Raw genomic sequence first — 128,581 nt, 5'->3', positions numbered from 1 at the left:
TCCTTCAGGAACAATGACCTATGCCTTTGTGACAGGGGACCCTATAAGAAATGATTCTGCTAAGAGGCCCACTGCCCTGACGCCCTTGCCCCAAGAGGGCACTAGAGGCCTCCCCTGCTCAAGGGATTGATGATCTAAGACTAACAACCCATCTACCAACAAGAATAGATCTCACTTCTTGGCCTTGGAGTCCTCAGCTTAAGAGTGAAGCTTGATGGGCAGAAACCATCTTCTCGCAGCACGTAGAACTATAGCTTTGTCAGATCCAGGCTCTTATCCCTGCTCTAGCACTTACTGGTAGTGTGACATTAGGCAAAGTTCTTTCTGAGTATCATTCTCCTCCTCTATGGGAGAAGGCAATGGCACCCAACTCCAGTACTCTTGCCTAGAAAATCCCATGGACGGAGGCGCCTGGTGGGCTATAGTCCATGGGGTTGCAAAGAGTCGGACACGACTCAATGATTTCACTTTCACTTTTCACTTTCACACATTGGAGAAGGAAATGGCAACCCATTCCAGTGTTCTTGCCTAGAGAATCCCAGGGACGGGGGAGCCTCGTGGGCTGCCGTCTATGGGTTCGCACAGAGTCAGACACGACTGAAGAGACTTAGCAGCAGCAGCAGCAGCTCCTCCTCTATAGAATGGGGATGATCATATAATATCCATTAGAATTATGGTGAAGACTAAATTAGATGGTGGCTATACATGCTGCTGCTGCTGCTTAGTCACTTCATTTGTGTCTGACTCTTTGCAACCCTATGGACTGTAGCCAGCCAATCTCATCTGTCCATGGGATTCTCTAAGCAAGAATACTGGAGTGGGTTGCCATCCTCCTCCAGGGAATCTTCCCAACCCAGGGATGGGACCCAGGTCTCCTGCATTGCAGGCAGATTCTTTACCACTGAGCCACTAGGGAAGACCAGTGGCTATACGTAGTGCTTATCAAATTGACTGAGGCTTAATAAATGATGCCTATGTTCTTATAAGTGATCCCCTGGAGAAGGGAATGGCAACCCACTCCAGTATTCTTGCCTGGGAAATCCCATGGGCAGAGGAGCCTGATGGGCTACAGTCCACAGGGTTGTAAGAGTCAGACATGACTTAGTGATTTAAAACAACTAGAACAATGTTCTTATAAGTACTCACTATTTGCTGATGGATTACAGAGGGTGAATTTGTGCACATATGCACTTGAAGACAATGATAATTAGCCTAAGTCCAGTGCTTACACTTTTACAAACTATGTTTTTCCAGTAGGGGTAGAAATTAGCCTTAGCTTAAATTTTACACATGATGATACTGAAGCTCAGAGAACCCAAGATTGGCCTGGATCACACAGCAAATTAATGGCAGAGCAGGGATTTGAATCCCAGTATCTCTGATGCCAAAATCCCATGCTCTTCCACTGACCCATCTTTCCCTCCTACTCTTCTCATTTAACCTCCTCTCTGAAAGCAGAGACCCTCACTAACCACACCTCCCATGTCTCTCCCCACAGAGGTCTCTCTAGCCTCTGAATTCCATGAGCACTTGCTTGAACCTCCCATTGATTCACACTTAAAGAGAACATGCAGTTAGCCAAGCCATACACTTGGGCTCACCACCACCCTTCCCTCTCTCTCTCACTCTCCATGTCTAATAGGTTACTAAGGTCTGGTTAATTCTGCCTTTTCAATAACACTGAAATTCTTGAATCCTTCTCTCTTCCTACTCCCACCACCCTGTTTCAAGCCTCCAACATCTCTCTGAGTAATGCAGCCTGGAGTAAGGCAGCAACCTCTTAACCGGTTTCTTGGCCCCCGTGCCATTCTCTAGAATGACATTTCTGACAGAGAAAGCCGATCATGTCACTCTTACACCTAAAATTCCTCCAGAACAGGTGTCCCTGCTCACCAGTGCAGCCTCATCTTATATCACTTTCCCTTCAAATTCTGGTTACTGGTCACCACTGTCCCTGAAGAGACACGCTATATCTCCCCTCCAAGACTTTGCACATGCTACTTCCTCTGCCAGAATCAATGCCAACCCCACCCATATGCTTGTCTGGAACACCTCTCCTCATCCTTCAGGATGAGGTTCAGGAAAGCACCCCCTCTTTCTCCACCTCCTATTCTCAACTCAGTTGATCCTGAAGCGCCTTGCACTTGCTTCTAACATTGATCTCCTTGGATTGTACCTTTTTTTTTTTTCTCTCTTTCTATTAAAAAAATTTTTTTAATGTGGACCATTTTTTAAGTCTTTATTGAATTTGTTACAATATAGTTTCTTGTTTTATGCTTTGGTTTTTTTTGGCTGTGAGGCATGTGGGATCCTAGCTCCCCAACCAGGATTTAAACCAGCACTCCCTGCATTGGAAGGCGAAGTCTTAACCACTGGACCACCAGGGAGTCCCTTTTTCTTCTCTATCTTTACCACTAAATTGTTGGGGCTTCCTTGGTGGCACAGACAGTAAAGAATCTGCCTGCAGTGTGGGAGAACAGGGTTCAACCTCTGGGTCAGGAAGATCCCCTGGAGAAGGGAATGGCTACTCACTCCAGTATCCTTGCCTGGAGAATTCCTTGGACAGAGGAGCCTGACGGGCTATAGTTTATGGGGTCGTGAAGAGTTGAACACGACTGAGCAACTTTCACTTTCACCACTAGATTGTAAGACCATGAGTTGAGGGCAGGGTCCCCCAACTTATTCATTGCTCTATCCTCAGACAAGTAGGGTGTTGAAGTTTTATCACTGCACTGAAGTCTTATCAATGAAGTTGCCATGGGTGTCATGGGGAGTCCCACATAACACCACATTCACCTTCCCTCCCTCGTCATCCCCAGAATCCCAGCTGTAACAAAATAGCATTATGACTTACTTCCTTGGGAGCCTTCCAGCAAGTGGAGTATTTCAATAAACAAACAATAAAAGCGTAGAACAAATGGGAGAGAGAAATGCAGGCCCTCAAGAGGAGGATTGAAATCAGACTTGGCAAGAGGCTGTGAATGTTTTCTAAGGCTGATAGATTTATGATTGAGAATTTTGTGTTTCCACATGGACCTTGCCTGCCTCTATTATGCTAACAGCCAAGGCTAGACATAGAATGAAAGTGATTTGAAGGAGATGGGAGACCTAGATTCTTCTGACTTGGAAAGAACTTTGAGTTTGTGCATTCCATCTTCAAACATAGGGTCCTAAATGGTCCTAGGGGATACAGATGCTTTTATGCACACGTGTGCTGCTCTCTGTTCTCCCTCTCTTTCTCTCTTACAATACACACACACACACATACACACACACACACACACACCCTATATAAGGAGTGATTAAAAAAAACTTGATCATATAAGCACAAGCTGGAGTCAAGATTGCCAGGAGAAATATCAATAACCTCAGGTATGCAGATGACACCACCCTTATGGCAGAAAGTGAAGAGGAACTAAAGAGCCTCTTGATGAAAGTGAAAGAGGAGAGTGAAAAAGTTGGCTTAAAGCTCAACATTCAGAAAACTAAGATCATGGCATCTGGTCCCATCACTTTATGGGAAATAGATGGGGAAACAGTGGAAACAATGTTAGACTTTATTTTCTTGGGCTGCAAAATCACTGCAGATGGTGATTGCAGCCATTAAATTAAAATACGCTTACTCCTTGAAAGGAAAGTTATGACCAACCTAGATAGCATATTCAAAAGCAGAGACATTACTTTGCCAACAAAGGTCCGTCTAGTCAAGGCTATGGTTTTTCCAGTAGTCATGTATGGATGTGAGAGTTGGACTGTGAAGAAAGCTGAGCACCGAAGAATGGATGCTTTTGAACTGTGGTGTTGGAGAAGACTCTTGAGAGTCCCTTGGACTTCAAGGAGATCCAACTACTCCATTCTAAAGGAGATCAATCCTGGACATTCTTTGGAAGGATTGATGCTAAAGCTGAAACTCCAGTACTTTGACCACCTCATGCGAAGAGTTGACTCATTGGAAAAGACTCTGATGCTGGGAGGGATTGGGGGCAGGAGGAGAAGGGGATGACAGAGGATGAGATGGCTGGATGACATCACCGACCCAATGGACATGAGTTTGGGTAGACTCTGGGAGTTGGTGATGGTCAGGGAGGCCTGGCGTGCTGCAATTCATGGGCTTGCAAAGAGTTGGACACGACTGAGCGACTGAACTGAACTGAAGCTTCTTTATATTAATATTTCTGGATCTCAGGAGACTTTGGGCACTTCAGATTCTCTTATTTGTCTGAATCAAACCAAATCTCTCTATTCTAAATCTCAGGATTCCATTCCTTCCCATTCATGCCCTCACTTTCCTCTAAGAAATCTGTGAATTCCACTAACATTTTAATTGGGCAGTCAGAGAATCAAAGTTTGTATCTGATTTTCAATTATATTTGTCCTGAAGCTATAATAGGTATAAAATTATTTTAGAGTCATAGTAGAAACTCTCCACTTCTCTCAGTGTGCCTACAACTGGAGAGTTTAGAACTCTGAGCTTATGATTTTCTTCCAACAAGCCTTCTGGTGCAGTCAGAAGCAGCCAACCTGTCTCAAAACCCTTGTAGTCACAGTTCTCACCATAACAATAATTTCAGCAGCATGATCTGCTGAAATTTGTTCTCCCAAAGACTGGCCACCAAAAGGCAGTTCATCCCAGGTAGTCACAGGTGATAGGTTTTTAAAAAAATTCTTTTTGTTTTAATTTCGCAGGTGGTGGTTTAAGTAACTCTTTTGCTATTGCAAGTTATGGATCACTAGTTACTGGAAAAGGCAGTCCACCAGGGGCCCCAAGGGTCTCTGTAGATCCTTGTTAGGTGTGCCAGACTTCGAGGACTATCCATGCTCGGACTCTGGGTCATTTCTGCAACTAGTCTCAAAGACAGTGAAGTAGACCAAGATGACCACAGCATGACTGTTGTACAGCTCTTCTCACTCCCTTGGGGAAGGAGACTGGCTTGTTGGTTGCTTGTTATAAAAGGTTCTGAGCCCTTACCCAGGGCTCCTCAGTGACAGTGCAAATCCATTGGTGTGTAGCTGCCATCTAGGCCCATTGGATTGCCCCATGGGACTTCAGGGCAATAAAACCAGCTGTATTATGCTATTGTTCCTGCTGTTTGCCTGTGAAATATACTGTCTTTCTCTGTTCCACTGAATTTGCCTACTTTAGGGACCTCTGGAGTATGTCAAACCAACTTGGAGTCCTGTTACTGCCTGCCATCTTCCATGAGGTTGGGGTTCTTTGCTGCCTAGTAACTCACTTTCCACTGGCAATGAGCTCATCCCTGAATTCAAGCCCAGTGAGGTCATTTAACAATCCCAGGGTCCCATCTTTTTAAAAAATATTTATTTATCTGGCTGTCTTGGGTCTGGTTGTGGCACTCGGAATCTTTAGTTGTGGCATGAGGGATCTAGTGTCCTGATCAGGGATCAAACCTGAGCCCCCTCCACTTGGGACCAGGAAGTCTTAGGCACTGGGACCACCAGGGAAGTCTCCCAGAGTCCTATATTTGAGGGTTGGTTTCCCACAACCACTTTTGATATCAACTATTGTATCAGCCAATGTCCAGTCAGAAAAACAAATCCTTCTAGGTCTGTGCTGTCCTGTATGGTAGCCATTAACCACGTGTGGCTATTTACATTTAAATTACTAAAATGAAAAGTAATTAAAAAATCAGTTTCTAAGTTACACTAGTCACATTTCAAGAAGTCAGTAGCCATATATGCCTAGTGGATACTGTATAGGTCAGTGCAGTTAGGACATTTCTATCATCACAGAACATCATATGGGACCATACTGCTCTGCTGCTGCTAAGTCACTTCAGTCGTGTCCAACTCTGTGTGACCCCATAGACGGCAGCCCACCAGGCTTCCCGTCCCTGGGATTCTCCAGGCAAGAACATTGGAGTGGGTTGTCATTTCCTTCTCCAATGCATGAAAGTGAAAAGTGAAAGTGAAGTCGCTCAGTCGTGTCCGACTCTTAGTGACCCCATGGACTGCAGCCTACCAAGCTCCTCCATCCATGGGATTTTCCAGGCAAGAGTACTGGAGTGGGGTGCCATTGTCTTCTCTGCTGTACTGCTCTGCTGCTGCTGCTGCTGCTAAGTCGCTTCAGTCGTGTCCAACTCTGTGGGACCCCATAGACGGCAGCCCACTAGGCTCTGCCGTCCCCGGGATTCTCCAGGCAAGAACGCTGGAGTGGGTTGCTGTACTGCTCTAGATCATTTCAAACAGAAAAGGATTGAGAACAAGAAATTGTTGAGAGTAGCCTAAGGAAGAAACAGCTTATGAGAGTTAGAAGAGAAAAGGGGAGATGGGGAAGGTGCTGTCACCCTGGGCGAAGCCACCCCACGGTAGGTACTGATCTATTAGAGGTGCTGCTGGTGGAGGCACCACCGAAAAATGGGACAAAACTATGGCTTCTTCCCTTCAGAGTGCCTTTCAGTCTCCTGCCAATACCTTTCTTCTGGCAAGAGAGGCTTTAAAAAAATGTATTTCTCAAGTTTCTATATTACTTATTATACTGAAGAAAGCAAAGAGTGGGGGAATGTGTCTTAGAACAAACAGACAAATAACTGCAGAATAGGGGTTTTATCAATAATTACAATATTCTAGTATTATATTTATAATATAATAATATATATAATTATAATAACAATTCTTATGGAAGAAAGCAAAGAGGAACTGAAGAGCCTCTGAATGAAGGTGAAAGAGGAGAGTGAAAAAGCTGTCTTAAAATTCAGCATTCAAAAAACTTAGATTATGGCATTCAGTCCCATCACTTCATGGCAAATAGATGAGGAAACAATGGAAACAGTGATAGATTTTATTTTCTTGGGCTCCAAAATCACTGCAGATGGTGATGGCAGCCACAAAATTAAAAGGTGCTTGCTCCTTGGAGGAAAAACTGTGACAAACCTAGATAGCATACAAAAAGCAGACACATTACTTTACCAACAAAAGTCCATATAGTCAAAGCTATGGTTTCCCCAGAGGTTATGTATGGATGTGAGAGTTGGATCATATAGAAGGCTGTGTGCTGAAGAATTGATGCTTTTAAACTGTGGTGTTGGAGAAGACTCTTGAGAGTCCCTTGGACAGTAAGGAGATCAAACCAGTCAATCCTAAAGGAAATCAGTCCTGAATATTCATTGGAAGGACTGATGCTGAAACTGGAGCTCCAGTACTTTGGCCACCAAATGCAAAGAGCCAACTCATTAGAAAAGACTCTGATGCTGGGAAAGATTGAAGGCAGGAGGAGAAGGGGATGACAGAGGACAAGATGGTTGGATGGCATCACTGATTCAATGGACATGAGTTTGAGCAAGCTCCTAGAGATGGTGAAGGACAGGGAAATCTGGCGTGGTATAGGCCATGGGGTTGAAAAGAATCAGACACGACTGAGTGACTGAACAACAAATAATAATCTTAGGAGATGCCAGAACTCCCACCCTGTAGCTCACATCCATCCTCTTTTCTCCAGCAATTGCCCCCTGCCCTTTGTGTTCCAGCTACATGGAATTGCTTTCAATTCTGCTCTAAAACTGTGATTTTCTCCTCTTCAGAGTCTTCATATACTGTTCTTTCTGCCTGTAACTCGCTGTCTCTGGCTCTTCACATACCTGACTATTTTTGTTCATCAGATATCACTTCCTCAGAGCAACTTTCCACGACCTTGCCAATCTGTTTGAACTAGCCTCATCGCCCCCACATCCTGCTTCAGCCATTAAATCATCCTGTTTATTTATAGTCCTTGTTTCAATTGAAAATTATCTTGTGTTTATTATCTGTCTCCCCTCCCTAGAATGTAAGCTCCAGGAAGGCAGGGGCTTGGTCTGTCTTTTTGGTACTGTGTTCTCAGCATTTAGAACAGTGGCTGGCATACAAGAGGCTCTCAATAAACATATATTATCTAGATGAATTGCTTCCTTCCATTCTTCGGGTCTGAAATCTTTCCTGTCTCTCTAGCTGAGTGAGGTATTTCTGCTGTATGTTCTAAGAGGAACCCAGACCTCTCTCATTGTGACTAAAAATTACTGTAATTACTTATATCTTAACCCTTGCTGGACTGAAACTCAGTGAAAGCAGAGACCATGTCTTTCTTGTTCACAGTTTCTAGACACAGTCCCCAGTGCCTAGCACGGTGCCTGGGATATAACTGAAAGTGAGAGTTGACTTGATGGATTTGGTAATCATATTATCCTACCAAAGAGTTTGGGAGAAGATTTAGTGATGAGTGTACTGAAACTAAGCAAAAGAAAATAACAGGACAATTATTAACTCTAGGAAAAAGTCCAAGGAAAAATCTTAACAAAAATGGAAATGCAATCACAAAGTCCTATGAGGCTTGACTATGAATAACATTTACATAGTCAAAATCAGGGTCAACAGGACTGTATTAATTATATTAGACTTCATAAGTTTGTTAACATTTTGACATTTTTCTACAGTGGTTAGTAAACAGTAGCTACCCCAGGCTCCCTGAGTACCCCATTGCCACTGTTCCAGCTGCCCTCACTGCCCGCCCCTCACCCCCCTGCCCCCAACATCTTAGAACTCCTTGAACCTTCCCAGGGTTCACAACTGCGGAGACAACAGCTAGCACAGCTGGAAAGACCAGCATCTGTTTGGATCAGTCACTGCCTGTGTAAGTAGGCAGTCTCTAGCCCCTCCTGGGCACTGCCTTTGGCATCCCCAGAATGCTTAACTCAGCCTTGCTTGCTACACTTACATGGCCCAGGAGGTTCTACATAGGAACACCAGGCTGTCAGCCAGTGCTCAGCCTGCCCCTCCTCCCACACTGCAACCCCCTTTCCTAATTGTTCTGCCTTCCCCCAGCAGGCTCAAACCTCACCCCCCTAGAGACAATGGTCCTAGAGATAATGCTGGCATCTCAGAAGGCAAATATTTTTAATGGTACTCTTGGTCATAATATGTAACAAAAAATTGTGATATAATTATATTGGAAGATGGGGCAGGGAAGTGGTGTTACAGAAATCTTCCATTGTTCAAAATCAATATACAGTGCACTTAAAAATCGAGAAACAAAAGGATAGTTGTATTATTTGGAAAACAGAAGTAAATCCCAAAAGAAACAGCTGGAAGAGTTGAAATTGTCTAGTTATCTCTGAGGAGACGGGCTTAGTATGGGGAGAGATGGGAAGTCTCTCCCATCTTAGTCTCTCCCAAAATAATCTACCATTTTTTATTATAAGTTTTAGAGAACATTTGACTTCTGAACTGTGTACACATTCTTTTTCTTTTCTTTTAGGAGACTATTCCAGGAATCCTGATGAGAGGTGATGGTCAATGGTGATGGCAAGGAGAGAGAGAAATGGATCCAAAATTATAATTAGGATTTAAATTAGTATAACTTGGTAATTGCCTGGTGCAGAGAATGAGGGAGGAGGAGAGAGCAGAATCACACAGATTTGGGGGTGTAAATTGGGGTTAGAGTAGGACTGCTGCTTTTTTCCTTTTTTCTTTAACATGGAGATGCAGTGCTTTTATTTATGTATTTTATTTGGCTGCACCAGGTCTTAGCTGTGTCATGTAGGGCCTAGTTCCCTGACCAGGAACCAAACCTGGGGTCCCTGCAATGGAAGCACTGAATCTAACCACTGGACCACCAGGGAAGTCACAAGGATGACTGTTCCTGGAAAGCATTTGGATGCCAAGGATCCCTCCCATCACCGCATGCAGCAAGAGTAACTAACTCTACTGAGGAGGCTTGGCACTAGTTCACAGAGAAGGGACATTTGAGCTGGGTCTTGAAGATAGCATAGAAGTTCTCAGTTTCACAGAGGATGAGATCTGTGGTGAGTGGATATGTTAAGAGAAAAGATATTCCAGGCAAGGGTGATGGGGAGTAATAGGAAGTACAAAGGCACAAAAGTATTGGAGTATTATTTTGGAGGGAAAATATTGAGTTGTCCTGTGCAATTGCAGTGTGGGAGACATCTTGGGGAAGAAAATGGTGGAAAATAAAGCAGGAATGAGAGTTTGTGGCCAGAACCCAAGAGCCTGTAATGTAGTCCCAGTGGTCCTATTTCTTGAGTTGGTGGCAAAATAATAGATACAAGTCTTCTGAAAAACAACTTGAAGGGACTTCCCTGGTGGTCCAGTGGCTAAGAGCCCAAGCTCCAAATGCAGGGGGCCCCAGTTTGATCCCTGGTCAGGGAGCTAGATTCTACTTGTCGCAACTAAGTTTGCATGCTGTAACCAAAAGATCGCGCATACCTCAGGTAAAGACCCCACAGGTTGTAACTAAAGATCCCACATGCCACAATGAAGATCAAAGATCCTGTGTGCCATACCTAACACTTGGCATAGTCAAATAAGTGAAAATTAAAATATTTTTAAAACTTGCAAATATACATGAGACATTGTTAAAATGAGTCTAACATCTGTTCTGGTGATCCTGTTCCTGGGGGTTATTCTTAAGGAATACTTTTTTAAAAGGATGGAGTGAGCAATATATATGAAGATATTTATTGCATCCTTATTGGAAACAGCAAAAAACTGGAAAACAGGCAACATTTCCATCAGAGGAGAATACCTAAGTAAAAGATGATGCATTCATCCAGTGAATAATAAATATACAGGCTGGAGTGCTTGTCGAAATTAAGGTGGACTCATCCAGGAGGCTTTCTGGGCTCCGTGGAGGTGAGAAGGTCCAAAGTGGGCAGGAGGAGAATGGCAGAGCAGAGTAGACCCTGTGTCAGTCCCAGTGAGGGCAGAGGCAGGGGGGCCACCATTATGGGGCATTTGCCTTTTGGTATTTTATTTAATCCTCACAGTGGTAGCAATCCTATGAGGGTGGTACGAACTGCATCCCCACAATACAGACAAGGACCTGAGGTTCAAAGGAATGGAGTGATCTGCCCAGGGCTATCCAGCTTCAAAGTAGATTCCAGCCCAAGTCTATGCGATGGCTGAGCAGCCAGTGCTTTCCTATGCACCATGATGTCAAGAGTCAATGACCACTATGTTATCTATGGGGCATCCCTTTTACATGATGCTGGCAATCTTTCTTCAGTCTTGAGTGAACAAACAAGGTCAAGATTGTGTGGACACCAGAGATTGACAGTAAGTAGCAAAACAGAAAAAGTTGTACAATACGATGTTGAGCAATAAGGGTATACAATTGTATCAGTGATCAAAGCTGCCACCCCAGGGGCTTCCTGGCTGTCCAGGGGTTAAGAATTCACCTTCCAATGCAGGCAACATGGATTTGATCCCTGGTTGGGGAACGAAGATTCCACATGTAGGGCAACTAAGTCCACAAACTTCAACTACTGAGCCCGCACGCTCTGGAGACTGCAGAGAAGCCTGCACAGCAATGAAGAGCCCACATGCCTCCACTAAGACCTGATGCAGCCAAATAAATAAATATTAAAAAATAATAAAGTGCATGAGGTGAAAGTCTTTGTATTTTATCTGATTTATTGGCTACTCTGGATCTTTGTTGCTGCATGCAGTCTTTCTCTAATTGCAGTGCTTGGGCTTCTCATTGCAGTGGCTTCTCTTGTGGAGCACGGGGGATCTAGGGCTTGCAGGTTTCGGTAGCTATGGCACACAGACTTAGTTGCCCTGCAGCGTGTGGGATCGAACCAGGGATCAAACCTGTGTCCCCTGCATTGGCAGGGAGATTCTTAACCACTCAACCACCAAGGAAGTCTGAGCTGAAGGTCTTACATTAAAAAAAAAAAAAGCTGCCTCCCCCAAATTGTGCTCACAGTCAATAGCAGGAAGGGGCAATGAATGCTCTCTTTCCTCTTTCTCCTATTTTTGAGGTTTCTGTTTTTATCACTATTTTATTTGCACAATAAAAAACCAATTTACAATGAAAAATGGAAACAGGGAGAAAATATGAAACCCTGGGGTGTCCCGTGGCTATGCCTTGAGACCAGCAGCAGCTCCTGGCCTTCCAAAGCCATTTGGATGGCAACACACTTAAAGAAGTTGGTTTCTTCTGGACAAAGGAGGAAAGGAGAGAAATGTACTGCACGACCCAAGCCAGGAGGCCTCAGGTCCTCTCTGTCATGCTTCATATGTTTGTGTCATGACTGCATTGGTGAACCTCTCACCTGGACCGAGGAGACATCATTGTAACCAGGGATTCCCAGACCAGGCGACTTTGTATCTGATGGTTGTTGCTGTTCCCCATTAATTTTTATTGTTAGCTATCCTGGCTTGGATTTGGGCTTGCTAGAGGAAGAGCCAGTATAGGATTCTCTCTGATTGAGGGACAGAGGCCAAGGTGACCTCAGCCAGCAAAGAGAATAGTGAAATAGAAATATCCATGCCTTGGTTTCAGAGCTAGGGTCCAGCAAGTCTTTTGTTCGGGCTTACACTCCTTTGTTGTTATTTATTCACTAAGTTGTGTCTGACTCTTTGCGACCCCAAAAGACGGTAGCCCACCAGGCTCCTCTGTCCAGTAGGATTTCCCAGGCAAGAATACTGAAGTGGGTTGCCATTTCCTTCTCCAGGGGATCTTCCTGACCCAGGGATTAAACCTGCATCTCCTGCATTGGCAGGTGGATTCTTTACCACTAAGCTGCCTGGGAAGCCGTTACACTCCCTATCTTACTCAGTTTTACTCTGTCCTCTAGATCGCCATTCCTTTCAGGATTCCATGCACTGGCCACGCTATTCCTTCAGTTTAGAGTACCCTTTATGGTGTTTCCTGACAGAGCCAAAACCCACCCATTCTTTAATAGCACTTCCTTGATAAAGCTTTTCCCCATCTCCTTTTCAGAAATAGATCATTCCCTTCTCTGACTCCCACAGCACTTGATTTGTATCTTTCCTATGGCAATTGTATTTTTCTGCAGTATGTTATAGTTATTTATGTCCATGTCTGTTTCTCCCACTAAATGGCGAGTTTCTCAAGGTGGCCAAAGAGCCTGTCTTATCCAACTCTGATTCCCCACACACCCTGGCCAATGCCTGGCATATGGTAGGTACTCAATCAAAGTGTGGAATGACATTAAATTAAAACAGCTGAGTTCTTCCTCTTTTTGTGTCATGGACTCTCTGGGAAAGCTGTTGAGATTGTAGGCAGATGACCAGTTGGTTTTATCTGTTTCTTTCCTGTGTATTTTGAAAGGGGCAGGAAGAGGAAGAGAGTTAAAGCTATCTGTGGATCCATATTGCAGAGATTTCAGCCAGGGGTCCTTGGAGAGGGTAGTAATATGAATAATAACTAACATGTGCATGGACTCTGACACTTTCACACCCATTAACTCTGCTGGGTCTCACAAGGACTGTAGGATGTAGGCTGGGTAGGCAATATTTGGCTTGTCCCAATGTACAGCTGAGGAACCAAAGGCTCAGAAAAATGATTTGCTCAAGATTACATCAACTGAAAGGAGAGCTGAGACTCCAAGCCAGACCTGTTGATTTCAAATCACACACTCATGCGGTTGCAGAGATGACAAGAACACAGACTCTATTACTTTTGATAAATGTTTGTGGAATGAAAGAAGAATACCCACAGTTTAACCCTTGAGAAGGTTTACCTACATCAGATTCCAATTGTTATCATGCATGTTTATTTTCTCACCTAGGGGTTCAGTTCCTCAAAGATAGAATTTATGCCTGTTCCTTTATTTCTCTTCCCACAGCTCAGTCCTTTGGCAGGCCCCTCACTTTTGCTGGGTCTTGGTTTCCATGTCTGTAAAATGAGGAGGCTGAGCTAGAAGTTTAAATCAGGTCACATTCCCACCAGCGCCCAGCACAGAGCCTGGCTTACAATTTCCATCACCCTCCTCGTGGACGACTCTCAGCTCCAACGCTAGAGGCCTCCAGGACTCCAGCTGACATGATGGAGTGTGTACCCCGCACGTCACAGCCTCTTCCCAAGCTGGCCATGGAAACTGAGCCTCCTCCAGACAGCAGGGCTGCTCTGCTCACACGGATCAAGTTAGGAGCCTCATTAGTCATGTCAGATGACATAGTTAACACTTGGGGCCAGCACAACCAGTTCATCAAAAGCTCCTATGTGCCTGGCTCCATCACTGTGGCTGAGGAACTACTGTATGTGGAGCAGACAGCACATCAGAGGAGCAGTGCCAGAGTGCTTCTAAATTGGTTTTGATTAATTGCATGGACATGTCTTTAATTGGTGCCAGGGTAGCGGCCAGAGAACTTATGGGAAAGCAGGATGTTATGTTTTCATTCCCTGAAGTCCCATAAAGCAATGAAAGATGAGGAACAGAATCACTGCTCGTTGAAAATTTATCGACCGTGCAGACCCAGAAAACACAAATAACTATCTGAATCGAAACCTAACCTCATTTTCCCAACTCATTGGAAGCCATGCATGTTCCCCTCTGTGCCCCTGCCTGCCTGCTGAGATGTACAACCGAGTGAAAGGTGTGATTTCTGAGAAATGAGTGCTTTAGTGTGGAGACGGCACACTCGGCTTTCCCAGATGGGCGCAGAGGTATCTGGGAAGGCCCCTCCCCTCAGAAACATCTTCTCCTCCAGCACATCAACATCCTTTGAACTGATATCAGATGTTGATCCACTTTGGGTGAAGCATTCATTCACACATTCATTCTTTCTTTTCCCTCCTTGGAGATTTGTATTGAGTGTGTCTTAAATACATGGCACTATTCTGGTGTCATGGGGAATACAGAATGGAGTCAAGTACAGATCCTTCCCTAAGGAAAACAGTTAACTAGGGGAAAATAGAGGGCAGGTCCACAGAAGAATTAATGCATAATGGTTGCATCACAGAAAATGAAACACTGAGATTTGCCATCAAGAAGACTGGGGTTCAGATCTTAGCTCTGATTCTTATTTCTGAGTCATCGCAGAAGTCACTCTGATTCTCTGAGTTTTAACTACAGAATGGGATAACAACACTGCACTGGGTAATCATGAAGCTTATAAGAGGTTGCAGAGTTGAAAGAACAGGGTCCAGGGCCTGGCGTTGATCAAAAAAGGGTTGCCAATTCTGAATAAGCGTCACAAGGGAGGTTCTAAGAAAGTGCTGTGTGAGTTCATGTATTCAGGAAACAAATGTTTACCAATCACATACTCTGTGCCAGGCTCTAGGGATTTAAGAAAAGAAGTTCTGCCAGCAACAAGACAGGTCCACTAGGTAGTAGCAATGCTATATAGTATGGCCCACGCGTGTACATACTAAGTTGCTTCAGTCGTATCCAACTCTGTGCGACCCTATGGACTGTAGCCCACCAGGGTCCTCTGACCATGGGATTCGCCAGCCAAAAATACTGGAGTGGGTTGCCATGCCCTCCTCCAGGGGATCTTCCTGACCCAGGGATCGAACCCGAGTCTCCTGTGTCTCCTGCATTGCAGGCGGATTCTTTAACCTGAACCACTGGAGAAACCTGCTATGTATGGTAAGAATGGCAAATCGTTCTAGGTGTGCTGACAGAAGCCTGCTCTGAGTCAGTGGGGAGGAAAGGAGACAATGGTCACTCTTACTGAGGGTAAAGAAATAGGATAGATATGCCTAAAAAGGCAATGTTTAGGCCAAGTCCTGAAAAATGAGAAGATGTTCATTTGCAGCTAGAACACAAAAGGGTAGTCCCCGCACAATAATACAATGTTCTTTTTGTTTATTGGAATTTGGAATAAACTTCCAATCTGTCCCCTGGATATTGGGGATTTTGGAATCAGCTTCTTTCTTTTTATGGAAACTTCTTTCCTTAGATTTTCCCAAAGGTGACTGCTTCACATTTATAACCTGGTATTTTCTCATTTATTCTTTTGTTTCTTGTATTTCTCCTTCACTAGAATGACTGATCCAAGAGAACACAAGATCTTGTCTTTTCTCTTCACTCTATCACAGCATCTAGAACACTGCCTGACACAGTGTAGGTGTTTGATATATGTTTGTTGCCTGAATAACTAAATAAACCAGGAGGCTCAGGAAGGCTTACTGCTATCAAGGAAATATAAACACACTGCCTGCTGCACTGTTGGCATTGAATTTTTTTTCTCATAAAATTGAGCAAGAAATACCTAAAGCACAGGCGTGCTCAGTCGTGTCTGACTCTTTGTGACCCCATGGACTGTAGCCTGCCAAGGTCCTCTGTCCGTGGAGTTTCCCATGCAAGAATATTGGAGCAGTGGCTGATCCATGTCAATGTATGGCAAAAACCACCACAACGTTGTAAAGTAATTAGCCTCCAATTAAAATAAATAAATTAAGATTAAAAAAAAAAAGGGTCATTTTTCGGGTCATTTTTCTTTCTTTTTTTTTTTTTTTAACAGCCGTCTGTCTACAAAGCAGATATGTGGTCAGATGTACATGGGTGTAAACATTGATGTAATGCCAATTTTTACCTAAAAAGACCATTTTCAGGCTTGATGAAGGTTGCTTACAAAAAGAAGAAATGTGTTGATTCCATAATCATCTTTTTTTTTTTTTTTTTTTTGGGTTATCGTTACTATCTTTCTAAATTCCATATATATGCGTTAGTATACTGTATTGGTGTTTTTCCCCCTGGCCCACTTCACTCTGTACAATAGGCTCCAGCATCATCCACCTCATCAGAACTGACTCAAATGTATTCTTTTCAATGGCTGAGTAATGACCCAAAAAATCTACCATTGAAAATGACAATAAAGGGATTTCTCTGGTGGTCCAGTGGCTAAGACTCCAAGCTCCCAGTGCTGGGGGCCTTTGCTCGATCCCTTGTCAGGGAACTAGATCCCATAGACCACAACTAAGAGTTCACATGCTGTAACTAAGAGTTTGCAGCTAAAGACTCCACATGCCACACAAAGACTGAAGATTCCATGTGCCACAGCTAAGATCCAGTATAGCCAAGTAAATAAATCATTTTCTTTAAAAAAATGGCATTCAAACCAAATGGGTTTAGAACTCAGCTATATCTAATCTATAAGACAAATTCTTAAAAAAAAAAAAAAAAAAAGGATACTGGAGTGGGTTGCCATTTCCTTCTCCAGTGGATCTTCCGGACCCAAGTATCAAACCCGCTGTCTCTTGCATCTCCTGAATTGGCAGGCAGATTCTTTACTGCTGAGCCACCTGGAAAGTCTCACCTAAAGCACAGGCTGGAGGAATTGAGATGGGAAGTAACAGAAGAGGTGGTCTCCGAGCTGCTCCCTGAAGGCCAAGACGGGTGACAACATGATGGGGATGTTAGAAGGGCATCAGGAGGATTAAGTAAGATAGCTTTTAAATCTCTTCCAACCTTGAGCTTCTAGGATTGTCTCCCAAACAAATCATCTCTTGCCACCCTTCAGGGTCTCCTCATCACACCCCTCCTTTCTACCCCACCCTGTCTGGAGTCTGTAAGGACATCTGACACACCATTTCCTGCCAATGAAAATCATGAACTGACGTGTGACCTTGTTCTCAGTTTTTACCATCCCCCACATGGAGATGGCCCCATAACTCAGGGTGGGGGCCCCACACAAGGATAGCCTTTCCACAGGGCGGCAAATAAGGTGGAACTGTTTACCTACCAGCACCTTCCTGGCCCTGCTCCCAGATAATTCCATGTCCTCTGGTCCTGAATCTGCTTCTTCGTTGGATGCACCTCAGTTCACTTGCTGGGGCACTGATGTGTGACTATTTAACTGCCTCTGCTTCCTGTCCCAGCGATGCTGGGCTTTAGGGAGCACAGGAGAGACAAGAAAGAGAGCTTTGTATGAGGTAAGCTTTGACGGTCATAATAAAGGCCCCAAACTAACTTATACATACACAGTGCTCGACAATTTACAAAGCCCTAGAGAACTCCGGTTCATCCCTCAAGACCCTGCACCTCTTTTCACTCACCTTCAACTCTCCCAGGCAGAGCTAATCCTTCCCTCCACACTTTGTAGAGCGTCCATTAGACCCCTTATTACCCTGTAATGAATTTGTATACGTGTCTCATTTCCTTCATTAAATCATCAATTTCTTGATGACAGATCTCTTCTCTCCTAGTTAAACACATTTCTTTCTTAAAAAGTACTTTTCATCATACATATTTTTCTAATTATAAAAGTAACATTTATAGTTATAATGATCAAAATTGTATATATAAATGTATAATGAAGAAAATTTTAAATCACCTATAATTTCATCACCCAGATAAAACCACTGTTAACATTTTTAATCGGAGAAGGCAATGGCAACCCACTCCAGTACTCTTGCCTGGAAAATCCCATGGATGGAGGGGCCTGGTGGGCTGCAGTCCATGGGGTCACTAGGAGTCGGACACGACTGAGCGACTTCACTTTTTCACTTTCATGCATTGGAGAAGGAAATGGCAACCCACTCCAGTGTTCTTGCCTGGAGAATCCCAGGGACAGGGGAGCCTGGTGGGCTGCCGTCTATGGGGTCGCACAGAGTCGGACACGACTGAAGCGATGCAGCAGCAGCAGCAACATGTTCTATATATCTTGAGCCTTTTCATAGCATATAGAAAGTAAAAATGGACTATATAATGCGTGTAGTTTCACAGTCTGGCTTTAGCATCTTTCCATTGTGAACATAAACACATCATTGACAATTCTTCAAAAACATCATTTTAAATGGCTGCACTATTTTCATTTAATGAGTTGACCACAATTTACCTGACAGTTTCCTCACTGAGAGACATTTAGGCTAGTTACTTCTTTTTACTGTTTTTCCAAATAAAATGAGTAGCTGTACACATAAGTCTTTATCTACATCTTTGACTATTTCCCTCAGGAAGATTCCTAGAAATGGAATGTCTAGGTCAACTGGTTTAAACTCCTTAAGCTGGTTCTTGATGCTCACTGCCAAACTGCTCTAAGAACCAATTTACACTTCCAGTAGTACATGAGTGTGCCCATCTTACAGTGTCCTCACCTACATTTAGTATTATCCCATTGGAATCTTCACCAACCACAGTGATCTTCTCACAATTGCCCTTAGGGTGGGTAATTTTCTCAAGCACAGCAAAAATTATTCAACCATACAGAGTTGTCTTCTTCTGAGATAATAACCTAAGGAGGGCATATTTGTTTGAACAGATCTTTTACTACTGTAAGTATTTCTATAATTTTGATTTGAAAATTGCCCAAAGAGCAGAAACTTCACTCTTTTGCACCTCAATTGCAATATAATTCTGTCTTTGGGGAATGATTTTTTATTTTCAGCCACCATCAAAAGCCATTTGGAACTCATAGCAAATGAGATGAGGAGCTGCAGCTGGGTTTGAGTCAGAAATGAGGTGTAATTTTACAGTAATGAGATTGAGATCTTTCTGTGACTTGTAAAGAGGATTCCCACAGGAGTTCTTGGGCAGAAGTGGCATCATCACAAGTGCCAGGCCTCTCTACAGGACCGTTCCAAAGTGAGTACAGGCAGGAGGAGGCATGAGTCTAGCTCGTATATGGCCCGTCTCCCAGGACTTCATCATTATAGCCCCAGGTACAGGCGTCAATTCATTTCAGAGCTGGTCCTGTTCCACTTTCTGTCTTCATCTAGCCCGCTTGGCCCTGATGTGACTCCAAGGCCAAGATCTTAAAGGGCCAGTTTAGGGGGAGGGTGTCTCCTGCATTGCTGCTTTGGCAGGTGGGTAATTACCGCTAGCGATCCCTGGGAAACCCCCGGAAAACAACAAAGGCCACGGAAGAGGCAAGCATTCAAGAATGAGATTCAAACCCACAGCCTGCAGAGCACAATGGATTAGCAGTCTGTCGCTTTAACCACTCAGCTACCTCACCCAGGTGGCAATAGTGGTAAAGAACCACCCTACCAGTGCAGGAGATGTGAGAGACTCTAGTTCTAACCCTGGGTTGGAAAGATCACCTCCAGGAGGGCATGGCAACCCACTCCAGTATTCTTGCCTGGAGAATTCCATGGACAGAGGAGCCTGGCAGGCTACAGTCCACGGGCTCACAAAGAGTCAGACATGACTGAGAGACTGAGCAGGCACCTAGATGATTTTACTTCACAGGATTGTTAGAAACGGGAACTACATAGAACCACACCAACATAGACGCAGACAGATGCACAGTCACACAAAATAGCTAAGGTGTACCAAGCACTTACTCTGTGCCCAGTACTGTGCTTTATATGCATGTGGCCGACACCGCTGTTTGACCACCTAGAAGCTGTTTCTCTCTTGCTACTTCTTTAGGGGTGATTGTGTAGCCCAGTTCTGGCAAGTGAGATTTAGGTAAAACTCTTATGGGAGTTATTGGGAGCGCTTTTGCTTTCCTAAGGAAACAGGACTGCTAAGTCTGAGCTGTTTTCCCACCCCCACCCTTTCCTGCCTTGATCTTGGAGGTAAGGTTGGGCATCACAACCATCTTGTAATCTAGATGGAAAGACCAAAGGAGCTTGTTATATAAGAAAGTATATAACTACCTATTTGGTTAAAATAACTACCTATTTGGTTAAGTCACTGCTAGTTATTGCTTACAGCTAATAATATTCTAATACACATGCATAAAAGATATCCACACATAATAAGATGCCCTATGAAGTGTTTCCATTGATACTCATATTCAAACACAGTTCCTCCATCCAGAGAACTAATGATATGAATGATGATCATCTCGTATTTATGTAGCACTTGGCAATTTTCAAAAGATTTTCACATCCATTTTGTCATTTGTTCCTTACAACTCTGTAAGGAAGGCAACTTTTTATCTGAAAAATCCTTTTCAATTGCAAAAGGATATTTAATAAGTATTTTAGAATGCTCATATGTTACACATAGGCTTGCCTTCTTTTCTTCTTTTCCCTTTTTCCTTCCTTCTTTCCTTCCATGCCAACCCTGGGCCTGTTTCTCTCAGACTCACCCCTCAGGCTTCTTCTGCTCTGTTGTGCTCTGTAATGCAGGGACATTGATCCGTTCAGGCTGGGAATCCAGGCCCCAACACATCTGACTTTGGCCTAGGGAAAGTATCATACTAGCAGGAGATTGGGGGTAGGTGGGGGCTGGAAGGTGGGGGCTGGAAGGAAGATGCTGGGATGTTTTTTGCCCTCTGCCCCCCACCACCATCTGCCTCAGGGGCATTTCTGGCTGCATATTTTCAATGGCTCCTGCTCCCAGTGTTAGGGGTCAAGCTTCTGACCACGTGGCTCCTGGCTTCCATCTCCTGGCTCCCCATCCCCCGTGAGACTGCCTCCTCCCTCTGCCCCTTTGATTTATGGATAGCAGTGGTTTCCCTAAGCTCTGGGCTGCCTCTCCATCCCCTATCCTACGACCTGTGTAACCAGTCCACTTCATTAGGTCCCTCCACTGTAAATATTTGACATGTCCTCTTTTTCCTCAGTTACACTCATTGATCCATATCGCCTTTTTAGGGCACCCACTCAGGGTCAGGTTCTGTGCAGGACGCACAGGGCAAGAGGTGTGCTAGTCTAAGGAGCAAAGCGAAAAGCCTCAGCATGTAATGGTCTCTGCTGAGGGATCCCTAAACTCAGCAAAACTTACAGGTAAGTCTTGCCATTGCCTGGGCTTCTTCCTTTTTCCAGAGGCAAGCCAGAGACAACGGGCAGGACCCTCGGTATGTCCCCTTCAATACCCACTGCACGAGTGAGTTTGGGAGTGCTTCTGGATGATGGCAGAAATGCCTGTTGGCTTTCACCTCCTCCCAGACAAATGCTCCTACCAAGGGCTCTCGGGCTCAGGACAGCCTAGCTTCCACGACCTGCATTGTACTCCCTTCCCTTCTAAACAGCCTTACCTAAAGAAGCAGGAAGAATCTTTTAGAAAGTATTCGCTTCAGCAAAATGCCAGAGATGAATTATCCATAAAAGTTAATGATGGAGAGAAGCCAGTGGTACCAAGTCAACTTGAAGATGCTTAGATATCTTGCATGGGATTTTGCAAACAGACTGGACAAAAATCCCATTTAAAGTTTTATGGCTTTGGCAATGTAGACAACCATTCTGAGCTTCAGTTTTGGAGAACAAAATGGAGACAATACATGTCTTCCTCATAGGATGATTGTTTCTGATCTAAGAAACTTCAGAAACATGACCAATTATCCTAACATAGATGGGCCCCTCCCAACTATAGACACGTGGAGATGCTGTATGAACTATAACAGAAAAGTTATATTTTTATTGCCAATTTTGAAAAAAAATATAAAGAGAAATCTCTAGATAAAATAAATGAAAAAGAAATGGAAAACTCAAAGCCAGAACAGGCCAGGTGATGTGCCTGAGCTGCCACAGAGATTTCACACTTATAGATCCTGAGAGCTGCAGGCCAGGGTTACACTGTATACTAAGGAGTAGAGATGGAGCTTCAGTCCTGGACAAGTAAGAAAGTTGGAACAGAGCCCACTGCAAAAAGCCCTGACATTGGAAGCTCTGTCCTCTTCCATGAAAAGGAGACTAGCTAAACTCTATCCCAAGGTCAGAGAAGTTCAAGGAAGCTATATGTCTGATGAGGCCTTGGGTAGGGGAAAAAATGGCACTCATGAGAAATAGAAATTCTAATCATGGCCAAATGCTTATGGGGGGTTTAAATTTACTCCACCTGTATGTGAAAACAGCTATTGAGAAGTTAACATAAAATTCTTGGATTAGGGCTGAAGTAAGACCTATTAAAATTCTTAGGTTTAGGCTGAAGTGAATTCAAAATAGCTCTGCAGAATGCTTAACAATTCAGGGCTTGCAGATCCACTAGAAAAAGCAATCCTTGATGAAGATGCTCACAAAAAGTATCAACCCCATGAGGAAAGAAATGAGCAGAATGGAGAGTCAATCAACATAACAAACTAGAAAGAAGAAGGGTAAAAACAGAACCATCTGAAAGAGACTATGAATTAGGATGATTAATATAGATATGAGAAGCAGTAGAAGCCATAATAAAATAATAGAATAGTATAAGAGGAAAAGAGTGGGGAGATTTAAAAAACAATCATGTAGAACTTCCTGAAATGAAAGACACTGCCACTGAAATTAAAAACTCAAAGGATACTAAACTACCTATAGATCTAGCTGAAGAGGGACTTAGAAGAAAAATTTGAGGAAATTACCCAAAACAGAATAAAAAGAGAGAAAGAAATAAAAAAACCTGAACAAGAATTTAAGAGATATGAGTGATAAAAAGAGAAAGTCAAGCAGATGTCTAATAGGCATTCCAGAAAGATTTAATAGAGGGAATGACCCTGATGAAACTGCAAAACCACAAGGCAAAGAGAAAACTATAAAAGCCCTCAGTGAAAAGGGCCAGATTACCAAAAGGGATGTTAACTATGACAGCACCTTTTCATCAGCAACAATGGAACCAAAATACAAGAGGATAATATCTTCAAAATGTGGAAAGAGAATAAACCTCAAACTACAATTCTGCACAAGTTAAATTCATAAGTGACACCAAATTTTCAGCCATTTGCAGACAAGCGAAGATGATGAGTTTACCTTACACAAACTTTGCTGAAAGAATACAAGTGGATATACTTCAGTAAGAAGAAAATAATTCAATCCAGCAAAATAAGTTAGATGTAAGGAGGGGGATGCAACGAAGGTTCTAGAGTCAGCTCACATCAGCCCAAAGAGCCGACTCTTAAAATTTCAGGAATTTTGAAAACTGGATGTTAAACAATCATTGCTAAAAGTTAAATCACACAAACTTACATTTAAATGAATTACTTTAAAATACAGGTTTAAAATCCTCACAATGTTTCACTTCTTAATTATTTTACTACAACTTTGCTATTATCTATGCTCTTGAGGTTATTTATATCTCACGCATCTGTATGGTAGAAGTACTATGTAATGGTGTGCTGTTGGGCATCTTTTCCCTTTCTCTAGACTTCAGTGACGTCACATTGCTAGCTTGATTATGGCTTGAGCACCTCAAAGATCAGCAAATGCTACAAATCAAGACTACCTTTGGACTTCTCCCTTTGGACAATGGATGCGAATCCACCTGTCGATGCAGGGGACATGGATTTGATTCCTGGTCTGGGAAGATTCCACATGCTACAGGGCAACAAAGCCCGTGCACCATGACTACTGAAACCTGTGAGCCCTAGAGCCCATACTCTGCGAAAAGAGAAGCCACCACAATGAGAAGCCCAGTGCACTGTAACTAGAGAGTAGCTCCTGCTCTCCGCAACTAGTGAAAGCCTGCATGCAGCAAGGAAGACCCAGTGCAGCCAAAATGAATTAAAAAAAAAGACTCCCTTACTCCCTACCACATGACAGCTGATTGTTACTATCTATCAGCACATGAAAGTGGAGAGTGAAAAATTTGGCTTAAAGCTCAACATTCAGAAAACGAAGATCATGGCATCTGGTCCCATCACTTCATGGGAAATAGATGGGGAAACAGTGGAAACAGTGTCAGACTTTATATTTTGGGGGGCTCCAAAATCACTGCAGATGGTGACTGCAGCCATGAAATTAAAAGACGCTTACTCCTTGGAAGGAAAGTTATGTCCAACCTAGATAGCATATTCAAAAGCAGAGACATTACTTTGCCAACAAAGGTCCGTCTAGTCAAGGCTATGGTTTTTCCAATGGTCATGTATGGATGTGAGAGTTGGACTGTGAAGAAGGCTGAGAGCTGAAGAATTGATGCTTTTGAACTGTGGTGTTGGAGAAGACTCTTGAGAGTCCCTTGGACTGCAAGAAGATCCAACCAGTCCATTCTGAAGGAGATCAGCCCTGGGATTTCTTTGGAAGGAATGATGCTAAAGCTGAAACTCCAGTACTTTGGCCACCTCACGCGAAGAGTTGACTCATTGGAAAAGACTCTGATGCTGGGAGGGATTGGGGGCAGGAGGAGAAGGGGATGACAGAGGATGAGATGGCTGGATGGCATCACTGACTCAATGGACCTGAGTCTGAGTGAACTCTGGGAGTTGGTGATGGGCAGGGAGGCCTGGCGTGCTGCGATTCATGGGGTTGCAAGGAGTCGGACATGACTGAGCAACTGAACTGAACTGAATCAGCACATGGGGCTTCCCAGGTATCGCTGCTGATAAACAATCCACCTGCCAGGGCAGGAGACAGACATAAGAGATGTGGGTTCAATTCCTGGGATGGGAAGATCTGCTGGAGGAGGGCATGGCAACCCACTCCAGTATTCTTGCCTGGAGAATTCCAACGGACAGAGGAGCCTGGAGGTTGCAGTCCAGGGGGTTGCAGAGTTGGACACAACTGAAGTGACTTAGCATGCATCAGCATACTGCTGAATATAAGAAATAATGGTTTCCAATGCTAGGTGTATGTCCAAGAGAACTGAAAATATATGCCCATAAAAATACTTAGATCCAAATGTTCATATGGATCCAAATGTTCCCTGATGCTGGGAAAGATTGAAGGCAGGAGAAGGAGACAACAGAGGATGAGATGGTTGGATGGCATCACTGACTCAATGGACATGAGTTTGAGGACACTCCGGGAGTTGGTGATGGACAGGGAAGCCTGGCGTGCTGCAGTCCATGGGGTCGCAAAGAGTTGGACACAACTGAGCAAGGGAACTGAACTGAACTGAGGGTGTAGGGATAGGAGGTGGGGGGAGGTAGTGGGTAATACCAGTAATGAGTATGAGATTTCTTTGGGGGATAGTGGTGATTGCACAATCTTGTGAATATGCTGAAAATTATTGAATTGTAACTGTAAAAGGGTGAATTTTATTGTATGCAAGAAAGGACTTGGGGAAGGAGGAAGGGGTAGTTAGGGAGTTTGAGACTGACATGTACACACTGCTATATTTAAAATGGATGACCACCAAGGATCTATGTATAGCACAGGGAACTCTGTTCAGTGTTATGTAACAACTTAAATGGGAAAAGAATTTGAAAAAGACTAGATACCTGTATAACTGAATCATTTGCTGTACACCTGAAACTAACAAAACATTGTTAGCCAACTATACTCCAACATGAAATAAAAAGTTAAAATGAGAAAGAAATAAAGAAAGGTAGGCAGAGAAATTGGTATGTATATTTGTAAATCTAAATAAATACCGGCTGTTAAAACATCTAATGGAGGGAATTGAGTGGTTAAAAGTAAGTTGGAACCAGAATACTGAAAACCAAATTACCTGGAAGATAAAAGGGGGTGGAGAGCAGAATTAAAGAATTCTAAGTTCCCGAAATCTTCACAATGAGCTAGTGATTAACTTAACAATTTAGGTTGAGTATGCACATTAGTAACAGAGGAACATCCACTGAAGGAATATAATTAGAAAGTATAATTTCCAAACCACTAGTGAGACTAAAAAGGGGATAAAGAAAATAACCAAAGTACAAGAGGGCAGGATAAGAGAATACAGCAAATAAAACACGTGGCAAATGACAAAACAAAGGGGGAAGATATCTCTAATATATCAAAATGAGAAGAAATATAAACATGCTTATTAGACAAAGATTCTTAGACTGGATTTTAAAAAATCCAGCTGTATGTTGGTTACAAGAATGCATTCAAAAGTTAAGGACACAGAAGTGTTAAAAGGATGGGGAAGATATACTAGGCAAATACAAAATGAAGTAATGCAACAATAATAGACTTTAAGTAAAAAAGCATTGTTAGGGATACAGTCAAATGCCTTAATGATAAGAGGGACAGTTCATCAGGAAGATATAATGACCAGAACATATTTGTTCCAACTGGAAATATTGCCTCCAAATATATAAGAGAATTACAAGGAGAAATGGACAAATCCACATAGTGGGAGATTTTGACACATCTCCCTCAGTAGCTGATAGAGTAAGAAGACAAAATATTTGTAAGGCTATAGAAGATTTGACTGATTGGAAAGAGTCAGTTTTCATTCCAATCCCAAAGAAAGGCAATGCCAAAGAATGCTCAAACTACCACACAATTGCACTCATCTCACACGCTAGTAACGCTCAAAATTCTCCAAGCCAGGCTTCAGCAATACGTGAATGGTGAACTTCCAGATGTTCAAGCTGTTTTTAGCAAAGGCAGAGGAACCACAGATCAAATTGCCAACATCTGCTGGATCATGGAAAAGGCAAGAGAGTTCCAGAAAAACATCTATTTCTGCTTTATTGACTATGCCAAAGCCTTTGACTGTGTGGATCACAATAAACTGTGGAAAATTCTGAAAGAGATGGGCATACCAGACCACCTGACCTGCCTCTTGAAAAACCTATATGCAGGTCAGGAAGCAACAGTTAGAACTAGACATGGAACAACAGACTAGTTCCAAATAGGAAAAGGAGTACGTCAAGGCTGTACATTGTCACCCTGCTTATTTAACTTCTATGCAGAGTGCATCATGAGAAACACTGGACTGGAAGAAGCACAAGCTGGAATCAAGATTGCTGGGAGAAATATCAATAACCTCAGATATGCAGATGACACCACCCTTATGGCAGAAAGTGAAGAGGAACTAAAAAGCCTCTTGATGAAAGTGAAAGAGGAGCGTGAAAAAGTTGGCTTAAAGCTCAACATTCAGAAAACGAAGATCATGGCATCTGGTCCCTTCACTTCATGGGAAATAGATGAGGAAACAGTGGAAACAGTGTCAGACTTTATTTTGGGGGTGATTGCAGCCATGAAATTAAAAGACACTTACTCCTTTGAAGGAAAGTTATGACCAACCTAGACAGCATATTAAAAAGTAGAGACATTACTTTGCCAACAAAGGTCCGTCTAGTCAAGGCTATGGTTTTTCCAGTGGTCATGTATGGATGTGAGAGTTGGACTGTGAAGAAGGCTGAGCGCTGAAGAATTGATGCTTTTGAACTGTGGTGTTGGAGAAGACTCTTGAGAGTCTTGGACTGCAAGGAGATCCAAAAGTCCATCCTAAAGGAGATCAGTTCTGGGTGTTCATTGGAAGGACTGATGCTGAGGCTGAAACTCCAATACTTTGGCCACCTCATGTGAAGAGTTGACTCATTGGAAATGACCCTGATGCTGGGAGGGAATGGGGGCAGGAGGAGAAGGGGACGACAGAGGATGAGATAGCTGGATGGCATCACTGACTCGATGGACGTGAGTCTGAGTGAACTCCGGGAGTTGGTGATGGACAGGGAGGCCTGGCATGCTGCAATTCATGGGGTTGCAAAGAGTCGGACATGACTGAGCAACTGAACTGAACTGAACTGATAGAAGATTTGAGCAACACAAATATCACTTTTTCTATCTTTCCATACTTCCATTCCTGGGCCTTGAAAGTTCCTCCTTCCTGTAGTTCTACATTGAGTTAATTGCCAAGCCTTGTGGATTTTCACTGTAAAGTGGGCTGGTTTCCTGCCAACACCCTTTCATCCTGGAGTTAATTCTTTGGCTCAGGCTTTAGTTGTCTTGCCTGAACCATTGTAATTGGTTCCTAAGTGATCCCCCAATATTTATGGAGAGCTGCCCAGACGACATGTGTTTTAGGAGTTTCATGTTGACACTATACATTTTATTGTTGGATTAAACCAGACCAAAAGTACTACCATATTTCAGTCCCAGTGGAATTACTTTTACTGAACTGAGCTCTGGTGTTAGGTTATCGGCTATTTGGCGGGATGGTAAAGACAGAATCCTGGGAAACTCCTTCTGCCTGGTATATTATTCCAGGCACACACTGTAACCTCTTTGTGAGGAATATTGGGAGGAAATATTCTGGAATCTGTATGTCTCTTATGCAAGAGTTTGTACGTATTTTATGAACACTAAATCAAGTAACCAATACTTCCACTTTACTAGGGTTAGTAGAGAACTCACAGCCAAGCTTGCTGGCTACTTTTAATAAGTACAGTAGTTTTCATTTATCTGTTGTTTGCTTTCCACAGTTTTAGTTACCCGTGGTCAACTACAGTCAGAAAATGTTAAGTGGAAAATTCTAGAAATAATTCATAAGTTTTAAATTGCATTCTATTCTGAGTAGCTTGATGAAATCTCATGTTGCCTGGTCTATTCTATTCAGGATCCCCAACCATAGTGTCATTCGTTCCTGACATCCAACCATCAACATTGTCATAGTTCTCAATTATCCAGTATCACCTGGAGCAGATGATTCTCATCAACGCATTAGAAGGTCAGTGGTAGCCTAACGTTACATCACAATATCAACTTCACTCACCTCACTTAATCTCATCACATAGAAATTGTATCATCTCACAGCATCACAGGAAAAAGGAAAGTGAGTACAGGACAACAATATATTTTGACAGAGACCATATTCACATAAATTTTATTATAGTACCTCATTATAATTGTTCCATTTTGTTATTCATTGTTGTTGTTGTTAATCTCTTATGGTGCCTAATTTATTAAGCTTTATCATAAATATGTATGTATAGGAAAACAGTACATATAGGGTTCACATTACTTGTGGTTTCAAGCATCCATTGGGGGTCTTGGAATACATTCCCTGCAAATAAGAGGTGGAGAATACTGTATTCAGAATAATAATATCTAATATTTATTGAATGCTTGCTCTGAACCTAGCACTGTTCCAAATGCTTTCCACGTACTAATCTATTTAACCCTCATCTCATTCCAATGAGAATAGATCATTAAGATCCTCTCTTAAAGATGAGGAAATTGAGACCCAGAAAGATTACATGACTGGCCCAGGGTTTATAGTGTTGACTTAAAAAAAAGAAAAAGCACAACATTAGAGTTGTGAGTCAAGTTTTATTTAGGGCAAAATAAGGACTATCACCTGGGAGACAGCATCTCAGATAACTCTTAAGAAACTGCTCCAGAGAGGTAGAGGGGAAGGTCAATATATATGTGATTTTGGTGAAGGGAAACTACATGCAATCAAGCATATTTTTTGCAGAAGGTTTTTGCTAGTCACGAGAAGTCATCACCATGAAGGATTTTAGTGTTGTTCTAGAAATGAGGAGATATAAGAATTGGGCTCATAAAATCAGCTCCTAAAAATATCCAAATATCTGAAGAACTGTTCTGCCAGTTTTTCCTGGAATATAGAGTGCCTCATTTCTGCTCTCCACTCTGAGCTTCTTTCAGGGGGTGCTGAAAATCAGCAGCTGCAGCAGCACATGATTTAATCCGTGTAGACAGCAAGTGCCAATTTGTAGCTGACAATAGCTAGTAAGATGGAAAACCAGAATCTGGATCCAGGCAGTCTTTTTCCAGAGTCTGTACTCTTAACCACTATATATATTCCATCTTTAAGTTTTATGGTATGCATGCCCATGAGCTAATTATAAGCCCTAGCTCTATTAATTTTCTGTGTTTATACTGTTGCTTCTGGCCAAGATGTAGGAATAGGGATTAGACCTATTTCTGGACAAAATATATGAAACAATGACTTTTAAGACATTGGATATCAGGTAACTAAACATAGTGATTCCTAAAAGACAGGAAATAAGTGAAGTAAGCCCTATGATTATCTCTGCTTTCCTCCTGGAGAAGATTTCCTAGCCTTGGTACCAAGAGAGCAAACCCAGGCAGAACTCAATAGTTTCCCTGAGTTGAGGAGATGGAGTGGGGAATCTCAGGGTGGTTAAGGTGGTGAGTTCATAGAGAAGAATGCCAAAAAGAAGAGAGCTGAACAGAAAGGAAGCCCTGGCTATCTGCTGCGGGTCCACCCTGAGTCTTCAGCATGCATGTGAGGAAACTACCTGAATCCAGAAAAAGAATCATCCAAAAGAATTAGAAGGAATAATTCTTGAATATCACAGAGGTCCAGTGCTTGTTCCCAACATTAAGAGTGGCAAGGCATAAATCACAAGGCATCAGATGGGCTTCGTCACAATAGTGGGGCAGATTTAGCCCTAGGATAACCTAGTTGCTCTAGTACCATCTAACAAAGCTTAAAAATAACAGCCAAAATCTCTTTTCCAAAAGCCAAAGGACCCGTATAAAAGGACCCCTAATGAGGGGAGAAAAATCGGTCACTTAAAACTGATTAAGATAGGTGGAATGAGTAGATAAGAACATTAAAATAGTTATAATTATATTCCACATGATAAGAAACTAGAGAAAAGAGTGCACTTGATAATAGAGACATGGACAGTAAAAAAAAAAAAAAAGACCCAGGGACTTCCCTACAACCAGTGTCCATATCTTGGTTTCAAAACACCGTTCTCCAATAAAAGGAACCAAAGCACTTTAGAGAAATGGTTGATTACAGATTTGGAATAAGGAAAATATAAGATGATCTCAGAGCATAATGTAATAGTATAAAGTAAGGAAGTGCTAAGAAAATGAAAGGATGGACCACGTCAAAGAGACACAGAAATCAATCTTAAAGGGCATCCAGTAGCCAAAGCTGGAACCATATGATCAATAAAATAAATAAAATAGTATTGAATTATAATATAAAATGTTAAATAAATACACATGAATCCAAACTGATATAAACCAGTCATTGAATAAATAAATAAATTGGGGAGAAAATATATTAATAACTATTCCATTTAGAAGAAGTCTGAATAACATATATAGATACTACCCCCCACCATAAGAGGTGGAACTTAATCACTCCCCTCTCCTTGAATGTGGCCTGAACTTAGTGATTTGCTTTTAAAGAACAAAGTATGGAAAGAGAAGAATAGTAACATTACAGTAGGAAAATCTAGCAAAACTGCCTTAACCAAGTGATTAAAATAACATCACCAATGATGAAATGTGGATATAATGTGCCCTCTAATTTGATGTAACAATAAGGACCCTTCACTTCTATGTTATTCTTTCTCCAAATCCACAACCCCAGTCTAATTATGAGGAAAACATCAGACAAATCCAAAGTAAGGATAGTCTATAATATACATGACCAGTATGCCTCAAAATTTTCAAAGTCATTAAAAACAAACAAAAAAAAACACTGAGAAACTGTAGTGGGTGAGAAGAGAAGACATAACAACTAAATGAAATGTGACATCTTCAGCTGATTCTTGGAACATAAAAAAAGACATTAATGGAAAAAGTATTGAAATCTGAATAAAATGTGTTAATTATTTACTATTAATGCACCAATGTTGATATCCTAGTTTTGATAAGTGTATTATGGTAATGTAAGAAAATAACATTAGAAGAAACTGAAACTGGATGAGAGGCATGTGGAATGCTTTGCAAATTTTCTATGACTCTAAAATTATTCCAAAACTAAAAAGCTACTAAAAAAATCAAACAAAACCCAAGCCAGATTTCTAGGGATAGAAACTACAGATGAGAAGTACATTAAATGAAATAAAAATAAATTAGGTATTTCAGAAGAAAGGATTCATAGGCTTGGAGACATAGCAATAAAAACTACACAAAAAGACACAAGAGGGAAAAAAAAGACAGAAAATATTGAACAGAGCATCAATGAGTTAAGGAACAACTTCAAGTAGACTAATATACATGTAATTGGAGACCCTAAAGGAAGGAGGGGCAAAAAAAATTTTTGAAAGAAATGATAGACATAAATGATGAAAACTTTAGGGCCACACATTCAAGAATCCCAATAAACCTCAAGCACAAGAAACATGAAGAAAACTACACCAGGGTATATCTTAATAAAATTGCTAAGGTCCATGATAAAGTATGAAGAGCAGCATGAGCGAAAACAGTACATACAGAGGAACAAAGATAAGAATTCACCCAGAAGATAGTGAAGCAAAATCTTTCAAATATGGAAAGAAAGGAACAAAGAATTGTTTACTTACAATTTGAAAATATTTTTCAAAAACAAATGTGAAAATAGGGAAAGAACAGGCTTTTCAACAAATGGTGTAAGGACAACTGGACAGCCACATGTGCAAGTATAAAGGTGGGCATTCATCTCACAGTACATACAAAACCAAACTCAAAATGGATGAAATACCTAAATATAAGTGCTAAAACTATGCAACGCTTGGGAGAAAACATAGGGGTAAATCCTCATCGCTTTGGATTTGGCAATGTTTTCTTAGTATAAGCAACCAAGAAAAAAATAGATCAGCAGCAGCAGCAGCAGACTTCACCAAAATTTAAAAAATATGTGCATCAAAGGACACTATCAAGAAAGTAAACAGACAATCCATGGAAATTCCTTGGTGGTCCAGTGGTTAGGACTCTGCTCTTCCACTGCAGGGGGGCACTGGTTTGAGCCCTGATTGGGGAACTAAGATCCTACAACCATTCAGCATGGCCAAAAAGATAAAATTAAGAAATTTTATAAATAAAAAGGCAATCCACAAAATGGCAGAAAGTATTTGCAAAGCATATACCTGATCAGGGTTTAGTATCCAGAATATATAAAGAACTCTTACAACTCAACAACAACAAGATAAATGACCCAAATAAAATGGGCAAAAGACCTGAATTAACATTTCCCCAAAGAAAATATACACAAAAGCCAAAAAATACATGAAAACATGCTCAGTATCATTAGTTATTAGGGACATGGGAATCAAAATCAAAAGATACCACTTCATACTCATTAGCATGGATAGAGTAAGAATGAAGTGTTGGAGAGAATGGGGACAAATTGAAACCCTTACCTTGTACATTGTTGGTGGTAACATAAAATGGTGTAATTGTTGTGGTAAACTCAGGTGGTTCCTTAATAAGTTAAACATATAATACCATATTACCCAGCAATTCCATTCCTAGGTATATACTCAGGAAAATTAAAAACAAATATTTAAACAAAAACTTGTACATACATATTCATAGCAGCACTATTGATAATAGTCAAAAGGTGGAAACAACCTAAATGTCTATCAGATCAATGTCACTGAGGGTCGGACACAACTGAGTGACTTCACTTTCACTTTTCACTTTCATGCATTGGAGAAGGAAATGGCAACCCACTCCAGTGTTCTTGCCTGGAGAATCCCAGGGACGGGGGAGCCTGGTGGGCTGCCGTCTATGGGGCCGCACAGAGTTGGACACGACAGAAGTAACTTAGCAGTAGCAGCAGCAGATAAAGAAGATGTGGTATATCAAGACGATAGACTATTACTCAGCCCTAAAAGTAATGGAGTTCTGATGCATGCTACAGCATGGGTGAATTAGCAAACATTATGCTAGGTCAAAAAAGCGGACACAAAGACCACATATTGCATGATTCCGTTTATTTGAAATGCCAAGAATAGGCAAATCCATAGAGACATAAAGTTGATTAGTGGTTGCCAGGTGCTGCAGAAGTGGTTAAATGAGGAGTGAATAGTTGAGGGATACAAAATTTGCTTTTGGAATGTTCTGGAACTAGACAGTGGTGATGATCGCACAACACCGTGAATGGGCCAAATGCTACTGAAATGCACACTTTGGTTAAAATGGTGAATTTAATCACACACACAAAAACAATTTCCATAAGTCTATTCTTTGATTCATCTATCAAACATTTATTGAACAGTTCCAGGCAAGCTTTATTCTGGATGCAAGAAATACAGAAAGTAATCAAATGTGGTATTGGCTTGTAAGTTCATGGGTTGGTAGGGGAGGAAAAACATTCTGCAGACAATTAAGTTCAGATAAGTGTTATGGTTTCCTTGACATAAGAATGGGCACTGTACATTGTGGGGTCTGCTTTACCAAGACGTAGGGGGTGGAGGACAGCAATGGTAAGGCTGAAGCTTGAATGCTGAGTAGGAGTTTGCCAGGTGGATGGCAGCACGGATGGATTCCAGGCAGAGGGTGTGACTTAATCAAGCTCGAAAAGCTGGCATCAAAAAGCCTATGGCTTTTTTAAAAGCAAACTCCAAACTAAACAGGATGTGTGCAGCACTGCAGAGAATGGACTTCCGAACAGTGATGTGACAGGTAGGTGACCACCCCTGTCTGGATGCAGTATGTGACACTAAGACATGTTAGGGGAATGCCCTGGACTTGACAGGATGTAAGGGTCAAAGAAGTGTGACTCCAAAATTGGGCTACTTTGTTGGTGGTGGAAATTGCCAGTCCTTAAAGTGGGCCTGAAGGACATTCAATTCTTATGGGACATCAAACTAGAATTTATACTCCTCCCCATCTTATGTAGTCTACTTTTAATTTTTTTTGTATTTGAGACCTCCTTCCCTTTTTCTTAGGCTTCTTCTGTTTTCTTGTCTGAAACATATGTTACTATAGAAATGTCATGGTGCCGTATAGCGGCATTTACAAGTGAAGTGTAAAGAATTTTCAGAACATCTAGAAACACAAATCTAGGGTTTAGGAATATAAGCCCTAATGATGTGACAGCGTTCATGCTTTCAGATACTGTCATGAATATAAATACACCCGGAAATTTCAGACAGCAGAGAGGAGATAGTTGAGAATTTTATTAAGATTTATGTGCCCAGATTTAAAAAAAATGTGATAAATATTAAAATCACAAAACATTAACACACTACTTGGAAAGAACATCTGGGAAAAAAATGAACGACAGAATGCCAACATTTACTTATGAATACACACCTCTGGGAGAAGGAGAAGGCCCAGACATCCCAGGAAAACTTGGAAAAACCTTTTTACCACCTTCTATGCCATAAATATGTTCTCCCCAAATTGCATGTAAATCAGTTATTGATAAACCATATTCATCAAATGCAAGAGTGACCATTATTTTAAAGTTATCTGAAGAATGTACACTTTAGTGAAGGAAATTATTACCAAAGGAGTAATGGAAAAAAAGTCACTGGACTGAGTGAAATTCAGCATCCTTCATTATTATCATCCTGGCTCTGTCACCAACTAGATGTGTGATTCAAAAAAATTCACTCAATCTCCCTGGGCCAATTTCCTCATCTAATCTGGGTTGTAATTCTGAATTTTCACTTATTAGGTTCTTAAAGCAAGTCACAGGAGTGATGGCCCACAGCCTGACGTCCGGTTTCTTCTGAGAGGTGACATCACAGGACAGAACTGAAGGCCCTTCTACACAAGAGGAGCTGGGGATGTCAATGCCAGTCAGGCAGTTACCACTGCTCTCTGTTTTGCCTCTTTATACTCCCCTTTCTCATCCCCACAATCACCCTAAGTGTGACGATTCCAACTTTTGCTCCCAATTCTTTACAAAAGCTTGTTCTAGAGCTGACTTGTGGGAAAAAGCCTGACAGTCTAAGGTAGGAGCCCATTCTCAGGGGTCTCTCCACATCTGGCCTTTCCCTACCACACAGGGCTGGTACTGCTTGAGGGCAAGGGCTATACCCTCTGTGCCTAGTTCAGATGCAGGCCTAAAGAAGGAACTCAGGGGTTTCCCTGGTGTGCAGTGGATGAGAATCCTCCTGCCAATACAGGGGACACAGCTTCGATCCCTGGTCTGGGAAGATTCCACACGCTGCGGGGCAACTAAACCCATGTGCCACAATTACTGAGCCCGTGCTCTAGAGCCTGTGTTCCACACCAAGAGAAGCCACTGCAAATGGTGAAATTCCTGAACCCTAGAGGTGAACTTTTGGCTGCTTTTTTAAACATTTCTGAACTCCCCAAATTTTCTACAATGGGCAAAAAATATATAGAAACCACAAGTATTAAACCTTCCTTTTCCTGGCTTTTAGTCAATACCCTGGTTTCCCATAAATAATGTAAACTTTGCCTAGTTCTCCAATGTTTGGAACGGGATATAGGTCACACATCTTTTCTTTAAGAGAAACAGCCAGTATAGTTTCCTAGTCCATTCTGCTTAAAAGACACTACGCATTTGTCTTTGTGGACAAATGCCACCTAGCTCCAGGCAAGGGCCCTCGCCAACTGGTTTCAGAAAAGGATATTTATCAACAGTGTGGCACCACCTTGATTAACCTGCCACACAGGAAGTGCAAAACACTTACTTCTCCCAGAGGTGTGTATTCACAAGTAAATGTAAGAATTCTTTTGTCTTCTTAAACAAAGTAGGTTTTATTAACTGGCAAGAGGTAGAAGGCACTGGGTCAGGCCTTTTGCTGATTACTACCATGCTACAGACTAATTGAGGAGCTGTTAGGAAGACTGAAGAAGCAAAGGAAATTACTCTCTATTGAATAACTTACTACATGCCAGATCTTGTGCTGGGCACCTCACATACATTACTCTAATGTAAGCTTCACATCTAATAATCACTAACATACCATATTTTCACTCATTTATCTTATTTCTTGTCTGTCTCCCCTACTTAAAGGTAAGCTCATAAAGAGGAACGGTTTTTTTTGTCTTGTTTACTGCTGTCTCAGTGTTTAGAAGAGAGTCAGATACATATATGCAATCAATAAATATTTGCTGACTGAACCAAATGAACACCTCCACGAGGTAGGTTTTATTATTCCCCTTCTATGGATGAATAACCTCAAGTGCTCCAGTGGTGCAAATGAACTGCCTGAAGTCACATGGCTTGTTAAGGAGCAGGACTAAAACCCCAGTTTCACTCTTGCTCTATCGACCAAGAGACTTAGACCTTGAAGAACTTTTATGCTTACAAAACATGTATTTACCTTGTGTACTCACTTGAAAATCAGAAATTCACCAAGGAGATGTATTTGGCATTTTAATGACAAACATTTTGCTAGAGTAACAACGGAAGACACACTTCCCCAACAGAACATTTCTTCTATACATTATCGACATCATTTCTCACTTGAAAATACCATGACACAATTACTCTTCAGATATAAATAAACGCACAGTAATTCTGGACACCATCATAAAACATTTGCAAGCCTTAGAGTTTGTAAGTTACACCATTAAGATGACTATTAATATGTGTGTGGTATTCTCCGTGCGGAATATCCAATATTCTTGTGCACATCCATGTTGAGTGTCCCAGTATGGGAGGAGGTAGACTTGGCACATGGAAAGTCATTCCTGTCCTAAAGAAATTATATGGATGGCCCAAGGATTCTTCGGAGAATCAGCTGTAATAAAATCTCTCAAGAATATTCATTTTGTATGAGAGAATGCAAGAATGAGGTTAATTTTACCCAGGAGAGTACTTCAAATCCTTTCCATTTGTCAGGACATACTGGGTCCGTATGTGTTCCTTACCTCCCTAAGACCACGTAACAGGAACATGCCATGCATGGTGTCTTCTCATGCCAGCTGGGATTTTGGTAGGGATTCTGGTCACCTTCTCCTTTCAGAAAGGCCCTTTTCCCTCCTGTTCCACGCCTGCTACCAACACAACAGTATCAAACAGTCTCTATGTGGACCCAGCCAGTTAACAGTTTCTGGGCCAAACTCATGGTTTGGCCCGACTCTCTCCATTGCCAACTTTTGGTGCTACTGTTGTATTCTGATAATAAAAGTAATAATATTTTAGAAAAATACTTTTGGATTTATGTATGTAATTTTGTGTATCACTTTTCACTTAACATTCTAAGCATTTTGCCATGCTGTTTTCACTCAAATATTAATTACAATGACTGCATAATAGTCTACTGTACAGTCATACTGTAATTTACTTAACCAGCCTTCTACTGTTGGACTTCTGGATTGTTAAAGCATAAATTTTGCCCACATTTTAGACTATTTCTTTAGGACAGATTCCCAGAAGTGGAACTAGAGGATCAGAAGATATAAACATTTTTAAAGTTCCTAATAGATACTGCCAAATTGCTTTTCAGAAAGCTGTTGCCAATTTATACTTCCAACATTGCCAGCGTGTTTTTCTATCAATAGAGATTGGTCTAAAGGATAATAAAATATAATACGTTCCTTAAATTATTAATGCAGCTGGAGAGGCGTCATGACCACAGCAGAGTGGTCTGTGGCAAAGGTCATATCTTTCTCCAGGTATGCAATTGAAAAAGAGTTAGTATGCGCACATGGAACAGCAGTTTTGCAAGAGTGAAGAGTAATATAATTAGATTTCAGACCATCAAATCTAAGGTTTGTGTCTCCTTTGTCTATTCCTGTACCCCAGGACACAGGACAGTGCCTGGCACATAGAGCCACTCAATAAAAATTTGCTAAAATTAACACAGAATCTTCTTTCAGATGCAGTTTCTCAGTAGCTGTAGTATTTAGCCACTCCTGGATTCAAAGGAAACATGACTGGTTGGATTAAACACCCTTGCAAATGTCTGTTCAATCCTGAGATTCTATTTCAACTTTGGAAAATCAGTTTAAATGGTGACACAATATGGCTCTCTTTGGGAGAAAAACAAGTAAACATATCTGAAAGAACACAGCTTAGTATCAGTTACAAGTATACATATATATATAGTTTTTTTACAAGCATGCAAAAAATGTAATTCAATGAGTTTTGTCACCTCCTGATAACAAACTTATTCAAACACCATCCATGGTCAAGGCAGTTTTGGAATTATCTTCAGTTCATTCTGTTATCACTGGTTGTAACTTGGCACCATTTTCAGTATTGCCATTTCTTTTTTTGTTGAGATATTACAAGGGCAAAATATAGGTAGTAGTTTGTATATTGTAATTTTTAGTAAAGGATGGCATAAAATTTATTTTGTGAATCAGAATATGGTCAAGGTAAAATAGTCAATCACTCAGCTCAGGTTCACTCTCCTGGCACCATAGAGATTCCCTTCAATATTCCACCTTTTCTATAGTAGTAAATTGCCAGATATTGCCAGATCAACTTAATATTAACAATGTTATTGATGGAAAAGGATCAATCCTTATTAGGACACAGCCATGCTCATCTGTTTCCATATTAGCTATGTCTGGTTTTGCATTAAAATGTTGAGAAAGTTACTCATACAACTTAGGACGTTTCCTTTACAGAAGTTTGTTGATATCTTCATTAAATCCAAGTGTGTCCTTAGAGGTATTAAAGTTTCTCCCTACAGAATTTTTGTTCCTGGATATTAATACTGGAGAGGGGTGATGCAACTGGGACAGATTTGTAAGAACCTGACAAGGCAGGACGACAGAAGATAAATACATGAGTTGCCTCATACAGGATGCAAAAGCCTGATAAAATCTGAGAGGTCTAATCCAACTAAGGAGCAGTTGGAGAATGCAGGGTTACATATACGATCCCAGCAGCAAAAAGGACTCTTAAAGTGAGCCACATAGGACCCTAGTAACTGATTCCAATGAGCCCAGTGAGACTTGCTGGCAATGATATCTGCAGATAGCAGGCTGGCTGATCAGTACATGTGATATAGTGACACACAGTTCCCAATAGTACCCCATTCCTGTATTAGACATCTTCCAAGTCATTCAGCATCTAGATTTACTTAGGCATCTCCAAAGGCAAGTCTGAATGCTAAGAAACGGATCTGAAAGGAAGATTCTGGAAAGCAGGTCCCAGGTACACATTCTTCCCAAACAATGACATTTCAATGAGAATTCAGAGCCAGGAGCAGAATTCAGAAGACTGCAGAACTTACTCATGTTTTTTGAAATCAAAGATTGGTGAATATTTTATTCTGTCCCAGTACCAGTGGGACAGGTGGAAGGAAGGTGGGATAATGGGAGAAGAAAGAACTGGATAAACTCAATGATGGGATGATCTGCCCTGGAAAGTGTTCCTTCCAGACTTGCAGCCATGGTATATAACATATATACATACAACATATATAACATTCCATGTGGATTTTGAACCATAATAGGGATGGGGAAGATCAGCCTGAAATCCAAAGAGATTCCCTGATTGTGTGTTGAGCTTGAGAATTATACTCAAGGTTTGCAGATGGCCAGCTCTCTTCCTGACAACCTATAGAGAGCCAGGCTTCATCTCTTATGGTTAAATGGAGCTTCTCCTGACCAGGAAAATACAGTTGCTGGGAGAATGGATTTGCATATTATACCTCTGAAATCCTTTTACAATTCCTGAGTACCAGAGGTAACTAAATTGCCTTGAGAAACTAGTAATATTGATTGCCTCTGGGGAATGGAACCCCTGGTGGCTAAGGGTGACAGGTGGCTAGAAACAAACAAAAAAGACTGCATTTCCCCATGTTCCCCCACCCCTCTTCTTGAGGATAGGAAGGCAATCTGGGGCCAGGGATGGACTAATTTTTTTACTTAAGACTATAGGGCCAGGAATTCCCTGGTGGTCCAGTGGTTAGGACTCTGTACTCTCATTGCCAAGGGCCCAGGTTCAAACCCTAGTTGGGGAACTAAGATCCCACAAGCCACATGGCATGGCCAAAAACAAACTAACAACAAAAAAAGAAAGACTATAGGGCTGAACTAGGGAGCCAAAGAGGGATCTAAAAATTAGAAGAGAGAAGAGCTGCAGCTGAGTGGAAAATCAAGACCAAAAGGGGAATTCAAGGTCAACATATCAAAGAAGCCAAAAGCAGCTACTGGAGGTGTAGTCCAGAACTTGAAAACAAAGCCCAGGGAAGCAGAGGAGCATGAGTAGACTGGATAATGAACTGAGTAATATTTGAGAAAAGTCAAGGCCAAGGGCCTGGGGCTTGATGATAGGTGGATCCCTGAGATTATAAGATCAAAAGCTCAAGGGGCCTAGGCAGCAAGGTGCAGGCCAGGCAAAATTCTTGTCAGAAACAAAACAGGTTTGACGGGTGGACACAAAAGGGGTACTGTTACATGAGAACTCTCTTGTCTGGGGATAATCCTTAGAGATTATGCTCTAAAATGGGGTGTAGAGATCCTGAGAAGCTGTACGTGAATGATTTAGTCTGCATGAGTATCTTTATTTCCCTCCAAACTTGAGGCTTTCTAGAGTGTATCATGATCTTACTAATTTCTAAGAGACCTTGCAAAAGGGTAATGGGTTCAGGTGATATAGTTCAACCTGACTACTGCCTAGGACATGATCTAAGGTAAGGTAGGTAATAAATAAGTCTTTCTCATTACAGCTACTTAGAACAATTTGAACTCACCCTCCTGATTACCCGCTTCTGGTTGCCAGCTGTGGGGTTTTCTTCCTAGAAGTGCAGTGTCCTTGTTGGAAAGGCCTTATGGGGAGCCCAGGGCTTTATCTGATGTAGGAAGATATAATGATCCTGAGATGAAATGCCTAGAAGCTGCTCTGCAGGCAGGAGTCTGTGAGCTGTTGCTTAGAGTTTTCCTGAAAAATATCTGTTATTTGCGAGATAAGGTCTAGTTTTCAGGGTGCCTCAAAACTGACAGGTATTAGTTGGAAACTTGTAATTTTTTGAAGGTAAGAGTGCAAGAACTAAAAACAACTGTGTTGAATAAATGTTGTGCCTCTACCATCAACCAGTATTGTTTACTAACTTACCAGTTAAAAAATAGGAGCTACTATATATAAAAATCCTTGGGTTAAAACACAGACATTGGCCAATTCTGTGAAATGCTGTTACTAACCATCCGCACCACTACCCAACACACACACACACACTCCTCCTCCAGGCATTCTGAGATGTTTCCAGTCTATGTGGTATTTCTTGGAACCCATTTGGGAAAAGTTCTACTCCATAAATCCTGGCAGACAGCCAGGAAGAGATAAAGGAGTCTAAACTAGTAAAGACTGCTTCTTTTTGAAGGTTTGATGAGAAAATTAGATAATCAAATAAGTGGGCTATTACAAACTTGCCTACAGACTCAGGGGGAAGCAATTTATAAACTATTAGAACAGAGTTTGGGGCAGAGGAGAGGAAGCAAATTATTTCAAATTGTTCATCTTCTGCACAACACTATTATCTTCCTCTTTAGACTTTGCTATTTCAGCCAACAGTGCCCTCATTTTCCTACTGACAAGAGGTTCGAAGCCTCATCCTGTTCTACCTGCCTGGAAATGTGCCTAATTTCCTAAGGATCCAGTCCAGGAACCATCTCATGCATGAAGTCCATCCAACCTTTGGTGATCTTATTTTATAACCTCACACTGTCAATGCTCAGCAGTGTTCTAAACACTGAAGGTGTTCAAAAAAATACCTGACAATGTTGGTATTAGTTACTAAAAACAGCTGATATGTGCGAATCAGCACAGAGGCAAAAGACTGTCTGAATTCAAGGTCTAGAGTGTTACCTTTTCTTACTCTATACACATCACAGCCTGGACCTGAATCCTCTGGTTTATATTATATTTTTCAGGACCAGATCCTCCTTCTCCATGAGACAGGATATGACCCAAATGAAGTGGGTGGAGGGGAGTCCAAAGCACAAGATTAGAATGAAACAAACCCAGCTCTTCTGTGAGGGGTAGGTCTGTGAGAAGGTCAGAATGGGAGGCTAACCCCTGAGTTCTGAGGGGCTCCCTCTGAGTCATTTGGTCTGGACGGGCCCTTAGCATTGCTCTGTATGTCAGCATGCCACTGCCTTCTGTACCATACCTCAGGCCCTGACTGTGAAGCAAGTCAGAACTGTAGGCCTTCTTTCAGGGTCCTCCCAGCAGAGTACGCCTCCCTGGGCACACAGAGAGAGAGACTCCAAGAGGTCATGCTCCCACCTTTCATTCGTATGATCCCGAGGCAGAATACTGAGAACAAAGGAAGAGGACAGCCACATCAAGCTAAGGTCTGCTCAGTGAAGAAAAAACTTGTTAAGGGGGAAAAATCAAGCACAAGCAAGTACCAGAAGTCAACAGCCAAAAGTTCTTCAAAGTTGTGGAAAACAGCAAGGAAGCTGGCCCAAGAGTTCAGTAAAGAGTAACTAGCAGAGATATGACATACAGAGAGGAGCAGTAAAGACGCTGAAAATAAATGAGCAGCAAATGAAGGTGACCAACTGCTAGGCAGCTTTCCAGTTTGGGTTCAGCCACCCCACATTCCTTTCACCAAGGTGTGAACCAACCCTGAGCTGTCCTGCTGGGAAGGCTGGTTGAAGACGAAGTCTGCAGCAGCTGGCTGGCAGGGGAACGGATTTGGGGATGGGATACAGGCAGAGGCATTTCCTCATCAGCTTCTCACTGGAGATGACTACATGCTTCAGAGCTCCTTACCTTTTCCCTCACACATGAGCTGTTTTTCCTAGTTTCCTTTGAAAGATCAGAGCAAAAGTCAAGTTTTCGAGGTTTAGGTTCATCCTTCAAAATACCCGATATAACTTTTGCAGATACTTTCCTCATATTCAAGTTTTCTTTCAGAATGAGCCTAACAGTTTCTTTATCTAAATTTAACTCTTCGGCCATCATCCTCACGGTTAACTGCCTATTCGAACAGACCAAGTCCTTGACTTTCTTAATATTTTCATCCGTCCGGTGGGTGACAGGACGACCACTTCTGGCATCATCTCGAATGTCTTCGCGTCCTTCTTTAAACCTTTTGTGCCAGTCGAAAACTCTGGCCCTTGACATGACTTCATCCCCGTAAGCTTCTTTTAAAAGATGGTGAGTCTCACTTGCAGACTTGTTCAGTTTCACGCAAAATTTGATACTAATCCTTTGTTCTAGGTATCGGTCACTCATTTTGGGGCTTAAGCAACACAAGAACGTTAAAACGCCACAACTGTGAAGGAAAAGACAGAGGGACCAATCTCTATAGGGGTGCAGGTGGAATCATGTCGCTATTCTTGCTCTTCTGGAAGCCTCATGAGGTAAGAGTAATTGCCTTTCTGAATTTTAGCCCCTGGGGCTTCCAATCTAGAAGCTAACGGGGCCACAGTGTAGCTGCAAAGCTGGGGAAAATGAAATCTCCTACAACCCACGTCTGCGTCCAACTCGGGCACGAAGATCTGATGGGGGTGTGCAAATCAGTCACCAAGATCGTCCCGTTGCCCGCGGCTCTGAAGAGTCTAAGGCAATTTCTGCAGTAGAAGCCTACGTCGTGGCAATTTAAAGAAGCAAGAAACGACGCATCGGTGTTGTAACGTACAGGCTCACTCCAGATCTGCGGAAACCCGTGCACGCCAAACCTACCGGAGGTGCAGAGGGCTTGGAGCCTCTGGAGTCCCTGGAGACACGCCCGCATGCGCCATTCCCTCCCTTCGCGGGTAGGCCGCGCGCAGGCGCACTGCGGCAGCCTGCGCCAGGCCCCGCCTCTGCCTCGCCACACCCGAGCGGGCGCGCTTCCTTGCGCGTACCCGCCCGCGGAGAAGTCGGCGGAAAGGAGGGGGCGGGGAAGGAAGGCTGAGGGAAGAGAGGGCACCCCCGGGCGCCAGGGTGCATTGTGGGAAGGAGGCGGCAGCGTCCCGGGCGGGCGGGAGGTGCACCAGCGGTGGCGGCGGCGGTAAATCCTCCCGGCCGCTCACAGCACTGTGGAGCCGCGTCCCCAGCCCGGCCTCGGACCGCGGCGCCCCTCCTGCCCCTCGCGGCTTCTTGCCCGCCCCTCCCCCCCAGCGAACCGGCTCTCACGGGCCGGCCGGCCGGCCTGGCTCCCCTCCCCGGCCCCGACGGGCGGGCGGGCTGCCCTGAGGAGGCGGGGAGGGGAGGGCTGGGTCGGCCGGCTGGCAGTCAACGATGCCGAACTTCTGCGCGGCCCCCAACTGCACGCGGAAGAGCACGCAGTCGGACCTGGCCTTCTTCAGGTTCCCGCGGGATCCGACCAGGTGAGCGGCGGGCGCGGAGCTGGCAGCCCGGGCCCTCCTCCGCGGTTCGTGCTGCCAACCGTTGGCCGTGGGCAGACTCCGGGACAAGAGGGGCGTGTAGGGGGGCACAATTGTTGACCCCAACTCGGCTCCGAGGTAGGGAGCGGGCCTCGAGCGGTGGGCGGGCGGGCGCTCGGGGGCCTCGGAGCACGTGCGTCCGCGGGGGCTCTGCGTGTTGGGCACCACCCGAAATAAGAGGCAACTGGGCGGCGCGAGTGGGTAAGGTGGGTTCTCGCCTCTCTGGGCTTTGGTTAGCCTAGCTGTCAAAAGAGGGACCTGGAATCATGGTTGTGTCTCCGGAGCCCTTCTACCCCCGGGACAATGTTTCTTTTTGGAGTCTGACCACCTTTGATCTCCAGTCACAATTACTCCCTCCTTCGGACTTGTTCATGGTTCAAATTCTGTTTCTGACCGTTACTCGTTATCTCACTTGGTTAATGTGGGGATAACGGGCGTGGGAGAGGACGGGGTACGCGAGAGGGCTTGGTGGTAGTTATTGAAACGTCATCTTTGAGGTAACACACCCGCTCTCACTTATATTTAGAGAGTGATAGAGTAGGGACTGTATTTGAAAGTCTGAGGATTTTTCCTTGGCATGTCTTGTTGATTCATTCATTTCAGGTCAGTATCTACAGTGTGTGTCAGGGCACTAACGTTGGAGGTCCCGGAAATGCAGAGTTTATGAGACAGCGTTCCTGCCTACAGAAAGCTTACAATCCATTTAATATGGATATACAATATATATAAGTAGGCGATTATAATATAGTGTGCTGTTCTACAAATATTTATAGAAGGCCTACTGTGTACTAGACATTGTTCTGAGCACTGGGAGAGAATAGATGAATAAAACGAACACTTTGTTCTCATGGCGTTTACGTTCTGCTGCTGCTGCTGTTAAGTCGCATCAGTCGTGTCCAACTCTGTGCGACCCCATAGATGGCAGCCCACCAGGATCCCCCGTCCCTGGGATTCTCCAAGCAAGAACACTGGAGTGGGTTGCCATTTCCTTCTCCAATGCGTGAAAGTGAAGTCGCTCAGCCATGTCCGACTCTGCGCGACCCCATAGACGGCAGCCCACCAGACTCCTCCGTCCTAGTGGGGGAAAATAAGTAGATACACCGTGTATCAGATGGTGATGGATCAGTTCGGTTCAGTCGCTCAGTCGTCTCCGACTCTTTGCAACCCCATGAAACCGCAGCACGCCTGGCTTCCCTGTCCATAACCAACTCCCAGAGTCCACCCAAACCCATGTCCATTGAGTCGTGATGCCATCCAACCATCTCATCTTCCGTCGTCCCCTTCTCCTCATTCCCTCAATCTTTCCCAGCACCAGGGTCTTTTCAAATAAGTCAGCTCTTCGCATCAGGTGGCCAAAGTATTGGAGTTTCAGCTTCAACATCAGTCCTTCCAATGAACACCCAGGACTGATCTCATTTAGGATGGACTGGTTGGATCTCCTTGCAGTCCAAGGGACTCTCAAAGAGTCTTCTCCAACACCACAGTTCAAAAGCATCAATTCTTTGGCGCTCAGCTTTCTTTATAGTCCAACTCTCACATCCATACATGACCACTGGAAAAACCATAGCCTTGACTAGACTGACCTTTGTTACAAAGTAATGTCTCTGCTTTTTAATATATTGTCTAGGTTGGTCATAATATTATGGAGAGAAAGCAAATGTTTGACGGGAGGGGGCTGGGAGGGTAGGGGAATAGGAGTAGTAGGGGAGGCACCGGAGAAGGCAATGGCACCCCACTCCAGTACTCTTGCCTAGAGAATCCCATGGATGGCGGAGCCTGGTAGGCTGCAGTCCACGGGGTCGCTGAGTCTGGCACAACTGAGCGACTTCACTTTCACTTTTCACTTTTATGCATTGGAGAAGGAAATGGCAACCCACTCCAGTGTTCTTGCCTGGAGAATCCCAGGGACAGGGGAGCCTGGTGGGCTGCTGTCTATGGGGTTGCACAGAGTTGGACACGGCTGAAGCGACTTAAGCAGCAGCAGCAGGGGAGGCACAGTTGCTATTTTAAATAGGATTATCAGAGAAGGCCTCACTAAGAGAGTCTATTTGAGCAAAGACCCTAAGTAGGTAAGGGAGTCAGCCATGGAAACATCCAGGGGAAGTACATTTCAGTCTGTAGAAACAGTAAATGTAAAGGCAGGGCATGCTTGTTAGAGGTACAAGCAGGAGTCCTCAAGCTGATTTATGTAAGGTCAGTCACTCGGTCGCGTCTGACTCTTTTTTCCACCTCATGTATTGTAGCCCACCAGGCTCCTCTGTCCATGGAATTCTCCAGGCAAGAGTACTGGCGTGGCTTGCCATTCCCTTCTCCAGAGGATCTTCCCTAAACAGGGATTGAACCGTGGTCTCCCCCATTGCAGGCAGATTCTTTACCTTCTGAGCCACCAGGGAAGCCCAAAGGGATGTGGGAGAGGAAGAGATGAGACCAGAAAAATGTACGTGTGTTTGTGGTAGGTGCAAATTGTTTAGGTTATTGTAGGCTGCGGAAAGCACAATGGCATCCTGAGTGAAATAGGAAGTCATCAAAGGGTTTAGAAGAAAGAGACTTATATGTTTAACAGAATCACTGGCGAACTCGATGAGTGCATTGTAGGGAAGCAAAGGTGAGAGCAGAAAGACCAGTTAAAGGCAGTTGCAGTAATCCAGGTTTAATTGCAGTAATCTAAGTTTATAGAGGTGGAGGTGGTAAGTAGTTGCGTTTGAGGTTTGTCAGGTGAAGCCAGCAGGATTTTTAATGGTGTAGATATAGGTTGTAAGAGAAAAACAGAAGTCAAGAATGACTCTAGGATTTTTTTGCTTTAAAAAAAAAAATTGAAGTATAGTTTATTTCCAGTGTTGTATTATTTCTGGTATACAGCAAAGTGATGCAGATATATATATATATATATATACACACACACACATACACTCTTTTAAAAATTTTTTTCCTGTACACACATTCTTTTAAAAATTCTTTTATAGTATGTTTTATCACAGGATATTGAATGTGGTTCCCTATGCTACACAATAGGACCTTGCTGTTTATCCATTCTATGTATAATAGTTTGTATCTGCTAACCCCAAACTCCCAGTCCAGCACTCCTCCACCACCCTCCCCACTGGCAGCCACAAGTGTGTCCTTTATGTCTGTGAGTCTGCTTCTCTTTAGTAGATGGGTTCATTTGTGTCATGTTTTAGATTCCACATATAAGTGATATCATATGGTCTTGTCTTCTTCTTTCTGACTTAGTATGGTAATCTCCAAGTCCATCCACGTTGCTGCAAATGACATTAGTAAATTCTTTTTTATGTCTTGAGTAGTATTCCATTATAGGTATGTACCTCCTTTTCTTTAACCATCTTTCAGTGGACATTTAGATTGTTTCTATGTCTTGGCTATGGTGAATAGTGCTGCTTTAAACATTGGGGTGCATGTATCTTTTGAATTACAGTTTTGTCCAGATAAATGACCAGGAGTGGGATTGCTGGAGCATACAGTAACTCTGTTTTTAGTTTTCTGAAGAACATCCATACTGTTTTCTATAGTGCTTGCACCAACTTACATTCCCACCAACAGTGTAGCAGGGTTCCCTTTTCTCTACACCCCCTTCAGCATTTGTTATTTGTTTTTTAGTGATGGCCATTCTGACTCATGTTAGGTGGTACTTTGTGATTTTGGTTTGCGTTTCTCTAATGATTAGTGATTTCATGTGCCTGTTGGCCATCTGCGTGAAGAATGACTCTTAAGATTTTTAACCTGAGCCTTTATTGAGCTATGGAAGACTGGGAGGAGCAGGTTCAGTGGAGGACTATAAAAAATTTGGTTTAGGACATGTGAAGTTTGAGAGGCCTCATAGACATTCAAGAATAGATGTCTTTCTTTATACATATCCATAAATGAACTCAAAATTGTCCATATTTAGATCAATGACCTAAATATTTAAGAGCCAAAACTATTAAAAGATATACAGGTCTGGAATTTAGAGACTTCTAGACTGGAGATTGTGAATATGGTCATTCTCAGTTTATCAGTTCAGTTCAGTCGCTGACTGAACTGTGTCCGACTCTTTTCGACCCCATGAATCACAGCACGCCAGGCCTCCCTGTCCATTACCAACTCCCGGAGTTCACTTAGACTCATGTCTATCGAGTCAGTGATGCCATCCAGCCATCTCATGCTCTGGCGTCTAGAGGGTATTTAAAACCATGAAACTGGATAAGTGAAGTAGACTAGGTCTGAGGATTGAACCCTGGAGTATTCTTAGTGTTCATAGTTCAGGGAGATAAGAAGGAACTACTAGCTCAGGAGAGTGAGGAATAGCCATTGGGTTCTGTGAGAGCAGAGAAGAGGAGCATCTTAATCTGACTGGGCCTCGCTCTGTTAAGCATTATCTTCCTTTGAGCCCAGTTGGAAGTATATTTCACTTGCATAATGAAAGCACCACTAGTCAATTCTGGACCACAGGTTGTTAATCTTTATAGGTAGTGAATACTCTTTTCATTATACTCCGTAGTTGGGGAGTATGGCTTGTAGGGGCTTATAGTCTCAGATTTGGAAGGAGTTTGTAGATCTAGTACAGTGTCCTTTGAAGTATTGGAATTCCCTCAGGAGTGGTGGCTTTTAAACTTTTTTGGATCTGTGTTCCTTTTGAGAATCTAATGTAATGACTGTTAAGAAAAGACATAGAGATGATTTCGTATCAAGTTATTTATGGACCCTTAAGAGGCTTCTGCACATTTCTGACAGGTGGGCCTTTGCTAAACCACCTCTAGTGTCAGTTCCTTTGCTTTGTGAGGGGATACTTGAGGATTCTGGACAGGATTGACTATTGTTTCTTCCTTGTATTGAGTGGAAATGTGCCTCCCGCTTATAATTTATGCTTTGGAGGTCTTTTGTTCTCAGGTGACAATGAACAAAGCTGTGTCCTATTTTATCTATTTTTTTAATTTGTTTTTTGGCCTGGCCTTGTGATATGCAGGATCTTAGTTCCCTGACTAGGGATTGAACCTGTGCCCCCTATAGTGGCAATACAGAGTCTTAACCACTGGACTGTCAGGGACTGGCACTGGACTCTGCCCAGTTTTATTAGGTTGGTGAAAAAGTAACTGCGGTTTTCGACCGTGAATTTTAAATCATTATAACTAGGCTTAAATACATCTTTATTAATCAGAAGAGTTACAATCAAAACATTTTTGCCAACGAGAAATAAGTTTGTTATTCCTGTAGTATAAAAAATGGTGCTTCTGGATTCGATGAACTCTTGGAGAGTATTTTCTGCCTCTTGCTGGTTGTGGAAGCATTTTGTCTGCAAAAGAGTTGTCCAGATACTTGAAGAAGTAGTAGTTGGTTCATGAGAGGTCAGGTGAATCTGGCAGATGAAGCAAAACTTCGTAGTCCAGTTCGTTCAACTCTTGAAGCGTTGGTTGTGTGATGTGCCGTGGAAGAGCATTGGGCCCATTCTGTTGACCAATGCTGGTTGCAGGCATTGCAGTTTTTGGTGCATCTCACTGATTTGCTGAGCATACTTCTCAGATGTAATAGTTTAACCAGGATTCAGAAAGCTGTAGTGGATCAGACGGGTAGCATTAAAATGATGTATAGCCACATTTATATAAGGATGTATTCCACTGTCAAACAGCAAAGTTCAGCAATGCAAGACCGCTATTACTTTTGCACCAACCTATATGTAAGAGCCCTTTGAGTGTTTCATGACCAAATTACGAGCTTTTTAAAAACTCTTTTAAAAACATCTTTATTGAGATATTTGCATACCATACAATTCACCTTTTTAAAATGTGCAGTTAAGTGGCTTTTGGTGTATCATGTTATTAATTTAAAATTTTTTTGATAAAAATATGCAGGCGTGTCTTGGTGTCTATAGAGGATTGTTTCCAGGAATCCCCTGCAGATACCAAAATCCATGTATGCTCAAGTCCCTTATGTAAACGGCAGTAGTGTAAAATTTGCCATTTTAATCATTTTTTTTAAAAAGCATATTTGAGTGTATAATCCAATGGCATTAGTTACCATTCATTGTGTTCTGCATTCATCACCACTGTCTACTTCCACAGCTTTTTCATTATCTTGAGCAAAAACCTAACTATTAAGCAGTAATATTTTACCCCAGTCCATTTTTAGTCTTCATGAATTTTTCTGTTCTAGGTACTTTATACTCATACTATCTAAGTCAGTCATACAGTAATAGTCCTTTTATGTCTGTCAGATTTTACTTAATGTAGTAAAGGTCTTAACTTTGTATCAGAACCAAAAATCAATACTAGAGGATTTCAAATTCTACTGTATTTAACAGTTTTTCACCCTGCCCAGTTTATTATAATAAAGAAATAGTTTCCAGAGTTGCTTACTGAATTAATAATTGTATTCTTAGGGTTAGTGGTTATAGTTGTTTTTTTTTTTCCTTCTGTAAATGGGTTGTAGGGAAGGTTGATAAAAGGTGACATTGCCAGCCCATGTATTATACAAAAGTTAACTCACATTGTTAACTAACATAAATATAAATATATTTAAAGCTGTTAAATAGTATATTTCCCATTCATTATATTTATAAATTCCATGCACATGAAAAAAGAATTTTGGTTGCCCTGGGTCTTTGTTGCTGCATGCAGGCTTTCTCTAGTTGTAGTGAGTGAGGGGTACTGAGTGAGGCGTACTCTTTGTTGCGGTGCACAGGCTTCTCATTGTGGGTTTTTTTTGTTGTAGAGCATGGGTACACAGGGTTCAGTAGCTTTGACAGGGGGTCATTAGTTGTGGTTCGCAGGCCCTAGAGCATGCGGGCTCCAGCATTTGTGGTACACTGGCTTTAGTTGCCTGTGGCCTGTGAAATCTTCCTGGATCAGGGATCAAACCCATGTCCCCTGCATTGGCAGATGGATTCCTACCCACTGTACCACCAGGGAAGTCCCTGTGCACACTTTTTAAAACAATTGTTTAGAAGTAACTTAAAATTCAAGAGTATAATTAATACATGGCACTCTGTGGAATTTCATACCCTAATACCTCATATTAGTTTAGAAAAAGTAGCATTAATGCACTTTAAATATATATATATATGTATATATATATATATATAAAATCAACTCACCTTAGGGCAGTGGCAAGAAGATGAGTTCAGTTCACTTCAGTCGCTCAGTCTTTTCTGACTCTTTGCAACCCCATGAATTGCAGCACACCAGGCCTCCCTGTCCATCACCAACTCCCAGAGTTCACTCAAACTCAGGTCCATCGAGTCAGTGATGCCATCCAGCCATCTCATCCTCTGTCGTCCTCTTCTCCTCCTGCCCCCAATCCCTCCCAGCATCAGAGTCTTTTCCAATGAGTCAACTCTTCGCATGAGGTGGCCAAAGTACTGGAGTTTCAGCTTCAGGATCATTCCTTCCAAAGAACACCCAGGACCGATCTCCTTTTTGAATGGACTGGTTGGATCTCCTTGCAGTCCAAGGGACTCTGAAGAGTCTTCTCCTACACCACAGTTCAAAAGCATCCATTCTTCAGCGCTCAGCTTTCTTCACAGTCCAACTCTCACATCCATACATGACCACTGGAAAAACCATAGCCTTGACTAGACGGACCTTTGTTGGCAAAGTAACGTCTCTGCTTTTTAATATGCTATCTAGGTTGGTCATAACTTTCCTTCCAAGGAGTAAGCGTCTTTTAATTTCATGGCTGCAATCACCATCTGCAGTGATCTTGGAGCCCCCAAAAATAAAGTCTGACACTCTTTCCACTGTTTCCCCATCTATTTCCCATGAAGTGATGGGACCAGATGGCATAATCTTCGTTTTCTGAATGTTGAGCTTTAAGCCAACTTTTTCACTCTCCTCTTTCACTTTCATCCAGAGGCTTGCGTGCTGCAATTCATGGGGTCGCAAAGAGTCGGACACAACTGAGCAAATGAACTGAACTGAACTGGGCAGTTGAAACATTCTTCTTTCTTCTCAGACAGTACTTTCCCCTGAGGTAGTGAGGTCTTGTAAGATTCTTTGGTAGTTTAATCAAAGTTAACTGAAAATTGATATACTCTAATGTGTAAAATGTAAAATGGTGGTTTCCAGGAATTCAGGAGGGTCCCCACGACCCTTTCAGGGAGTCAAAAAGGTGAAAACTACTTCATAATACACGGACATTATTTGCCTTTTTTGTGCTCATTATCTCAGGAGTGTACCGTGGAGTTTTTCAGGGACATTATAACATTATGAAGTCACTACTCAGATAAGTTATATATTGTGTTTTATAAAATTTTCTAAGTATGACTTCAGATATAGGTGTTTAGTAGACATTTTCTGGAGAAGGCAATGGCAACCCACTCCAGTGTTCTTGCCTGGAGAATCCCAGGGACAGGGGAGCCTGATGGGCTGCCGTCTATGGGGTCGCACAGAGTCCGACATGACTGATGCGACTTAGCAGCAGCAGCAGCAGCAGACATTTTCTTGGAAATGAACAAAATAAGCCTGCCACTTAAAGAAAAACAACTGACAGCCAAGCATTCAAGCAAAAGTTAGAATTTTGGAAAATTTATATTCATTACCTTGAGCTAGACAACTCTCTAATTAGACTTTTCTGATGAGATCAATGGTGATATTGATAAATGTGACTTAAAAATATATATATATCATATAATGAAATGTGTTACCATTTAACCAGTCTGCCAAACTTACTGAACTAAGATTTTCCAAACTGATAAATTCATGATTTTACAAAGATATACATGGATGAAAGTTCTATTCAAAGTGCAAGTTAGACTAGTGGATTTTAATCAAACAGTATGAAAAAGCTCATTGGTCTGGTTTCAGATTCCACATTGCAGCTAATCTTTAAGAAACCACTGCTTGTGGAGTTTTGGTGTCCTATCAAAGAACATCCACAATTACGTAGGAAACAGGAATGTTGAAATAGTCTTTTAAACTGCGTATCATTGAGAAGTCGTTTCTTTCTTGTACTTCAGCCAAAACAATGTATGGCAACAGATTATATGCAAAAGCAGATGTGAGACTGTAGCTTTCTTCTATAAAGTTAGACATAAAAGAGATTTGCAAAGATGGTGAACTGTGCCATTCTTTTCACTAAATGGTTTTTGTTTTAGAAAATATAGTTATTTCATTAAAATGTTATCTATGATAACATGTAATGGAATTGCTATTTTTAATGAACTAATATTTGTAAATTTCTAAGTTGTTTCTATAGTCATAAATATTGGTAGATAAAATGCATGTAAACAAAATTTCTTTAGTTACTCAATAATTCAAGGCGTAAAGGGCTCCTGAGACGATTATGTTTGAGAATCACTTCTATAAGATACAATCTTAAAGTACTTTCATATGATCTTATTTAATCCTCGAAACGATGCTGCAAATTGTAATAATAATAATAATACTTATAGAATACTTCATAGTCTGTGTGTCAGGCGCTATTCTGTGTGTTTTATGTAGACTATTTCAGTTAACCCTTGCAATAAATTTTGAGATAGTCTCTGCTTTCAGATAAGAAAAGCAGGCACAGAGAGGTTAGCTAAATTATTCAAGATCCCAGAGAAATATTTAAAACCCCAAGTGTAGGATAAAGTATGTAATATTATCCAAATTTATTTGACCATGAAACCTCCTTTGTTTTTAATTGGAGCAATTCTTTAACTAGTCTTCTTTGGAATATGTTTTGGAAATCTTGCATTAGTAGGAGGCCATTGAAAGAAAAAATTTCAAACTTTAAAAAGGAGTGGTCAGTGATGGTTGACTAGTACTGAAAGGGTGATTAAGTTGAAGACAGGAAGTGACCTTTGGATTTGGCAGGGTGAAATTCATAACCTTTAGCTGTTCTGGGTAGCCATGGTGAAATCTTACACTGGCCCACTCTGTCCTGTCCTGGATGTGAATCATCCCTTTGTCTATCTTATCCACACTATATACACTACCTACCCATTAGTATTGCAAAAACATAGTATATATAGGGGTCAGTACTATACGTGGTTTCAGGCACCCACTGAGGGTCTTGGAATATATCCCCCATGGGTAAGGGGGAAACTACTGTACATGGAGGGAGAATAGTCTTACCTACCTGGGTGTGTGTGTGTGTGTGTGTGTGTGTGTGTGTGTGTGTTGTACGTACTCTTTTCAAATCTGAAAAATTTTCCTCCGTGACATTTGAGTGAAGATCTAAAGACAGATCTTTGCATAGATTTTCCTGTGCAAAGGAAGTGAAAAAAAGCAACAAGAAGAGTATTCTAGGTTGAATAAACAGCATAGGAAACAGCCCTATGATGAAAGGAATCACAGTGCATTCATGAAACTGAAATAAGGCATGTGAGGTGGCAAAGTGGAAGGGTGGTGTGATATGAAGAGGGAAAAGAAAACAAGGGTTAGATTGTACAGAATCTTGTAAGACACATGAGGAGTTGGTTCTTTATCCTAAGAGTAATGGAAAGTCACTAAAGGATCTTAATCAGAGAAAGATAGTATTCTCAAATTGGTTTTTTAAAGCATTTTCCACTTGGAGAAGAGGTCACAGAAAGGTAAGACCAGTTTGGAAGTTGATGGATTTGGGGAATCATTCCACTGTGCCAAGGGGAAAAAAGGACACAGAACAGTGACAGGGAGAGCTAGGACAGGGAAGGCATTAGTTTTAAAAAAAAAGGTTGAGAGAGAACTATAGAAGTGTGTATGTGCATTTTAACATGTACACAAATATATGTATGTGTAAAAAAAAAGACTTGTGGTCATACGTAATTTTTATAACTTACTGATGTAAAGCATATATACACAGAAGATCGCAAATCATAAGTATATAGCTTGTTAGATTTTCAGAGTAACATGTCCATGAAAATTTTGCCCAGATTTAAAAAAAAGAAGAATATTACTAACATCCTGAACTTCCTCTCCCTTGTGGTCCTTACAGTTATTATCCTACTCTCCCCCATGGTAGGCACTGTTCGACTACATGCACATTAGATTAGTTGGCTTTTGACGGGGAGGGGAAGAGTGATGGGAAGCTGTTTTATTGGTATATGACATCCATAGGGAAAAGTGCAAAAATGATAGTCTAGAATTTTATGAATTTTTGTAAGGTAAATATACACAGATCATGTTCAAGATAGAAAACATTACCAGCACCTCAGAAAGTGCCCACTCCTGGTTGTTAACCTCTCCCTAAATGTATCCATTGTTCTCACTATCATTACTATGTTGAGGGGGTCTCCAAGCCACCCCCATATTCAGAGATTCACTCGGACTCATGGAACTCAGTATATAGTTGTACTAAGTATATAGTTGTACTCACAGCTCAGTATATAGCTGTACTGTATATACTCAGTATATAGTTGTACTCACAGCTAAGGTTTCTTACAGCAATGTAGTAAGAGCACACATCTGCATCTTAAGAGAGGGAAAAGACAGAGGTAGAGTTGGAAGGATCTATGTGTAGTCTTCCTTATGTTTTCTCCCTCCCATGTCTGGTCACTCAGAGTCCACTTTTCCCCAGCAGTGAAAATGCAACATTTGTGCCAGAGAAGCCCTTAGAGACTCAGTGCCCAAAGTTTTTATTGAGTTCTGGTCACTTAGACACTCTCTGCTTAGCATATGCTAAAATTCCAGACTCCCAGAAAAAGGACAGACTTTCATTAAAAGTCATACTGTTTGCATGAATAGTCAAGGCACTAAAAGTCACCTTATCAGTTAGAGGAAATTTTTATATCAGTGTAGAGAAGCCAAGTTCCAACATCAGCCAAAAGACTAGCCTTACAAAAAAGTCTTTCTGAAGATAGCAACTTGAGGCCTGCTGTGTTAAATAACTCCTTTTCTGCACAATCACCATGTATGAGTTTTGCCTACCCTTGAACTTAATATGAAAAGAATCCTACAGTATGTACTCCTGACTTATTTTGCTCAACACGTTTGTGAGATCTAGCTAGTTCATTCATTCCATTGCCAAAATAGTAGTCTGTATGTATAGTATACCACAGTTTATCCTTTCTATCCTTGATGGGCACAGTTGTTTCACCTTCTCATCAACATTTGGTATTATTTCTTTTACATTGTAGTCATCCTTATGAGTATATGGTAATAATTTAGTTACAGTTTTAATTAGTATTTTCCTAATGACTAGTGAGATTAAGCTTTTAAAAAAATTTTATTTTTCTTTTTACTGAGCATTTTTTTTTCATGTGTATTGGCCTATTCAAGTTTCTCATTTTTATATTAGATTGTCTGAATTATTTGTAGGGAGTTCTTCATATATATTTTGGATATGAGTTCATTGTTAGATTGGTATATTACAGATCCCTTCTTCCATTTTGTGGGTTGCCATTTCACTCTTAAATGATTCTTTTAATGAATAAGTTATTAACTATAAAGTAGCCTGATTTACTCATCTTTGCCTCTAGACTTTTTTTCTGTTGCCTTTTTAAGAGTTCTTTGTGTCAAGGTGATTAAGATAGTCTTTTATGTTATCTTTTAGAAACTGTATTGTATTACCTTACATATTTAGGTCTATAATTCACTTGGAATTTATTTTCCATAGATGAAAGTGCAGGTCAGGATTCATTTTTTCCCATATGGATGGCCAATTCAGGACTATTGAAAAACTTTTAGCTTCACTGCTGTGCAGTGATTCCCTTGTCTTAAGCATCCACAGCTCTTCATTTTGTTCTGTTTTTTTGTTTGCTTTTGTGCCAATATCACACTTTTTTAAAAAAGATATATGCATTTTTATTTTATTTTTTTGACTTCACCTTGAGTCATGTGGAAATTCCCCGACCTAGGATGAAACCCACACCCCCTGCAGTGGAAGCTCGAAGTCTTAACCTTTGGACCGCCAGAGAAGTCCAATACCACAGTTTTAATAAGCGTTATAATAAGTCTATCTGGTAATATAAGTCTTTCAACTTTTTCCCCCCAAGATTGTCTTGACTATGCTGATCCTTTGAATTTCTGTATAAAAAGTTTTAGAATGATCTTTGTCATTTCTCTCTCACACAGAGACATGCATAAAAGAACTTGTTGGGATTGTGATTGTATTAAATCAATAAATCATTTTGAGAAGAATTGATACCTTTAGGATTCAGTGTACCAGTCCATGAACTTGTGTATTGCTCTGTTTATTTATTTAAAAAATTTTTCTAAAAGAAACAATAAAAATTAAAAGTATTTTCTATTAGAAGTCTTATACATCTTTCATTAGATTTATTTCTAGGTATTTGATGTGGAACAGGTAGGTGTAGTTCATTGGGCCCTCTGCTCAACTTTTCACAGCTATTTGTAAGGCCTCCTCAGACAGCCATTTTGCTTTTTTGTATTTCTTTTTCTTGGGGATGGTCTTGATCCCTGTCTTTTGTACAATGTCACGAACCTTCGTCCATAGTTCATCAGGCACTCTGTCTATCAGGTCTAGTCCCTTAAATCAATTTCTCGCTTCCACTGTATAATCATAAGGAATTTGATTTAGGTCATACCTGAATGGCCTAGTGGTTTTCCCTACTTTCTTCAGTTTAAGTCTTAATTTGGCAATAAGGAGTTCATGATCTGAGCCACGGTCAGCTCCCGGTCTTGTTTTTGCTGACTGTATAGAGCTTCTCCATCTTTGGCTGCAAAGAATATAATCAATCTGATTTCAGCGTTGACCATCTGGTGATGTCCATGTGTAGAGTCTTCTCTTGTGTTGTTGGAATAGGGGATTTGCTATGACCAGTGCGTTTTCTTGGCAAAACTCTCTTAGCCTTTGCCCTGCTTCATTCCGTACTCCAAGGCCAAATTTGCCTGTTACTCCAGGTGTTTCTTGACTTCCTACTTTTGCATTCCAGTCCCCTGTAATGAAAAGGACATCTTTTTTGGGTGTTACTTGTAGAAGGTATTGTAGGTCTTCATAGAACCGTTCAACTTCAGCTTCTTCAGCATTACTGGTTGGGGCATAGGCTTGGATTACCGTGATACTGAATGATTTGCCTTGGAAATGAACAGAGATCATTCTGTTGTTTTTGAGATTGCATCCAAGTACTGCATTTCAGACTCTTTTGTTGACCATGATGGCTACTCCATTTCTTCTAAAGGATTCCTGCCCACAGTAGTAGATAATAATGGTCATCTGAGTTAAATTCACCCATTCTAGTTCATTTTAGTTCGCTGATTCCTAGAATGTTGATGTCCACTCTTGCCATCTCCTGTTTGACCACTTCCAATTTGCCTTGATTCATGGACCTAACGTTCCAGGTTCCTATGCAATATTGCTCTTTACAGCATCGGACATTGCTTCTATCACCAATAGGAAAGGGAGTATGTCAAGGCTGTATATTGTCACCCTGCTTATTTAACTTATATGCAGAGTACATCATGAGAAACTCTGGGCTGGAGGAAGCACAAGCTGGAATCAAGATTGCCGGGAGAAATATCAATAACCTCAGATATGCAGATGACGCCACCCTTATGGCAGAAAGTGAAGAGGAACTAAAAAGCCTCTTGATGAAAGTGAAAAAGTTGGCCTAAAGCTCAACATTCAGAAAACGAAGATCATGGCATCAGGTCCCATCACTTCATGGCAAATAGATGGGGAAACAGTGGAAACAGTGTCAGACTTTATTTTGGGGGGCTCCAAAATCACTGCAGATGGTGATTGCAGCCATGAAATTAAAAGACACTTACTCCTTGGAAGGAAAGTTATGACCAACCTAGATAGCATATTAAAAAGTAGAGACATTACTTTGCCATCAGAGGTCCGTCTAGTCAAGGCTATGGTTTTTCCAGTGGTCATGTATGGATGTGAGAGTTGGACTGTGAAGGAAGCTGAGCGCTGAAGAATGGATGCTTTTGAACTGTGGTGTTGGAGAAGACTGTTGAGAGTCCCTTGGACTGCAAGGAGATCCAACCAGTCCATTCTGAAGGAAATCAGTCCTGGGTGTTCTTTGGAGGGACTGATGCTAAAGCTGAAACTCCAATACTTTGGCCACCTCGTGCAAAGAGTTGACTCATTGGAAAAGACCCTGATGCTGGGAGGGATTGGGGGCAGGAGGAGAAGGGGACGACAGAGGATGAGATGGCTGGATGGCATCACCAACTCAATGGACATGAGTTTGAGTAAACTCCGGGAATTGGTGATGGACAGGGAGGCCTGGCGTACTGCGATTCATGGGGTTGCAAAGAGTCGGACACGACTGAGTGACTGAACTGAACTGCTCAACTTATTCTTGATTGAATCTGAGTCTTCTTTTTATCAGAAGGCTATTTCACTTTGGTTCAGAAATAATACAGACAGTGCTGTTCTGTTTGGAAGATCTCCAGAGATTTAAGAATTAAAAAGCAAACTTAACTCTAGCAATATGGCAATTGTTTTATACTGAGTTTTCATACCAAATAATTTAGGTGTTGAAATCAAAATGTTTATAATCACATTGTACAACTATGTAAGAATGTGATTAAAATACATCTTAGGCATCGTCACTGTATAGTAATTAATACCTCTTGGTCAAATGAAATGCTTTACAATTTTAGATAATCAACATTTCACCATGGTAATTTTGTTTTCCTGAAATTTCTACCAAGAGCTTAGTTTTGCTCTTTTAGGTGCATAGAACATTTCTATCCTCTTTCAAAACAGTTTAGAGCAGTGTCTGGTACAGTCCATGGGGTCACAAATAGACACGATTTAGTGACTAAACCGCAGCAGCAGCAGCTGGCTCTTAATAAGTGCTTAATAAATGAAGATGATGTTAGTTTTTTCCTACAGATATTTAAGCACCAAGAGGACATGGACTTTGTCTCAGTCACTCTCTCTTAACACCATCTGTGTACTAGATTGTGTAGACACAATTCCTGCGTTCATGGAGCTTACAATCTAGTTTGCACATATCGTTGTAGATAACCATGTTTATAATAAAGCAGATGAATATAGCCATTATGCTTCCATAATAAACTCTAGTTATTTATAGAACATCTACTTCGTAGTTTTCTACAGTGACAATGTGTTTTCATATGCTTGTTTAAGTTGAAATCCTAAGGGGAATGTTAAGTCATCGGCCTCATGGTTGTGCAGTTTTTTGCTTGTACTGCTGATTATTAAGTCCTCTCTGATGCTAGGATGTCCTGGGAGTTGAAAGATTCAAGTTTAAGTTCTAGTTTTACTGCTAATTTTGTACATGACTCTGACAAGTTACTTCTTAACCTTGTCTGTAAATGAATGTACTAAATGATTTCTGAGGTTTCTACCAGCTCTCATTTTGTTGTTAATCAACTTCTCCAAATTATATTTTTTGGGTCTAGGGGAGCAGAAGTCTGTTATCCATAACAGGTATTTACCTTAAAACTGAATGCTGAAATTTAAATGTTAAGCTCATATTCTGTAGTTTTATTTTGGCTTTATTTTTGTAGATGCCAGAAGTGGGTGGAGAACTGTAGGAGAGCAGACTTAGAAGATAAAACACCTGATCAACTAAATAAACATTATCGATTGTGTGCCAAACACTTTGAAACTTCTATGATCTGCAGAACTGTAAGTAAGCAGAGGGTTTGTTTTTTTGTTTGTTTTGTTTTCACTCATTATTTGGTTGGAAATGTAAATCTTTATATATTAATGTTGGAGAGTATCCTTACACCCTGCCACTTTTTTTTTCCTTTAAGATGAAGACAGATTTGGAACTTAATAGTACCTATTTTGTTCTTAAAAACCTTTGTGTATATGTGTGTGTGTGTTTTAACCCTTCTATTTCTGATGCCCCATGCCCACTTTATCAAAGGTCACCACTTTTTAAACTTTTTTTGTAGCCTTCAGAAAATTTTAGATGATTATAAATGTGTATGTTTAAGGTGAATTTGGCATTTTTATTTGGAACAGCTTCTCTAGAGCTTTTATATGAGTGAAATCTTCATCAAGGCATAGAGCTCTTTGCAAATTTTTGTGTGTACTGTTAAAACCTACCCTTAATTTTTATGTGCTGGATACAACAGGAAGCAAATCATACAGTTCATGTGACAAAAACATTTTCATCAGTAATTTGCAATTTCATATCAAGACCTGAATTTCTCAGTCTTACTACAGTTAACTGTAAATTTGTCCAGGTCACTTTTCCTCTCTTAGCCCCCCAATTTCTAATGAAGAATTTAGACCAGATAATTCCTGAGGTCTAAGATTTTTAACCGTCTGTGATTCTGTTACTGCTTTGATTCGTAAAAGGCACAGATAAGACAGATTTGATTAAAATGAAGCAGACTTGAAACACTTTAAAAACTAGTTAGGAAGACAGTTTTGTTAAGTATTCTTGCTTAGGTATGAAAACAAATATTCTTGTTTAGGCATAACTGTCAACAGTTATTGGGATAGACATAAACTTAATTTGAAGATACACTATATATTGTTATGCAGCAATTTATTTTGATATTTTTTTCAGATACATTTTGCAGAGGCATCAGAAAACTAAAGAATGATTGGGTTATTTTATTTCTCAAAATTAATTGAAGCAGATACTTGTGAAGTCATTGGGAGGTGAGCCTATTCCGGTTCAACAGTTTAATCACAAATATTTGAGGGATATTTTTGCCTTGCTTTGTTAACAGGGTAATGATCAAAATAAAAGATTTCATATGTTTAAAAGGCAAACTTTATGTTCTTGACATTAAATTAAAATATCCCAAATTATTTTGAATATGCACACCATATGAATTTTAAAATTTTTATTTTATTAATAAATACCATTTCTTAATCAGTTAATTCCAACAAGAATGTGAGAAATATAAAATATATAGTTCACTTCTATTCTTGTTTAGTCAGAGCATAGAACAGAACTATTTTTACTTTTTAAATTTCCACATAATTTTTTAATCTTGAATCCGTTATTGCAAATGTGAGAGATTTTCATCCTCCACATATAGAAAATATTGCTGTTAAAAGCTGGATTATCTAATGTTTATACCCAAATGTCGTAAGAGTTTTGAATTCATTAGTTTGGCATTTAAGATCTCATCAGTAAACATTTGTTGTTAGTTCAACCAAAGCTAAATATTATCTCTGATGCTAAAGTAAGATCATTACTTTATACTCAAGCCTTCATTCAGCAAAGATTAAATTTTGATACTGAATAAAAATTGTCATGCACAGGAATAGAATGTAGCCTTTTTTGGCATGGGTACTTAGAGTGGGTGTAAAAATATTGCATGTTTTTCATTCATGTGTTGTTTTTTGGTCTGTAATACCTTTGCTTTATAGAAGATTAATTTTATACCAATTTTTTAAGTTCTTCATGGTGTTTTATCCCTCCTCTGTTTATTTAATTGGAAGATATCAAGACTTGACTCTGTATATGGATATGGTTTTGCTTTTTGAGATGTTTGCCAAGCAGGAAAGCTAAAGCACTTAGGGTATAGTATTGTGTTTGTGCCCTTCAGTGATTGTGTACCATATCAATCCCTGATTGAAACTCCGTAGTAGACTGAGAATAATTGGCCCAGCACTAGAAGTTGAATGTTATCAAGAAATAGATTTTCTTCTTTGTGTTTTCCCTGAGGCTTGTGATTGAACTAGAAAATATTGAATAGAAATAGAAATTCTTCCCAAATGTGTGTAACAGTTCTTTAGATAAAACTTAAGTGTGTTCTCTTTAATTATATATTTTTCCATCATATTTTCCTAACCTTTCCTTGAGTTAAAAAAATATGGGGATTGTTACTTTTGTTTGACATATACTTTGAATGTGCTTTATTAGCTTTGAAACAATCATTGCTCCCACAAAAGCTTTTTAAACTGAAGTGTGTTTTGTTTTTATCAGTGCAAATTTGGGAAGGCACAGTTTCTTTGGACTAGCTAAGGGAATGTAGTAGCAGTTATTCATCTGTTACTCTACCTCTTAATAAACTTCTTGTCCCTACCTGACCTCTGGTCTTTCTGGCTGTGGGAGACTGTCACCATCTAAATTTGCATTCAGTTTCTAGTCAGATTGAATTAGTTTATAAGGATAGAGAATGGTCATCCTTCAGTGACAAGAATATTATAATTAGAAGGAAATTTAGAAATACCTGGTTCAGTGTTTGCAAAAATGTGATTATGTGTATAACTTGTGGCACATGAGTGATAACAAGTGGCACATGAATCAGTTTTTATCTTAAATTTTGTAATATGTGTTAAAAATATAACTAGCTCATCAAATCATTATTTTATAGTTTTTATTCCTTAAGATTTTTAGTTAAAAAAATGAGTCAATTATGAAAAAGTATAAGTGGTTGGGTAACTGAAATGGTCAGCATTATGATCATTAGTGTGTGAATAACTTCATCTAATTCAATACCTGAGTTTTATTCAAAAGAAGAAACTGAGTCCAGAAAGGAAAAGTATTTGTCCAGGGTCTCAGAGTGAGTCACTGGTAGATTAAGGGCTAGCCCCTAAGCCTCCTCTGAAAGTATTAGTCGCTCAGTAGTGTGCAGCTCATTTTGACCCCATGAACTGTAGCCCACCAGCTTCTCTGTCTATGGAATTCTCCAGACAAGAATATTGGAGTCGGTAGCCATTCTCTTCTCCAGGGGATCTTCCCAACCCAGGGGTCAAACCTGGTTCTCCTGCATTGCAGACAGATTCTTTACTGTCTGAGCCACCAGGTCTTGGTCTCTTGGTCTCTTGGGTCCTCGTCAGTACTATTTCACAGTGCCTTAATTCTTCTCAGTAATAGTAGCAAAAGAGGAGGGAATGGCAGGTAAAGGAGGGAAGAGTTACTATGAAATGTATAAGAGGATAGCTTATTTGAGAAACTTCTGTGCCTGCTTTACTTTGTAGGCTCATGGAAGAACAGAAAAGTAGCGGGAAGATTGAATTAGAAAAAAATATATATAATACAAATACATTCTACTTTTTATGCCTATCATCAGTTCAGTTCCTTCATTTATAAGATTGCCAGAAGGACAAATGTAAAAGGAGTTAGAAATAGTTAGCTGATCTGGACTGACATCATCAATTCTGCAAGTCTCTACACTTTAGAATTGGAGTTGAAGTAGTACTGGGGAAATCATTAACAATCAATTTTGTTTGTGTGTAATGTATTTTTAAGGACTGTTTCTGCATTAATGCATTTTTCTTTTTCAGAGTCCTTACAGGACAGTTCTCCGAGATAATGCCATACCAACAATATTCGATCTTACCAGCCATTTGAATAATCCACATAGTAGACACAGAAAACGAATAAAAGAATTGGTATGTCAGTGTGCTTCCTCCAGCTTTTCTATCCTCTATAATATTATGAAATGTAGTATAGATGCATTCATGTTAACATTGAACCAAGTTACTCTCTATATCAGGTGTAGCATTATGGGGGATTAATGCCATGGTTATTGAAGTAGCATGGACCTAAGATATTTAGTTTGTTTTAGTATTTGCTTTGGAAAATCTTCCTCAAATTTAGCCAGTTGATACTTGTTGACTTGAGCCAAAGTATGCAGTTAATTCAGTTTAGTTCTGTTCAGTTGCTCAGTCATGTCTGACTCTTTGCCACCGCATGGACTGTAGCATGCCAGGCCTCCCTGTCCATCAACAACTACCAGAGTTTACTCAAACTCATGTCCATTGAGTCAGTAATGCCATCCAACCATCTCATCCTCTGTTGGCTCCTTCTCCTCCTACCTTCTATCTTTCCCAGCATTATGGTCTTTTCATATGAGTCAGCTCTTTGCATCAGGTGGCCAAAGTATTGGAGTTGTAGCTTCAGCATCAGTCCTTCCAATGAATATTCAGGACTGATTTCCTTTCGGATGGACTGGTTGGATCTCCTTGCAGTCCAAGGGACTCTCAAGAGTCTTCTCCAACACCACAGTTCAAAAGCATCAATTCTTCGGCACTCAGCTTTCTTTATAGTCCAACTCTCACATCCATATATGACTACTGGAAAAACCATAGCCTTGACTAGATGGACCTTTGTCAGCAAAGTAATGTCTCTGCTTTTTAATATGCTGTCTAGGTTGGTCATAGCCGAGGAGTAAGCATCTTTTAATTTCATGCTGTTAATTATGGGCTACTAAATCATTTTCTTCCAGGGAAGCTGGAAAAAAAACTCACCTCTTCCTTTGTGGTAAAGTGGGACTGAAGTATATTTCTAGAATATTTTGGCACAAAGGGATTAAGAAAGGGAAAGAGTGAAAGTTAAGACATGGGTAGTTTTACTAGAGATAAGGATTCCATCACTATTAAGTACTGACAAGGTTTATAAAAGCTTTTAAGTCTCTCTATGTGACATCTTTGTGCATGTTTTTTATAAACCTTTGATATCCTTAAAACCTACCTGTTTTTTGTTGGCCTCAAATGAACAAAATGAAATTACTCAGACTCCTCAGGCCATGGCTTTCTGTCACCATTGCCACCAGGAAGCCCCTCATTGTTTTTCCTTATAACCATTCCCATTCCTCACCTTCCTCCATTTTGTATCCGTGCTCCTGTACTTAATGAGTCATTTCAGTCCATTGGCTGTGTGCTTTTTAAAGATAACATTTGTCTAGTTTTCCTCATTTTCTTCTATATTTACCTTTCGTAATCAGATCTTTGATCCATTTGAATTTGTATAGTGTCCAGTAGAGATCTAATTTAGCTTTCTATTTATAGGGATCAAGTTTTCCCAACATAGTCTGTTAATCAGTCTGGATAAGATGCTGCCCCTTACATTGCTTTATATTATATCATTTTCAAATAGAGTGATTTCTTAAGCCTTCCTTTTCAAAATTGTCTTAGCTATTTGTAGACTTTTATTCTGCCATGTGAATTTGAGAATCCTTTTGTCATATTCTAGAAATTCTGTTGAGATTTTCATTGTAAATACTTTGAATTAGTATTTTTACAGTGTTAATTAGTCATATCCATGAATGGAAAAAAAACAATAAAATAGCTATCAAGTAGCAGAGCAGTCATTGACAAAGCTACTAGTTCTTTGAAAAGACTATTAAAATACTTTCAAAACAGGACTTCTCTGGTGGTCCAGGGGCTAAGACTCCTCATTTCCAAAGCAGGGGGCCCAGTAGATCCCTCATCCCACACGCAGCTAAAGGATTTTGCATGCTGCAGTGTGGCTCAGTGGTAAAAGAATCTGCCTGTAATACAGGAGACTTTCAGGAGACTCAGGTTGATCCCTAGGTCAGGAAGATCCCCTGGAGAAGGAAATGGCAGCCCACGCCAGTATTCAGGTCAGAGGACCCTGGTGGGCTACAGCCCATGGGGTTGAAAAGAGGTGAGCAACTAAACAACATGCTGCAGTGAAGATTAAAGATCTCGTGTGCTGCAACTACGATTCCATGCAGCCAAGTAAATAAACACTAAAAAAAAAATTATAATAATTTAGAAGTGCAGAAAGTAAAAATTTTGAGAAATTGTCAGGATTTTTGTTGTTCTTTAGAAGAGAACGTGTACATCCTTCCTTAATTACTTGCTAAGTTATGGTAAGATTATGTATTTCTGGTTAAGAGAGTGTTTCCACCAGTTAAAGAACTTATTTATTTGTTTGACTGTGTTGGGTCTTAGTTGAGGCTCATGGGATCTTCATTGCATCGTGCGGGGTCCTTTAGTGTGGTCCACGGACTCTCTGTAATTGTGGTGTGCAGCCTCAAGTTGTTGTGGCACAAGGGCTTAGTTGCTCTGTGGCATGTGGGGTCCTCGTTCCCCATGTAGAGGTCAGACGTGTGCTACCTGCGTGGCAAGGCGGATTCTTACCACTGGGCCACCAGTAAAGTTCCTCCACCAATTTTGAAGATCCTTTTTTTTTAGATTAATTCTAATAGTCTACTGGGTTTTCTATGTAGTTGATTGTATCATCTGTAAATAAGGACAGATTTGCCTCTTCTTTCAGTCTTCCAATTTTAATGTTTTCTGTTGCCTGTATTATTGTTTGGTCAGGATCATCTCTAGTACTGTGTTGAGTAGTCCCAGGAATGTCACGACTGGTACACTTGTCTTGTTCCATTAAGTGTGATGTTACCATTGGTATTGTTACGTAATTTTTTTTATCAAGTTAAAGAAATATCCTTTATTTTCTTTTTTTTTTCGTTTATTTTCTTTTAGTCCTCATATTCAGAGGTTTATTTTTTGTCTTAACTTATGGAACTTATCAATATTTTCATTGTATCTGTTCTTTCTTCCCCCCTTCTTTAATGCTTAGTGATAACATTGATGGATTTGCTGATGTTGAACCATCTTTGCCTAATTGATTGCAGTATATTTCTTTTCATTTTCATATACTGTTGGATTTAGTTGGTCAGTTTTGCATTTGTAAGTCTTGGCCTGTAATTTCTTTTCATGTATTCTTCTTATACAGTTATGATATCAGGGATCCGTTGGCCTCATAAAATGAGTTAGATAACTTTTCTTTTTTTCTCTTTTAATTTCCCTAGAAAAACTTATATAAGGTAGATATTGTCTGCTCTTGAAAGTTAGGTTGAACTTGGTAAAACCATCAGAGGGCTTTGGGTGGATGAGGGAATATTTTGATTATCATTTCTGTTTGTTTATTTGTTTCTCTTTCTTCTTGTGCTTTATATGTTTCCAAAATTTTATGAGCTTCACCTAGAGTTTTACCTTTTTCTGCTCCTAAAATTACTTTAATAGTCTTTTCAAAAAAACAGTAGTGAGTTTTATCACTGATAGCTGTACTTATGAGCTATTTTATTGGTTTCTGCTAGATTCGATTTTTTTCATCCATTATTGCTGTTGACGTCAATGCCAGTCTCATGTTCCTTTTTAGGTGAATGCATTTTCCTCCTTTAAATATTTTCTTTATGTTTGATATTTCAAATTTGACTAAACTATATCTGAATGTGAGGTTTTTTTCTTATCCAGACTTATATTGTACAGTTCTGAGGAATCCTCAGTTTTTATTTCTTCATGCTTTTCTTCTGCTCTGTTTTTTTTCTGGGACCTCTCGTAAATGAGTGCTAACACTGCACATCAGCTTTCTTCTTAGTAATATGAAGCAAGGATGAGGAGCTCAATCACTTCCCATCCTGTAACTATCATTTCCTGTTCTCTGCCCCTCAAAGAACCTCAGATATCATACAGCAGGCTCACTTCCGGATCTGCCATCCTTGTAACTCCGCAGCCCATAGGATAAGGAGGGAATGTTCCAGACTGGCTAACCTGCTGACATTTTACCAGTACTGTGTCCTGTGCTGCCCAGCAGGTACCCTGCTGTCTCTAGCTGTCACTGGTACTGCTGCTTTCATGCCCTACAATAGTAATGGGGTAGGTTGTGAGCTAATAATTATAGTGGGTTCAGTTCAGTTCAGTCGCTCAGTCACGTATAGTGGGTTAGAGCGAGAAAAGGACACATTTGGAAAGTTCTTCCTCAGTCTAAGCCTGAAGATGCCACTTGGCTCTCTCTGCTGTTTATATCCATTTCTCTTCCATTTTGGCATTGTCACTTTCTGCTTCTCAGAGATTTCTCACAGCTTTTGTGTTAGGTTCTGGACTCCAGCAACTCCCTTTTACATGACATCCCCTGGAGTTAAACTAGGGGAGAGGGACATGATTTATGGACCTTGAGTTTGACCTCAAATGCCATCATATACGTTCATGCCTTTTATTAGCCAGCACATACTTGTAATCCCAAATTATGATGATTAGGTATAAAGTAAGTTAAATGATGTATTCTTTACCCTCTACTATTTTATTATAAACTTGGAGTCATTAGCACATTATTCTAGTTTTCTTGTCATCTGTCTATTTGAAGAATGTATTCTTTATGAAGAATTTATGCTCTTGAAAGAATTAAATTTGGGATTTCCCTGGTGGTCCAGTAGTAAGATCTCACACTTCTACTGCAGGGGGCACAGGTTCAATTCCTGGTCAGGAAACTAAGATTCCACATGCTGCATGGCATGGCCAAAAAAAAAAAAGAATTAAATTTGACTCATAATATGCTTTTTACTTGAGTCTGTGATGATATACTGGAGTTCAGTTTTATTAAAGATATTTTTTTCTTTTTTTCTTATCATTTAGAGTGAAGATGAAATCAGGACACTGAAACAGAAAAAAAGTAAGTGATAGTGTTAATGACTCAACTTCTGAATGCCTTTTTAAAAGGCCTTGACCTGGTAAGGACAAATAAATATGTTTTATGTCCAAAAACCTATTGTGAGAATGATGTAAGAGTGTGGTAGGCATTGTCCTGTGGTCTGGAATTGTCTGTGAGATAAAATCTTAGCTCAGTTAGTCTTTATTGAGTATCACTATGCCACGCACTTGGCCTTCTCTCTTTCCACTAGGTGCTCCCAGTGTGGTAGGACACAAGGCAGAGTATCTCATTGTAGGGAAGGAAAGGAGCCGAATCTCTGTCCATGCAACCTGTGGTGCATACTGCTGCTGCTGCTGCTGCTGCTAAGTCGCTTCAGTCGTGTCTGACTCTGTGCGACCCCATAGACGGCAGCCCACCAGGCCCCGCTGTCCCTGGGATTCTCAAGGCAAGAACACTGGAGTGGGTTGCCATCACCTTCTCCGGTGGTACATACTAAGTTCTTGGTAAATATTTAAAAGAATAAGTGCTGTTGAGATACTTGGCTTTATGGAGAGTGGGAGTCACAGTAGCTGTTCTCCAGGTGCTGATGCCTGAGCTGTGTAACCACAGAATGAGAACTAGAGGGGTTTTTGTTCTTATCAATTTTTACTTTTAATCTTCCTTTCGTATCTCTTCCTACTACTACTATTATTAACATAACTTTTTACTGAGTGCTTACTGTGTGCCAAGTCATTAAAAGCTTTGCATATATTAATTCATGTAATTCTCACGGTAGCCTTGAGGTAATTATTACTTTAGTAATAGTACTTGAGTACTATTACTTTCCTCCTTTATAGATGAAGAGACATGGAGTCAGGCAAAGAAAGGAGTGAAGGATATTCTGTGCCTTGAAACAGGGTGCCAGAGTTGGGGAACTACACATTCATTTTGTGGTTGGAGCTTCTACGAACCCATGATGGTTAAAAAAGGGGCCACAGGGGCCAGGACTTACAGGGTTGTATGAGTACGGTCAGAACCCTTAACCTCAGGGCCTCAGTTCTCCCATCCACATATGAAGAGATTATGCTGAGATTTCTATTAATAATATACTAATAGAGCCCTAGAAATTGCATGAATATAGTTTGTAGTATATTGTCTCATCTCCCATATAAAAGTATTGCTTAAAAGTGTCAGCATGGACCTTGGAGCCAGACAAGCTTGGATTTGAATTTTCACCTCTATCTGTGACCTTGGCAATTATTTACTGTCCTCATTTGTAAATGGGGTTGATAACATGCCTGTAGAGGGAGCAGTCTGCTACATATAAGAGGACAACACAGTGCCTCAGTAAATATTAGTCCTTCAGGTCCTTTTTGTGACGGCGTGAACTGTCTGTTATTACTCTGTATATGTAATGTGCCTTCTTAAATTTATAAGAAATTGTTCCTCTCATAATAGCATTGACATGTAGGATGAATATATATTCATTCAGAGTATTTGTCTCCTCCACTAGAGTGTGTCTTAATTTAATCTCTGCATCCTAGTCTGTGGTCTAGTAGGTGCCTCGTGAGTGTTGAATGAATGAATTTGTGAATTTTAAATATTTAACCAGTCAAATATGTAATTTTTTGTTTGTATGATTCCTTATGAACCTGTTTATAAAATTAATTCTTTGTTTTCCAGTTGATGAAACTTCTGAACAGGAACCAAAACATAAGGAAATAAACAACAGCAATGCTCAGAATCCCAGTGCAGAAGAAGTGGGTGAAGAGCAGGATGAAGACATTTTACCTTTAACTCTTGAAGAGAAGGAAAACAAGGAATATTTAAAATCTTTATTTGAAATTTTGATTCTTATGGGAAAACAAAACATACCTCTGGATGGACATGAAACTGATGAAATCCCAGAAGGTCTTTTTACTCCTGATAACTTTCAAGCACTGCTAGAGTGCCGGATCAATTCTGGTGAAGAGGTTCTGAGAAAGCGCTTTGAGACAACAGCAGTTAACACATTGTTCTGTTCCAAAACACAGCAGAAACAGATGCTGGAGATCTGTGAGAGCTGCATTCGGGAAGAAACCCTCAGGGAAGTGAGAGATTCTCACTTCTTTTCCATCATCACTGATGATGTGGTGGACATAGCAGGGGAAGAGCACCTGCCGGTGTTGGTGAGGTTTGTCGACGAAGCTCACAACCTGAGAGAGGAATTTGTAGGCTTCCTGCCTTACGAAGCTGATGCAGAAATTTTGGCTGTGAAATTTCACACTACAATAACTGAGAAATGGGGATTAAACATGGAGTACTGTCGTGGCCAGGCTTACGTTGTATCTAGTGGATTTTCATCCAAAATGAAAGTTGTTGCTTCTAGACTTTTAGAGAAATATCCCCAAGCTATCTACACACTCTGCTCTTCCTGTGCCTTAAATATGTGGTTGGCAAAATCAGTGCCTGTTATGGGAGTATCTGTTGCATTAGGAACAATTGAGGAAGTTTGTTCTTTTTTTCATCGATCACCACAACTGCTTTTAGAGCTTGAAAATGTAATTTCTCTCCTCTTTCAGAACAATGAAGAAAGGGGCAAAGAACTGAAGGAAATTTGCCATTCTCAGTGGACAGGCAGGCATGATGCTTTTGAAATCTTAGTGGACCTCCTACAAGCACTTGTTTTATGTTTAGATGGTATAAATAGTGACACAAATGTTAGATGGAATAACTGTATAGCTGGCCGAGCATTTGTGCTCTGTAGTGCGGTAACAGATTTTGATTTCATCGTTACCATTGTTGTTCTTAAAAATGTTTTATCTTTTACAAGAGCTTTTGGGAAAAATCTTCAGGGGCAAACCTCTGATGTCTTTTTTGCAGCCAGTAGCTTGACTGCAGTGTTACATTCACTAAATGAAGTGATGGAAAATATTGAAGTTTATCATGAATTTTGGTTTGAGGAAGCCACAAATTTGGCAACCAAACTTGATATTCAGATGAAACTCCCAGGGAAATTTCGCAGAGCTCAGCACAGTAACCTGGAATCTCAGCTAACCTCTGAGAGTTACTACAAAGAAACTCTAAGTGTTCCAACTGTGGAACACATTATTCAGGAACTGAAAGATATATTCTCAGAACAGCACCTCAAAGCGCTTAAATGCTTATCCCTGGTACCCTCTGTCATGGGACAGCTCAAATTCAATACATCAGAGGAGCACCATGCTGACATGTACCGAAGTGACTTACCTAATCCTGACACACTCTCTGCTGAGCTGCATTGTTGGAGAATTAAATGGAAACACAGAGGGAAAGATATAGAACTTCCATCCACTATTTATGAAGCCCTTCATCTACCAGACATCAAGTTTTTTCCTAATGTTTATGCATTGCTGAAGGTCCTATGTATTCTTCCTGTGATGAAAGTTGAGAATGAACGCTATGAAAATGGGCGAAAGCGTCTCAAAGCATACCTGAGGAACACTTTAACAGATCAAAGATCAAGTAACTTGGCTTTGCTTAACATAAATTTTGATATAAAACACGATTTGGATTTAATGGTGGATACATATATCAAACTGTATACAAGTAAGTCAGAGCTTCCTACAGATAATTCAGAAACCATTGAAAATACCTAAGAGACTTTTAACCTAGACTTTCTCTTATATTTGATATTTGAAAAAAAAATGTAAGAAATTTTAAAATATCTTACAGAAAAGTTGTAAGGGTAGGCCACTTAATCACTGAATATCTTGATCTGTAGGCCTCCCATTGAGTATATTAGTCATTGATAATCTGCCTGTTTAAATGGCCTGTTCAAATGCCCATGCTTTGGAGACCTAACTGTTCTTCCAGAAGATAGCATTGAAAGTACCATATTACAGTTCTATGTGATCTCTGCTAATGGCACTTTGGAATTGTTTTAGTTAAGTGATTTTAGACATTACGTTTATCACTGTGGATCAAATTGTCAGGTATTAAGTTATCGGATCTTTGAAAAAATAAAATTAGAGGAGGTATGGGAGGAAGGAATGCATTTTGTAAAATGTTACAGTGAAGCTCATGACTGACTTTTGAATAGTAGGAGTTATAAGTATGCTATTAAAAATCTGTAAAGGACAGTTAAGAAAATTATCAGACTCTAAGAGAAATGTGTAAGCTTGTCCAACAAGGATTTCAGTGTAGATTTTCTCTTTATCAAATGAAGTTAAAATTTGAATGGAAGAGCCTGCCATTGTTGTTCCACATCTGGTATTGCCGCTGTTTACATTCCTTTATTGAGCCTACGTCTTCATAAGCTTTTTGGCAGGTATATGTTGAACACTTCAATTTCATGGTCAAGAAAGGATCAGAGGCCATGGATACTGACAGCTGATTTGTCTGTTTTCTTCTGGCTTTTTCCATGACTGTATCTACTGCCTCATCTTGATTTACAAGCAAAGCCTAGAAAGCCTACAAAAATAAGTGTTTTGTAGTTTATCTAGGAATAATACAGAAAATATTGCTGTTATTTTTGGTGAAGAAAATCAATTTTGTATAGTTTATTTCAACCTAAATAAAATGTGAATTTTGTGTAAAGTTCAGATACTTTTTTTTTGGTGGGGGCAAAACAGATTCTTGTGGTAAAATTATCTTTTCAAAAATATCACCTTCACAATTGAAGATAAGTTCTTTAAAAAACCATTTAAATTATGAAGTTATTAAATGTAAGATTTATCTAACTTTTAAAATATGTTATATGACCCCTGATATAGTTAATTTTTGCATAATTGTTGCTGGCTAAAATGTAAATGAATAAATATTGCAGAGACATTGAATTGTTTATGTTGGGATAAGTTAGTGCTGTTTGGGCTTTAGAAAACAGGATGAGAGTGTCTTTGCCAATTGCTGGGTGTTACTGATAGTAGTAGTGGCCACAGGACTGGAAAAGGTCAGTTTTCATTCCAATCCCAAAGAAAGGCAATGCCAGAGAATGCTCAAACTACCACACAATTGGACTCATCTCACACGCTAGTAAAGTAATGCTCAAAATTCTCCAAGCCAGACTTCAGCAATATGTGAACTTCCAGATGTTCAAGCTGGTTTTAGAAAAGGCAGAAGAACCAGAGATGAAATTGCCAACATCCGCTGGATCATGAAAAAAGCAAGAGAGTTCCAGAAAAACATCTGTTTCTGCTTTGACTATGCCAAAGCCTTTGACTGTGTGGATCACAACAAACTGTGGAAAATTCTGAAAGAGATGGGAACACTAGGCCACCCGACCTGCCTCTTGAGAAACCTATATGCAGGTCAGGAAGCAGCAGTTAGAACTGGACAGGGAACAACAGACTGGTTCCAAATAGGAAAAGGAGTACATCAAGGCTGTATATTGTCACCCTGGTTAAACTTCTATGCAGAATACATCATGAGAAACGCTGGGCTGGAAGAAGCACAAGCTGGAATCAAGATTGCTGGAAGAAATACCAATAACCTCAGATATGTAGATGACACCACCCTTAAAAAGTGTGGCAGAAAGTGAAGAGGAACTGAAGAGCCTCTTGATGAAAGTGGAAGAGGAGAGTGAAAAAGTTGGCCTAAAGGTCAACATTCAGAAAACGAAGATCATGGGATCTGGTCCCTTCACTTCATGAGAAATAGATGGGGAAACAGTAGAAACAGTGTCAGACTTTATTTTGGGGGGCTCCAAAATCACTGCAGTTGGTGATTACAGCCATGAAATTAAAAGACGCTTATTCCTTGGAAGGAAAGTTATGACCAACCTAGATAGCATATTGAAAAGTAGAGACATACATTACCTTGCCAACAAAGGTCTGTCCAGTCAAGGCTATGGTTTTTCCAGTGGTCATGTATGGATGTGAGAGTTGAACTGTGAAGAAGGCTGAGCGCCAAAGAATTGATGCTTTTGAACTGTGGTATTGGAGAAGACTCTTGAGAGTCCCTTGGACTGCAAGGAGATCCAACCAGTCCATTCTAAAGGAAATCAGTCCTTGGTGTTCATTGGAGGGACTGATGCTAAAGCTGAAACTCAAATACTTTGGCCACCTGATGGGAAGAGTTGACTCATTGGAAAAGACCCTGATGCTGGGAGGGATTGAGGGCAGGAGGAGAAGGGGATGACGGAGGATGAGATGGCTGGATGGCATCACCAACTCAATGGACATGAGTTTGAATAAACTCCTGGAGTTGGTGATGGACAGAGAGGCCTGGCGTGCTGCGAATCATGGGGTCGCAAAGAGTCGGATACGACTGAGCGACTGAACTGAACTGAACTGATAGTAGTGCATTTTCTTGTAGACAAACAGGGCAGATGTGTCAAATCAGGACACATTACCCATGCAAGCTATAAAAATGATAACAGGGTTTTTCTTATATCCAAAGCTCTAAGAGGTACCTCTGTCCTTGACAGAACTGTTCAGGTTCACAATGGCAGGATGACAGAGGAGGAGACACAGAGCAGGCCTTTTAATAGCTGCATCTAGTTCTTAGGACACTTAAGCAGCAGTTTGACCTTGGCAGATTGTGTAATCTGGGTATATTTCCTCAACTGTAAAACCACATGCTGCGCTATGAGGATTAGATAATTTATCATCAATCATCTATTACTACTTAATGGTATCCCAAAACTTAGTGGCTTAAAAAGAAAAGAAAAAAAGCTAAACCACCAGTTTTGAATAGTTCTTTTGCTAATCTCATCTGGGCTCTTCATTCAGTTGGCAGATTGGCTGGGGGCCTAGATGGGACAACTGGGCCTGTCCATGTGGTCTTTTATTTTGGGCTTGTGGCATGGTTATAGGGACTTACCTGGTGGCTCAGACAGTAGAGAGTCTGTCTGCAATGCGAGAGACACAGGTTCAATCCTTGGGTTGGGAAGATTCCCTGGAAAACGGTGTGGCAACCCACTCCAGTTTTCTTGCCTGGAGAATTCCATGGACAGAGGAGCCTGGTGGGCTACAGTCCATGGGATCACAAAGAATGGGACATGACTGAGCTACTAACACTTCTGGTCTCAGAGTACAAGAAGCCAAAGGCAATAGCTTCAAAGTATGGGCTCCAGAACTCACAGAATGTCACTTTCACCACATATTTTGGTCAAAACAAGTCACAAGGCTGGCTCAGAAAGGATAAGGATAATAGACTCCTCATCGTTAGGACCAGAACTGTAAAATAGGGCCTGGTTTTCAGTGTGCTATAATAATTCATCCAAAACATTCATGTAGCAAGCATTGGTTAAGCTTTTAAGATGCCCACCACATGTTTTCATAATTTATGTATGTTCTCCAGGTTAATTGGGGAATTTATTAAAAGCTTGAAAACCCTGATTTGTTAAGCATCTTCATAAACTCTGGTCTTGGAAGGTAGATTGAGTCTATGGTAGTCTCTTCATAGATGAAACAGAGATTATCATTTTTGCAAGATTAGATAGAGGTTGGTGTTCAGTTCAGTCACTCAGTCGTGTCTGACTCTGCAACCCCATAGACTACAGCACGCCAGGCTTCCCTGTCTTTTAGCATCTCCTGGAGCTTGCTCAAACTCATGTCTATTGAGTCAATGATACCATCTAACCATCTCATCCTCTATCGTCCCCTTCTCTTCCTGCCTTCAATCTTTCCCAGCATCAGGGTTTTTCTAATGAGTCAGCTCTTCACATCAGGTGACCAAAGTATTGGAGCTTCAGCTTCAGCATCAGTCCTTCCAATGAATCAGTTCAGTTCAGTCGCTCAGTTGTGTCCAACTCTTTGTGACCCTGTGGACTGCAGCACGCCAGGCCTCCCTGTCCACCACCAACTCCCAGAGCTTACTCAAACTCATGTCCATTGAGTCAATGATGCCATCCAACCATGTCATCCTCTGTCATCCCCTTCTCCCCCCTTCTATCTTTCCCAGCATCAGGGTCATTTCTAATGAGTCAGTTCTTCTCATGAGGTGGCCAAAGTATTGGAGTTTCAGCTTCAGCATCAGTCCTCCCGAGGAATATTCAGGACAGATATCCTTTCAGATGGACTGGTTGGATCTCCTTGCAGTCCAAGGGACTCTCAAGAGTCTTCTCCAACACCACAGTTCAAAAGCATCAGTTCTTCGGCACTCAGCTTTCTTTATAGTCCAACTCTCACATCCATACATGACTACTGGAAAAACCATAGCCTTGACTAGACAAACCTTTGTTGGCAAAGTAATGTCTCTGCTTTTTAATATGCTGTCTACGTTGGTCATAACTTTTCTTCCAAGGAGCAAGCGTCTTTTAACTTGGCTACAGTCACCATCTGCAGTGATTTTGGAGCTCAAAAAATAAAGTCTGTCACTGTTTCCACTGTTCCCCTATCTATTTGCCATGAAGTGATGGGACCTGATGGGACCAGATAGGACCATGATCTTAGTTTTCTGAATGTTGAGCTTTAAGCCAACTTTTTCACTCTCCTCTTTCACTTTTATCAAGAGGCTCTTTAGTTCTTTGCTTTCTGCCATAAGGGTGGTGTCATCTGCATATCTGAGGTTATTGATATTTCTCCCAGCATTCTTGATTCCAGCTTGTGCTTCATCCAGCCCAGCATTTCTCATGAGGTACTCTGCATATAAGTTAAATAAGCAGGGTGACAATATACAGCCTTGATATACTCCTTTTCCTATTTGGAACCAGTCTCTTGTTCCATGTCCAGTTCTTACTGTTGCTTCTTGACCTGCATACAAATTTCTCAGATGGCAGGTCAAGTGGTCTAGTATTCCCATCTCTTTAAGAAATTTCCACAGTTTGTTGTGATCCACACAGTCAAAGGCTTTGGCATAGTCAATAAAGCAGAAGTAGATGTTTTTCTGGAACTCTCTTGCCTTTTCGATGATCCAACAGATGTTGGCAATTTGATCTCTGGTTCCTCTGCCTTTTCTAAATCCAGCTTGAACATCTGGAAGTTCACTGAAGGTTCATGTACTGTGGAAGCCTGGCGTGGAGAATTTTGAGCATTGCTTTGCTAGGGTGTGAGATGAGTGAAGTTGTGTGGGAGTTTGAGCATTCTTTGGCATTACCTTTCTTTGGGATTGGAATGAAAACTGACCTTTTCCAGTCCTGTGGCCACTGCTGCATTTTCCAAATTTGCTGGTATATTGAATGCAGCACTTTTACAGCATCATCTTTTAGGATTTGAAATAGCTCAACTGGAATTCCATCACCTCCACTAGCTTTGTTCGTAGTAATGCTTCCTAAGGCCCACTTGACTTCACATTCCAGGATGTCTGGCTCTAGGTGAGTGGTTACACCATCGTGATCATCTGGGTCGTGAAGATCTTTTTTGTATAGTTCTTCTGTATATTCTTGCCTCCTGTTCTTCATATCTTCTGCTTCTCTTAGGTCCATACCATTTCTGTCCTTTATTGTGCCCATCTTTGCATGAAATGTTCCCTTCGTATCTAATGTTCTTGAAGAAATCTCTAGTCTTTCCCGTTCTATTATTTTCCTCTATTTCTTTGCATTGATCACTAAGGAAGGCTTCTTATCTCTTCTTGCTATTCTTTGGAACTCTGCATTCAAATGGGTATATCTTTCCTTTTCTCCTTTGCCTTTGGCTTCTCTTCTTTTCTCAGCTGTTTGTAAGGCCTCCTTAGACAACCATTTTGCCTTTTTGCATTTCTTTTTCTAGGGGATGGTCTTGATCCCTGCCTCCGCTACGATGTCACGAACCTCCATCCATAGTTCTTCAGGTACTCTATCATACCTAATCCCTTGAATCTATGTCACTTCCACTGTATAATCATAAGGGATTTGATTTAGATCATACCTGAATGGTCTAGTAGTTTTCCCTACTTTGTTCAGTTTAAGTCTGAATTTGGCAATAAGGAGCTCATGATCTGAGCCACAGTCAGCTCCCAGTCTTGTTTTTGCTAACTGTGTAGAGCTTCTCCATCTTTGGCTGCAAAGAATAAAATCAGTCTGATTTTGGTTGGTGTAGTTGGTGTAGTCAGTATTTATTCCACAAATATTAGTTGAATGCTTATTGTGTGCCAGGCTTCTGTGTGCTTAACTGCTAGCAATAACAGATGTGCTTCTTACAGAACTTATAGCCTAGAGCTGGCCCATGGGACTACAGTTGTACTTATAACTGCACACACACGCACAAACACTTCACAGAGTTAAGTGGATCATATTACTGAAGTTAAAAGAAAATAACATAGAGTATCCATAAAAACTTTGTGTAATTTTTAAAAGATTGTATATCATATCAAAACAATTTTTAAAAGATACTAGGAAATATATTCAAGATTTAGCATATATAATTGGAGGAATTTTTGCTTTTGACATATCCACTCTATGTTGGGGGATAAAAAGTTAAAGCCTAACATAGGATTTGTTACCTGTAAATTAATGAGAACAAATACTTTATTGATAATTTTTTGTAATTTTTACTTAACTCTTAGCAGTTACCCCATGAAGTAAGTGATAATTGATTAAGTTGAAAGAGACTCCACTTCCCACCCCTCTTGAGACCAGTTCCTCTGCAGTAACTTAGTTGGATCTGGTTTTTATTTCATATTAGAGATAGCTACTTTTTAAGTGCTATTTAAAGTAATTCATTAAACATACAAAAATTGTACTTGGAATGTTTTTAATATTTATATATTTTAGAACTTACAAGGCACCTTGCTTATATATCATTCAAGTTCTAAAAAAAATTCAGGCAAGAATTATCCCCATTTTTCAGTTGAGAAATTAAGTTCACAGAGGTAAATGAATTGCCCCAGATTGTATAGCTAATAAATGCCAGAACTAGGTACTTCAATCCAGTCCTTCAGTCTTAAAATTGATTGTGAAAACCACTTCATTCTTAAGATTTGTAAAAGAAATATTTGCTTTAGGAATGGGCTTCTTTCATGTTCTCGCTTTATCCATTGCCAGCATTCAGCATCTCTAAAAATGTGCTCATTATAGTCAATATGGGTTCCTTGTAAAAAAAAAAAAAAAAAAGTGAAGCTCAAAACTTCTGAGACTTTACAAACTAGGTGTAGAAATGTTGCCACCTTTGTTTGGCTGCCAAGGCACTACCACAAAGGACTGTAGATCCAGGTCCATTTACTTCATGAGACTGGGTGCAGCTGTCTTCTGCTGTAATCAAATGTTCTTCTGTAGCCAGCTTTTTGTGGCCAGAAAAAGCAAAGTAATTTTTAGTACAGATTAGCATAAAAGTCTTCTAGATCAGTTTCAGGAAACAATTACTAGCTTAGAAACAACAACAAGTGTGATCTATAGATTGGCTAAAATGGCAGTTAATTTCCAGACCTCTTTACATGCCCCTTATTTCTTACCATGAATACTATATAAATAGAATACACTACTTACCACTGTATTTGGTTTCATAAATTATTTGGACAGGGTGAACAACAGACTTCAAAACTAAGTAGAGGTAGTAAATCTGCCCTTTTTAATGAGTTTGAATTTACAGTAGTAGTTTAAACATCTGGAAGTTTAAAGTTTTAATTCATTCCAAATGTTCAACAAGGATATACTGCAAAAAGGATATTATAATTGAGGGATCAAGAAAACTACTGTTGACTCAATCTGAAGCCTTTTCTAATTTTCTCTATATACATTAATCACATAAAACTTGAGAGGCTGACAGTTCAAAAAGAGAGGAGATGGGCCCAAATATCCAAGTTGGCATGCTTACAGAAAAATAACTTTTAAAAGAGGGCATGGTTCTAACAAAGATGAATTTTAAATGCTGTTAATTAACATGTCTAAAATGTGGCCAGGTAGTGCTTCTGTGTTCTGTGTTCTGTGCTGCTTGTGGATATGAGGTGGGTTTTTCTTCTGTTATTATTTAAACTGAACTTAAAAGAGTCCAATCTTTTGACTTCCAAATTGTAATTTTTTAAATCTTTTTGGCTGCTCTGTGTGGCACATGGGATTTTAGTTCCCTGACCAGGGATCAAACCCTGGAGTGGAAGCGTGTGTCCCCTGCAGTGGAAGCATAGAATCTTAACGACTGGACCACTACTGGGGAAGTCTCACTAAACTGTAATTTAATGCATTTTGTAATCCAAGAATCTGGTCTGCTGCCAGCTTGGTCTAGCATAAGGCCAAGATGTGTTTAGCGCACAATTCTTGAGTGCTTACTGGATACTTGTTAGGTTTTAGTTTAATTTTCTTAGAGCAGGGTTGCAGCAGCAGGAGCTGTGCTCATCATTGTCCAGTAGCAGCTGCTGCAAACAAGGATCTCACTGAATTTCAGTGCTGTGCTCAAGCACTTTACCTGAATTATCTCCTTTAAACTTTTCCACCTATTATCCCTAATTTTTCAGGTGAAAATCTAAGGATTAGAAGGCCACACAGCTAGTGAAAGATGTAACCATGATTTTAACATGATGTAAAGATTGCAAGTCTAATTCTTTGTCTCATATTTGCTTTTCATTCTTACTTCAAATATTGTATTGAATGTCTGTGATATTCAATCTGAATTGAGCCTCAGGCATGAGACTCAGGTCATGGATACAAAGATGAATGAGATGAAGCCCACGCCATGGATTTAGAGGTAAGATGGAGCCCATATCCTCAGGGAGCTCAGTCATGTCAGGGAGCCAGACATGCAAGCCAGGAGCAGGACTAGGATAGGGTCATCCCATCATTGATCATCCCAACCAGGGCACTTTTGATAGTGTAAAGTGAAGTGAAGTCGCTCAGTCATGTCCGACTCTTTGCGACCCCGTGGATTGTAGCCTACCAGGCTCCTCTGTCCATGGGCTTTTCCAGGCAATAGTACTGGAGTAGGGTGCCATTTTGATAGCATAAGGGGTCACTATTACTAGTTAGTGCCAGAACGACAGAGCAGGACTGCCTGGAACAAACCAGGACTTAGTTACCCAGCTTCAGGAAAACCTATGGTGTGAAGGGAGGGTCCTGAGCAGCTAGAGGAGGTGGTGCCCTAGCTAGACCTAGAAGAGAGTGAGATGTGCTCTTGTCTCCAGTCATCACCCTTATACCCCTGCTGTTCACCTTCAGACTTCAGCTGAGAATCACTTTCCCTAGGGCCTTCACCTCCCCTGAAATCTGAGTCAGGTGATGGATCTTCTACTAGATGTAAGTCCAGCAAGAACCTGTGTGGGTCCAGCACGTCTCCCTGAATATAGCTAAGAGTAGATGGCCAACGTTGAGTATAGAAATTCAAAGGATAGGCAACAGCTTTTGCAGGAATCTACAAAAACAGCAACATTTATTTTCTCATATATTACCTCATCTAATTAATGAGTGATAATGGTATGTAAAAGTAAGCCAAATTGACCACTAACATGATAAGAGGTCCATTTGGAATAAGTTTGAAGCCACTGAGAAAGTAACATTTGTCAAGAGAAGATCCACCTTTGAAAATGGTATGTACCATGGGACCACATAACCCCGAATATTTTTTAAGTTAACCTCTTACTTCCTTCTCAAAGAAAATGTGACAATTTTATTTTAGTATAGAAATAAATCCATATAATGTGAATCATCTCTCGCCACCCCCCCACCAAAAAAAAAAAAAAAAAACCCCAGATGATCATTCTGATACTCAGTATGCTATATAAGGTTTTTAAGATTGCTAATTAAGAAGTGATAGTTCTTACTTAAACCAGTATTATACATATTAAAATCTGCATGGTTGTAGAAGCTTTAGAGCAGCAGAATTGTATAGACAGCACTTCATTTTACAGATGACTAAACAGGACAGCTTGTGTAGGATCACACCACTCGGTGGTGGCAGAGGCCAGGGAGAGCAGAAGTGCCTGACAGTGCCGTGGTCTGTCCTGCCACACAGCCAAAGCTGAAGATGGAAAGCCTGAAAGAACCATTTCTTGGCAAGTGAGCAGTGTCCACCCTTAAAACTTATTAATGTAAACGGTAATCCCATAAGTATGTCAGGTTTATAGGAGAGAGATTTATTATACAGGCCAGAGCCTGGGGTTAGTTCTTGGCACATTGCTATTTTGTGTTACCGTAAAATTTTGGTTTTAAAAATATTTGGTATTGCTTACATCTTTATTTGGCAAATTCTTATTCTTGGTATGATTATTTTTCTTTGGAATGGTACATGCGGTTAGATTGTGGGTTTGCAAAGCCTTTTTCCTAAAAAATGAGATGTTGAAAACTTTCCTTATAATTGTGTCTTGTGGGATTTGGACTTCCTTTTATTAATAGCAACTACTATATGTTGAGCACTTACTATGTTCCAAGCGTCGTATTAGGCACTTTGTATGAATCATTTTATTTAGGCTTACAGGAACCTGAGGCAGTAAGGTGTTACTGTCCTTGTTTTGTAGATTTGAAAGTGACTTGTAAAAGGCCATTTAGCTGTGGAGTGAGAGTCAAATCCGGACCAACCGATGCTGATAGAGCAGGCTGCTTCTCAGAATGGAAATCCTCACCTTTAAAAAAAAAAGTGGGTGTGAAAAGACTGGAGTGGAAGGAAGTACATCAAATTACTAATGTTTGTTTCTAGGTGGTAAGAGTATGGGGAATTAAATCTTTTCCTTATTTTCCACAACATATTTATTTTTCTCATCTTTGAAAGGATTGTGTAGCATTCTGAAATGGAAAACTCAAGATGAGTTACATGAAAATTTTTCTTCCAAAAGATTTGTTGCTGTTTCCAGTTCCATTTAATACACTTCATGACAAGCATTATGCCAGGTGTTTTGTCTACAAAGAAAAGTCATTGACCCTGGTGGCCATTTGTTAGGCCACTGATTCTTCAAGTGCAAGCGAATCAGTTGCTCCCAGTTACTTCTCATGACCTCTGCTATTACCACCTTAGTTCAAACTCCTATCACCTCTCACTTACCTTTTTCTCCAAGTCTATTTTCCATGTAACAGGCAGAGTTATCATGAACCTCCTCTTCTCAGACCCTTCCAGTGGTCTTAGGCCAGAATCCAAACTCTGAGCATGACCCTAAGGCCCTATGTAACCTGGTCCATGCCTACCTCTGGTCACATTTTCTAGTCTGATTCTTGTTCATTCTGCCCAGCTATGATGATCATTCATCAGGCTCATTCAGAGAAGCCTGTTCACGACCTTTACATGTGCTGAGTCTTGAAAGCTGTTAGCCCAATTAACTCCTAGCTCTTTTTTTTGCACTATTCTGATTTTTGCTTAAATATTATCTCCACAGTGCAACTTTCTCTGATGACCGTTTTGAAACTAGCCTACCTTTTTCTAGAAATGAGTTGATTTCCTACGTTAGTAATATAAGTTCTACAAGGGCTGGGAGACTGTAGTGTTTGATGTGGTTGTATCCCACTGCCTTTAGTAGTGCCTGACGTGTAGCTGGTGCTCCATATTTGTTGAATGAATGCACAAATGATGTGTTCTAGGATCACTGGAAAATTCAGAGTGGCTGGAAGATTCAGGGGAGGGGAAAGAAACTGGAGATAAAGATGTAAAGGCAATTAGGGACCAATCCATGAAAACACTTGTAATTTATGCTTAGGAGCTGGCCATTACCCTCTGGTCAGAGGAATCCTTCAAGAGATGCTGAGCCTCAGTCCCTTGTCTGTGTGAACTGGCCATAGGAATGGAGCCTTTCAAAGGTGAGGTGTATGGTAATGTCTGGCCTGCAGTTTCTGGGCATGTTTAGAAAAAGAGAACATGGTTGAACTAAAAAGCAAATCCCACATTGGTCACTGTTAATCATAATTAATAGCGTCTGTGATTTGTATAATCTTTCTTCCAAAGTGTTCCAAGTCTTGAGACATGATCCCTTTGGTCCCCCCAGACCCTGCCACAATAACAGCCTTGGCATGTGACTCACCACCCTTCCCTGCCATGTAATACCCTTCTATTTATCACCCGTCTTACCCTTTCCTTTCCAAGTCAAGTAATTTTTGCCTTGTTTTTTTCTTCTCTTCCTTCCCTTCTCAAACCACAGCCCATATAATTTTCATTGCCCTCTTTAGAACCTTTTTATAGGAAAGGGGAGCAGACCTGAAACAGTGTGGAAGGAGATGTGCATTGTTAATTCACCTCCATTACATTGTGCCATTTTCCTCTGGGCTGCAATTCATTTTCCAGCTTTGCAGTCCTCCTGAAATATCACTAAACACAAAGATGGCTGCTGGTGCTTTAGTCATCAGTGGTCTCAGTTCTCACTGACGTTAGAGTCCCTACCCATAGCATAAGATTTGTCAGTGTGATTAATAGAATTAAGGTATTGATTTCTGCTGTGCTTCATGTAATGATGCTTATACTTAGGGAAGAATTGAATATTTATTTAGTGCCTCCTGTATGCCAGGCACTGTGTAAGATGCTTTATGTATATAATCTCATTTAGACTCATATTTTGATGAGGTTGGTATTTTGTCCCCATGAGAGAACTGAATTTCAAAGACATTATTTGCCTGCAGTCAGTGTCTGTCCAGAGCCAGAGGCTGTGTCCTTATACACACTGCACAGCCAGCCCCAACCCTGCCGTAGCACTTGAGAGTGCACCAAGGTTTTCACAGACATTGTCAGTTCAGTCTTCATGACAACCTGTAGGACTGGCAGAGTCATCCCCAGCTGACTTGTCACAATGCACCAGCCTGGGGACTTCCTCCAGCCCTATTGCCCTCTGCTTTGGAGTCTGGGGCTTGGGCAGGGACCCGTGCTTGTCACTGTGCTGGATGCGGGATTCGAACCCAGCTCTAGAAGAGTTAGATCATTGAGGGCAGTGCATGGCGGGGGCGAGTGTTCAGGCCACAGCCCCAGTGACAGCAGAGGGGTGGGTTCTAATTCTCTGAGGGAGGCCTGGAGAGCTGCTGTCCCTTTCCTGCTGGTGAGAGTGGAGGCAGGCCTGGTCAAGACCTGGAAACATCAGAGTGAGAGAAGGTTGGACGACCCCGCCATAAGGAACAAGGGAAAGGGCAGAGGTCTGGTGTGAGGAGACCCAGTCCAAGGGCTGCTACTTGGGAGTTACGGGGCCTTGAGCAAACCACTTCACCACTCTGAGCTCAGATGTCATGGTGTTTATTGTACAGTCATGGTCAGACCTCACCACAGCATGGAATGCCACTTTCTCCAAGGCCAAGTGACTGCTAACATGACGGCTAACCAGCTGGTTATGGTTATCGATCCCAGAACAAGCCTGAGCACTGATGAGAAGAACCTGGACACTCCCTTCTCTTCCGTGCTCTTGAGAGAGAGGCTAGGCAAGTTGCTGCCCTTCTCTGGGTCTCAGTCTTCTCATCTTTTAAGGCAAGTTTGCAAATATCACCCATTATTGAGGAGAAAGTCAGCTCTTGGTTCTATCATGTCCCTGAAATGCTGTGAAAGGAGAAACGCCTCTAGATGAAATTAGAAAGGATGAACTTCATGCCAAAGGACCTGGAAAGACTTCCTGGAGGAGTGTGGTATGAGCTAGGTCACAAAGGCTGGATGGGGGTCAGCAGGGAAGGATGCAGGGTTTTGATGGACAGCTGGGGCAGAGAACCAGGCAACATCCCATTGCAGGGAGCACTACTGCTGTCTCTTTTCCTTCCCATCTGACTCCATCAGCATCTCCCACATTCACAGCTCCTGCCCTCAAGTCTCAATTCTAAGAGGCTGTTAGTTGTGAGACACACTTTTAATTAAATAGTAGCTTTGGAGAGAATAAAAAAAATAGTTCTTCGTAAACAAACATTGGTTTTCAGTTGCATCTCAGTTTCAAAGCTATTAAATTGGAAGGAGAGAATGTATCTTAGCATCGAGAAAATACAGAATATGTCACTTTAGAATGAATACTACCAGAAACGTTTGTCTGCAGAGATCGAGACAGATGTTCACATTCTTGTTCTGCCACATACCAACTTTGTTATTCTGGGCAAGTTGCTTAAGTTCCCTAAGCATCAATTCATTTTTAAAATGGTCTATAAATTGCCTGGGCATAGGAGGTGAGCAGTGAAGGTGGTTTGAATTTGAATGTTGATTCATTTTGGAGAGAGATCTATAGAACATATTTTGTCTGAAATCAGAGGTTGCTATATTAAAAAAAAAAACACTGCATATATTATGATTTTAGAAGAGCATAACACAGAGCAGTATTTCTCACTGAGGGGTGATTTTACACCCTCCCCCCCCCCCCCCCCCCCCCCGCCAATGACATCTGGCAATGTGTGGAAGTGTTTTCAGTTGTTATAACTATGGTTGAGGGGGCTACTGGCATCTAATATTCAGAGCCTACAGATGCTGTTAAACATCCTACATTGCACAGAACAGGCCCCCCAAACAGGATTTTCTGGCCCCAAATGTGCATAGCACAAGAAATCCTGACATAGAGATTAAGCATGTGGATTGAGATCTTCCCTGGTGGTACAGGGTACATGGGTTCAATCCCTGGTTTGGGAAGATTCCACTTGCTGCAGAGCAAGTAAGCCCGTGTGCCACACCTGCTGAGCCCTCGCACCTAGGGCCTGTGCTCCACAACAAGAGGAGCCCACACACTGCAACCAAGAGTAGCCCCGGTTGCTGTGACTAGAGAAAGCCCATGCACAGCAATAAAGACCCACTGCAGTCAAAAAACAAAGAGGATTGTGGAGCCCACTGTCTGGTTTTGAACCCTAACCTTGGGTCAATTACTTGACCTCTGTCATCTGGGAAAGAATATAATAAGTTTCTACACAGAGGGTGCTTGTGACAATTACTAGGACTTAATGTTGGTAGAGCATTTTGAATGGAGACTGCCTTCCACGAGGCAACTAGTGAATGTCCACTCTTTATTTTAAGCGGTTGAATAAGCACTAGACTTTGTGAGAATACTGTGACTGGTACCAGGACCTCAGATAAATTACGTAACTCCTTGTTCCTCAGTTTCTCCATCTGTTAAAAAGAAAAAGTGTTGTGGAGATCAGATGAAATCATGGATATGGCAGCATAAAGGAAACAGTGGAAAGTCTTACAGATACACTTGGATCATCATTGCCTCAACTCCAGTAGGAGAGTGTTCTGAGGGTGAAGCAATCAAGTCTCCTGGGCCAGGCTGTAACTCAGCAGAAGGGACAGCCAGAGAGAGGAGGTGCTCAGAGCAGCACATTGCAGGCCAGCAGTGGATTGTGCCTTAAGTACATCCTCAGCTGTGGATGCAGGAAGTCGCCTTTATTGCGCTGTTATGTGCAAACTGCGCCCCAGCTTCACATACCACTTTTCCCAGAGGAGTGCTTGGAGAATCATCATACACGCTTGCTCTATAGGCTCTGAACTCAGGAACAACAGCTCAGATGGAAAGAGTGCCCTGATAGCCCCTGGCTAGGGATCTGTTCTTCCTGCTTGGTCTTCTGTGGCCCCAGTTTTCTCAGATGAGGAAACTGGATTGCTGGCCTGGACTCCAAGGCTTCCTGAAGTCCTGGCTCTAACCACACAGGATTGAGTCAGGATTATTATCATCTTTAACAATTATATCTGTAAACAGTAACCTAGCAGGGATTGTGTCAAGCAATTCACATACATAAATTAATACAATTCTCAGAACAACTTTGTGAAACATTGAGTATTATGGCCTTATTGCTGATGCTATCACTGAGGCTCAAAGACAGTAAGCAACTTGCCCAAGAATGCATAGAGCCAGATCCACATCTCTCTTGACCAAACACCTTGTAGTCTCACAAGCTGGAATGTGCAAGTGAAAGTCACTCAGTTGTGTCCAACTCTTTATGACCCCATGGACTGTAGCCTGCCAGGCTCCTCTGTCCATGGGGATTCTCCAGGCCAGAATACTGGAGTGGGTAGTGGTTCCCTTCTCCAGGGGATCTTCCCAACCCAGGGATCGGACCCAGGTCTCCCACATTGCAGACGGATTCTTTACCATCTGAGCCACCAGGGAAGCCCAGCAAACATCAAACACAATGAACAAATATTAAGTGCAAAGAGCCTGACAAACACCAGGCACTTAATATCTGTTCATTGTGTTTGATGAATGAATACCCAAGGGCAAGTCACAAAGTAACTTGTTCCTCATCCAGCTCTGACCATCTTTGTCTCTTACCACCTCATCCCTTCTTGCCTGGATTCCTGGTGCCTCCTCTCTCTGGCTGAGACCATGATACCCTCTTGGCAACGAGTCAAACTGTCTTTTAAGGGAACTTCAGTGACAACCGCAGAGACTAGCTTTTCCCAATACTCCCATCTGCTGAGCCTGCTCTGTGCCAAGCACTGAGGGGGACTGGGGACACAGAGCTGAGTCATCCCCAGCACCTGAGGGGAATCTACATCTGTGGAAGGTGGGTGGGGGTGAGAGTGGAGACTGATGAGAAAAGCAGCTGATCACTTGCAAAATGATCAAAGCAACCCTTGCAGGGAAAAGCTCAAGGAAGTCTTCCCTGGGGCTGAGGCTGCTTTTGAAATTTGCATACCTGTACTTGGCACAGACTGGGCCACAGCTGCCTTCTCCCATCAGTCCCTGTTTATCCTTCATTCAGTGTGCTGACACTACACAGTGGAAAACTTAAGAAGCAGCCTCTCCAGGAACTCAGAATCCACACTGGGGTAAAAGGGAGTGAGAAACTGCTGCTGAAAACCTACTGTGTGCCAGATACTTTCATCTACTTTGTTTAATACACATAAGTAGTGGGGTAGACATACCCATTGTGGAGTGAGGGAAAAGAGTGTTCAAAGAGATGAGGCAATTTGCTAAAGGTTCCAGAGGGAATTGCTTTGAGGAAACTTGCTTATAAGGAGACTTGCTTAAAGATAAGTAGGTAAGTAGGAGAACTGGCCTCTCCATTTTGGGTCCCTGTGCAGGTCCACTCTCATATGGCCTCTGAGCCATGTGTGTTGGGGTGTCTGTCAGGCTGGAGTCTGGGTGGGGAGTGAGGATAGCTTAGTTTCTACAGACCCCTGCGGGTTCTCTGGTTAAAAGAACTCAGAGGATACCCACCTCCTAGGGAGTGCCCATGCAGACAAGGGCAAGAGCACAAAATGTGGCAAGACATCCCCAGATCCACATCCAAAGGTGGGCATTTTTCTTGGTGGGGCTTTAGATAGGGATGAGGGCCCAGGGGAGAGGCTTTGGAGAGAGAGACCTCTCCCCTCTGCCTGGGACTGCCCAAGAGCAGGCCAAAAAGCTGCTTTGGGGCCCTCAGTCAGATCTACGGAGCTGAAGTTGTGCTGCAACAACCGTGATGAATAGATCTGCAGACACAGGTATGACAAGCTGCTGCATCCCCACTCATTAACCCAATCACAGTCACCCCCAACACGCTCACCCTCCACTCATCCATTCTTCAGGCATCCCTTCCCCCTCCCTCCCTCAGGCATTCCTCTGCTGCATCAGTAATTTCTTTCTTTCTTTCAACAAGGGTCTGGGACACTTGTCAGGCATCTCTAGGATTTTGCCAGGATCCAAGAAGCCTTCATCATGGTGCAGAAAACATGAGACCCAAACCTTGACAGATGAGCCAGAACTTTGGCAGGAAGAAGTGGGTTAAAACAAAGAACAGTCCAGATGGAAGGGATGGTGTGAGCAAAGACAGAGAATCTGTAAAATCTGGGAGAAGGGTAAGCAGTGATCTGTCATCTGCACTGGCAGAGCAGCATTTCCCAAGAATATTTGACCATGGAGCATCTTGTGAGATCAGTGACCTGGAGAACGCCCTTGAGGAAATTCTTTGGTATCGTGTGTTTGCATGTGTGTGTGTGTATGTGTGTGAGAGAGAGGGAGAGGGAGGGGGAGAGAGAGGAAGAGAGGGAAGGCGGGCAGGAGGGAGGGAGAGAATATAGGGAGGGTGAAGGCATTTGTGTTTGCTCCTCGAGATGGGGATTCCCAGCATCTAGTCACAGAATACTAGCCCCCAGAGACGCTCTATGGAAACACTGTCCTGCAATTAGCCTAGGAATCTGCACGTGCAGTGTCTTCCTCAGGAACCACAAGACACAGTAGTATTTAAAGGGCACCTCACCCCCAAATCCTACACAAAGACACTTTAACTTTGCTTAACCCTACATGGACCAAACTTATTTCACCACAAATCCATTTGTTTCAGGGGACATCTTTATTTGGGGAACTAGGGGATTAATTCAGAGAAGGCAATGGCAACCCACTCCAGTACTCTTGCCTGGAAAATCCCATGGACGGAGGAGCCTGGTAGGCTACAGTCCGTGGGGTCGCTAAGAGTCAGACACGACTGAGCGACTTCACTTTCACTTTCCACTTTCATGCATTGGAGAAGGAAATGGCAACCCACTCCAGTGTTCTTGCCTGGAGAATCTCAGGGACGGGGGAGCCTGGTGGGCTGCCGTCTATGGGGTCGCACAGAGTTGGACACAACTGAAGCGACTCAGCAGCAGCAGCAGGGGATTAATTTTGTTTTTTAAGTTAATATCTGTTTACAGTATGAATACATTTTTCAAACAGAGCAATGGGGTATGCTTTGAAAAGTTCTCCTCCCACCCTTGGTCCCTTGGTCTCGCAAATTCCTCCTTCCAGAGGAAGTGAAGTGTAACTTTTCCTTATTTTCCTAGGAATGGTTAAGAATCTGTCTGCCTTGCAATACAATTGACACTGGTTTGATCCCTGGTCTGAGAAGATCCCACGTGCCTTGGGGTAACTGAGCCATGTGCCCAGAACCTGTGTTCCACAGCAAGAGGAGCCTGCGTACTGCAACTAGAGAGTAGCCCCCGCTTGCCGTGACTAGAGGAAGCCTGGGTGCAGCAACAAAGACCCAGCACAGCCAAAAGTAAATAAGTAACTTTTAAAAAGTATTAAGGGAATTAGCATTTCGTCTGTTGGGTATGTTTTCTCCATTTGTCATTTGTCTTTTTTTTTTTTTTTAATGTGGAAATGCTCACTTCTCAGTGAAGTGAAGTTGCATTTGAGTGCTGGCAGCAAAAGGAGTGGGGGTCCTAAGTCAGATAGATAGTTCTCTTCATTGAGCCCCTACCTTGTTCCAGGCCCTGGGAATCCAGTGATGAAGGAGACAAGCAATGATGGCAGTGATGGGCGTTGGGCGTTAGGCAGTGTTCAGTGAGAATGTCATAGGGGCACCTCCATGGCTGTATCTGATGAATGAGGAGGGACAACCAGGGTCCAGGCTGCAGGGGAAAAGTTCTGAGCAGTGACTCATACAAGCCTAAATCTCAAAGAGACGGAGGTTTCAGAGGCAGGCTCCTGGAGCCCAGTCTGTCCTTCGGTGGGTGATGAGGCACCTGGCACAGCTATGCCTGGGTGGATCTGGGAGCCAAGGAACAGCGTCCAAGGAGTCTCTTTGAACCTTTCGCTGAGTAGACCGAAAGCTGCTCCACTAGGGCCTGCTCTAGGCAGGGATTTCCTCTCTGTGTATAAAGGAAGAAAGTGAATCTTGGGCCTGAAGTCATCTGGCCAGTGGAGACTTAAACCGAGGTGTGAGTGGTCAGGACTGGCCAGGGTGGCGATAAAGTGTTGCTCTCTGGTGGGAAGACAATGCTGACCTCTCCTGGAGGGAAGTCCTCTTCCTGCCTCTCCATAGCCCTGGCCCTGTTCACACCTCTCCAGAGACTCAAAGACCAGGTGCTAGGCAGGTAGGGGAGGAAGGACCCTGGAGGGAGATGACAGGAGAGGGGGCTGAGACCAGAACCTTGGGCCTTGAATGTCAGGCTCAGGCAGTTAGAGATTCCTGGAGGTAAAGGGGGCCAGGGAGCCTGGGAACTGCTCCCCTGCCTGGAGCCCCACCCCAGGGCTCCTTGTAGGTGATGACAGGATGATGGCGGGGAGCTGCAGGGAGAGCCAAGAGCTCACAAAGATTCTGCTGTGCTTGGCCAGGGCCTCCGCCAGGGCCTGCTTGCTTGCTCACTTGCTCGGAGGGAAGGATATGATTTAGAAAGGTGATTGCCGGGGGCTCAAGGCCAGGCCTGCTGGCTGCCAGCCGAGCATAGCACCCCCACTCCAAGCTCCCCATCTTGGGGCCTCCTCATTTTCCTATATTTTGGTGCCCCTGGTTAGACCCAAGTAGGATTCCACAGCCTTGAGGTGGGGACTTAGGAAACACCAGGGGCCAGGGCTTACCTGCGGACCTGGGGGTGAGGGCTGGGGCTTGGAGTGCAGCACTGGCCTAATGGGCACTTCATGGAGAAAGAAATGCATGAAGGCTGCCCTTCACTGAGCACCTACCATATGTCAAGCACTGGGCATTTATAGGTTTCACACTTAACCCTCTCAACAATCCAGCAAGGTAGGTATTATTATCTACATTTTATAGATGAGAAGAGAGTCCTAGAAAGGCTACATGTCTTGCCAGAGTCACATGGTGAATCAGGGGTAGGTGGGGCCAGAATTCTACCTCAGGTCAGTCCTGCCTGTGACTCTAATGTCTCCTTAACCTCTACACTGCTTTGTGCAAAAAATGACCCTGTGTCTCCCATGTGTCTGGCAAAGAGTAAGGAAGGGTGTCCCACAAATGTGGACTTTGTCATGTACTCTCTTTCCTAGAGCTTGTGAAGCTCACAGCAACCCTTCAAGGTCAGTACTGTGTCTCTCAATGTAATGATGCAAGATCAGAGAAGTTGAGCAACTTGCTCAAGGTCACACAGCAGAGGTTTTGGAACTTGGGAAAAATTCAAAAGAAGGGGGCTGTGGAGTGGAGCAAACTAGCCCAAGGAATGACGGGATTTTCAAGAAGCTCAGGGTACCAACTGGGAGTGTCCCTGGAAATTACAAATTTGAGAGTGAAGTAGTGAGGCTATCATTCAGCCCTGACCCTCAATGGGCTCTCACCCATCAGAAAAGCAACACTCTAAGAGCTGGGCTCGGGACACCTGCCTGGCCCTGAGTGTTTCATGTGTGACCTTCAGCAAGGAAAGGCCTTCATCAGGCGTGTTTCCTCTTTGTTATATGAGCACAGCTGGACTAGGTCTTTGATTGTCTTTTTTTTAAAGCAGTGGTAACTTTCTTAAAATTAACCTTAAGCTAAACCTTAATATTTGTTCATCCATTCAACAAAGTATTTATTGAGACCTTCCAGGTGCCTGGAACATACGGTTCACTAGATTTTCTTCCTGCTTTGAGGCACTCTGACATATGGCAGAAAAAGTAAGGGTTCCCTACCTCTCCACTCCGGGCTGGAATCAGCCACCTGGGCTGCCAGGTCCATGTCCTTATCTGGGAGCCCACCCACCACAGAGCTGACCTGAGAGGCTCAATGTCTATGCTGAAAGGACCCTTAGAGATATTCCCATGCTCACAACTGTCCATTTCACAGATTAGGTGATGAAGGCCCCAAATGTAGAACAGGTCTCGGGGCCCTAGTCAAAGAGGCTTTGTAGAAGCAGGCGTGTCTAAGAGGAAAGAGAAGCAGGAAAAAGGCATGGCCTAAGCAAAGCCCTCAAGGAGGGAAAGAAGTCTTGCAGAGACCAGGCCTTCCCACACCCTTCCCTCCCCTACCTGGCAGAGCCTTTTGAACACTCCCCACTCCACACCGTGCTCCACCCCCCACCCCCGTAGTGGCCCCCACCATCCTCTGCCTGGAGCCAGGGTGTCAGCTTGGGTTTGGTGACAGCAGCCTCAAAGGAGGTGTTGGATCGCTGAAGCCCTCCATTGTAGAAACTCTGGCATCTTCCATGAACCCAGCCTCGCCAAGTTGTCCTCCAGCCAAGCTGGAGAGCGGTTGGCTCCTGGGGGAGACCCACTCCAAGCAGGAAACTTGATCCTCTGCAGCCTAGGACCAGCCTATCTCTGGCCACCAGAGCTGGAGCCTTGAAAAGTTTATGGCAACACGGCAAGACCTGTGAGCCCCTTTCAGAATTATGAAAGGAGACCACCAGGGGCCCCAGAGGCAAGAGGGGTGGGGAGAATATGGGGCTGACAGGACAGAAACCCAGATTTTAGCCTCAACTCTTCACTAATTTGCTGTGTGACTTCAGGTAAACCACCCCCTCTCTCTGGGCCTCAATCTAATAGAGGGGTGGAGTCCAAAAGCTTGCAGATGCACTTACTGACCAAGGTCCCCAGAAAGTCTCTGTCTGCAACATCCCTTTAGGCGAATGTCTTACTACTCTGTGCTGGGTGAGCAGGGTGCCTGTTGGCTCTGAGTCCAACGCCACCTGGCCACCTGCTCCCTCAAGCAGTAGAGGGAGCAGGGGCTGGTGGTTGCTCTCCTGGTTCTCAGCCTCTCTCAGCTCTAGTGGAACATTCCAAATTCAGTGGAAGTACATTCCATTTCCCTCAAGATAATCAAATGAAACAAGAACTGTGACAAAGCTTAAGTGCAGCCTGGAAATAGACTCCTAAATTGACAAAACTGATGTATGAGTAATCTTGTAAAATAAAGCTTTGTTTCATCCCTGATGAAATTTTTCATCCCTGATGAGATTTATTTTACTCTCATACATGCAAACTATGCTGTTGTGAATTTACCACTGCCCCTTTTTAGAAGGACTGATTGTCCTTTATTGAGATTATGCCTTTCCCATTTTATAGCATTGAAATGTCTTTTAAGATGAAATGATGGTGTGATAGTACATGATAGTTCTACGAGTGAACTTTTTACAAATTCTAACACATAGTCTCACTTACACGTGTCCAGCTTGATGCACTTCCACTAAGTGAACACACTCCATCACCACCTCCCAGATTAAGAAACAGAATGTTGTGATAATTCTTTAAAAAAGTTGTTTTTTACCAAGCAAAATAAAAAGTTGGCAACTTTAGGCTGGTCTCCCCTCTCTTTATTTAAGATTTACTCATCTGTAAGACTTAAAATTTGGCTAGATGACCTCATGTCCTGTGCAGGGTTAGCACTCTGCAGTTCAACCTGAGTCCTTGGAACTGGCATCTTCAGAGATGCACCAACCAGAGGGAAGCAGTCCTGGCTTGGGATTCAGCCGCCCAGTCCTGGGGGATAGGTAGGGAGGATCTGGACAAATGTCCCTCCGGATGTGGGACTAAGCACTGCTGGCTGCTGGAAGCCAGGGCCAAGAGACAGTGAGGAGGAGTGGCTTTTGGGCAGGCGATGCCGGGGATGAATCATTGCTCCCATCGAGGCCTTTCTCTAGCTGCTTTTCATTAGCTGTAACTCTTTCTTCCACCCACTTGCCTCCCCTCTCTCTGCCCCCCGGACACACAAGAATCCCTGGAGGCTCTTTTGTGCACCATCATCACCACCTCCTCTCCCCGCTACTCAATTCCCAGGTCAACCCTCCTAGATGTAGAAAATCATTCTTTACCTCTTTTTTTCTCTTCATTGTTATATGAGGAAATCCTGGCACCTTTCTGAAAGGTTAAGGAATTTGATAAAATCATACAGCAAGCTGGGAATCCAGGAAACTGTATATGCTCCACTGAGGCAATGCACATTTATCAAGGACTTGATTTGTCCCAAGAACTCAGGCGAGAGTGATTCTAGGGAAGACGATCCTTTTGTTCAAATAAGTATTATTGTGTTCGATAAGCATGTGCCCAGGCCTCACTAGGTGCTGACCACTCATGCATTCAGCAGGCTAAGTATTGAGCAGCTTCTCCGTGTCACTTGGCTGAAGTCACTGTCCTTATAGAGTTCACAGCTTGGTGGGACAAACAGAATATCTCCCGTTGAAGCCAGACAACACAGTAATGGCAGTGGGATAAGCGGTGAGGGGAAAGGAAGTACTCACGAGGCTGTAGGAACCACAGAAAGTGGCTTCTGGAAGGCATGGTATTTGAATTTGCCCTTGACAGATGAATTGCATTCCATTTACTCAGTTCCCCAGAGTCCCCCAGGATGTTCCTCTCCTGCTAGCATTTCAGATTTGGTCAGTGTCAGACTAAGCCTTGTGCTGAAAACAAACTGCCCTTCTGGCACTAGTGACCTTTGCTTAGGAGCTTTTTGCCATTCACTCAGTTTTTACAAGCTTTAGTTGTACATGTACGTAGTTTAGAAAATCTATAGGGCTGGTAATAAAAGATAGCAGTCCCCCACTCAGCGCATACACACAGGCCACTTGGCACTCTGCAGAGGCAATTGCTTTCAATCCTAAATTATTTCTTTATATTGCTACTTCCTGGTTTATTTTAGTGTTAAGTACCTTTCTCTCACCACCCACCCCCTTTATCCTTGCTCTCTCCACACCCACATGTCCATTTTGTGTTCCCTGACACCCTCCTAGTATAATTACCTCACAGGTTTGGTTGGAACAGTATTCACTGTGTGCATTATTAGGCAGTATAAATGCCATTGACAAGTGAGCCATGTAATAGGCAATGATTACTTTTCCTTTCCTTTCCTGTGTAACAATTACACTTATATAATCTCCTCTCAAATATGTTTAAATGCATTGGATAGTCTACAAATTTCACCTTCTTGAAGGAATCTCTTTCAGAGTCTTCCATCCTGTTCCAGTCAGGATTAGCTACTCTCTACCATACAACCACTGACCTGGGCATTCCTCTGCCTACCCCTTTGTGTTCTCTTCTCCTCCTTCAATGCCATGTCCTCCTTTTTCTTAGTTTGCTCACTCATTCCTGTTGAAGCACATCCTCCAGTAGCTTCCTGAGAAGATGCACAAAGAGATCTTACATGACTGTTTTTAATCTTTATGATCATTTGGCTGGTATAATCTGGGGATGGAGATAATTTCCCTCAGCATTTTGAAGGGACATTTTAGTGTTAAGTACCTTTCTCTTGCCACTATCTCCCAGTTCTCACCTTGCTATTTAGAAATCCAATGCCACTGTGATTCTTTTCTTTAAAAAAATATTTATTTGTCTGCACCAGAGCTTATTTGCCGCATGTGAGATCTTTTCGTTGTGGCATGAGAACTCTTAGTTGTAGCATTTATTTCCATGACCAGGGATCACACCCTGGCCCCCTTGCATTGGGAGTGCAGAGTCTTAGCCACTGGATCACCAGGGAAGTCCCCATTGTGATACTTAAGCCTTTGTATGAAGTCTGCTTAATTTTTCTTTTACTGGAAGCTTTTGTGACTTCTTTGTTCTCAGGGTTCTGAAATTTTGATGTCTTGGTGTCAGTCTACTTTCATCAGTTGTGCTGAATTCTCAACTGGGCATTTCAATCTGAAATTGATGTATTTCAATTCTAGGACATTTTCTCTAATCCCTCTTTCTAGAATTCCTGTTATTCAGATGTTGAGTTCCCTTGACTAGCCCACAAACTATCATATCTTTTCTGTTTTCCATCTCTTGGCCCTTTTGCTCTATTTTCTCAAATTTATATTCCAACCATTTTTTTTAAGTTTTTTTTTTTTTTGCTTTTGTAGTTTTAATTTCCAAGAGTTGTTCTTCTTTTTTCTTTTTTTCTGTAGCATCCCATTCTTGTTCATAGATGCAATATCTTATCTCTTAAGACATTAATGACAGTTTTCTCTTCTAAGTCTTCTTTTTGCATAGTCACTATCTTTTAAGTTCCTTTTTTGGTCCCAATATTTAACTTCACTCTTAGAGGCCTTCCTCAAATATTTACTCATCTTGTACTGTCTTCTTATAATTAAGAATGGGACACTAAAAGACTTGATACATGATGGTCATGATTGGGGCTGTCTGCATGGATCTATTGGGCCATTCCGTGTCTTATCTGTTGAGCTGGTCAAGAGAAAACTCTTCCAGTCTCCTGCCTGGAGGGTACTCTCCTGGCAGCCAGAGTCTGGGTAGCTGAGTGGAGAAAGAAGGCTAGAGGCCTCAATATTGCATACAAACTGTTGGCTTTATTCCTGTTGTTAGTGTGCTCCCAGAATAGAAATCCTGTTCCCTCTCCTGAGAATAGACCTTCACTTTTCAACCAGGTGGGGAGAGAGTCTGGAGTCTGATTGCTTCTTAAATAGATTTTCAAACAATTTTCCTGTTTTTAAGCCTCCCCACCCACCCAATTTCCAGAAATACCTGGGACAGCCAATTCCTGGACCATTTGGGGGTTTCACATGTAAACTGGGCTGCTCTTCAGCTTTCTTTATTGCCTGTTTAGGAGTCAGTCAGTTACCATTCTTTGTTGGCTGCATCTGGTTTCCAATATTTTGATTAAATCCCTTTACTGTTGTTTTAGTTGGTTTCAGGAAAGACCACAGTGTGTGTTCAACTTGCTATCTTTATCCCATTTCAATTTTTAAATGAACAGCAACACATTTCAGAGCAGGAATTCTCTGCTTCCAATTTACAGAAGTAAATAGAGTGTAACCAGAATATGAAGAGGGCCTGTAGGGACACTCCCCACCAGTTCTTTACCTGTTACAGTCTCTCCTGGCTTTAAAAGTGCAGGTCAAAAGCCATCCCTTGTGATGCCTTCCTCAGTCTCCCAAGCTTATATTTTATTTTACCTAAGTTGGACTTACTGAGTGATAGACATTACAGAAACTTACAGACATCGTTCCACTTAATCTTTCACAGGTTATAGCTACAGAGGCTCAGAGAGGTGGATCCACAGACCAAGATCCCACAACTAATGAGTGATGGGACTGAACTCCTGTCTCTACTATCCAGCCTCTCTGACATTATCCTTAACTCAGAGGCTCCTCAAAGAAGGAGCTCACATTCTGGTGAAAAAATGGCACATGTACTGCAAAGGCAGCCCTAGGCAGAGAAGGAGCACCGAACAGGGCTAAAGAAGTTGAGTGGTGTGCAGTCCAGGGGAAGGAGGGCTTCATCCCAAGTGACTGAACCACTGTGGGCTTTACAGAGGAGGTGGCATCTGACCTCATCACCACCACCACTTCAGCCTGGCTTCTCTCCTTGCCTAGAGGACTGGCAGTGACAGCAAATAATAATGATGGTGGTGGGTCAGTGTGCAAAGCATTTTTACAGAGATCTCTTTGATATCATAGAACTTGGTGGGCAGAAGGTTATTTCCATTTTAGGCAAGAAAAAATGAAGGCACAGAGAGATTTATCACTAGCTCCTGGTAATGTTGGTTTCAGAATTCAAATCCATGCCTTCTAATTCCAGGTTGTCTGCTTCTCCCACCCTCTTCACTCTAGCTTTATCCTGGCCATCAGTTGAGGGGAGCTTTCCCATTCCAAAATATCTCTTCACCAATGTTTCACAATGCGTGGTATATGGCCCGCTTGCTTATTTTATTATTACTTTTTTTTTTTTAGAGGGGGAGAAAGAGGGCTTCAACTTTTTAAATTCAGCTTTTGTGAAATATAATTTCCATACAATAAAATTCACAAGCTTTAAATGTACAGTTCAATGGGCTTTGACAAATGTGCATTAAGTCCAATAGAACTTTTTTCATATTTGACTCTTGCTTATTTTAAAAATCTGGTTATTGGCTCCCATCCTAGACCTACCTAATCAATGGGAGACGGGACACTAGAATCCGAATTTTAACAACTGTCCCCTTGATTCTTGTGCTCACCAAAGAATGAACCGCCCTGGGCCTGCACTGATGCCAAACGGCGCAGTGGGCAGAGCGGGGACCCTGGAGTCAGCACTGCCCTTCTTGGCTTTGTTTTGGGACCGCCTCATTTTCCTGCCTGCGAAGTGGGAGAGTCACGCGAGGATCCGAAGGCCGAAGTGCCGCGGGCACTTTCCACACCTGCCTGCCTCCCCAGGATCCCTGCCGCAATCATCCGCCCCGCCTGGAGATGGAAGGAAACAGCTGGGGGCTCTTTGGTTCCAGGCTGCGGTCGCCTCCCTAATAGGCTGCGGACGCGCCCTGAGGTTGGGGGCTCAGGATCCCCTTTCCGCACGCGCCGGCCCCCCGCCGGGGACCGCAGGGGACCCAAGTGCACGGCGCTCCCCGCCTGCCGGGTAGCCAAGGCCCCCGCCTCCCTCTGACCAGCCTCCAGCAGCCCATAAATATTCCCTGGGTCAGAGCGGGCGGAAACGGACTTTCCAGCGCGCCTTCCGGACCTGGACCATCTCCTCCCGGCGCGAACTGTGCGAGGAGAAGCTGGACGCGAGTCAGCGCGTTTCCGCCTGGGAGGCCTGAGGGCGCATGCGCAGTCTCGGGTAGGGTAAATGTACGGCGCCCGAGCTCCAGCCCCGCGCTGCCCAAGTGCCGGGCCCTGGCAGCGGAGGCAAACAGACCCATGAGGGAAATCTGCAGGAGGGTTCTGCACTAGACCCAAGGGTCAGGGAAGACTTCCTGGGGATATTTAAGCTAAACTCTGAAAGATGAACGCATCCGGACGTAAGGAACAGAATATGCAAAGGCCAAGAGAGTGGCAGTTGGGGAAATTACAGGTATTTTGTGTTAATGAAGTATTGAATTCAAGGTGAAGTGTCTCAGGATGGCTCTGGAGAAAGTGGCAAAGTGTGAAAGTGTTAGCTGCTCAGTCGTTTCTAACTCATTGCGACCCCATGAACTGTAGCCTCTGTGGAAGTAATTCTCCAGGCAATACTGGAGTGGTAGCCATTCCCTTCTCCAGGGGATCTTCCTAACCCGGGGATGGAGCCCAAGTCTCTCACATTGCAGGCAGATTCTTTACCATCTGAGCCATCAGGGAAGGACCAGTCCAAAACAGGACCTTGTAAACCCTGTGGGGCAGGCACTGTAGCCTTGTAAGCAGGACATGTATTTTGACCAGATTATTTGCTTTTAGGAAAGAGCACTCTGGCATGGTGTGGGAGGTGGAATAGAGGGGTGGCAGGACATGAGTGAGGAGACTGTAGACAGAGGTCATGGTGCCTGGGCCAAGGTGGCTACAGTGGGAATGGAGAAAAGGGGATGGATTGGAAAACTTCTGAGGGTTGTGGATAGGACTCAGTGCTAGACTGGATGATGGGTGGGTGGCGCACTCTTTCCCAAGTAGGAAGCAAGGGGGAAGATGATGTGTTCCTCCCATGATGTGCCCCTCCTTTCCTATCCATCCAGCTTATATCTAAGGCCTTATTCAGTGTGCCTCACCCCACCACCTCCAGGAAGCCTTCCCTTCTCCTTTATGGATTTCAGAACATCAGAACTTGTGTTTGGTTATTTGCTGTCTTGTACTGTTGTGGAATTAATTTGTGTGCAGCAGCCTTCAAGGGAGCCCAGCATGGTGGTTAAGATCACAGAATCCTAGCGGGCCTGCTCCGTGACCTGGAAAAGTCATTCATTCTCTCTAGCCTTGCTTTCCTCATCCATAAATTGGGATAATAATCCTCCCTTGAAGGGTTCTGTATGCCAGGCATGAGGGGTGTGCTCAATGAGTGAGCTTTCTTCCCCCCACTAAAGTTGGTCAGCTGTGAACCAACCAAAGGTCTCTAAGAGTGTCTCCTAAAACTTCTTTTCTGGAACTTTCAGAAAGAAGTCACAGAGTGGGTTAGCAGAATGATTTTAAGGCTGGGACTGGAAGGCATGAGGCTCTGCTTTGGACCTCCCAAAAGGCAGATCAGGGCCCTTTTGCACGCCTTGGACTACAGAGGTGGGTAAGGTAGCTCCTGGAGTCCCCACTGTTGCCCCTTCAGTCATCCGGTTTCCAGTGAGTTCCACAGCTCCCAGAAAGCCCTGAGCACTGCAGGATTAGCGGTACTCTTTCCCAGGCTGCCATGAGCTCCTCCTCCAGCCTGTGAATCTGGTTTCCATCTATAGCCATCCTCATGGGGAAGCAAAAGTACCTGCTCCTTCAGACCTCTAGAGGCCAGACCTGGGCCTAGTTCCCCAGGAGGGCTTGGAGTCTCATGGGATTAGGCCTGTGGTTCCTTGGGAGGCAGAGGCACCTGGAACACAAGCCCCGAGCTGCAGTTCCAAGAGGACTAGCTGGCAAGGGCCTGGCTTGGAATGGCTGCAGCAGGTATCAGGGCATGGGACACGGGCATCTTGGGAACAGCAGGATGAGCATCTTTTAGCAGAGTCATGGGAGATCCCAGCCAAAGGAACCACTACCGTGGTGTTAGCACACCCTTCTCCTGGCCCCAATGAAAATTAAGTGAGCCACCCATGGTCATGCAGCAGGCTACTGGTGGGAACAAAATGGTAAAGGCTTCTTTGTTCAACACAAGTAAATTGAGTTACTGAAATGGGATAAGGCATGGGAAAGATTCTAGTCCAATGACACTGAGTAGATGGTTAATAAATGCTACTTAATTGAACACCAGACCTTATGTAGGGAAGCAATGGTTCACACCCACATTCTCTTTCCTCAAGGAGCTCAGAGCCTGAGAAGAGCAAGAGATGAACACAGAAACATTCCTGGTTTATGCAGAAATAAAGGGCAGCCCAGGGACTGGCAGGAGTACCCAGAAGAAGATTGGCTTGAATCCCTGCAGCAGAGCAGGCTTGGGGCTCAGTGTTGAACTTCAGATATAAGATGTGTTAAGGAAGCCTTCACCAAAGAGGTGGCATTTGCATTGGCCTCCGACGTCTGTGTGGGCTTCACTGATAGCTCAGTTGATAAAGAATCTGCCTGCAATGCAAGAGACCCTGATTTGATCCCTGGTTGGGAAGATCCCCTGGAGAAGGGCTAGGCTACCCACTCCAGTATTCTTGGGCTTCGCTTGTGGCTTAGCGGGTAAAGAATCCACCTGCAAAGTGGAAGACCTGGGTTTGATTCCAGGAAAAGGCTACCTACTCCAGTATTCTGGCCTGGAGAATTCCATGGACTGTACAGTCCATGGGGTAGAAAAGAGTTGGACACAACTGAGCGACTTTCACTTGATGGCTATGCAGGAGTTTTCTAAGCCAATAATGCAGAGAAGGATATTTTCTACAAAGGCAAAGTCATGCGGATTGGGAAAATGTGGAGAGTTTAGGGGGCTGTTGCGTGTTTTGCTGTTTAGGAATTGAGGCCGGGGGCTCTGGAATGGTATAGGGCCTTGACTGTTAAGCTGAGTGTGCATGGAACCCCAGGGCAATGGGGAGCCATGAAATATTTCTGAGCAAGAGAATGATGTGGTCAGAATCCACTAGAGAAGGGAATGTATTTGGTAAGCCACCTGGAGAGGCCCAGGGGAGAGGGAACCAGGGAAGAGGCCCCAGTAGGAACCCTTGCGTAGGCTTCAGTCCCTGGGGACCTGTTTAGGTCGGAGCCAGGCTCCTGGGAATGGTGACCTCTTCCCAGCTCGACAGTAGGTGGCGCTGCCTCCCTGCACATCCAGCCCTGTGGGCAGCGCTACCTGCACCTCACCTGGGCAGGGAGACCCCCAGTCCTGCTTGGGCCCTATCTCTGTTGATGAGGTGCTGAGAAAGGTTGGGTTGGGGTGTATGTGTGTGGGGCGGGGATGGGTGGGCTTTACTCCCCCTCTTCCAAGAGCAAAGAGGGCCACTTGCTTTGCTTTACAGAATTGCAGGATGTGTAAGGTAACTAAGATCCAGAGAGGGAGCGGCTTGCTTGAGTCGCTAAGTGGGTTAGTATCTCAGGGGTGCTACTGAGTGCCTGATGTGGGGAGATCTGCTGTCCCTTCCTCCTCCTGAGTCCCTCTTCCAGTTTGCCTCTGCCTCGCCATCCCCCTTGCCTCTTTTCCGCTCAGTCCTCATCCATCTGCCTGGTCTGGACCTTCGTCCCCATCTCCTCGCAGGCCCCTGCAGGGTGGTCTCTTCCACGCCTGCCTGTGCCTCTCTCCATCCCACCGTGCCCCCACTCAAGCCAAGGATTTTTCTCATACACAGATCTGACCTTCATCCTCCCTGCTGAAGCACTTCCCTGCCCCACCAACCCTGGGGAATGCTCCTGAGCCTGGAATTCAGGCCCTGGAACAAGGCCCACATCTCTCTCACAGACCTCATCTGCTCTGGGTCCGTCAAGCTGATCCTTCCCTGTCCTGTCAGACTCCTATTCAACCTCCATGACCTGGTGGGGCTTCTGAGGTATGGGAGTTTAGGTACCTCTTCCTGGGCTCCTGAGGCTGTGACTATACTGTGTGACTGGGCACCCCTGGCCCTGGGTCCTCTGCTGGGCACCCTGGGCAGGGAGGTGCCAGCTGGAGCTCAGGCAGCCTCTCTGGGTGACCAGGTGACTGACAGGAACACTCAGGGCAGAGTGTTAACCAGGTCAGTGCATGCTACCACGAGACAGGCACCGAGCTAGGCGCTTTTGCACACTCACAGCCTCTCTGATCCCAACAAAGCCTGGACAGGTAAGAGGCTGCAGTTATTACCTTGGTTTTGCAGAACAGGAAATAGAAGTGCAGAAGGTGAGTGAGTGAGTGGAATGGAGCTCAGGGGGCTGCGGGCCGGGCAAGGTCTCAGCTGAAGGGTAGCAAGAGCCACAAGTACCCAAGGGTCTGAGTAAAGGCCCGTGTGGGGCCGTCAGGGGTGCCTGGGGCAGATGGCCCTCAAAAGTGAGCTTCCTCCCTGTCTTGGGGCTTGGGAGGCCCTCAGTTGTTCTGAGTCAGGCAAGGCCCTGGGGCCTGAGTACCAGATGGTCACATGATGGCTGTGAGACAGCGAGCAGCGGCCGAGGCCGGGGAAGAGGCTGACCCGGTGATCTGGGGAGGGGCAGGCCCTGCTGGGCAGGTGGGTGGCTCATGGTCTGAGATCAGACCAGGCCCAAACACCAGGACTTTCCAAGGAGCCCTGTGGTGAGTGGGCCGGATGCTGGGAAAAGCCAGAGGTCAGGCTGCCCACATGAACCTGGCCAGTAGGAGCAGGACGTGGTAACGAGTTGCAAGTATTTGCTGCAGAGAATCCCAGGGCTGGGGATGGGTGGAAGGACAGGCCCACAGAGTGTTTTGCGCTTCTGGGTCGCAGTACAATGATGGGTGTGTCCTCCGCTTGCTGTGTGACCTTGGCCTGGTCTAGGCGCCAGTGAGGAAAATTCTAGCCCGTAGTCCACCTTGGGACCCCTGTGTCTGGTGCCCAGTTTTGAAGCCACGCACAAGTCAGAGATAGAAGGGCCCTTGGTGTTGAAACCTGGGCCCTGTATTGTCTGAAGGAGAAACTGAGGCACAGAGCGGGTGTGCCTGTCCAGTCCCACAACAAGCCAGGCCCAGGACCCAGGTCTCCTGACTCCCAGGCTGACTTGGTGATGACTCTAAGCACATTCCCTCCTGTTCTTCTAAGACTTGTGCTCAGATTCTTTGGGGGGAACATTCTGGGGGTCACTTAGGGCTGCCCCTATGGCTGGACTTAACCCTTACCCTCTTGGAGGTAGTGTCCAGAGTGCTTTGCTGGCCTAAATCCACTCTGAGCAGTGCTGGAGAACTTCCTTGGGTCTACCCCTGCCCACACTAGCTGCAGGGGATGTATGGAGGCAGGGCGTTGTGTGGAGTTGCTGGTGAGGCCGGGGTGTCTGCCTAGTGGTGACGCCCAGCTCAACCTGACACATGCCCACCCAGTGGCATCACTCGGCTTGGTGAGGTCATCCTCTCTCGGGGAGGCCTGCTCCCGGGGCCTCCCATGGGGTCCTAGTCAGGTCTTCTCCTGGACTCAGCCAAGCGGCCCAGCCCCTTCTAGCAAGCAGCTCTTCCCGTGGATCATCAGCCTCGGGATAGGGCACCTCTTCCAGCCATCTGGTTCTAGATGACAGGGTTTCTGGTGGAGAATCCCTGCTGGTTTCCTGGTGGGAAAAGTCAGATCAGCCCTGGGATGGTGCCGCCAGCTCGCCTTGGGAGACTTGTGGGGAAAAGCGTCTCCCTTCCCCAACTGGGGCAATCAGGCAAGTCTCAGCATGCTCCAGAGCCTCTGCCCCTGGGCCCCTGGCTCTTCCTCAGGCCCTGCCTCATCCCTGAAGCATCCTCTCCCTTCCTGGGGAAGGGGGCTCGCCCTGACCGCCAGGGGGAGAGGGGACAAGCCTCTTCTGAGCTCCCGCTGGTGCTTGGTGTGGCTGCCTTCTCTGGGCAGACCTCACAGTCACTCTGAATGGTGTGGGTATCATTACTCCGATGACCAGCTGAGACCCCAAATTTCCAAGTCACTCAGTGGGGGAACCAGGACTTGAATGTGAGTCTTCCTAAATCTTTTATAGATTCAGAAGCTGTCCCAGGACTTCCCTGGTGGTCCAGTTGCTGAGACTCTATGTTCCCAATGCGGGGCCCCCAAGTTTCATAACTGGTCAGGAAATTGGATCCTGTATGCTGCAACTGGGGCGTCCAGTAGCATGTCACAACTAATGGATCCCGCGTGCCGCAGCTGGACTCTAGCACAGCCAAATAAATACCTATTTTTTAAAAAAAGCAGTCCCCATTCATGTATAGGGAAAGACCATGATTGCTCCTTCTTAAAATGATTGTGACTGGTGAGAATAACCATTCCCTGGTGGCTCAGAAGGTAAAGAATCTGCCTGCAGTGCAGGAGACGCAGGTTCGATCCCTGGGTTGGGAAGATGCCCTGGTGAAAGGAATGGCTACCCACTCCAGTATTCTTGCCTGGAGGATTCCATGGACAGAGGGGCCTGGTGGGCTATATAGTCCATGGGGTCGCAGAGAGTCTGATATGACTTTTGTGACCCCATGGACCACGTAGTATGGGCCTAAGAAGTGTTTGTTGTGGGAAGGAGTGAGTGAATGAACTAAGTCTCAAGGACAGGCGGCTGGATGAGGGGACCTGCTCTTATCGGTGTTCAGTCCCAGCCCCGGGAAGGAGCTGCCCCTTGGGGCCTTGAGCGCAGAGCCACGTTTGTCCCTGGCAACTGGCTGGAGTGTCATTTCCTCTCCACTTCCCCCTCATTGAGGGGTAAGAAGTGCCAGTCTGAGGAGGGGGCGAGAACCAGGGTTGGGTGGGCTCTGAATTAGCAGTGGGGTGTCCCCTCTGGGCTCCTGTGTCTCGTCCTCCCGTGTGGCTCTCCTATCTCTGGGCTCCCCGCTCTGCTAGGAACATGCCCCTGAGGGCCCCTCTTCTCCCACAGTCTCCACCTGCTCCAGGAAGCCACTTTGTACCCCAGCCTGGGCTGGGCTTCACTCCCAGCTCTCCAGCCTTGGGAACTGTTGTCACAACAATTCCATGTTGTCATTGACTAGTAATGTGGTCGTTTGCCCATCAGACCAGGAGTTCCCTGAGGGCAGGGCTTGTCTGATTCCTCTCTCAGTCTGCAGCTCGCATGACACAGCCAAGAAGGAAGGTTGTTGGATGGGTGAATAAATGAATGAATGAACAAATAAATGTATGAAAGAATCAGAAAGGTCAAATATTCCCAGTTGGCAAATTTTGGGCCTCAGTTATACCAAGAGGCACCTGAAGATGTTGGGTAGAGGCACCTGAAGATGTTAAAGCCTATTCCACTCTGGCTTTAAGTCTCCCATCTGTCCACTGGTGGCTCAGAGGATAAAGAGTCTGCCTGCAATGCAGGAGACCCGGGTTCAATCCCTGGGTTGGGAAGATCCCCTGGAGAAGGAAATGGCAACACACTCCAGTATTCTTGCCTGGAAAATCCCATGGACAGAGGAGCCTGTCCACGGGGTCGCAAAGAGTCAGACACGACTGAGCGACTTCACTTTCAATTTCACTTTCTGTCCACTGGGGTGACGGGATCCTCCAGCAGCCCCTCAGAAACTGGGAGTGAGGTGCATGCCCAGCATGACGCTGCCCCCAGCCCCTGCCCTGTTCTTGTCCCTTCAGCCCTGAGCCCCACAAGGCCAGGGTGTGAGAAGGGCCTACCAAGTTGCTTTAACCCCACGCTGCTTCACATAATCTCATCTCAGAATTGCTCCATCTCAGCTCTGATCTTTCTGCCCTGAGCAAGCCTGCTTGGCCAGCAGTCCCACTGACATCAGCCAAGGCTTTGCTGGGGGCAGGTCTTGGAATCCACTCCCAGGGTTGGATGGTCTGCAGTGCTCTGCAAGTCACCAAGCCTGCGGCCCTCCTCACAGCCTGGGGGCCAGCCTCTCAGTGAGGAACCTGGGACCTGCAGAGGGAGGGGTCAGGTGGGCCGTTAGCACTGAGTGACCAGCGACCCAGCTGCAAGTCTGAAATCAAGTCTTAAACTCCATTTTTTTTTTTTTTTTTAAGTCTTAAACTCCAAACTGGTTTGCTACAACCTCCAGTTCTGCCTGAAGGTGTGAATTTGGGCAAGTGGATGACTTCCTCTGGGCCTCATTTCTTTATCTGTTTCAAGAAGATAACTATTGCCCAGTATTCCTGAAGGTGCTTATAAAGATGGAGAGGCTGTTTGTGGGGAAAAAACTCTAGACCAGGAGCCATGCCTGGCTCTGTCTCTCTCTGGACCTCAGCAACATGTCTGTACAAACAGGACCCTGACTATGTCCTGTTTCTCCCCATTCTCCTCTCTCTCTCTCAGCCTCACACAGAGGGTGGTGAATACATTAGCATCCTGTGTCCTGGCCACTTTTCAGGCCTGGGCTGGGTGGTAGGCATCACAGCCTGAGAGATCTTAAAGTTCTCCAAGGGGGAACACATATATCCATTAGTCCATCCATCTACCCAGCAAATATTTACCCAGCAGGGTCGCTGTCCCAAGCCTAGGCTATACTATGATGGCAGAGTAGATCCCCACTGGGTCCCTACCCTCAAAGACCCACAGTCCATCTCCCAGCTGTCCCCATATCTCTGTCACTAGCCTGGACTTTATTCTCAGGTATGGATTCTTACTCTCTCACCTGATGTGAAGAGCTGACTCATTGGAAAAGACCCTAATTCTGGGAAAGATTGAAAGTAAAAGGAAAAGAGGGCAGCAGAGAATGAGATGGTCAGACAGCATCACCAACTCAACGGACAGGAACTCAAGCAAACTCCGGGAGATAGTGGAGGACAGGAAAGCCTTGTGTGCTGCAGTCCATGGGGTCGCAAAGCATCAGACACAACTTAGCGACTGAACAATGGGTTCTTATATCTCACAGATGCCTGAACTTCACTCCTTGGGTGCCCCCAGGCTCCTCAAATCAGAACACTTGAGCATCAATAGCTCCACATTTTTCTCTTCCAGTTTTCCCAGGTCAGTAAATGATCCCTAAAATGTCAGCATCTTTCCAGACTCCTCTCTCCCTTCCACTTGCCTCTGACACCCAAACAAACAAACAGTAAGCTCTGAGGATTGTTGTTGTTGTTCAGTCACTCAGTCGTGTCTGACTCTTTGCAACCCCATGGACTACAGCACGCAGGCTTCCCTGTCCTTTACCATCTCCTGGAGCTTGCTCAAACTCACATCCATTGAATCAATGATGCCATCCAACCATCTCGCCCTCTGTCATCCCCTTCTCCTCCTGCCTTCAATTTTTCCCAGCATCGGGGTCTTTTCTAATGAGTCAGTTCTTCACATCAGGTGACCAAAGTATTGGAGCTTCAGCTTCAACATCAGTCCTTCCAATGAATATTCATGGCCAATTTCCTTTAGGATTGACTGGTTTGATTGCCTTGCTGACCAAGGGACTCTCAAAAGTCTTCTCCAGTGCCACAGTTCAAAAGCATCAGTTCTTCGGTGCTCAGCCTTCTTTATGGTCCAACTCTCACATTCATACATGACTCCTGGAAAAGCCATAGCTTTGACTAGATGGAAATTTGTTAACAAAGTAATGTCTCTGCTTTTTAATACATTAAGTTTGTCATAGTTTTTCTGAGGATATCACCTTCAAATATGTTTCTGCTATTTCCAGTTTTCTCTGTCTCCACCAGCACTACCCTCTTTGAACCCTCATCTGCTGCTGCTAAGTCGCTTCAGTTGTGTCCGACTCTGTGCGACTCCATAGACTGCAGCCCACCAGGCCCTGCCATCCCTGGGATTTTCCAGGCAAGAGTACTGGAGTGGGTTGCCATTGCCTTCTCCGTGAACCCTCATCACTCAGGTCTAATTTCCCTGACTGGTCTCTCTCACCTGTCTTCCATGTGGCAGTGGGATATCTTTCCACAATGCACACCTGACCTTGTCTCTCTCTGCTGAAAACTCTTCCAGGTTCCCAGTGCCTGTAGACTAAAGCCATGTTCTGTGGATCTGTGTCCAGCTGTGCCCACCTTTCCAGGCTGGTCTTGTGTCCCTCAGTCATCTATGCCCAGTTTTCTTTCAACTCCCCAAACTCCTGCCTCAGTCTTTGCTTGGGCTGTCGTCTTTGTCTGGAAGAATATGTCTTTCTGCTCCCTCCATCCACCCCTCCTGGCATCCACTGCTGGCCACCTTCCACCCTCCATCAGCTCTCAGTTTAAACATTGCTTTCCTGAAGCCGTCTTACCTGCCCTTTCGAATCTAGTCAGTTTGCACGTATACTCTCCAACTCCCTCCTCTCTTCCCTCTGTCAGGATCATTTTACTTCTCCGGTTCTTACCTCCCTTCTCTCTGGTGCCTGGGTGCTCAGTCACTTCATTCGTGTCTGACTTTGTGACTCTATGGACTGTAGCTCCCCAGGCTCCTCTGTCCATGGAGATTCTCTAGGCAAGAATACCTAGAGTAGGTTGTCATGCCCTCCTTCAGGGGTCTTCTTGACCCAGGGATCGAACCCGAGCCTCCTGTGTCTCCTGCACTGCAGGTGGATTCTTTAACTACTGAGCCACCTGGGAAGTCCTCCTTCTCTACCCATCTTCATTAAGCACCTCCTACGTACGAGGCTTAGAAATACGCAAGAATAAGCATGGTCCTTGCCCTTTTGGAGCTTAGAGTCCAGTGAGAGGCTTAATTAGACAAAGAATGCCCTGTAAATAATGACACACTGAGACAGGCATTTATCATGTCTCAGGCAGCATCTGTCATGGGTTGGCTTCCATGAGAAGCGTTCTCTGAGATGGAGACAGGCTTGCAAGGTGTTTATTAAGTGTGCTCTTGGAACCACCTGCTATGGATGGGAAGGAGAAAGCAAGGTTGGGCAGAGGGAGAAGGTGGCCTTGGCCAGGCCCATGGGGAGCTCTGGAGCTGGGACCACCTCCGACTGGGCCCAGTCATGGTGGGGAGCTGGGCCCTCCCTCCTGCAAGTTGGTCCATCCTTGACAAAGGCTTCCCCTAGAAGGGGGAGCGATCCTTGTCAGCAGAGCCGTCCAGTCCTCGGGAAGGGCTGACACAGCATTCCCAGCACTTCATTCCATAAGGAGGTCCTGGCCGGCCCAGCATGGTACATGGGAGGTACATGTCACCCATGTGTGACACATGGGGAAACTGAGGCTTGCAGAGGTTCCAAGATTTGCTTTTGTGATTGCTCTGTGATGGCATGGCTTCTCAGTCTCAGCTCGTCCATCTGCCCCCAACCTTTCTTTCTGCCCTTGCCACCAGCTGTACGCTTGGGGAGCCATGGGGGCAGCAGAGTACCAGCGGGTCTGAGGGGGTGCCACATAATTAAATGATCCAGTGCAGGGGCCGTGAATGGCTGCTCCCTCTGCCAGGTGACCTCACTCGGGGCTTAGAGGGACACTGCAGAAGCCACTTCTGGGGACCCAAGAGGGAGGGGATGATCTCACACCTCCCGATGGTGGTTCACAGCCCCAGGAGTGTCCTCACTTGGGCCTTGGTTCCATCCCTGGTCCCCCAGCGCCCTTCAGAGGCACAGCCTGGGTACCGGCAGAGAGCCAGCGGGTGATGTAAGTCATGTGTTTTAGTGGAAAGACAGGGGAGGCAGAGCTGGGCCCTGCCATTCCCAGGATCATGGGTTAGACAGGATAAACAACAAAGCAAAACAGACAAAACAAAACGCCCAAGCCCCTAGCCATCTGGAAGTATTTGTCAGTGCTTTACCTGTGCTCTGTATACACCGCAGGCAGTTCTCACAACTCTGTGAAGATGTACAATTTATTTTCCCATTTGAAAGATGAAGAAACTGAGGCTTGGGGAGCTGCAGTGACTTGCACAGTGGTATCCAATTAATAAATGGTGGACAGAAGGAACATAGGTGAGAGGAAGAGAATTCAGAATGGAGAGTCAGAGGGGGAGCCACCACACTTTCCTGGAGCTCTGGCAGCCTCCCAGGAGGGTGGAGCAGAAGCCCCTCCAAGTGCAGGCCTGGCCAGTTCTGCGAGTCCATGCCTGGAGGTGAGTTGAAGTGGGACAGGTTCAAGCTGCCTCAGCCACAGAGCCCTGGATGAATCTTGTCTAAATCTTTTTTCTGCTTCTGCTGAGCCCCGGAAAGAAGGAAGAGAATAAGTGGGAGTAGACGCCCTCCCCTGACAACACAGTCATTAGCCATAGAACAAGAGAAGTTCCGTCCTGGGTAAGGAGGCTGGGGGCCTGATTTCCTACCTTCCAAAACCTTGTAGAGATTCTCCAGCTAAGGCTAGATGTAGGGGTCAAGGATTTATTATCAAGAAGCCTAGTCTTGGGATTTCCCTGGTGGTGTGGTGGATAAGAATCCGCCTGCTGATTAAACCAGGAGCGATTGTGCCACGACTACTGAGCCTGCACACCTGGAGCCTGTGCTCCACAACTTGAGAAGCCACCACAATGAGAAGCCCGTGCACTGCAACCAGGAGTAGTCCTTGCTCTCTACAACTAGAGTAAGCCCATGAAAAGCACTGAAGACCCAGTGCAGTAAAAAAATAAATAAGACTTGTCAGAGCAATTTGACTGTTGTCCTAACTTGGCAGCTCTAGGGCTGTGTTCACATCTGCTTTATCCTGTGTGTACTTGATGTGTGCCTGCCCCGTGTGAAGGCTTATAATCAGTGGTCTCACCCAATGCACACCAGGGCCCAGTGGGAGAGAGCTGATCACTCCCATTGCTCTGATGGGGAGACTGAGGTCCAAAGACATGCAGGGCCTTACCCAGATCTCCTAAAGTTCTCTCGACTTTTCCTAATTACTGCCCCAAACCATAACTCTCATTTCATATAATCCCTAAATTAGGGAGCAAATATCAGTGGGAAAGAACCTCTGGTTTGACTTTATTTTTATTGGGGAGAGATTTTGGCTGGACCTGGCAACCCTCACTTTTCCTATCTGTAAATCAGTATTAATACTAGGAGTAGTGCTAATATATAGACTCTGCCTTTCTGGACGCTGTGTGGCTCAGGGGTTAGCATATGCCGAGGGCTTGGTGCACAGGGGCTGGGGTTGGGGGATGGCTGAGGAGGGAGTCCTGTGCTCCAGGTTGGTTGGTATTTCAAGGTGGGCAAGGGAAGGAGCAGGTGGACAAGGACATCCCACCCCTTTTAGGGCCTGTGCCCCTTGCCTCTTCACGAGAGGGCCCTTGGCAGGGCCTGGGTCCCCTGTGGGTGTGTGGTATGCACACTTGCATTCACACATGGGTGTGCTGCTTCTTCCCGCAGACCAGGGCCCCCAGGCCATGTCTCTCCTTCAGATTGGGGCCCAACCCAGGTAGGTTCTGTTCATGGTGCCTGATTGCTTAATGAGCTTGGCATCAGGGTATGAATAATTGCACCATAAAGTATGCAAATCTAAGCATAACAATACCACGCTGCAAAGCTCACATTCTCTCAGCTCTCAGGTGCTCTGCTCCTGGGACAAAACTTCCGTGGGAACCACTCCATACAGCTTCCTCCTACTTTTCTGAATTTATAACTACAATGTGTACCTTGGCCTCACCGATTACAGTAGCATGAAGGGTTCTCTGCCCCCATCCCATCCGAGTCTCACAGACATGATGGGAGAACATCTGTGGAGCACTAACAGTATGCCAGGCAGGGTTCTAATCATTTTACAGATGTATTCATTTCATCACCCTAATGACCCCATGGGATCAACATTGGATCTCACAGATGAAGAAGCTGAGTTCAGAGGGATTTCATAACTTACCTAAGGTCACACAGCTGCTAAAGTGAGAATTCAGGGAACTTGGCAGGATGGGAAACTGAGGCACAGAAGGGCAAGAAAGACTTGTCCAACCTCTTGTTGTCATTTGAGGTTTACCGAGGTCTCTGGGGAACTCTTCAGCCAACTTTGGGTTCTGCGAGGGCCCAAGTATCACCAGGCGTGTGCATTTGTGGCCGAGTGTGTGTGTATTGGAGGTGTGGACCGGGGCCTCATTCTGGGAAAGTCAGGGGACGCAGCCAAAGCAAAGAACTATTTTAAGGCCTCTCCTGCCCGCCCTGCTCCTCACACAGCCCCTCTGCTGAGCCAGGCTGCAGCGGCCTGGGGCCCAGGCCAAGCGTGGAGAGTTCTGTTCCGAGAGCAGAGGGAAGTCTTGGCTCCAGAACATTCACACTCAATGAATTACTTCAACGCTAGATTAGACTTGCAGGCTCGGAGCAAAGTGATAATAGGGCCCAATTAAATTAATTTATATGGATTCTATGCTTCGGGCCCCTCCCTCGGTGGTGGGGCAGGCCTGACCCACCACACCTTGACCCCTGGGAGTTCTGAAAGGCAGCAGTGAGCTGGGTGTGGGGGCTTGCTCCTTCCTTGGTGGGAAAGCAGAGCTGCAGAGGGAGAGGCCAGGATTGTTGTTTTGTTTTCAGCCCGATGTGCAAGTTGGGAGAAAATGACCCTAATTAAACAAAGACTTTAGGAAGCAAATTCCTGGTTAGGGACGGTAAGGACTGGCAGATCTGGCTAAGGCCCGATTCCCAAGGTCTGGGTGGGTGGGGGGCTTGAAGGGGTCACTTGGGGAGGTCCTCACCCATGGCCAAGTCTCTGTCCCTCATGATCCCAGGCAAGGGGACATGTGGCTCTTTGTGGTGAGTGGGTGGGTGCAAGAGAGAGCTGGGTATCTGGACCGCTGTCTGGGCTCTGCCTGCAACTTGCTGTGTGGAGGATGTATTGAACCCCTCTGGGCTGAGGGTGAAGCCCATTTCTTTAACAAGCTCCTAGAGCCCTCCCCCGATCCAGCCCCTGCCCTGCCCTCCTCCTTCTGTCCCACCTGCTCTCACCAGACACGAGAGATGCTCTGTATCCACCTATAGTTCTCTGGCGAGCTTTGCCTGCACCCGTTCCCATCTCTCTGGGCCTTTGCCGTTGTGGTTTCCTGGTTCAGGCTGTCCTCTCCCCTACTTTTCCTAGAGAGCACCTGATCCTTGCCCCATCCCTACCCTTAACACCTCAAGTGCAATGCCCTGTCTCTCCAGAAAATGGGGCACAGGGCAGATCTGACCTCCCCCACCTTCCTATACCCCCAGAGCCAGGACAGAACCTGCTGCTGAGGCAGTGCCAAGGAAGTTTCTATTGTCTCGAGTGTCGCCCACAGCGCTAATACTGCGACCCTGCCAAGGCCCCAGCCCAGGCCCCGGTGATCACTCAGCTGCACAGGCCACACTGGGTGAAGAACCAGGTGCCTCGTTCACGACTCAGCTCAGCCGCTGACCCGAGACCAGTTACTTCCTTCCCCTTTTGGTTTCCTATTCTGCAGAGTGTGGCACTCGGTGCCCTGTACCTGGGGAAACTGCTCGGGAATTCCAGCAGTTTCTGGTGTAGGTCTGGCTGCAGAGAGTAGAGGCCGGTGCTGATGCTGTGTGATGAGGGGTGGCAGCGGTGGGCCCTGGGGCTCAGCCCCAGCCTCCAGGCAGCGCGAAGGTTTTCCCAGGAACTGGGCCTCCTTGCTGCATTCTCCTGGGCAGGCAGGGCTCTTTCTACAGATCTTTATCAAATGCTCAGTGTGCTGGGTCCCTGCTGCCGCTTCTGCCAGGGGTACTCCACTTTGGGGTCCTGGCTGCCCTTTGCAGGGCTGGGAATTTCAGGCAGGCCTGCATGGCTCTGAGCCCCAGAGAGCCCCCCAGAGAGTCTAGGGGTATGGAGTCAACTTCCCCTTCTCCCTCAATGTGACCCTCTGGTTTTTGAATCCAGATAAGGAAGCATGAACATCACCTAAGAAATGTGGGAGTCCCTGCAAGACAGGAAATGGCCTGGTCAGATTGGGGTTCAGGCGATAAACTTGCCTTAAGATTCCTACACGTGGGGTCCCTTTGGGCAGGCCCTGCCTCCCCCACCCCCCAGCCCCGTGTGGAAAGTATACTTTATCTCCATCAGACTTTCCAACAAGCCGTTGACTCTGTAGGGCCATGGGGCCAACCACGGAAAAACTCTCTCCCCACCTCCGTCCAAAAACACTGGACCTTTTCGGGGTTATAAATTTATGGCAGAAGTGGAGGGCCAGCACTTGCTGCAGGCAGCCTTTGAATCTCAGCCCCACACTCAGCGCCCGCTGGGGTCCTTTCCTCCAGCCAGCGGGAGCAGGCTCTTGGCTGGGAAAACGAAAGGCATCTGTGAGGAGGCAGGAGCCTTTGTAACCCCCCTGACCCCCGGCTCACCCTTCCAGGGCCCCAGAGGTAGGCCTCACTGGCTGAGCTGTGGAAAGGCTGACTTGCGGGAAGCCTGGGGCCAGCTCCGGCCCTGTGCTGCCACAGGCCTCCTCTTCACATTTCTCTGGTCAGGACTGCCTTCTCTGGGCCTCAGTTTCTTTTTCTGTAACAATCGGAGGTTAGATAAAGCCATCTACAGGTTTTATTAGGGGGTCTCATGTTCCACTGCAATTCACATTCCCTTCTGAGCCCCCTTTTCCGCCAGTGCTGGGGTCTAGAGAGTTGCTGTGGGCCTGTTAGTGTGTGTTTGGGAGGGTGGGGACAGGGAAGCGCACTGCTGCTGCTGCTGCTAAGTCGCTTCAGTCGTGTCCGACTCTGTGCGACCCCAGAGACGGCAGCCCACAAGTCTCTGCCATCCTTGGGGTTCTCCAGGCAAAAACACTGAAGTGGGTTGCCATTTCCTTCTCCAATGCATGAAAGTGAAAAGTGAAAGTGAAGTCACTCAGTTGTGTCCAACTCTTAGCGACCCCATGGACTGCAGCCTACTAGCCTCCTCCATCCATGGGATTCTCTGGGGGAGCCCCAAAACCAGGTCACTCAGCTGGAGACAAAAGGCAGGAAAGAGTTTTCACAGTGAGGGAGAGTTTTGTTGAGGATGGAATTGCTGATGCATTTATGTATTGATTAGATAAACATCGAGTGAGTACCTACTTTATGTCATAAAACATACTAGATGAAGAAGATGATGCTGTGTATAAAACAGAGACGAAGAAAGACATAACCCTGAGAAAAGAAGTTTTCAAACCGGTGTGGAGGAAAGGCATTCCTGGCAGAAGAAGCTCTAGGCAAGGCAGTGACTCATGAAAGGGCATCGTGGGTTTGGACAGGAGTGCAGAGTTCTATGTTGCTGAATCGAGAAAGTGGTGACTTCTTCCTGGTGTAAATGGCTCTGGAACCAAAGAGACCTGAGATCAAACCCTAGCACTGCTCTTACTAGCTGTAGAACTCTGAGGGTTGCTGGATTGTCTGAACCTCAGAGTTTGTAGAGAATGGGATATAATTCTAACATGTGGGAGCTGTGAGAATTAAATAAAAGAAGGTCGGTAAACACCCCACCTGGGTTCTGGCAGAGGTCGGCGCAGAGGTACCCAGTGGGGGCACCACCAATCACAAAGCTTTCTATTTGCCAGACTCTTCTTACTACGGAAGCAGATGCCAGGTAGGGGTTTATCAGTCAAGGAGGCTGTGGGAAGAGAGCTTGAACCATAACTCTCTGCTGTCTTCTGGTTCTTGGGTCTGTTATTCCACCAAACACACAGGGCCACCTATCCCAGCACCCTTGTAGAGGTTTGGAACTGGCGCCTTTGTCCCCCGAGCCTGCTCTTCTCCAGATTCCAGAGTTCTCACCTCCCTAGTCACCTCCTCTGGGCACACAGTTCCACACTGATCACTGCTCTCTAGGAATCGCATCAGTGTGGAGTAGATTGAGAAAATCACCTCCTTGGATTTGGACACAATCTCTATTGATATGGCCAAAGAAGTCAATGGCTGGCCACTTGCCTTTTACTCAGCTGCAGCAGGGAGACCCACCCACTTAGGCTAGATGCTCTCAGACATTCTCAAGATTTGTAGAAGCACAGAGCATTCCAGGAAGTGATAAATCCTTGTGGGATGAATGAATGAAGTGTCTGACTTTGGGCTCAGGCCAGCCCCAAGGAGGGAAATCCAGAGAATTTAGGGGGGCACAGAAGGATCCCTGCAGCTGGGGGCTGTGTTGCAGTCTTTCCCTGGGAGCTCAAAATGCTTCCTGTCTCCTCATTCATCATCACTCCACCCTGCTGGTTGCTGTCTTCACAATACCCCTCTTTGGGGGATGGAATGGCAGGCTAATAGACTCATAGACTCACAGGCTGTCAGCACTGAGAGGCCTCTACAGAGGGTCCAGCCCAGCCTTCTCATCATACAGATGGTAAAACCGAGGCTGGAAAGGGAGATGCTGTCAAGGTTTCCTATAGTCACTGGGTGAGTCGCTGCTGGGAGGCGATTCCACCAGTGGTGAGGACCACACTGGATGATGTAAGTGCAGGTGGCCCCTGACCTAGGGGAGACAGCTGGCTCACCCTGTTTTCGAGGCTTCTAGGTTAGCCCTGTTCACCACCACAACCTGAGCCATGCAGAAACTCAAAAAATCATTTGACTCCATGACCCTGACAGATGCCCAGACCCCACTAGAGGACCCTGGTAAGGGACCACGGGAAAGCATCCATCCTGGGGTGTGATCACAATGCTGATACAGGGACATGGCCTCTGGCTCAGGTTCTGGTTCTGGCTTTGTTTCTGCTTTCTGTGTGACCTGGGGCAGGACCCACCCCACCTCTAAACCTCAGTTTCCCCATCTGTGAAATGACAATGCCAAACTGGACCCAGAGGCCTCTGAGCTCTCACCCGCTGTTTATCTGAATGCTTTAGCGGGGAGGAATCTGCACTCACCTTCAGCATTTCCTGCCTTGGCACATGTCGAGCCCCCTATCTAATCCTGGGGTCCCAGGCCTGCCCTCTGGGGAGAGATTGCTGTGATTTAAGGTTCCAGATTTCCTGAACCATTAGTATCATGATACTTTATATCTGGGCCTCGATTGCTCTTTAATTAAAACTGAATCCATCCAATCCCTGGTTTTATGTGCATCTCCGGGAGCCCACGGAGGCTCTGCTCTGCCTGATGCTTTGTGTAGCCCTGCTTCTGCTTTTCTGTTTCCTTCCTTGAAGCCCTAGCTCCTCTTGTTTTAGGAAGAGAAGGGCCTGGAATTCTTTATGGACACCTTCTTTGACTTGGATGCTGAGGCCCTAAATTGCATACCACTGATACCCAGCACCCCACATTTAAAAGCATCTGTGCAGGACAGGACAAAAGAATGACCTCAGACCAGTTCTGTGTCTGACACTCACTTCCAGTCCAAGGAGGAGTTGAAGGACAGGCTTGATGTGCAAGGACTGTCCCCTCCTCTTGTTGGTCCTGGAGTTTGGGGGCAGAGGGCTGTGTGTCTGATTCTCTCCTGAAATGGCATCTGAAGCCTTGAGACTGGAGAGAGAGGAGAGTGGGCTGCAGGGTCAACCCTTCCCTACTAGGCTTTGCAGACAAAGAACACAAGATTTCTGTGGGCCAAGTGGGCGCTCTGGAATGGAGCGAAGCACGAATCATATAGCAAGGACCGGTCAAGGGTCTGCTGTCTGCCAGGATCAGGTGACCCAACCCAAAGGTGTCCAACTGGCATTGAAGGGAGAATGGACATCAACTGGAAGAGGGGGCATCACCTATGTCAACACATTTTTCTTAGCAAGGAGTGAGAGTCATTGAAAAATCCATAATACAGCCAAAGAGAGAAAGCTTGTCTGGGACATTGCAAAGTCCCAGAGTCTGCAAAGGGACTCCCCCACAACCCCAAGCCAGATTCCAGCACCCCTTAGGCAAGCCTGGCTGTGTCACTTTGTGTCTATCCCCCTCCATGCCCCTCTTTACTCTGTCCCCCCATCCAGACCTGACTCTGAAAGCAGTGAGTGACACAGAGTAGAGGGAAGTGAGGAAATAGAAGCCCCTAAGCTCCTTTCCCCCTCCCAGTGGCTAAATCTGAAAATGGGCCTGAGTAGGTGGAGAAAGTGGAGAAGGCAATGGCACCCCACTCCAGTGCTTTTGCCTGGAAAATCCCATGGACGGAGGAGCCTGGTGGGCTGCAGTCCATGGGGTCGCTAAGAGTCGGACATGACTGAGCGACTTCACTTGTACTTCTCACTTTCATGCATTGGAGAAGGAAATGGCAACCCACTCCAGTGTTCTTGCCTGGAGAATCCCAGGGACGGGGAAGCCTGGTGGGCTTCTGTCTATGGGGTCGCACAGAGTCGGACACGACTGAAGCGACTTAGCAGCAGCAGCAGCAGGTGGAGAAGGAACTTTAAATTGTGTGTGAGTGACCATCTGAGGTCAAACTGAATGCACCCATTTCCACCTAAAAATGAGACTGTCACTTTATACCTAACCTGGAGCAGGAATGCTGGGCTCCAGCCTAGGTCCTTGTTAGGGCTGGAGAGGGAGAGACCTTAGGGCAGGTTTGAGCGACAGTGATGATATCCGTTATTCCAAGGAATCTTACACCATTCCTGAAGTCAATTTTATCATCATTGCTTAATTATAGATGAAAAAATAGATTCAGAGAAACTCAATGGCTTGCCCAGGGGCCCTTGAATCAGGATTTGAATGGACTGGAGCATCTGGGCAGAACTTTCTACTCTAGCACTACTTTTTCTGGCCTTCAAGCTCAACTCTCCAAAACTCTGATTCAGATCAGGAGTGGGGGCAAGGACTCTGCATTTCCACGAGCTCCTGTGAAAAGCTCCGGTTCAGGTAGGTGGTCCAGAGAACATATCCCGGAAACACCACCCTCACTTTGATGTCTTTGGTGACGATAACACTGCAGGCGACAGGGCAGCTCCAGGATGCCAAGACCAGACATCGGCCCCTCCTCCACGTGGTCTCCATGCCCTCCAGTCCCTGTTCAGGTCTTGTGAGTGAACATATAGTGTGAGCCAAGAGCGGGCATCCTGGGGCTCTGGAGCCAGACTTCACAAGCTCGAAACCCAGCTCTGCTGCCTTTCAGTTGTGTGGCCTTTGGGCAGGTTACTTCTCTCTCAGCCTGTGTCCTCATCTGAAACGCGGGATAATATGGGTACCTATCCCATAAGGTGGTTGTGAGGATTAATTGAGTTTGTTCATGTAACTCAATGATGTGTACCATGTGATACACGGTGAGTGAGCACTTCATTGTTGTCGTTTAGTTGCCCAGTTGTGTCCAGCTCTTTTGTGACCCCATGGACTGTAGCTCCCTAGGCTCCTCTGTCCATGGGATTTTCCAAGGCAAGAATACTGGAGTGGGTTACCATTTCCTTCTCCAGGATCAAACCCACGTCTCCTGCATTACAGTTGGATTCTTTACCACTGAGCCACCTGGGAAGGAAGCCTGAGCACTCCATAAATGCTAGTTATTGTTAGTAGTAGTAGTAGTAACATTACCTGTGTGAGTGAAGCACGGTGGGTCCTTTGGGTTGGGGGAGCCAGAGGGCAATGATAGGTCTACATGGGCTGGGTGGAGGAGGGCCCCCTGAAAATCAGGTTAGAGAGTTTGAGGGGGGCTACTGTGTGTGGATAGTGCACACTTGAGCCGAGATTTCTGTTGGAAGATCTTGGCAATCCTGGAACAAGACCGAGTCAAATGGAGTGGGGTGAATCCCTGAGAGAAGCAGCTGTGATGAGAACAAAATGTGCCCATCCACTGAGTCAGGGGTTGACACCATCGTGCCTGGAGGGCAAAGCTGGGATGAAATAATAGCACCTGTTGGGCACGTTTATCTTGTTTGACCCCCAAAACAACCACGTGAGGTAGAAACAGCTGCTCTTACTGTCACTGAAGAGATGAGAAAGTGGGGAGCTGGCTTGCTGGTGCTGTGCTTAAGGCCACAGGGTTAGTGGCAGAAGCGGGATCAAACCCGGGGCTGACTGCGAAGCCTGTGCCTTTGACCAGGGCCCCGCGGGATGGAAGCAGAAGAGCAGCCTCTCTGGCTCCCTTCCTAATACTGCTCTCCAGGAGCCACACAGGCTCAGCCTGGGTTTGGGGACAAGTCCATCCTCAGCTCACCCAGCGCACAGGGGAGCAGTCTCACAGTACCTCCTCAGTTGGGTCTGGCTGGCTGAGATGCATTCCCAAGTCTGTCAGGCCACAGGAGCAGCGAGGCAGGCGGGGGATTCACCTTGGTGGTCCAGTCCCTCGGCCCTGGAGGCCCGTCCTTGGGTTTTGAGGCCCCACTGCTCCCCAGTGAGCTCAGGGCTCCCTGGGTCAGGTGATCCCGGTAGGTCTCGGGGCTTGTAAGCCATCTGAAGTGACTTTATGGGGCTGCCGTGTTCTTGGAGCTCATAAAACACATGGAGTCTGAGGCCCTCAGAGTTTCCATGTCTTCCCGGCTCGGGGCCAAAGTGAGAGGAGCGAGCAGCTCAGAAGCAGCGTGTGGTAGGGCTGCTCCCCACGCTGGCCTACTCTCCACGCTGGCGCCTGACCTGGGGGCCAACGGGGGCATCCGTGGGAGCCAGGCCCAGGGTGGGCATCTTCTAGGCATCACATCTGCCCTCGAGGTCCTGGGGTCAGGTAAGAGCCATCCCTTTCTTAAGAACTTTTTCTTTTTTCGGTTTGTTTTGATTTTGTAAAACAGTCTTATACCCTCATTTTAAGGAATATGAAACTGAGGTTTGGAGAGCCAAAGGGACTTGAAGGATGAGGTGGCTCTGGGGAAGATGAGAACGAGAACGGGCTGGTTCTGGGGGCCACCTCACAGCCCTCCACCTCCACTATAGTAAGAAATTCTTGCATCTGAGACATACATCCAAGCTTGAGTTGTGTTTTTTTTTCCCCACTGTATATAAGTGGCATAATGTAACTGTGTTTTTAGTTTGCAAACTGTGTGGAAGGATAGGATATATATATATATATATATATATTTTTTTTTTTTGCCTTAGAACAACCCTGAGAGCAGACAGAGTGGGTGAGGGCACTGGGGGGCAAGACTTACAGGAAGCCACACGGTGAGCTGGTGGCAGGCTGGCCTGGGCCGTTTAGACCAGGAGGCTGTCTGGCACGGAGGCCTCAAGTCCTCCGCGGGCCCCCGCCTCCTCCAGACCTTCAGAGGGGTCACCTTCCAGCCTGCTGGGTGTCCAGTCTGCAGGCACTTTCCTCTTCCTGACGTGATCAGCTGTGGTCCCCAGCAGCTCCGTGCAAAGAATCTCAGAGACACCAGATCTTCAGGAGCCAGAACTCCGGCTCTAGCAATCCTGACTGAGGGTCCTTCACAGAGTGACTCTTCCAGCCTTCCCTTGATGGGGAGCTCACTCCTCCCAGGGCAGGGCCTCTGTGGGGGCCTCTCTGCCCAGAAGGTACTTAGAGACACTGGTCCAAGCCTCTCCCTCCCTGAGCTGCCTTTCTATTGGACCTCACTTTGCCGAAGGGGACCCTACTCACTCACTCACTCACTCGTTCATTTGTTCAGCAAATACTTGGGAGCCTAGTGTGGTAGTACCTAGGTCTGCCATCCCTTCTGCCCAGCTGGACTCCTGTGAGGCATGGGAGGCAGGGACATACCACCGCTTTTCCATCCCGTTTCTCGCATTACAACATATTTCCAGAGGAACTCATGAGCAGAACCCCAGTGAATACATCCACCAGAGAGGAAGTGCTCTGGGTTGAGGGACGTGAGGGGGGCCTCAGAAACCCATCCTCTCAGCCTTCCCTCCACCCTCTTGGCTGCTCCTGGGCCCCTCTGAGGGTCCTGAGGTCTCAGTTTAACACCACCAAACTGTACTTTTCTTGGTCCATTGGATGAAAAGTGCAGGAACTAGTGCCAGCTGTGGCTGGCACTGAGCCCGAGACAGATTGCTTCGAGGGTTTGAGGGCCTCACCCACACCAGGCTCGCGTTGGGCACTGGGGACCCAAAGAAGTCAATCTCTGCCCCGGAGCCTTCCTTCTTCTGGTGGGGTGGACAGATGTGTGATAGAGACACTGGCTGGCTGAGCCAGCGTTGACCTTGCATCTGCCCTGCTCTCTGCTGCCATGTATCTGCCAATAATTGCAACATGGGTGGGAGGCTTTGGGTTCTATGGTGGGAGGAGGGAGAAGGCCTTGACAGGCATCCTGGCTAGAGCAAAAGGACCAACTCAGAAATTTCCAGCACCACTGAGCACTTGTGCTCAGTGGGGCCGGATACAGTTTTGAGGGACCCAAAAACTACACAATTCTGGGATCAATCTTCGAGAGGAAAATACACACAAAAAAATTACAAAACCAAGTACAAAAGTAAATAATCAGAATGAGAAAAGAGGTCACAACTAATTACAAATTTTAAAAAGTGGATGAATACCACAACACCAAAAAATTCGGAAAAATATAAATATAATCTTTAAAAAATTGTCACAAATATCTTTATAACACTTTTTTTCCATGTAATTTTGGATTACGTGCTCTTTCTTTGCCTCCTTATAATAACTTTTGTAATGTCATCTGTAGAAAGATATTTCAGTCTTTCCTCTTGTCTGATCAGTTAAAACTAGTTTACTGTTGGTTGGGATACATACAATATGCCCCTTGAGACGGAGAGCTACTTACCATTTGTGTACAGCTACAGATGGTGCCCTACAAACACAGAACTTCAGATCAGTTCTATTCCACATGATTCCCAGCAAGACAAAAGGCTGTATTTATAATTTCTAATTTTACAGACTTTGTTATCAGTGCCATTATTGACGGGAGAGAGTTTCTATTTTGATAAGGCCCAAATTCTTTGCCTGTGGTTTGGCCCAACTAATGCTTGAAAGAATATTCCACAGACTAACTTCCAGGTGCATTCATTTCAAGACTTGTTTTTCTCCCACTGATACTTCCCAGGGCTGGGTGCAGTTCCAAGGCTAAAAGGAGTTGGCGCAGTGGGCGGCAGGGGTCTTCATGCTGGAAGCTCTTTCTACGCCAGGACAGCTAACAATATTTGTACCTGTAGGTGACTACAAAGGGTATACATACACATCACTCATCCCCCAGTGCTGTAGATGTATCCTCGGCTTAACTTCCCTTTTAGCCAGATCTCCAAAGTGCCTCAGCCACTCAACACCATTCAATTGGAAAGGAAGATGGAGGGAATTCAGGGAGAAAAAGTGCTACCTTTGTGGCCAAAATTACTTACTTTTTACAAAAGTTTTAAAAAGCATGTGGCTGTGAGAACACATTTTGAGAGTATCTTCCAGAGGACTCATTAGCTTCCAGCTGAGTGTGCCTTGGTGCCAGGCACTGTTCCCATTAGTTTGCCTGTCTCGTCTCAGGGAATCTCATAGCTACCCAGTGAGGCAGGTTTTTTAACTGAGGCCCAGAGAGAGATGGAGAGAGAAGCCAAGGGTCATGCAATACAGGACAGTTTGGAACTTGAAATCATGTGACCCCAAAGCTTTCCCTTACAGCTTTGCTTCCCAGAACCTGATGGGACTGTTGTCAAGAGATGGGTGGAAAGATGGATGGGTAGATGGAGGGATGGACAGTGGGTGGTTAGTTGGATGGATGGATGGATTCCTGACTTACCGTCTGGTGCATTGGAAACCCAGCTATTTTTCCTGCTAGACATAAATGACCCAAAGGAAAGACTGCATCTGATGCTTCTCTGACTCCAAGAGCTCAGCACAGGGCAGGGCACAAAGGAAGAACTTAGAAGGGCCAGGCTGGGGACAGAAGGGTGAAGAGACTCAAATCCCTGCCCTCAGGAGCACAGAAAAAATGTAGGGAAAGAAGCCAGACTGGGCAGAGGTGATGTGTCAGAGAGCCGTGCCTCCTGGGCACCAGTGCAGGGTTCAGCTGAGAGGTAGCATGCAGGACAAGCTCAAGTCCTTCTCCCCTTAGGCCACTATGCAACCTGCAGGGGATCCTTGCCTGGGACTGGGGGCTGGACAAATTGACCCCTCAGGTCCCCAAGTCTTACAAACCCAACTTTGTCCACTCCTCCGCTCCGAGGCCTTGCCAGGCTTCCCTCTGGAGTTTCCCAAGGTATCTAGGAAATGAGATGCCTATCCAGGTGGTCCATTCCAAGGTTCAAGAGCTGGAACGGACAATGCCAGATCACTCTAAGCAAGCACAGTTCCGCTTGAGGCATTTTATGGGCTCGGCCTGGGTAAACACAAGTCCCATTAATGCGCTGGGGCTTCCACCTCTGCTGCTGTTGGTCTCGCCTCCCAGAGCCACAGGCACTAGAGCGTGAAACCCAAGGGCAACTTGGAGAAGACACAGCAAGGGCCGAAATGGCTGCCTGCATGGACCCTCAAACACTTTCCAGTTTCCAATCACAGACTGGGGACTGACATTTGGGGAGCTGAGGGAACAAGGACCCACTGAGGCTGAATCAGAGCTCAAACGCCAACTCAAGCCTCATAGCCCACTGCGTACCCCACCCCACCCCACCTCCCAGGCCCTGCACCTGCACAGAGATGCTTTCTGCCTAGACTGTGCTTTCTGCCTAGACTCTTCTGAAACATCAGTAGAGACACATGGTTTGCATGTCTGCAAATAGCTGAGCTCTTACGAGGGCAACTGGAAAGAAACTGTGAAATCAGAATCTCCAGGAAAACTCCAGGACTCTGCTCCTTTATCACCCTTTCCTCCACTTACTCCATACGCTTTTTTGGCAGTGTCAAGTGGCGTGTGGGATCTTAGTTTCCCCACCAGGTATCGAACTCATGCACCCTGCGGAGGAAGGGCTGAGTCCTAACCACTGGACTGCCAGGGAAGTCCCTCCACACACCTTTCCTGATTCTGGCTCCATTCTAGGCCCCAAGCTGGGGCTGGGGACCCCGAGATGAATCAGACCTGGCCTTTGTCCAGCTTGAGGTCACAGTCTTGTGGGGAGACAGGTATGGACACAGGCAATGACAATGACAAACCAGTTGCTCAGTGCCGGGACAAAGGGAAGCTCAGGGGCTGTAGAAGACCTGCGGGGAGGCCCCTAACACAGCCTGGGGTCAGGGAGCTCCCTGGGAGGATGGCGAGAGGAAGCCTGGCCTGAATTTTGAAGATGAGTTCATCAGGCAGCGAAGCTACGGGAAGGTCCTTACAGCAGAGAGAACGTGTAAAATGACAGTCCTTTAGAGAGTGGTGGGGCAGAGGGCTTGGCACATGGTTAGCCCTCA

The 128,581-nt window shown here is 44.0% G+C and overlaps 2 protein-coding genes and 1 non-coding gene across 3 annotated transcripts; 2 read left to right on the top strand and 1 right to left on the bottom strand.

The window, feature by feature from the left end:
* Window positions 1-11,875: 11,875 nt before the first annotated feature.
* GVQW3 (GVQW motif containing 3) lies at window positions 11,876-44,550 on the bottom strand. Its single transcript, XM_010812762.3, has 2 exons — window positions 43,560-44,550; window positions 11,876-14,252 (listed from the first exon to the last, which is right to left on the bottom strand). Exons 1-2 carry the CDS (start codon window positions 44,022-44,024, stop codon window positions 13,992-13,994), a joined length of 726 nt encoding a protein of 241 aa, XP_010811064.3. The 5' UTR covers window positions 44,025-44,550; the 3' UTR covers window positions 11,876-13,991.
* On the top strand, window positions 40,731-40,803 carry TRNAE-CUC (transfer RNA glutamic acid (anticodon CUC)). Its single transcript has one exon. It is a non-coding gene; the product is annotated as a tRNA-Glu (tRNA).
* Window positions 44,551-44,940: 390 nt separating the features above from the next.
* Window positions 44,941-73,693, top strand: THAP12 (THAP domain containing 12). Its single transcript, NM_001192203.2, has 5 exons — window positions 44,941-45,103; window positions 61,504-61,624; window positions 65,198-65,305; window positions 70,082-70,118; window positions 71,760-73,693. Exons 1-5 carry the CDS (start codon window positions 45,015-45,017, stop codon window positions 73,691-73,693), a joined length of 2,289 nt encoding a protein of 762 aa, NP_001179132.2. The 5' UTR covers window positions 44,941-45,014.
* The last annotated feature ends 54,888 nt before the right edge of the window (window positions 73,694-128,581 follow it).

This window comes from Bos taurus, chromosome 15, assembly GCF_002263795.3.
Source record: "Bos taurus isolate L1 Dominette 01449 registration number 42190680 breed Hereford chromosome 15, ARS-UCD2.0, whole genome shotgun sequence".
Classification (NCBI taxonomy): Eukaryota; Metazoa; Chordata; class Mammalia; order Artiodactyla; family Bovidae; genus Bos; species Bos taurus.
The sequence above is the reverse complement of the archived record's forward strand: the minus strand, read 5'-3'. Positions and strand labels throughout refer to the sequence as shown.

Bases quoted from the DNA above. Each gene is read 5' to 3' on its own strand.
- GVQW3 (XM_010812762.3), bottom strand. From the start codon at position 44,024: ATGAGTGACCGATACCTAGAACAAAGGATTAGTATCAAATTTTGCGTG. The intron at 14,253-43,559 runs GTAAGGAGCTCT...GTTTCGATTCAG, and splicing joins GCTCATGTGTGAGGGAAAAG to ATAGTTATTTGTGTTTTCTG.
- THAP12 (NM_001192203.2), top strand. From the start codon at position 45,015: ATGCCGAACTTCTGCGCGGCCCCCAACTGCACGCGGAAGAGCACGCAG. The intron at 45,104-61,503 runs GTGAGCGGCGGG...TTATTTTTGTAG, and splicing joins TTCCCGCGGGATCCGACCAG to ATGCCAGAAGTGGGTGGAGA. The intron at 61,625-65,197 runs GTAAGTAAGCAG...TTTCTTTTTCAG, and splicing joins CTTCTATGATCTGCAGAACT to AGTCCTTACAGGACAGTTCT.